Source organism: Melanerpes formicivorus, unplaced genomic scaffold (assembly GCF_026170545.1).
Source record: "Melanerpes formicivorus ecotype bairdi unplaced genomic scaffold, bMelFor1.0.p_v2 SCAF_155, whole genome shotgun sequence".
Lineage (NCBI taxonomy): Eukaryota > Metazoa > Chordata > Aves > Piciformes > Picidae > Melanerpes > Melanerpes formicivorus.
The window spans coordinates 123,070-244,965 of record NW_027142507.1 but is presented as its reverse complement, the minus strand read 5'-3'; the positions used below and the strand labels follow the sequence as shown (position 1 = coordinate 244,965).

The 121,896-nt window shown below is 52.2% G+C and overlaps 1 protein-coding gene and 5 long non-coding RNA genes across 10 annotated transcripts; all 6 read left to right on the top strand.

Annotated features, from left to right (window-relative positions):
- The first annotated feature begins 2,299 nt into the window (after positions 1–2,299).
- Positions 2,300–23,902, top strand: LOC137456997 (uncharacterized). The gene is made up of 3 exons (XR_010991187.1): positions 2,300–2,789; positions 9,470–9,597; positions 15,389–23,902. It is a non-coding gene; the product is annotated as an uncharacterized lncRNA (long non-coding RNA).
- A 4,953-nt stretch (positions 23,903–28,855) lies between these two features.
- Positions 28,856–74,057, top strand: OGFRL1 (opioid growth factor receptor like 1). Of its 2 annotated transcripts, XM_068168731.1 has the most exons (11): positions 28,856–29,322; positions 31,312–31,398; positions 32,765–32,846; positions 38,559–38,637; positions 38,729–38,795; positions 38,942–39,087; positions 40,598–42,332; positions 69,907–70,411; positions 70,957–71,130; positions 71,375–71,534; positions 72,994–74,057. In XM_068168731.1, exons 1-7 carry the CDS (start codon positions 29,059–29,061, stop codon positions 41,358–41,360), a joined length of 1,488 nt encoding a protein of 495 aa, XP_068024832.1. In that variant the 5' UTR covers positions 28,856–29,058; the 3' UTR covers positions 41,361–42,332; positions 69,907–70,411; positions 70,957–71,130; positions 71,375–71,534; positions 72,994–74,057. The 2 variants fall into 2 exon arrangements, with proteins under 2 accessions (XP_068024832.1, XP_068024833.1); XM_068168732.1 differs by lacking the exons at positions 69,907–70,411; positions 70,957–71,130; positions 71,375–71,534; positions 72,994–74,057 and adding an exon at positions 59,128–59,638 and having other exon boundaries at positions 40,598–43,479.
- LOC137456995 (uncharacterized) lies at positions 59,754–63,290 on the top strand. Its single transcript, XR_010991186.1, has 3 exons — positions 59,754–60,361; positions 60,606–60,766; positions 62,227–63,290. It is a non-coding gene; the product is annotated as an uncharacterized lncRNA (long non-coding RNA).
- Positions 74,058–75,370: 1,313 nt separating the features above from the next.
- LOC137457001 (uncharacterized) lies at positions 75,371–81,497 on the top strand. Its single transcript, XR_010991192.1, has 5 exons — positions 75,371–75,438; positions 77,841–78,041; positions 79,661–79,822; positions 79,916–79,994; positions 80,995–81,497. It is a non-coding gene; the product is annotated as an uncharacterized lncRNA (long non-coding RNA).
- A 548-nt stretch (positions 81,498–82,045) lies between these two features.
- Positions 82,046–84,702, top strand: LOC137457000 (uncharacterized). Its single transcript, XR_010991191.1, has 3 exons — positions 82,046–82,216; positions 82,461–82,620; positions 84,081–84,702. It is a non-coding gene; the product is annotated as an uncharacterized lncRNA (long non-coding RNA).
- Positions 84,703–87,987: 3,285 nt separating this feature from the next.
- Positions 87,988–92,241, top strand: LOC137457003 (uncharacterized). Of its 4 annotated transcripts, XR_010991194.1 has the most exons (4): positions 87,988–88,128; positions 89,078–89,235; positions 89,976–90,953; positions 91,963–92,241. It is a non-coding gene; the product is annotated as an uncharacterized lncRNA (long non-coding RNA). The 4 variants fall into 4 exon arrangements; XR_010991195.1 differs by having other exon boundaries at positions 87,990–89,235; positions 90,025–90,953; positions 91,963–92,238; XR_010991193.1 differs by having other exon boundaries at positions 87,990–89,235; positions 91,963–92,238.
- The last annotated feature ends 29,655 nt before the right edge of the window (positions 92,242–121,896 follow it).

Here is a 121,896-nt window from a genome sequence, read left to right as displayed (position 1 = left end):
GAGACCTTCAAGATCATCGTGTCCAGCCTATCATCCAACACCACCTAAACAACTAAACCATGGCACCAAGTACCCCATCAAGTCTCCTCCTGAACTCCACCACCTCCCTGGGCAGCCCATTCCAATGGACAATCACTCTCTCTGTGTAGAACTTGTTTAGGGGCCAGTGACCACGAGATAATTGAATTTTCAGTATTTGGTCAAGCTAAGAGGGGCAGCAAGAAGACCTCCACTCTGGACTTACGGAGGGCAGACTTCAGGCTACTCAAGGAACTAATTCAGAGGGTGCAGCCTAACCAGTGCGAGAAATAGATGATGGCAAACAGCAGCATCACAGATGGGGGGATGAAGAAATTGGAGTCTAAAATTAATACTCTGCCATGGTATTTAAAAGCTGTCAGAACTCTTGTTTCCTATCCTATTTGTTTTTCAGTTGTGTATTCTTGACCTGACAGAGTTAGAACATTCAGGCTGTAGCAAGATGCTGGTGTGGCCAATTATGATGCCCAAGATGGATGTTGGCAGCAATTTAGATACCAAAAGTTAGACAGCAACTCCCTCTGGAGGTCTTTAAAGGCATCTCTGTACAGGGAACTTTGTACTTGCCTTAGGAACAGTGCATCATGAAGTTCCTGAACTTGGAATTGTTCTGGATACTCTGTTAGCTGCTACCCAGCCCTGCATGGTCAGTAAAAAGGCAGTGTTGTACAGAACCAGACTGCTCCCTGGCTGACTCGGGGAACAAAGCTGTTGTGTGTGCCTACTAAAGAGAAGTTGATTAAGGCAGTTCTAGGATTCATAGTGTGGCTTGGGTTGGAAAGGGCCTCAGAGATTATCCAGTTCTAACCCCCTGCTGTGGGCAGGGACACCTCCACCAGCCCAGGCTGCTCAAGGCCTCATCCAGCCTGGCCTTGAACACCTCCAGGGAGGGGACATCCACAGCCTCCCTGGGCAACCTGCTCCAGTGTTTCACCATCCTCCCTGGAAAGAATTTCTTCTTAATCTCCAGTCTAAATCTGTTCTCCTCAAGTCTCAATCCATTCCCTCTCCTCCTATCACTCCCAGCCTCTTCAGGTACTAGCAGGCTGCTATTAGGTCTCCCTGGAGCCTTCTCTTCTCCAGGCTGAACAGCCCCAACTCTCTCAGCCTGTCCCCATAGCTGAGGTTCTCCAGCCCTCTGATCATCTCCATGGCCTCCTCTGAACCTTCTCCAGCAGCTCCATATCCCTCTTATGCTGGGGGCCCCAGAACTGGAGGCAGTGGGGTTCAGAGCAGAGCAGAGGGGCAGAATCCCCTCCTTGTGCTGCTGCTCTCCCTGTTCTGGATGCAGCTCAGCACACAGATGGCTCTGGGCTGCCAGTGACCATTGCTGGCTCCTGGGGAGTTTATCACCAATTGATACCCACAAGGCCTTCTCCTAAGACTGCTCTCCAGCCCCTCCTCACACAGCAAGCAGGCAGTATAGAAGACTTTGCTAAAAAGGGTCTAGACTAATGTTCTGGCAGGTGAGTCTAGGGAAGGAATTACATTTCGCTGCTCTAAGGTCTCCCTGGAGCCTTCTCTTCTTCAGGCTGAACACCCCCAGTTGCCTCAGGCACTGTGGCTCCTGTCCAGAAGAGCACAAAGAACCGGGACTTGGCCGTGCACCTTGTGGTGAGGTGGTGACAATTTTCAAAGGGAATCTGCACTTCATTCCCAGACTGAGTTGCTCAAGGTCTGCTATGGCTTTGATTCTTTCTGTGTTTTTTCCCCATGTAGATTGTCCCTCCTGTTTATCATCCAGGCCACATGGATATTTAGATCTGTGCAGAACACATTGCAGCTTTGTAAAGTGGCTAATACTGTGTTTGTCCTCTACCATCTGACAGCATAAAGACGGGAAGCTAAAGGGTTTCAATTTCAAGATGGATCAAATAGAGCATATTGGAAACCTGTAAGGAAGAAGTCTGATCTCCTTTTTCCGCTTAAGTCTGCACCATAGCAACTATCTACACAGAAGGATTCCGTGTCTCATGTGAGGGAATCTTGAGAGAGTCTTGTTGTTCTTTTGTTCATTTCTACCCCAAAGCTGTGTTGGATGAACCTGTCTGAGTGCTGCCTTGGAGAGTTGGGTGTTTCATTCCTGGGAGCAGCTAACTGCAGAGGGCAGCTGTTTGAAAGCTCTTATTTTTGTTACACTTCCTTCCAGTCCAATCTGATAGGAAAAGAGCTGTGAACTCATACAGAAAAATCATGGTCAGGTTGTCTGACCTGAGCATTGCTCCTCCTCAAGAGGAAGGTCCGCAGCTCTGAAGATCCGAGGAGGAGAACCCGAGTGTTTCAGTTCAGAGTCTGAATAATTAACATTTGGAACTGAACACCTCTTTGCCTCAGGCTTTTTGCAGTTGCTGCTTATGAGGACAGAGTCAGATCAGAGTGAGTTGAATCTTTTGTCAGTATTGCTGCTTCAAGACTCATTTAAACCTTATTAGAATAAACCTTTTTTAGAATAAACCAAACCAGGTTGGAAGAGACCTTCAAGATCATCGTGTCCAACCCATCAACCAATCCAACCCACCCAAACAGCTAACCCATGGCACCAAGCACCCCGTCAAGTCTCCTTCTGAACACCTCCAATGACGGCGACTCCACCACCTCCCCGGGCAACCCATTCCATAGCGCAATCACTCTTTCTGTATAGAACTTCTTCCTAAAGATTTACCCTGCCAAGTGGATGTGTATTGAGGGGGAAGAAAGGGCAACTGTTTCTCACTAGGACGCAGACAAAAAGCTGCAAGCATAAAACAAAGGTATGGAAAGCATCTTCTTTGCAGTAGTGTCAGCTGGACCCAGTTCTAAGTTTGTCTGCTATTTGTGTGTGGTTATACATCTTTGGGTTGGTTTTCTCTCCCAGTTCCAACTGACTGATGTTTGTGAAGATGCTTGCACAGGAGCTTATTTTTCATCAGTCCTGGCTCACTGGAGAGGTCTCAGAGGACTGGAAGCTGCCCAACGTGGTGCCCATCCACAAGAAGGGCCGGTTGGATGAGCCAGGGAATTATAGGCCTGCCAGCCTGACCTCAGTGCCAGGCAAGATCATGGAACAGGTCATCTTGAGAGTTGATCTGCTGGAGGGTAGAGAGCTCTGCAGAGGCACCTGGCCAGGCTGGACAGATGGGCAGAGTCCAAGGGCAGGAGATTGAACACATCCAAGTGCCAAGTTCTGCACATCAGCCACAACAACCCCAGGCAGTGCTACAGGCTGGGGTCAGAGTGGCTGAGAGCAGCCAGGCAGAGAGGGACCTGGGGGTACTGGTCGATGGTAGGCTGAACATGAGCCTGCAGTGTGCCCAGGCAGCCAAGAGGGCCAATGGCATCCTGGCCTGCATCAGGAGCAGTGTGGCCAGCAGGAGCAGGGAGGTCATTCTGCCCCTGTACACTGCACTGGTTAGGCCACACCTCAAGTCCTGTGTCCAGTTCTGGGCCCCTCAGTTTAGGAAGGAGGTTGACTTGCTGGAGTGTGTCCAGAGAAGGGCAACGAAGTTGGTGAGGGGCTTGGAACACAAGCCCTGTGAGGAGAGGCTGAGGGAGCTGGGGCTGCTTAGCCTGGAGAAGAGGAGGCTCAGGGGTGACCTTATTGCTGTCTACAACTAAACAGGCAGAGGTTGGTCTCTTCTCCCAGGCAGCCAGCACCAGAACAAGAGGACACAGTCTCAAGCTGTGTCAGGGGAGGTTCAGGCTGGAGGTCAGGAGGAAGTTTTACACAGAGAGAGTGATTGCCCATTGGAATGGGCTGCCTGGGGAGGTGGTGGAATCGCCATCGCTGGAGGTGTTCAGGAGGAGACTTGACAGGGTGCTTGGTGCCATGGGTTAGTTGATTAGGTGGTGTTGGGTGATAGGTTGGATGCGATGATCTTGAAGGTCTCTTCCAACTTGGTTTATTATTATTATTATTAAGTTCCTGCTTGGGTACTCACCTTGAGGTGCACCCAGTCTGCCTCTCTTCAGAAGTGTGCAGTGTCTCAGCTTCTCTTGCCTTCCAAGTTGTTGGAGCTAAAAGAGCTTTTAAATGTTCTTGGTGGTTCAGACGTTTCTCAATGCTTTAAGTCTCTCAGACTTGTGGCACTTGCTGTTCATAGGTTCAGATTTTAGTTTTTAAAGCAATAAAGCCACCCATTCTGAAATGAAAAATGTGGAAGTGAAGACTGAGTGATGTTCAGTTTTCCATCATGTGTCTCTAGATTCTTTAGATATGGCTCCAGGGATGGGGACTCCACCACCTCCCTGGGCAGCCTGTGCCAGTCCCTGACCACTCCTGCACGAAAATTTTTGTTCCTCATTTCCGACCTAACCCTCCCCCGGCACAATTTCAGGACATTTCCTCTTGTTCTGACACCTGAGACTAGGGAGAAGAGCCCAAACCCCACGTCACTGCAGCCTCCTCTCAGGGAGCTGTAGAGAGCAATGAGGTCTCCCTCAGCCTCCTCTTCTCCAGGCTGAACACCCCCAGCTCCCTCAGCTGCTCCTCCCCAGCCCTGTTCTCCAGACCCTTCCCCAGCTGTGTTGCCCTTCTCTGGACACACTCCAGCCCCTCAATGTCCTTCTTGTAGTGAGTGGCCCAAAACAAATGTGTCATTTTTTGGCCTTTTTAAAGTCAGGTGATGTGAGTCTTCACTTTTCCGTTCTGAAATCAGAATGTGAGATTTTACTGCTTTAAAATTAAAATCTGAACCTAGCTTAACTTTTCAACTTCCTGTTTGGTTCCTGTTTTAGAGTCTCCCAGCATTACTGCTGTGTTGGCAGGAGGTGTTGCATTGCTGGGCTCTGGAGAATGGTTTCCTGGTACTGGCATGAACAGCTCCAGGAGAGCTTTTCACTCTGATGAGGGGTGTAGATGTTGCCATGCTGCTAAAGTTCAGTTTTTCTACTTCTACTGAAGTGGCCAACAGTGATGAAGAGTAATTTTTGAGGACTGGAAGAGCTTCTTCATGAGGAAAGGCTGAGAGAGCTGGGGGTCTTCAGCCAGAAGAAAGAGAAGCCTTAGGGCAGACCTCAGCACCTTGGAGCACTGCATAGAGGGTGGCTGCCAGGAGCATGGAGACTCCCTTTTTGCCAGGAATCCCATGGGAAAGACAAGGGGCAGTGGGCACAAGTTACTGCTAGGGAGATTCCCATTGGACTCCAGAAGGAAATGTTTCCCCATGGGAACAGTCAGAGACTGGAATCACCTCCCAAGGGCAGCAGTGAATTCCCCTGCACTGCTCAGGTTTGAGACGCAGCTTGCCAGGGTGCTGAGCCAGCTCAGTCCAACTCCACTCTTGCCTGGAAAGGTTGGACCAGATGATCTTTGGTAACGTAGGATGATAGAATGGTCTGGGCTGCAAGAGGCCTCCAAAGTCACCCAGTCCAACCCCTCTGCACTCAGCAGGGACAGCCCCAACTCCAGCAGCTTGCCCACAGCCCTCTCCAGCCTCCCCTTCAACAGCTCCAGGCAGGGAGCCTCAACCACCTCCCTGGACAACCTGTGCCAGGGTTCCACCACCCTCCTGCTGCACAACTTCTTCCTCACCTCCAAGCTCAAGCTGCTCTGCTCTGCTCTGAAGCCATTGTCCCTGCTGCTGTCCCTGCAGGCCTTTGCCAACAGTCTCTCTGCAGCCTTCTTGCAGCCCCTTCAGCTCCTGGCAGGCTGCTCTTAGGTCTGCCTGGAGCCTTCTCTTCTCCAGGCTGAACACCCCCAGCTCCCTCAGCCTGTGCTCACAGCAGAGCTGCTCCAAATCCTGAGCATTTTCATGGCCCTCCTCTGGACCTGCTCCATCAGCTCCATGTCTTTCTTGTGTTGAGAGTACCAGAGTTGGATGCAGTACTCCAGGTGAGGTCTCACCAGAGTCCTTTCCAAACTGAAATTCTCTGATTTTTCTTAGCCTCAGTGAAGCCTGTGCTGGCAGGTCTGTGAGCAGGCAAATGCCAGTCCTTGGGCTTTGGAGCAAGGGATTTCCAGCTCAGAACAGAAGACAGGAGGTAGCTGTCATGGCTTTTTTGTCCCATCACAAGGGACTCTGATTATTTTGATTAGCCTCCTAATATGCAGCCAGTGTGGCTCTTGGCAGCAGCCTTGTTTTTGGGTCTGTCTGTCACAAAAGGTAAAATTGGGCTGAGCTGAACCCTCCCTAGTCTGTCAGTTCTTCAGGCCTGTAAAATTGCAGTGCTGGTCAAAAGTATCTCCAGAAAGGAAGTACCCAAGCTGCTCACATCTCTGTCTTCTCCCTTTAATACTTGGTAGGCTTCTGCTTAGCTTGGTTGGGAAGTTCACATGGCAGTTGGAGAGGTCACTTGGGTCAAACAGTCTGAAATGCTAGCTGCCTGCTGTCATCTTCAACCAGGAGAGGCACAGACAGAACTGTGGGCAGCTGCTTGATTGTTTATTTTTTATTTAATTAGTATTTTTCCTATGCAGCTTCTCAGATTTCCTGGTTTTGTAAGGCTTGGGCAGGAAAATGAAGCTTCTGTTCACTGTTTGCTGGTTGGCTCTAGAAGGAGTTGGTGAGAGAAGTACCCGCTAATTTTTGTAGCTGAGAGAAGCTCTGGGGACAAGTGGCACCTTTCCAGGTTAGTACAGTGATTCACAGCCCTGATCAGGGCAGCAGGATGTGATTCAGCTGCCTCCATGGGGGAGCAGGCATGGAAATGTTACTCCTTCCATAGCCAGGCCATGTAGTTCAGAAAATTCTTCTGATGGAGCCTGTCTCTGCCCTTCCCTTTCTGCTTCTGACTCTCCAGTTTCTTCATTTCTGCTTCTGGGATGGAGCCTGAATGTCCACAGTGCCTCTGAGTGACGCCACTCTGCCTCCTGCTTCCCAGCAGCCATCTGCCAGAGTCAGCAGGCAGGCTGTAGGGTCAGAAGTGAAGCAGGAAGAAGGCAAAACCTCGGTGTCTGTGTCTCTTACACCTGCAAGCCTTGTCTTGTATGCTGACCATTCGATGGCAGGTTTGGTTTGTAGGCAGAATGCCTGCTGAGTGCAGCTTTCTCAGCCCTGGGTTAGCAATGACAAACTGAAAACCCTTTGACTGCCAGAGGGCTCTTCCAAATGTTATCATTCTCATGAACCTGGTGAAGCTTAGAGTTTATATTTACATATCCTACTCTTGGATTACAGCTGTCTGTATTTATGTGTTTAAGGATGAGGTACAGAGTGTACTGTTTGATGTAGTGTTTTGATCACTGTATTGTTCCACTTCCTTAAAATAAATACATTAAAAATAGACTCATCCTTAGCAGCACGTTAGGTGGTGACAGGTCGATGCTAATTAAACAGGATTGCCAGCATCAGGAGGGACTTCTGCCCTGTGAGGCTCCCAGAGCCCTGGAGCAGGCTGCCCAGAGAGGTTGTAGAGTCTCCTTCCCTGGAGCCTTTCCAGCCCTGTCTGGATGTGTTCCTGTGTGACCTGTGCTGGATTCTGTGCTCGTGCTCTGGGAGGTGGTTGGACTTGATGATCTCCAGAGGTCCCTTCTAACCCCGATCATCCTGTGAGGCTCTGAAGCGCATGGATGAAGAATTAGAGATGGTACAGTACTTTTGTAAATGCTGCAGCTAATCCTGCCTTGCAACTGCCTAAACTCTGAGAAAATAGTTTTCCAGTGCATTTTAAAAATAAAAATTAAAAGAAAAAAACTACCACAGAAAACACTCCAAAACAAAGCAAAAAAGCAACAACAAAACCCCAAACCAACCAAACAGAAAAACCCCCAAATCAAAACAAAACAAAACAAAACAATCACCACAGCAAAGAAAGGGACTTGCTGGAGCAGGTCCAGAGAAAGGCAACACAGCTGGGGAAGGGTCTGGAGAACAAGGCTGGGGAGAAGCAGCTAAGGGAGCTGGGAGAGTTGAGACTGGAGGAGTCCAAGGGAGACCTCATTGCTCTCTAAAGCTCCCTGAAAGGAGGCTGCATTGAGGTGGGGTCGGTCTCTTCTCTTCTCCCTAGTGTCAGGTGATAGAGGAAATGTCCTGAAATTGTGGCAGGAGAGGGTTAGGTTGGAGATTAGGAAACATTTCTTTGCTGCAGGAGTGGTCAGGGACTGGCAGAGGCTGCCCAGGGTGGTGGTGGAGTCCCCATCCCTGGAGGTGTTCCAGAAACCTGTGGCCATGACACATGGGGACAGGGTTTAGTGGCTGTGGTGGTGCTGGGTTGATGTGGGACTGGATGATCTTGGACATCTTTTCCAACCCAAACAATTCTATGATTCAAAGTGTTTATTTCTATATTGGCCACTCACTTGCACATGAATAAGTGAGACAACAAGATGAGAGATGAGGCTGGAAATGCAGAACTGCTGCTAAATTTGTACCTTTCTGTTCCTTTGTTCAGTGTAAGTTTTACATTATCCACAGTAACAAAGGTCTGGTTTGTAAAGAAACCTCTGTATGAAATACCTAAAAAAAGTTAACTGATGTTTAGTTCACTACTTTTTCATGAAAAATTCCCCAAAACAAAAATAACCAAAACAAGACCAAAAAAAGCCCCAAACCAGAAAAATGCCCAAAACAATACACACACCCCTAAAAACCCCTAAACAGAACCCCAAAAAGCCAATCCAAATTCCCAAAAGAGCCCCAAACCAGAAGCAGAAAGCCCTAAACCAAAACCAACCCCCCCCACAAAACAACCCCCAAAAGGACCCCAAAGAAAACCCCCAAAAACCAAGCCACAAAACCAAACAAGCCCCAGAACAAAACCAGAAAACAAACTAAAACCCAACAACCCCCCAAAACAAAGCAAAAGCCCCAAACAAACCCCAAAACCTCAATATGCCACAAATTATTTTTTTCTCCACACTCTTTTTGCCCCACAGTCCCTGGAAGTGCCCTGTTGGTGGCTCTGTCAACCCTGTCCTCACCCAAAGTAAGTCCCTGGAGGTGCCCTGTTGGTGGCTCTGTCAACCCTGTCCTCACCCAAAGTAAGTCCCTGGAGGTGCCCTGTTGGTGGCTCTGTCAACCCTGTCCTCAGGCTGGCTCCTGGCCCCTGTTTGCTCAGAGCAGGAGTTGGAGCCTCCCTTCTACGGCAGGATATGTGCCACTGCCTTCAGCTTTGGCTGGAGGTCGTTCCCATCCACAGAAGCTGTATCCTCTGCAGGAAGGCAGAGCATGGCTCTGTGCCACAGCCTGTCCCTGATGTTAAGGAGTGGGAGAAGCCATGTGTTGGTTGCCTGCTTCAGCAGTCCTCTGCTAATTCAGGGAGGGAGTGAGAAAACAAGGAGGAGTTTGATGAAATGTAAATGTGACACCTCATCCTGTGAGCAGGGAGGGAAAAAGTTTTGTGCTGTTTGCTGGGGAGGCAGAGGAGCTATTGAATTCACCTGAAATCTATGCATCAGGAAGAAGCAGATCAAGTGGATCTGGATCTCTGCCTTGTTTCAGAAGCCTCCTTTGCCAAACAGAAACCTCAGCTGAGTTTCTGCAAAACTGAAGCCTTGCTTGTTTTCATCCCACAGCAACTGTTTAATACAGAGGAGCAACCTGATCAGCTTGGGCTGCTCATATACCACAGTGATGAGCCTCACCAAAAGACTAATAAAGAAGTTGTCAGTTTGCTGCCTATTTAGGACAGAAGTATGTTCAGGTGAGTTCTGTCACTATCTTTATGTCCAGTGCGGAGTTTAAATATTTTTTCCCCTCTCTTTCCCCAGCAGGATTGTTGCTTCAAGTAATACCTGTCCCTGCTCTCAGATTTTATTCTTTGGTGTTGCAAATATGGCAGCTTGACTCCAAAATGGGTTAAATGTTGTCAGTCAGGTGTTCCATGTGACTGCAGTACATGGTGGGTACTGGTGGGTGAGAAGCTGGACATGAGTCAGCAATGTGCACTTGCAGTCCACAAGGCCAATGGCAGCCTGGCTGCACCAAAAGCAGTGTGGCCAGCAGGTCAGGAGAGGGGATTTGGCCACTCTACTCTGATGAGGAGAAACCTCACCAGCAGTGCTGTGTCCAGCTATGGGACCCCCAACACAAGAGAGACATGGACCCAATAGAGATGGTCCAGAGGAGGGCCACAATGACGATCAGGGGGCTGGAACACCTCCCCTCTGAAGCCAGACCGACAGAGTTGGGGCTGTTCATCCTGCAGAAGATAAGGCTCCAGAGAGACCTAATAGCAGCCTTCTACCACCTGAGGGGGACCTGCAGGAAAGCTGGGAAGGGACTGTTTAGAAGGGCTTTTGGTGACAGGACGAGAGGCAGTGGTTTGGTACTGGAGCAGGGCAAGTTTAGGCTGGACATCAGGAGGAAGCTCTTTACAACGAGGGTGGTGAAATACTGGAACAGGCTGCCCAGGGCTGTGGTTGAGGCCCCCTCCCTGCAGACATTCAAGCTCAGACTGGATGTGTCCCTGCGCAACCTGATCTAGTTGGAAGTGTCCCTGCTGACTGCAGGGGGCTTGGACAGGATGACCTTTGAGTTCTCTTAGGGTTGACAAGGATGCTTTTCTTGAAGTGACAGAGGAAGATGAAGAAAGATTCCATGTGTACCTTTGGGCACCAGTCTGGAGTAGGAGCAGTTTTCAGGACCATGGTCACAAAGGTGTCTTTTTTTTTTGAGATTGAAAGGTACATCACCCAGAGTGTCCAGAAGAGCTTTTCAGTATCACCTGGAGGACATTCTGACAGAGAAAGGTTGGGAAAGCCCAATCAAGTAGATGAATAAGAAAGCTACACCTGGAATGCCACAAGAAAGATGACTGACAATTCAGAATGCATGGGGATGGAACAGTGCAAATATCTCTGTACTTTGGCAAGCATGTGAGCTGAGTTAGCCTGAAGAGGCAACTGCCATGCTTGGAGATGAAGTGGAAATCTGGATGGGAAATGAAAAGGTGAGAATCATAGAATCAGAGAATGGTCTGGGTTGGAAGGGACCTCCAAAGCTCATCCAGTCCAAGCCCTCTGCACTCGGCAGGGACATCCCTAGCTAGATGAGGTTGCCCAGAGCACTGTCCAGCCTCATTCTGAATAATGAGGAGAATGAAGGGGTGAATAGCTAAAGGGTGGAAATTCCCTAATAATGCATACTTTACTGTAAGATATATTTGTAAAGCCCTTTAAAAAAAAGTACCATTAAAACCAAACGAACCCACAAAGTTATTTGAACATGGTTATAGCAACCTTAAACATTAGCAATAGGGAATTCTTCCTGCATTGCTTAGGTCTTGCTCTGTGAGTTTAGTAGTTCTCTTAAACTAACAGCAGCAAGGAAAAAACCAGACTGTACAGGTCTTTGAAGCATTGTGCCCAACCTCATTCCTACTTCTTGTGACCAAGAGGACCAACAGCATCCTGGGGTGCAGCAAGAAAAGTGTGGCCAGCAGGGCTGGGGAGGTTCTGCTCCCCCTCTGCTCTGAGCTGCTGAGACCACAGCTGCAATCCTGTGTCCAGTTTGGGGCTCCCCAGTTGAAGAGAGACAGAGAGCTGCTGGAGAGACTCCAAGGCAGAGGCAGGAGGATGCTTAGGGGACTTGAGCTGCTGGAGAGACTCCAAGGCAGAGGCAGGAGGGATCCTCCGTAAGTCCCATCAGCCACCTGCACCTACGTGGCCAAGCCAAGTGCTGTTAACCCCAAACCTCCACCATCTGCATCCATCACCTGCATCCTGGGTTTTTATCATGGGTGGGTGAGGGGTTCAGGATGGGGGGGGTGTGAAATAAGAGAGAAAATGGTTGATAATCAAGGGAATGAAGGGTGCAAAAGAAATATCCCTGAAAGCAGAGATGAAATGCTCAGAGTGAACTGACAGTAAATTTTTTCAAGGGGAGATTGGACGTGGCACTTGGTGCCATGGTCTAGTCATGGGGTCTGTGTTGATAGGTTGGACTCGATGATCCCCGAGGTCCTTTCCAACCTAAGTGATACTGTGAGACTGTGATCTCCCCTGGGAAGAGAGACTGAGAGCCCTGGGGCTGGTTAGCCTGGAGAGGAGAAGGCTGAGAGGGATCTGATCAATGTCTATCAACACCTGAGGGGTGGGTGTCAGCATGAAAGTGCCAGGCTGTTTTCAGGGGTACCCAGTGACAGGACAAGGAACACTGGGTTTGATTTGGAACACAGAAGGCTCCACCTCAACACAAGGAGGCACTGCTTTACTGTGAGGATGCTGGAGCCCTGGAGCAGGCTGCCCAGAGAGGTTGTGGAGTCTCCTTCTCTAGACACTTTCCGAACCCCCCTGGATGCGTTCCTGTGGTGACCTGTCCTGGGTGATCCTCCTCTGGCAGGAGGATTGGATTCCATGATCTCTGGAAGTCCCTTCCAATGCATACCATTCTGTGATTCTCCATGTAAAAATGACAGCATTCCCGATTGGCAATTTCCCTTTCTTGAACAGGCCCAGCTGGCAGGGATTTAGGAAGGGCAGGTCCTGCCTGACCAACCTGATCTCCTTCCATGCCTGATGGATGTGGGGCAGGCTGTGGATGTAGTCTGCCTGGACTTCAGCAAGGCCTTTGCCACCATCCCCCACAGCAAACTCCTGGCCAAGCTGTCAGCCCCTGGCTTGGACAGCAGCACTCTGAGCTGGGTTAGGAACTGGCTGGAGGCTGAGCCCAGAGAGTGGTGGTGAATGGTGCCACAGCCAGCTGGCAGCCAAGCACCCTCAGTTTAGGAAGGATGTTGACTTGCTGTAAGGTGTCCAGAGAAGGGCAACCAAGCTGGGGAGGGGTCTGGAGCACAACCCTTGTTCTTGTAGAAGCTAAAATTCTTGTTTGCCTTCTCAAACCTTCAATTTTAAAGAGAGCAGGGTTGCTGTGACAAGGGAGCCAGCTGCTCTGTTCTGACACAGCACAAACTGCTGCTGACTCGTCCCCCTGGTGATGGGGATGTTCTGGAGATTCCTGGAGAGAGTAACTGCAGGACTGCTTGTCACCTGGGCACAGTGAACTCGCTCTGAGCAAGCGGCACCTGGCAATCTAAGCACTGGGGGCTGCCTTTTGGCATATGTTCAATGTACAGAAAGCCTCGGGGGAGATGAGTGGCAGAAGAGCCACTTGTAGGAACAAGTGTTCACCTGTAGAGAATTGGAGGGAGAGAAGTTAGCAGAGAGGAACTCTCAGCCTCAAGGGTCCTTGTTACAATGAGAGGCAAGGCTCAGGAATTACAAACTCCAGTTTGGAGACTGCACGTCAGTTACCTCTTGCTTTAACCTGACAAAGGCTTGCAGCTGTATGGAACAAAACAGGAGGTGTGCAAAGGTTTCCTGATGGAACTCCAAAGCAAGGTGAAACATGCTTGTAGCTTTTGCATTTAATTAACTGCTTAGTCAGGTTTGCCACAAAATTGCCTTTCCCACTCCTCCAAGAGAAACTTCTGAGACTGTGCAGCTCACCTCAAATGGAGGAGGAGGTTCCAAGACTTCGTTTAGGTATGAGATTGGAGGTGCTCTTCCTTTGGATGTCACGTTCATACCATGTGAAGTGGTTTGGGGGTTTACTGTGAAGTGATTTACTTCAGATTATTTTTTTTTAATGATTGCTGCTGCTCAACTTCTAAGTAGTTTGTGCTCCATCTCCCCTTTTGTGCTCTATCTCCCCTTCAGAGCTACATAAGGTAAAGCTTCTAGAATGCTGTCTGCTTCTCTGCTTTTTATTTCTCATTTCCATAGTAGTATCCAAGTTGTCCAGCATGTTTATTAAGAAAGCATAAATGCTCCAAAAAAGCCTCTGTGTATCTGCATTTTTGCTGCTCTTACAATTTCACTCAGCTGGAGTTGGAAAGAAGATCTTCAGTGGCCCTTCCAACCCAAACCATTCTCTGAATCTATGAGATACAAAACGGTGCAAAGGAAATCTGTAGAGTTGAAATTTAAGTTGAAACCTCAGAGCTGGAGTAAAACCACCTTATAAGGCATGACAGAGGCATTTCAGGACATTCTCTTCCTAGCCATCAGCCTAAAAAGTTCCTTTTGTGCTCATGCATTTTAGCTGAACATAGTTCCTCCTTTAATTGTATTTTTTTAGAAGCTCTTAACATTGGACTGGGAGAAGATAAATGCAGAGTTGACCACATTTGGTGATAAATGAGAAGAGGTTTTTGTTAAGCCGTGTCATACACCAGTATTAAAGTAATAGACCAGTTTTCTTACATTACTTTTGTACCTCAGAAATTCATTAAACCCAAAGTTCTCCTACTGCAACATCCCATAGTTCAAGTTATTTATGTATTTACATTTAAAATTGTTATTTTTGCTTACCTGCATCTTTCTCACAAAATAGCAACTGCTTCTAAAGGGCTTGTGGTGATAGGATGAGGGGCAATGGACTGAAGCCTGAGGAGGGCAGATTTAGGCTGGAGATTAGAAAGAAATCCTTTCCAGTGAGGGTGGGCAGACACTGGCACAGGTTGCTCAGGGAGGCTGTGGATGTCTCCTCCCTGGAGGTGTTCAAGGCCAGGCTGGATGAGGCCTTGCGCAGCCTGGACTGGGGGGGGGTGTCCTTGCCCATGGGCAATATTCTTTTTAGCTAGTTTTAAAAGACTAAAGACTTGAATTTCAGATTTTTATATTTTTATTGTGTGTATGTCCTAGAGCAGTTTAAAAGGAAACATTTTATTGTTTTATGGTTTTCCTCCTCATTTCAAAAAGCTTCAAAGGAAATTAATGGGATGGCTTCAGAGAAAACTAAAGGCACTACAGGAGAGCCCTGAGAGCCACAAACATTTTTAGCTCTTCCCATCAGACAGAGACCCTCCTTAAATAGCCAGATACAAAACCATCACAGACGGGATCATCAAGACAGGAAATAACGTAGGATTTCTTATAACCATGACAAGTTATTCTGGAGGCAGTTTGTAATGAATCATTGTTACCAGGACCAGAAGTTGTTCACTGAACCTGTAAGCAGGTGAGAAGAGTTTGGCACTTCTGAGGGCAGATTGAGACTGGAGATTAGGAAGGAATTCTTTCCAGTGAAAGGTAGTGAGATGCTGGAACAGTTTGCCCAGGGAAGTCATGGATGCTTCCTCTCTGGAGGTGTTCAGGGCCAAGTTGGATGAGGCCTTGAGCAACCTGGCCTATGGCAGGGGGGTTGGAACTGGGTGACTGTCAATGTCCCTTCCAACCCAAGCAGTTCTGTGAACTTTGTGAATGTACCAAGCTGTGTCTTTAAAAGTAGCCATTTCCTTACAGTATTCAGAGGTGTCCTAGAACCATCATTCCTCTGATAATTAAAACTAAGCCAGATATTGTAGGCATTTCTTTAAGACAGCACTCTAGGAAATTGCTTTTAAATTGTGCTAAAAGCTTCCAGGCCATTGGAAAAAAATTACACATCTGGTTTTGCATGTGGGCTGCAAATGCAATTCTCCTGCTTGCTTGCTTGTTTGTTAGCATGTTTATGTGCACTCATCAAAAGGGTTCATGCTCTCTTTTCTCCAGGCACAACTTCAAGACATTCAGGACTTCTTTAGAACGAGCTGGCAAGAATCCTTGCAGTACCACAGTGACTTTCTTCTGGAGATGCTGAAGCTCAAATTCATTTTGAACTTCTTTCTTACACCTCCCAACTTGTGCACAAAGGACTTAACACTGCTTGGATTCATGTGGTATAAAATAGTCAAGGGTATGGGTTTGGTTTGGTTTTCTTTCCTTCCTTTACTTGGCATCTGCATGTTTCTGGCAATCACTGGTAAGCCTACACTGAGTCTGCTGACATTTGGTCTGTTTTTGAGAGCTCTGAGTGACAGGTACTGTAAACATCCTACACTCTCAGCTGTGGACACTAGGAAAGCTGGGAGAAGGCTGTTTACTCTCCCTGCCTTGGAAGTCATCTGAAGGACAAGGATGGGATGTTGTGAGTTCTGTGTTGATTGTCTTTCTGACAACCTGTATTTCATACTTGATGTTATGGCCTTGGTGAAAAAAAAATCATAGCATCATATCGTGTCATCAGTGCCTTCTGTCCTTGTTTCCTACCCAAAAGAGCTAGAAACAGAGGTCAGTTCTAGGGGACTTCAAATTTCAGTTCCATTAAAAAAATCAATTAAAAATAATTCAGAGGTAGAATCATAGAATGGTAGGGGCTGGAAGTGACCTCTGGAGATCAAGTCCAACCCCCCTGCCAAAGCAGGGTCGGCCACAGCGGGTTGCCCAGGATCACAATGTTTGGATGGGTCTTGAAAGTCTCCAGAGAAGGAGACTCCACAGCCTCCCTGGGCAGCCTGCTCCAGGGCTCTGCACCCTCACAGTGAAGAAGTTTCTCCTCATGTTGAGGTAGAACCTCCTGGCTTCCAGTTTGTGTCTATTGCCCCTTGTCCTATCACAGGGCACCAGTGAATAGGGACTGGCACCACCTTCTTGACACCCACCCTCCAGATATTTGTAAACATTCATAAGAATTAATTAATAAGGAAAACATTGCTGATTAACTCCAGCTCTAAATTAACTGAGTTAGAGAGTATTTACCTTCTGTTTCCTACTTGCTGTTCCCTACTACCTGCTCCCCAGACTGTATCATCTTGTCTGCCTCCCTGTGTTCTATCGTTCTGTTTGCTGTTATCCAAGTAAACTTTCTCATTTTAAATGTAGAATGAGGTGGAGAAGAAAATGCTTTCCTTTTAAATCAAATCTTCTGCTTGCATGGTCTAAATCCTCATGAAGTGTAGTTTTGCAGCTCTTCTTAAGCAATGTCTTGGGTAGAAAGAATGCAGTTCCCCTCTTCTTGTCTCATTTGTGGGACGGGACACCTTCTGTGTTCCCTCTTAGGAACGTTTTCATGATACAATTGACTTCAAAGATCACTTTCTAGCTCCTTTTTTCAACAGCATTCTTATGTCTTCAGATCCTGCTGCTTCAGCTGTCTAGCAAAGGCCCTTCAGTAGGCAGTGTTTGAAACCAGGGCTGTTCTGAGCATGAATGGCAGGCTTTGAAGAGGGATGGGAGTGGGAAGGCAACAGAAAGGTAAAAGGTTGTTTAAAGATTGGAAGTGGTACAGGATGGGTAAAAAACCAATTAATGTGTTCTGGAAGTGTTCCTGTGTGACCTTCTTCAGGTGACACCGCTCTGGCAGGGGGATTGGACTCAATCTCCAGAGGGTCCTTCCAACCCCTACCATTCTGAGGTTCAGTGGTCCTGTGGCTTTGAGAATCCAAAGTGCTATTAGAAGCAGTCATTACTTTTCAGGCCCTGGCTGACCTTTCCTTTGGAAAAGGGACTGGAGAGGAAGCCAGAGATACAGGGCCTGTTAAAAGTGCAGTAGCGAAGGAGTAATTAATGAATGAGAAAGAGGTGGAGGTCTGGTTGGCTGAAAGCCACCAGTGCTTCACCTTTGGGGGGGTTAACTCCTGATTTGTGTTGTGATTTCTAATAAAAGCTGAGTTAGGCTCCTAAAATGACGATTTTCAGGACAGCAGAGGGTAGCATTCCCTAACACACATGGCTCCCTTGGCAGAGAGACTTCTGAGGCTGGTGGAGCACACAGTTACATCCTCCTCTGCATGGCATTACTGACTGTGGGCTTGAGAGCAACTTCCTCCAAGGAGATAACATTCTCAATTTGTGGATCATGGATATTTGTATGTGTATATGTAATGAGATTTGCTTGAGGTTTGCTATAATTATGTCAGTTGGAAAAACTTCTCCCTGTTTAGCATTAATTATTTGTGCATTTAATAGTGAAATTCCACCTTCATAAGACTGTGGTGAGACCTGGGCAGGCTGGAGAGTTGAGGGGGAAGAAACTGAATGACATCCAACCAGGGCAAGGGTAGAGGCTTTCACCTGGGAAAGAACAACGCCATGGAGCAGAGGAGGGTGGGGACTGATCTGTTGAAGAGCAGAGTAAGGGAAAGGGATCTGGGGATGCTGGTGAACAGAAGGATGACCCTGAGCCAGCAGTGTGCCCTTGTGGCCACAGAATCTTATCTCTGGGAACCTCCTGCCTGTAGGCATGGGCTCTTCTTCCTTATGTTTTTCAAGGGTAGTTCTGCTGAGACACAGAAGTGGCTTGTTCCAAATGACTCTTGGCACCACCTGGGGCAATACTATTCCTGCATGTTAAGCTCAATATGCTGCATTGTTTGTTTTCAGGGCTTTTGAGGAGGAACTAAGCCTATTTCCTTATTTCTAAGTTGAAGTTCAGGTATTGTAGTTTTCTCCCTTTAAATGCTTAACACAGAAATTAAGCAAACCCCTCCCCCCCCCTTTTTCTTTCCACCTTCTTTTCCCCTCCATTTCCCTCTTTTCCCCTCCCTCTTTTCCCCCCATTTCCCTCTTTTCCCCTCCATTTCCCTCTTTTCCTCCCCATTTCCCTCTTTTCCTCTCCATTTCCCTCTTTCCCCCCATTTCCCTCTTTTCCCCCTATTTCCTTTTCCCCCATTTCCTCTTTCCCCCATTTCCTCTTTCCCCCATTTCCTCTTTGTCCCATTTCCTCTCTTTGTCCCATTTCCTCTCTTTGTCCCATTTCCTCTCTTTGTCCCATTTCCCTCTTTTCCCCCCCATTTCCCTCTTTCCCCCATATTTCCTTTCCCCCCACTTCCTCTTTCCCCCATTTCCTCTCTTTCCTCCTCATTTCCTCTTCCCCCATTTCCTCTCTTTCCCCCATTTCCTCTCTTTCCCCCATTTCCCTCATTTCCCTCTTTCCCTCCCATTTCCCTCTTTCCCCCCCATTTCCCTCTTTTCCCCCCATTTCCTCTTTCCCCCATTTCCTCTTTCCCCCATTTCCTCTCTTTCCCCCATTTCCTTTTTCCCCCATTTCCTCTTTCCCCCATTTCCTCTCGTTCAATTTCCTCTTTCCTCCTCATTTCCTCTCTCCCCCATTTCCTCTCTCCCCCATTTCCTCTCTCCCCCATTTCCTCTCTCCCCCATTTCCTCTCTTCCCCCATTTCCTCTCTTTTCCCCTCATTTCCTCTCTTTTCCCCTCATTTCCTCTCTTTTCCCATTTCCTCTCTTTCCCCCATTTCCTCTCTTTCCCCCCCATTTCCTTTCTCTTGCCCCCATTTTCTGCCTCTCCCATGTGCTTCTCATTGAGCAGTTTGAACTGCAGCACTTTTGGTAGCTGTCCAGCTCTCCAAATACTGCTGAGCGTGGGATTATTAAATAATCTGAATGACAAATGAAGGATAAAGGTTGAAGGTTGTGCTGAGGTGGTGTTGGTCTCTTCTCCTAGTACCAGGTGACAGAGTGAGAGGAAATGGCCTGGAATTGTGCCAGGGGCACAGTTAGGTTGGAGGTTAGGAAAAATGTATTTTCTGCAAGAGTGGTTAGGGATTGGAACAGGCTGCCTGGGTTGGTGGTGGAGGTATTGAGGAAATGTGTAGCCATGGCACTCTGGGACATGGTTTAATGGCCATGGTGGTGTTGGGTGGATGGTTGGAATCCATGATCTTAGAGGTCTTTTCCAGCAGAACAGTTTCATGATTCTATGCTAGGTCAGGAGGGGAGCTGACTTGGTCTTTGAGAGGTTGGCATCAGTATCATAACCAGGCATTGGTGGATACTTCAACCTCATGAAAGCAGCCAGCACTGTGGTGACAGAAAAAGAAAGAAAATAACACCCCCCACTCCCCAGAGCAGAAGGCAATCACAGCTGTTCTCAAGGAGAGGGTTTGTGTCAGCAGATCTTACACAGCTAAGCTCAGAAAGTTTGTGTCAGCAGCCCAAAAGCTGGTCCATCAGCATTTCTGTTTGGTCCCATGCACAAACCACAGCTTACTGAACAATTATGCCAGAGGCAGGGAATATTTCCTGATCACACAACTTGGAAGCAGCATCTTCCTGTAGGAGCAATTTACATCATGTGCTGCAGAAATCTGCATGGGGTTAGCTGCAAGTCCTTCTTGCTGGGACTTACTGTGAGATTGTGTTGGGAGCCAAGCCACTTGGTGTCACATCCTGACCAGGAAGTCTGTGGAAATCATAGAATCAATCCTATGATTCCATGGAATGAGCCCTGATTTTTTTTTTTCTCCTGTGAATAGGCAACAACTTGTTGCATAATCCTCATCTCTGCTAACTGCATGTTGCTTGGAGGACCAAACAAAATCCCAAAGCAAATGTCATGCTTGAAGCAGCTAAGGAACAAGAGAAGAGGAGCATGAAATCCCCAGACACTGATTGTGGATTTCATAGAATCACAGAATGATGGAGGCTGGACAGGATCTCGAGAGATCATGGAGTTCAAATTCCCTGCCAAAGCAGGATCACCCAGGGCAGGGGGCACAGGGTGGCATTTATGTCACAAAGATGATTATCATCTGGAGAGGCTGAGAGCTGGGCAAACGGGGAACCTCATGAGGTTCAGTAACGGTAAGTGCAGAGTCCTGCATCTGAAGAGGAACAGCAGGCACCAGTACAGACTGGGGGTGGTCCTGCTGGAAAGCAGCTCCAGGGAGTAGACAGCAGGTTGCCATGGGACAGCGATGTGCCCTTGAAGCCAACAGGGCCAAGGGCATCCTGGGGTGCAGCAAGAGAACTGTGGCCAGCAGGGTTAGGGATGTTCTTCTCCACCTCTCCTCTGCCCTGCTGAGAGCACAGCTGCAATCCTGTGTCCAGTTTGGGGCTCCCCAGTTGAAGAGAACAGAGACCTACTGGAGAGAGTCCAACAGAGGCTATGAGAATGACTGGGGGACTTGAACATCTCTGCTGTGAGGAAAGACTGTCCACTTGATTTTTTCATTCTAAATTTTACACACAGTGTTGCTAAGTCATTACCTAGTGGCATGTATAGATCTTCTGTTCTGCTCAGATTTGTAGATACTCTGTAGATACTATGTCCTTCCCAACACTTTGACTGCCCCCGGTTCAAACTTCTGAGTGTGCTTCAAGTTGGAGTTCGTGAGACGATTGCTCCAAGGGAAGTGATTGTGCCTCTGTCCTCAGCACTGGGGAGGCCACACCTTGAATGCTGGGTTCGGTTTTGGGGTCCTCACTATAGAAAAGACATTGAGGGGCTGGAGCAGGTACAGAGAAGGGCAACACAGCTGGGGAAGGGTCTGGAGAAGAGGGCTGGGAAGGAGCAGCCAAGGGAGCTGAGGGTGTTCAGCCTGGAGAAGAGGAGGCTGAGGGGAGACCTCATTGCTCTCCAGAGCTCCCTGAACGTTTGTAGCAAAGTAGGGGGTTGGGCCCTTTTCTCTGCTCTCAGGTGACAGAAGGAGAGGAAATGGCCTAAAATTGTGCCAGGGGAGGGTTAGGTTGGAGAGGAGGAAAAATTTCTTTCCTGCAAGAGTGGTCAGGGACTGGCACAGGCTGCCCAGGGAGGTGGTGGAGTCCCCATCCCTGGAGGTGTTCAGGAAATGTGTGGCCATGGCACTTTGGGACACGGTTTAATGGCCATGGTGGTGTGTGGGTGACAGTTGGACTCAGTGATCTTAGGGGTCTTCTCCAACAGAAACAATTATGTGCTTCTATGATTCAGTTTTAACGACCTGCTCAGATTAAACTACAAAGGCTAAAAACATCTTAGTAGTCTTTTAAAAGAGTCTTCCTGAGAACCAAAGTGTCCATTTGTTTGTGGCAGTTTTAGGCTATGCCTTTAAAAGTTAGCTGCAGATTTTGAGCAGAAAAGTAGAAAAATATAAACCATTCACAATTTGGTGTAAAAAGGAAAGCAAAAGATTATTCTAAAGGAACTTCATTGGACAGAACATCTGCTACAGAAGCAAGTGTTCTATAAGCATCTCACACATTTTGCCTTCATCCTCCTCTAGCTGCTTGGCTGTTCTGCTGGGCTGGGGAGGATAATGCTTTTGACTTTGCAGATAAGGATGCTAACATTGCTTCTTTGAACTAACAGTTTCTCCTAACGGCTTCTTCTTTTCTGCTAATTAGAGGGGGAAAGGAGGTGGTTTTGGGGGGAGTGGAGCTACTTCCCTGGTCCTTTTGACCAGGGAGGGGTTTCGTGCTATTTTCTGACTGTAAATGCCTGAGTATTGCAAATCCTGTGTATTTTGTACCTATTCCTTGCATTCCATTGTAGAGTGTAGTTTGTGCTTGTAAATACAGCTTCCATTTGCTTCCAGTTGAGCTGGTCGTGCTTTAGTTCATGTGGTGGGAAAATTCCAAACCACCACAAAGGATAAAGAGTTTTGTAACTTCCCTGAGGGTATGCAAATACATTGCATGAGGAAGAACTTCAAGCTCATGAGGCAATGCAGGTGCTCATCACAGGAAGTGGTTCTTGTAATGGTCACTGAGAGTAGCACTCCAAGGTGCAGCGCTCTGCCTGGGACGGAGTTCACAACATTCATAGCAGCCCACCTGGTGCTGTCTTTTGGAAAGAATCTCTAGAGGTCATCCAGTCCAACCCCCCTGCAGTCAGCCGGGACATTCCTATCTAGACCAGGTTGTTCAGAACCCCATCAAGCCTGACCTTGAATGTCTCTAGGGATGTGGCCTCCACCATCACCCCAGGCAACCTGTTCCAGTGTTCCACCACCCTCATAGTGAAAAACTTCTTCTTAATGTCCAGTCTAGATGTGCCCTGCTCCAGTTTCAAGCCATTGCCCCTCTCCCTATCACTACAAGCCCTCCTAAAAGTCCTTCCCCAGCCTTCCTCTTCAGATATTGAAATGCAGCTCTAAAGTCTCCCCTCCACTAGATCAGGTTGCTCAGAGCCTTCTCCAGCCTCACCTTGAATATCTCCAGGAATGGGGCCTCAACCACCTCCCTGGGCAACCTGTTCCAGAGTTCCACCACCTTCATGGTGCAGAACTTGTTCCTCACATCTAATCTAAATCTACCCTGCTCTAGTTTCAAACCATTGCCCCTTGTCCTAGTGCTACCTGCCCTTGCAAACAGTAAATAAAAATACAAGTAAATAAATGTGTGGCTCAAGCAATGTTGGTAGCACCCCAGGGGCCGCTGATGAGCTTGCACAGCATCAGGCCTTTCTCTTTTTTCCCACTCTGTCCCCTAGCAAGTAAGCTGGGTGTGGACAAGTGGTTGGGAGGGCACACTGCCAACACAGCTGACACAAATTGGTCAAAGGGATTTTTTCCACTATGAAACATCCTGCTCAGCAACAAAAACTGGTGCAGAGGACGAAGGTGGCACAGTGAGTGGCTTCTAGGTGGCCAGTGTTCAGAGACTGGCTGGGCATCAACCTGCTTATGGCAGGTGGTGAGAGACCTTTCTTTTTCTTTTACCCTGCTGAGTTATCCTTATCTCAGCCCACGAGGTGTCTCCGTTTTGTTCTTCCTACTTTCTGCCTTTGTCCTGCTGGAGCAGAGGAGTCAAGCATGAACTTTTCTTGCTGCACGTTGAATTCCAGGGCTTCTCAAAGGCTCCTTTCTCCTTCTGCAGTTTTCTGTGGTGTTTATCACTTTGCCTTGCCTGGGAAACCTGTGATGAAAGCACTGGCCTTGAGCCCGGGCTGGTATCCAAGCTTTGGATCTCTGGAGAACCATTTGAAGGAGACGGCATCAGTAACACCTTCCTCATCCCCTCTGGGAGCTGCTCTGTGGAAAGAGCGAAACAAATAATCATAAAATGATAGAATGCTCTGGGTTGGAAAGGACATCTAGATTTAATCTAGTCCATGCACCCCTGCAGTCAGCAGGGACATCCCCAAACTGATCAGGCTGCTCAGAGTCCCATCAAGCCTGACTTTGAATATCTCCAGGGATAGGGCCTCTACCACATCCCTGGGCAACATGGTTTAGTGGTGAAGGTTGGACTGGGTGAGTTTGGAGGTCTCTTCCAACCAGATGTGTTCTGTGATTCTGTCTCTTCCAGCCTTGACAGTTCTATGATTGTAGATGATCTCTAGAGGTCCCTTGCAGCCCCTACCATCCTGTGCGTCTGTGAAATGGGTGTAAAAATACTGGGCCTGTGAAAAGTCAATGGAAGGCAGCAGTGTTGTGGTTTCTGCTTTCTGGTTGTGTTCATTTGCTTCATTTTGTATCGCAGCCTCTGTGTGTTTGCCTTAACCACAAGTCAAAAGCCTGTGGAACATCAGTGACCTAATTAAAGATGGCTTCCCTGATGAACTTCTTCCCCAGCATATACGTTCATAGAGGTTTCCTGCAGATGACATGCAAAGCATGCTGTGGAAAAGGATGGAAAGCAGGTGGTCACAGAGTCACTGCTGCAGTTGTCCCACTTCTGTTCTTTGGCATTGTGCCAGCCTCTAACTGGAACCAGCTGCTGAGGAGATCCTCAATTCTGTTAGACATTTGCAAATGATCCTTAATTCATACATTCATAGAATTGCTTAGGTTGGATGGGACCTTGAAGATCATCCAGTTCCAACTCCCTGCCACGGGCAGGGACACCTCCCACCAGTCCAGTTTGCGCAAGGCCTCATCCAACCTGGCATTGAACACCTCCAGGGAAGAGGTATCCACGACTTCCCTGGGCAACCTGTTCCAGTGTCTCCTCATCCTCACTGCAAAGAATTTTTTCCTAGTATCTTGTTTAAGAGAGGAGGAGACTCAGGGCTGACCTTATTGCTCTCTACAACTACCTTAAGGGAGGTTGTAGACAGGCAGAGGTTGGTCTCTTCTCCCAGGCAGCCAGCACCAGAACAAGAGGACACAGTCTCAGGCTGCACCAGGGGAGGTTTAGGCTGGAGGTTAGGAAGGAGTTCTACACAGAGAGAGTGATTGCCCATTGGAATGTACTACCCAGGGAGGTGGTAGAGTCACCATCATTGGAGCTGTTCAGGAGGAGACTTGATAGGGTGCTCGGTGCCATGGTTTAGTTGATTAGGCATTGTTGGATGACAGGTTGGACTTGATGATCTTGAAAGTCTCTTCCAACCTGGTCTATTCTATTCTAAATTAGCATTGTCCCCCAAAAGCAAACTGCAGAGCTGCACAAACACAGAGCATTTAACGGGCATTTTTCACTCCTGGGGATCCTGTGAGTCCCATAAATCACATTGGTCTTGAGGTGAATCAGAGCTTTGGAACATCTCTGCTGCACCACGCTGACTACATCAGTTTAGACAGTCACACACAAAACCTCTCTGTCTCTCACTGTGAGAGGTGCCCACCTCTTAGATGGTATGATCTGGTTATACAATAGAAACCTCAGACTAGGAACCTCATTTAGAAACCCTGCAGCAGCTGCTGCCAAGTCATGCCTGGGCTGGTGGAGCAGGCATTCTGAAATCCCAGATTTTGAGTGGCAGTAGCTCACATTGTTGCTCCCACAGTTACCTTAATGTAGCGCAAGGTTCATCTTCTGACTTTCTAATTACCCTGTTACCTACAAGTGTCTTAAGCTCATAGCTGTAGTCAGTGGAACTGGTTGGCTCCCCAGCATGATCATACTCAGGTGCAAGGTCTTCGACTGCAGCACCCACCAGAGAAGTTTGAGCCAACATTTGATTCGCATTAGTCTGGAGAAGGCTGAGGGGAGACCGTATTGCTGTCTAGAGCTACCTGAAAGAAGGCCGGAGTGAGGCTGATATTGGTCTCTTCTCCCAGGTTACTAATGATAGGATGAGAGAAAATGGCCTTAAGTTGCACCAGGGGAGGTTTAGTTTGGATATTAGGAAGAATTTCTTTACTGAAAGAGTGGTAAGGGATTGGAACAGGCTGCCCAGGGAGTTGTCATCCCTGGAGGTGTTCAAGATGTATGTAGATGTGGTGCTTTAGGATATAGGTTAGTGGTCATGGTAGTTGGGCTGTGGCTGGACTTGATGATCTTAAAGATCTTATTCAAACGTAATGATTCTATGATTACCCTCAGCACAAGCTTGGAGCTGCCAAAGGAGCAGCATCACAAGTTTCAAATAAAACCCAGAAGATCGGTACTTGTGCTGTAAGATGCAGGAAGCCCAGGGTTCTAAGCCTGAGCCAAGACTTCTTTCCCACTGGTTGCAACAAAAATTGTGTGTCTGCAGGCATCAGGCACACACTCAGAGCTGCCTTTCATTCTTTCCCCCATTTACAGAATCACAAAATGGTCAGAGCTGGAAAGCACCTTAGGAAATTATCTAGTTCAATCCCCCTGCCAGAGCAGGTTAACCTAGAGCAGGTTGCACACAACAGGCTTCATGTCATAAAGATGATTAGATCTTGAACAGCATCACCTCTGTCACAGAATCACAGAATGCCAGGACCTTGAAAGCTCATCCAGTCCAACTGCCGTGCCAGAGCAGGATCACCTGGAGCAGGTCACACAGGAACACATCCGGGGGGGATTGGAATATCTCCAGAGAGGGAGAGTCCACATCCACCCTGGGCAGCCTGTTCCAGTCTTCTGTCACCCTCAGGTGAAATAATTTTTCCTTCTGTTTCCATGGAACTTTCTATGCCTCAACTTCCACCACTGCCCCATGTGCTGGCATTGGGCATTGCCAAGAAGAGCCTGGCTCCATCCTGTCAGTGAAGTACCCTCTGTTGTAGACAGAAATCAACAAGCTCACCTTGCTCAGTTCCGCTGGATGCAGCGGGAAGGCCTGAGCAGATGAAGTTCTGCTGCACAGGCAGACAAGCCACTGTGCTGTGCTTTATTGTAAGGCAATGTAACAAGCCTTGTCTGTTCCTGATCTGTTCTTGTAAGAGCCATGGGAAGAGAAGCCATCCAGAGCTCCCCAGTGTACTGCCCAGTTACAGACAGAAATTTGGACAGAAAAATGTATCTTAAATTTCATCAAAACAAAAGTGGGAAATTAAACCCTGGAGCTCTGGGGGATAATTCGAGTTGTCTGCAACCTTTCTTTAGATAAAAGATTTCCCCTCCCTGCACCAAAGAAATGATTAGGAGTCTCCTCTTTAAAGGGCCATTTCATATGGTATTGTGTTAGCAAGTTCTTTGCTGTCTTTCCTCCAGAATATAGCAGGAGAGAGAACGCAGTGCTCATGAGGTGCCAAAAATAAATTGAAAAGAGCTAGCAAGATGTAAGATGGAATCCTAGCTGGCCTCTGCCAGTAAAGAATTAAAATTCACCATTCACCATATGTATTGACCATGGCCATTTGCTTTCAAAAATAAGCCATCAAGGTAACAAGTCCCACAGAAACACCAAGTCAGCTGCAGCCATTGCATGCCAAACACTGTCATACCTGTCTGACCTGGGACACTTCACCAAACAGAAGTTGTCCAAATATATTCAGACCCTTGTCTAAGCACATGAATAGTGGTGAGGCACTGGAACAGGCTCCCCAGGGAGGTGGTGAAATCACCATCCATGGAGGAGTTAAAAAAACAAGTAGATGTGGCGCTTTGGGACATGGTCTAGTGGTCATGGAGATGTCGGATAGAAGGTTGGGCTTGATGATCTTAGAGGTCTGGAGCAGGCTGCCCAGAGAAATTCTGGAGTCTCCTTCTCTAGATATCTTCAGAACCCACCTGCTTGTGTTCCTGGGTGACCTGGCCTGGGTGATTCTGCGTTGCAGGGGGATTGGTCTTGATGATCTCTGAATGTCCCTTCCAAACCCTTGCATTCTGTGATTCTGTCTTTCCAACCTTAGTGATTCTATGATTCTGAATCCCAGATATTTCTGGTTTCTGCTTGCCTAAAATCTGTCTTTGCATGTTTATGTACCCACTATGAAGTGTTTAGCATTATCTCAACTACATTTCCTTTGACTAATGTTATTTCTTTTGCCCTCTCCTGCCATTTATCAAAGTGCTTTTGTAGTCTGCTCATAACCTTTACGGATGCATAATTCCTCCCAGCATTCTATCACCTTAGCACAAGGTTGCTAAAACTCTCCACAGTTGTTAATTGACCTCTCTGCTATCCTATTCCAAACATCCTCCCAAGATAATGAGGTACAACAATTACCTCCTATTTAATTTTAAATACAATTGTCATTATCACCCTAACATACATGCAGCAGGAGCGTCCAGAAAGTGATGTGGTTTCCCATTTTAAGTCTTTATAAAACCACATCCTCATGAAACAAGCAAAGGAAAAAAAAAACCCAAAAGATTTTTTGATAAATCCATGCTGCATCAAATGTAGGGAAATATTTAGAACCAGAACTCAAATGCAGCCAAGACGAAGTGGCCTCAAGTAGCACCGGGGGAGGTTTAGAAAAGACACTAGCAAAAAATTGTCTACTGAAAGAGTGGTCAGGGATTGGAACAGGCTGCCCAGGGAGGTGGTGGAGTCACTGTCCTTGGAGGTGTTCAAAAAACATGTGGCCATGGCACTTCAGGAGATGGATTAGTGGTCACGGTGGTGTTGGCTTGACTGGCAGACTTGATGATCGTAGAGGTCATAGAATCATTAAGATTGGGAAAGCCCCCTAAGATCATCAAGTCCAACTACTTAAGGTCTTTTCCAACCTTAATGATTCTACGATTTTTATCCACCAAGTCTCAGGGCCTTTACAAGCAGCTGAAACTGGCTGGGTACTACACTACTGTCCTCTCCATTCCGGTCTCCTTTATATTCAGAGCCACAGAATGGTAGGGGTTGGAAAGGGCTTCTGAAGATCACGTAGTCCAACTCCCCTGCCAAAGCAGGATCACCTAGAGATGGTTGCATAGGAACATATCCAGGGGGGGGTTGTAAAGTTTCCAGAGAAGGAGACTCCACAGCTTCTCTGGGCAGCCTGTTCTTTGATGTCCATCTCACCACCTCCCCATGTCTAGTTGGTAACCAGTGCCGGTACCCGACTGCATCAGCCGCTCCTCTAGATGCTCGCTTTTCTGGTGACTGTAAGGGACACCGAGCTCTCCGCCAAGAGCCGAACCCGCCTAGGGCTGCACCCGCTCGGAGGGGACCTTTCCGCAATTTCGCGGAGCACAGCTTTCCCCAGGGCCTCCCCAGCGCTACGGCTAGGTTCGCCAGCGGCGCTGGGCCCCGCAGCCAGCTCAGCCGTGCCCGGGGCGGGGGCTCTCTGCCATCCCGCCCGGCTCCGCCGGCTCGGTGCCGCCGGCGCTCGCCTCCGGCGCGCAGCACACGTGGAGCGGGCGGGGGACCGGGCGTGGGACCGGGCGTGCGTGTGTGTATCGCCTCTGGAGGTCCCGGAACCTCCAGCTCCGCCCTGCGAGTCTCCGAGAGCCGGGGCCGGGCTGGGGGGAGCAGCCCCGGCCGCCGCCACCCCGCCATGCCGCAGCCGCAGGCTGCCCGCGGCCCCTGACAGCCTTCGGCCTCCGCGGCCTCCGGGCGGCGCGGCGGCGGGCGCGGCCCGGCCCTGCCCTGCCCGATGGGCAGCCTGCTGAGCGGGGTCAGCTTCAAGGAGCCCACCACGGTGGAGGACTGCGACTCCACCTGGGAGACCGACTCGGAGCCCGAGGAGGAGGCGGCGGCGGAGCCCGGCGGAGAGCCGCGGCGGCAGGAGGAGGCGTGCAGCGCCGCGGGAGGCGGGGAAGAGCCGGCCACGGACTGCCGGCCGCAGCAGCTCCCGCTGCCGCCGTCCCCGCCGCCGGAGGAAGTGGAGCGGCCTGAGGCGGACCCCGACCCCGAGCAGGTACCCCCGCAGCGCCGGGCGCTCCCCCGGTCTTGCTCTGCCCGCAGCCTCGGCGGCCGTGCTGCGCTGGGGCCGGCCGGCGCTCGGCGCTGGCCCCGGGCTAGGCGCTGGCCCGGGACGCCCTGGTGCGCGCCCTGATGCCGGGGAAGCAGGCGGAACGGAGCCGAATACTCCCGCCCCGGGGCCGGGACAGCCCCACGCCCTCCCCGCTCTGCAGCACTGGGAGGCCGGAGCATGGGCGCGGGAGCGTGCGGCCCCGCGGCGTGGAGCGGCTTGCGGTAAACCAGCTCTGCGTCTGGAGTAGCGATGAGCCGGGTTTTGTGTACCCTCCATCATCATTATGGCAACCTGCTCGTGGGAGAAGATCGAGGCCTGGAAGTCGTCAGTCCCGCTGCCGCAGTTTCTAGGCAAGGTTCTGCTTTGAATTAGATGTAGGCTTGAACTTGGCCTCTAAATTAAATGGGTTGCAAATCCGAATATTGGATCGTAAATGGCAATGGGTTGGTCCCTCCTCGGCTGGTGCGAGGTGAGGATCTCTCAGAGCAGCTTTTCTGTCATTTAGGAACTGTTGACAATGCCAAGCCTAAAGAAGCCCGAGGCTGCTTTGGCAATAATTTCATTGAGGTTAGACTTAAATGAAGAGTGGGCCAGTTTGGTCTGGGTTTTTTTATCCTGCTATATGTATTGCATTTATATTGGGTTCATAAATTGTGCAAAATTCAATGAGCATGAGCATTTCACCCTTTTCTGCCTGGTGCAGTGGGGTCCTGATGCCTGCTAACTGAGTGTCTCGGGGTTCAGGTGACCATGTTTAGCCTGGAGGTGTGGTCAAAGCTGCGCTTGCGGAGGCAAGAGTGGAAACAAACCTGTGTTTGTCATTAGTGTGCAGCTGATAAGCAACTGTAAAAGCAAATGTCCAGGTCAGCCACAGGAAGCTTCCCTTTCTAGGCTTGATGTTAATCTATTGCATATGCACAGTAAGGAGTGCAGTGAATCTTTTTATCCGTTTTGGGTTTTCCCCCTCATTTGGTCTTTAGTGTAGAGAATAACTTGTTGAGATAGAACAATACAAGCCTACCCGTTGCAGTATGGTCATAAAGAAATGACAAAGAAAATTAAGTTGTTGCTGGCAAGTTGAACGCTCTGCACACGTGCTTAATTTTCAGTTATTCTTCGGTGTGTGTGGCTTTTACAAGTGCTCTCTGAAGTCATGGGAGTATTTCCACTCAGCTTCATGGGCTCTGTTTTAGGTCACAGCTTCTCAACAGCAGGGGGCCAGGACAAGGTCTTGTAGATGTGTATGTTCTATGGCAGGTTTTTGTTCTAGGGTTTAGTGGTTCTTCTTACTGGGCTTTAAAATTCAGTTCTGAGAAACAGTGGGAAATGTTTCAGGAAGGTGTTAGGACTGCATTTTGGCTTGTCCGTGACTATTCGCTTTCTCCAACAGGATACGACGATAGCAATTAAATCTGTGCACACATGACAAATAGTCTCTGCAAATAATATGATTTCCTGTTCAGAATGAGTAATGTCTTTGCATTTCCATGTCCAGGTATTTATTTAATCTTGTGCTAGCACTTTGAAGCCTTGCATTTAGAAATTGCCGTCAACCTGTTGATTTAAATCCACTGGAAGGACATTTCACAGCCATGCTTTTGTGTTTTGCTTTATTTTTTAATGTAGATTTAAAGTATGCGGTGTTAAGTATTCACACAGAGGTTTTCAGTGTTTGACCGGGTTGGATGAGGCCTTGAGCAATCTGGTCTAGTGGAAGGCATCTCTGCTAATACCAGGGTGGGTTGGAACTAGGTGACCTCCAAGGTCCCTTCCAACCCAACCCATTCTACGATTCTACGAAACAGTAGGCACATATGTGCAGCTGTGTGTATTTACATTGCTGAAATCCATCATGATAAATAACTAACATGACACAAATTTGCTCTGTGGGGGGTTTGTGGATGGTTATTTTCTGCTTTCTCACTGTTTCAGAGCGGTGATGGAACTGAGCTGACAGCCAAGCCAAAGAGAAGCTTCTATGCAGCCAGAGATTTATACAAGTACCGACATCAGTATCCAGTAAGAGTATTCGATGGTTTAAAACAGCCTTTTTTAGTAGAAGGCAGCACAGAACTCACCGTTCCTAACCTTTTCTGATGCTTAATAAAGAAGAATAAAAAAGCTGACACAGCGGGAGAGGAGCGAAAGTAGCGCAGCATCTTTATATCCTAGGTGTACGTGCAGACACGTGAGATGGGAAAGCCTGAGCGCGACAGGAGGAAGCCAGAAAAAGGCTTGTGCCTTGAACATCGACAAGGATAGATTACAGAGCTTGGAGAAGGAAACAAATCTTCATTTTAAGGGTGGCAGAGCACTGGAACAGGGTGTCTAGAGAGGTTGTGGAGTCTCCATTTTTGGAGGCATTCAAACCCACCTGGATGTATTCCCATGGGATATACTCTGAGTGATTCTACTCTAGCAGGGGGTTGGACTAGATAATCTTCAGAGGTCCCTTCTGGCCCTGACCATTCTCTGACTTACTATCATTTGTCTTACAGGTTCCTTGAGACTGAAGTTAAGGTGCTGTTACAGAATCATAGAATGGTCCAGGCCGGAAGGGACCTCCAAAGGTCATCCAGCTCAACCTCCCTGTAGTCAGTAGGGACATCCTCAACTAGAGCAGGTTGCCCAGGGCCTCGTTGAGTCTTCCTTTGAATGTCTCCAGGGAAGGAGCCTCAACCACCACACAGTGGGGGCAACCTGTTCCAGTGTTCCACCACCCACATAGTGGAAAAACTTCCTCCTGATACCCAATCTAAATCTGCTTTTCTCTTGTTTGAAACCATTGCCCCTCATCCTGTCGGTGCAGGCCTTTGCAAACTGTCTCTCTGCAGCTTTCCAGTCGGCCTCCCTCCTGGCAGGCTGCTGTTAGGTCTCCCCGGAGCCTCTTCTTCTCCAGGCTGATCACACTCAGCTCCCTCAGCCTGTCTGTATAGCAGGGTTGCTTCAACCCCCTGGTCATTTTCATGGTCCTCTCTGGACCTGCTCCATCAGTTTCATGTCCTTCCTGTGCTGATGGCTCCAGGTGAGGTCTCATCAGAGCAAAGTGGTAGAATCACCTCTCTGGATCTGCTCACAATGCATCTTTTGATGCAGCCTGGGATACGATTGGCCTTTTTGGCAACAAGCTCGTGCTGCCTGATCACGTCCAGCTTCTCCTCTGTGTTTATTCCTCTAACCTCTGCCTTGGTAGCACAAGGAATCAGCCGTAAGGAAATTGCAGATCTTTAAACTGAGTCTTTAAGTGTATGAATAAAACCTTGTGGTTCCTAAAACTCCTGATATTTTTCTCTCCTCAAATTAACAAGGAGCACCATATTGCTTTCTGGATAGTCTCTAATAGTTTTGTTGTAAACTGATAATGTTCCTCTTTCCTTTCTTTCAGCAGAACTTTAAAGACCTTCGCTACCAAAATGATTTGTGCAACCTCCGCTTTTACAAAAACAAAATCCCATTTAAACCTGACGGTGAGTAGTGCTGTGGCTGTCACAGAGATCACAGAATGCTCACAGACAAGAGAAGCAAAAGGAAACTGGTGATAGTTACACTGCTGACAAATTAAAGATGTTAAGTTACAGATATTGATGCTGTGTCCAGTTCGGATGCCCTCAGCACGAGAAGGGCGTTGAACTGTTGGAGAGAGTCCAGAGGAGTCCATGAAGATCATCAGAGGGCTGGAGCACCTCCCCTGTGGGGACAGGCTGAGAGAGTTGGGGTTGTTCAGCCTGGAGAAGAGAAGGCTCCAGGGAGACATTAGAGCAACCTTACAGTACTTGAAGGGGCTACAGGAAAGCTGGGGAGGGACTTTTGACAAGGGCTGGGAGTGATAGGACAAAGGGCAATGGCTTTAAGCTGGAAGAGGGGAGATTTAGACTGGATTTTAAGAATAAATTCATTACAGTGAGGATGGTGAGACACTGCAACAGGTTGCTCAGGGAAGCTTTGGATGCCTCCTCCCTGGAGATGTTCAGGGTCACGTTGGATGAGGCCTTGAGCAGCCTGGGCTGGTGGGAGGTGTCCCTGCCCATGTCAAGGGGGGTTGGAACTGGATGATCTTCAGGGTCCCTTCCAACACAGACCATTCTGTGAATCTGAATTCTATGACTTGAACCTCCATGCTGGAGTAGCATGTTGGTAACACAGAAGCCGGTTGTGCTTAAATCATGGTTCTCTATTTGCTCCAGGAAGGTGATGCTTTCCCCTGCATTCTCAGCAGGATGCAGTACAGGGTGTTGTTCATACTACTGTTTTACACTGCCTTTTATAAAACCAAGGTAAACTTGTGCCACTGTGCTGAACAAACTCTGGCTGCTTGGAGTGGCAGGGATCAGGGTGTTATCCCTAGAGCTGTATAAGGAAAAAGGAATGTGTTGTAACTACGGTGTGTGAGGTTATTGCAGTATTAATTTCTCAGAGTCCCTATTGGTTCTGGTAGTGCAGCAGGTGGTGAATGGTGCCACATCCAGCTGGCAGCCAGTCACTAGTGGTGTGCCCCAAGGATCAGTGCTGGGCCCCATCCTCTTTAACATCTTTATTGATGATCTGGATGAGGGCATTGAGTCCATCATCAGTAAATTTGCTGACGACACCAAGCTGGGGGCAGGAGTTGATCTGCTGGAGGGTAGAGAGGCTCTGCAGAGAGACCTCGACAGGCTGGACAGATGGGCAGAGTCCAACAGCATGAGATTGAACACATCCAAGTGCCGGGTTCTGCACATTGGCCACAACAACCCCATGCAGTGCTACAGGCTGGGGTCAGAGTGGCTGGAGAGCAGCCAGGCAGAGAGGGACCTGGGGGTGCTGGTTGATGGTAGACTGAACATGAGCCTGCAGTGTGCCCAGGCAGCCAAGAGGGCCAATGGCATCCTGGCCTGCATCAGGAACAGTGTGGCCAGCAGGAGCAGGGAGGTCATTCTGCCCCTGTACACTGCACTGGTTAGGCCACACCTTGAGTCCTCTGTCCAGTTCTGGGCCCCTCAGTTTAGGAAGGAGGTTGACTTGCTGGAACGAGTCCAGAGAAGAGCAACAAAGTTGGTGAGGGGTTTGGAACACAGCCCTGTGAGGAGAGGCTGAGGGAGCTGGGGTTGCTCAGCCTGGAGAGGAGGAGACTCAGGGGTGACCTTATCGCTCTCTACAACTACCTGAAGGGAGGTTGTAGACAGGCGGATGATGGTCTCTTCTCCCAGGCACCCAGTACCAGAACAAGAGGACACAGTCTCAGGCTGTGCCAGGGGAGGTTCAGGTTGGATGTTAGGAAGAAGTTCTATACAGAAAGAGTGATTGCCCTTTGGAATGGGTTGCCCGGGGAGGTGGTGGAGTCGCCGTCATTGAAGGTGTTCAGAAGGAGACTTGCTGGGGTGCTTGGTGCCATGGGTTAGCTGTTTGGGTGGGTTGGATTGGTTGATGGGTTGGACACGATGATCTTGAAGGTCTCTTCCAACCTGGTTTGGTTTATTCTAATAAAGGTTTATTCTAACCTCATATGCAGTGTAGTGCACCAACGCAGGGTGAAAGATGGCAAATCCTGCTCTAGAGAGTTTGCAGACAAGGTGTGAGAGACAGAAGGCTAGCAGACAGATGAGGTAGCAGAAGGAGACAAATAAAATGGTCTTGGCTAGAATGATAGATAGGAGTCTTGCCACATGAGCCAGTGGGGGGGGGAAAAACTAAAAAAAACGTATTGCAGGCCAAAAGTAAGCTTTGGGGAGTTCAAAAGAACCGTGAGGAGGTTACTTGGAAGGAATTTGCTCAAAAGCAGCTTGGGAGGAAATACCAAAGTGCACTTTGGAGTACAGAAGTAGTGAAACATGGAGGCTGCCATTGAGGCAGGATCCTGTCAGAGACAGCATCTCACAGCAACAAATGGCTTCTGATAAAGTAGAGGTCACAAAGGGCTTTGGAAGTGAAGGTTTGTCGTTTTTGTTTGATGTTACAGAAAAGAGCTTCACAGGGGAAGAAGGCCAAGCAAAAAAGAAGCAATAGAAAAAGCTGTGGTCATGATCTTATCAGCATCATTCAGGGTAGGTGTAGGCAGGATAAGAGGGTGCTTTTCAGGGTCAGGAGAAGGGATATTGAGTTGCAAAATGTTACAGTTCTGATGGGAAGCTGGATGGGAAGGAGCATGAAGCAGAAGGATGGAAAGGGTATGAATGGGAAGGTTGAAGATGAGAGCTGCTCATAGGTGAGATAGCAATAGTGTCCTTAGCACATGAGAAAATAAGTCAGGGTATGTGGAGGAATGACAAGATCCTGGTTTTAAATATCTGGAGCTTCATCCAGATATCCACAGGCAGATACTGTTTGTAGCTTGACAGGAAGAAGAGTTAGGTCTGTGAATGACAAGTAAAAAGGCAGCAAATTCAGGAGACATTACACCGCAGAGAGAAAGAGGAGGGCTGTGAGGCATAGAATGGCTCAAGTTGGAAGAGACCTCAGAGGTCATCTACTCCAACCCCCCTGCCATGGGCAGGGACACCTCTCAACTTGACTTGGTTGCCCAAGGCCTCATCCAGCCTGGCCTTGAACACTGCCCAGGGAGATGACATCCACATCCTCCCTGGGCAGCCTGTTCCAGAGTCTCACCACCCTCCTACTGAAGAACTTCTTCCTCAGATCCAGTCTAACCCTGCTCCCCCTCAGCTCCAAACCAGTCCCTTTGTCCTCTCTCTGGACACCCTCAGGAAAAGTCCCTCTGCAGCCTTCCTGGAGGATCCCTTCAGGTATTGGAAAGCAGCTGTGAGGTCCCCTGGAGTCTTTTCCAGGCTGAACACCCCCAGCTTCCTCAGCCTGTCCTTGTAGCAGCAGCCCTTGGATTATTTTTGTGGCCTTCTCCAACAGCTTTGTGACCTTCTTATGGTGGGGACACCAGAACTGGACACAGTAGTCAAGGTGGGGTCTCACAAGAGCAGAGGAGTCCATGTGAACCTGGGGACCGGACCACATGAACCTGAAACTGAAAGCCAGAAAAGTTTGGGGAGGGGGCACGCTTTAAACTGCAGTATGGAGGAGCAATTCAAGAGGATTAGCTACAAGAAGAGATAGTCATGGAAGTTAGAGGAGGGTTTCTTGCAAAATTTGTAAAGAATAAAATTTCTCTTAATATTTTAGGAGAAAACCCCAGTTGGTAGTGTCAAAGGTAGCTGACAGGCCATGGAGACTGAAGTGCTGATGGCTGTGAGCTCTGGTTATGCAGAAGTTTTTGATGAGAATGGGAAGAGTAGCCACCACCTTGGCCTAGGTCTGTGGGTCTGTGAGAGCCTGTAGGAGTAGTCTAAGCTATGATGGTAGGGCCTGAATTACTGGGGAATGTTATTAAAAAACATTCCTAGTGCAATACTGGAGCTGAAGTTTAATTGCCATGACCTACAGGTTGAGCTTTTGGTTTTTGGATTCAGATCTGGTCTGTCTCTGTCCTGGAACTGAGCAGCAAGTTTTCCAATATTTGAAATACATAGTTGGATGCAATGTGAGGATGATGGCAGGAGGTCCTCTTTGCAAGGTCCTTTTCCAGCCTTGCCTACACTGAAAGCTGCATGTTATTAGCAGCAGCAGCTTTGGCTGTCTGCTTTCTCCATGTCTTGAAGAAAAGTGTCCAATGTATTCACTGAGACCCAAGTGGAAATTGTCACTGGGAGGTGAGGGAGGTTTCAGGTGCATAATAGGAGGCTATCTACCTGGGCCTTTGGGCTTTTTAGGCCACTCCTTTGCTATCTGACTCTGGGAGGGGCTGTGTGGCAAGGGTAAAACTCTTGTTGGTTTCAGAGTAGAAACAGACAGAGTTCATTCATGGAAAGAGGCCGCAGAGAGTTTAGAACAGGGAACATCCTTTTATGTACTCTGCGTGCAGTGTCTGGAAGGGCCTTGGCTCATGACTGAGTATCACGAGCATGGTCTTGGTGTGAACAATGATTTGTTGCTTTTTAGATGTGCTTTGTCCTCTGATTTTTTTTATGCCTGTCTCTCTGCAAGAGGAGCTCGCTGAACTCCACAACTGTTCGGAGACCACTAAAAACTGAAATTCTCATTTATTGAGCATAACCTGAAAAAAACAATGTCAAACTCATAGCAATGGCAGCAAGACTCTTGGGCAGAGCTCACTGAGAAAGATTTCCCAATTGTAGTGTTATTTGCAGCTGGAGAGACTCCTTCTTGGAATGGGAGATCTCTTAGAGTTGAGTCTTTTTTCTGCTGAGAGTATTTTTTTCATAGAATCATGTTTTGGGCTGGAAAAGACCTTGAAGATCATCTGGTTCCAACCCACACTTCAGGGTTCATAGATTCACAGAATGGGTTGGGATGCAAGGGACTTTAAAAATCGTCCAGTTCTAACCCCTCTGCCATGGCCACTAGACCAGGGTGCTCAAGGCCTCATCCAGCCTGGCTTTGAACACTTCCAGGGAGGGAGCATCCATGACCTCCCTGAGCAACCTGTTCCATTGTCTCACCAGGAATTTAGTACAATTAGGAGTTTATAGATGTAGTTATTTGTTTGTGTATATATACAGGCTTCTGTCAAAGCAATAACAGGCAATTCATGATACAATCTTTTATGTAAGTGGTTTGTTAATGAAAGGCAATGCAATAAAATGATCTAGGATGTGAGAACTTTTGGAGAATCTGTTTTACACATACCCTCTGCTGGTAAGTAACTCAAGTAGGGGACCTACAAGAAAGCTGGGGAGGGACCTTTTACAAGGGCTTGTCGTGATAGGACAAGGGGCAATGCTTTTAATCTTGAGGAGGGCAGATTAGGTTTGGATATTAGAAAGAAATTGTGTACAGTGAGGGTGGTGAGACACTGGAACGGGGAGCTGTGGATGCCTCCCACCCTGGAGGTGTTCAGGATCAGGCTGGATGAGGCCTTGAGCAACCTGGGCTAGTGGGAGGTGTCCCTGCCTGTGGCGGAGGGGTTGGAAATGGATGATTTTCAAGGTCCCTTCCAACCCAAACCATTCTATTATTCTATAATAAGTCACTTGCTTTTGTTATAATGAAATTTGATAAATCTCTTCTTCTTAACAAAGTTTTAGTAACTAGGTTTATTTTAAGTTAAAATGAATTTATTGATGGCTGTAATAGACCTTACTTCACTTAGTCTGTGAAAGAGTGAAAGCCTTCTATCACTGTGTACTGTGTGTAGCTGATGGTTACCTAACAGCCTCCAAATTATTTTTCTGCAGGGGTTTACATTGAAGAAGTCTTAAATAAATGGAAAGGAGACTATGAAAAACTGGAGCATAACCACACTTACATCCAGTGGTTGGTTACTTATTGCCTATTTCTGATTGCAAGCATTAATTTGGTTAAGTGTTCATGCACCACGAGCCATAACATGCTTTTCTTTTAACAGGCTTTTTCCACTGAGGGAACAAGGTCTGAACTTCTATGCTAAAGAATTAACTACCTATGAAATTGAGGTAATACAAACTGAGCTCAATGCAAACCAGCACGTTAATTTTAATACATAATTGCTTGTTTGTTATGTAGAGTTGTTCGATACAATGCATAAGTGTACTGGCTTTAGTGCCACTTTGAATTTCAGATGTATTCTTTGTTTTATTAGGAATTCAAGAAAACAAAGGAAGCAATTAGAAGATTTCTTTTGGCTTACAAAATGATGTTGGAGTTTTTTGGAATCAAACTAATTGACAAAAGTGGAAACGTAGCACGAGCTGCTAACTGGCAAGAAAGATTTCAACATTTGAATGAGTAAGTAATGACATGCACCCCACACTCCAGAACTGCCATAGACTCTCTTCAGCTTTTTTTTCCTAGAGAAGAGGAAAATAAATCTTCCAAACATTGTCAGGCAAAGGAGAAAAAGAAATAGTCGATGCCTTGTTTGTGCCTGTAAGTGTTATGTTCCTCCTTTCCCTTTCATCCGTTGTGCTTCTCACCCTTTACCAGTCTGCCATCGCTGAATTCCTTAAAAATGCAACTTCAGATGCTGAAGAAGATGACAGAGCCTAATTAATTTGTTTGTCACGCTGCTGAACACATTTTCACCTGATACCGAAGCACTGCTGCTCAGTTGGAGAGAACAAGTGGCTTTTGTATTTGTAGTCATATTTCTTTTTGAGAAAAATCCAGTTCTCCACGTCTGTATGGGAGTTAAATTAACAAGGTTTTCCCTCCCTCCTCAAAACATAAAATAGGTATTGAATATTTTTCAATTGCACTACTTAGATTCAGACATGCACTAAGTCAAACTTTGGCTCAGCTTTCAACCCATTAAATCTGTTGGGTTTCAATTATGGTTTGTCCCATGCAAATTAACTGTATCAAAATCTCTTTTCAGATATTGTGATCCCTTTCCTAATACCTCTGACCTTTGAGATGAAGATGGTTTTCTTGCAGTATGTTGTTCTCCAGTCCAATTGAAAGCTTGTGGCTAGAATTGCTGAGGCATAATTTTGAGTGAATAATTTGTTACTAATTTGACTTAAATATTATGTGAGCCACTACGAGTGTGGGCTCAGGCCACGGATAAAACAGGGGTTTTATTACTCAGGGTTTTTTCAGTCACTGCACATTTTTACACTCTTGATTCCTGTATTCTCACCAGTGAGCAGCTACATAGTTTTAAGTCAGGAATTGGACTCTTTACTTAATTTTAGGCATGAAGAATTGAGACATTTAAGGTTTACTGTTTACTGAGGTACACTTTATGAAGAAAAGCTCTTCACGAGCACTTCCAAGAGACAGTTAATTTGTCTTAGATACTTCTTGTGATGGTGGGACTTGCTTTCCAGAGGTGCCTCTTTTTCTCCCAACACTGCATCGGAAGTGGAGGTAGTTTAATCTAGACTGGAGATCCAGCTTTGTGTAGCTTAAGTGCAGTGAATCCTGTTCTGTAGTCATATTACCACTGCTGACCCATGCTTTATAAAATGATGGGTTTTTTTCTTCAGAGAAAAGAGACAGCAGAAGGAATCACAATCAGTACACGCTTTAAGTTTGGGTTTTTTTCAGCCTATTCCCTCATTTCATTTTACAGACACAAATTTTCACTTACAACATCCTAGCAGAGAAGTTGCTAGCAAGCTACAGCAGCTCTGAGAAATTAAAGGATGGGAAGCCTGACGTATACACCTCGAGTGATAAAAAGGAGTGAGAATTTGCAGTTCCAGTTCTGTATCTGTAAGGGTTGGTTTGGTTTTGTTGTTTGGTTGGGTTTTTTCCTGATTCAATGGAATTTTTTCATCCTTTCCTTCCAAAGGTCTCAACACAATTACTTGAGAATCACTCGAATTCTGAAAAGTCTTGGTGAGCTTGGATATGAGAGTTTTAAATCTCCCCTGGTAAAATTTATTCTTCACGAAGCTCTTGTGGAAGATACCATTCCCAACATCAAGCAAAGTGCGCTGGAATACTTTGTGTATACCATTAGAGACCGACGAGAAAGGAGGAAACTCCTGAGATTTGCCCAGCAACACTACACCCCTTCAGAGCATTTCATCTGGGGACCCCCAAGAAAACAGAAATCAGAGGGAAACAAAGCAAATAAAAAGCCAGCATCCCCAGTTTCTATTCACAACAGTTACGTTTCTAAACATAAGAAGCCAAAAGAGCCTAAGAATACTTCAGCAAGTGGAAACTCAGCTGGGAAACCAACTGAAGAAAGAAAGGTGGAACTCTCAAAAAAGGGGGAAGAAAATTACCAGGATGAACAAGAACTGAGCTGTGATGCTGTTAGGCAGAACAGCAGTGAAAAGAGCGGTGATGCTGATAGCGGTCAGCATTCCAAATCAGAGGAAACTTATGATTCAAATTCAAACAGAAAGGAGGACGCTTCTCACTCCAGAAAAGAGGATGAAAATCTGAACAATGACTGTGGAAACCACCCAGGCATCATAGAGAAAGATTTATGTGACACTGAGGATTCATCAAATAACACGGCAGCAGATCTACAAGACAACCTTGATAAAGATACACTTTCAGGGGGGACCACCACAAAATCCAAGGATGAGCTCAAGTCATGAGTCTGAGGTTAAAAAAAAAAATCATTGTTTCACATTGAATGAAGCAAATTATTCACTGTTCCTTCATTTGGGGTGAAATTTCCATCTGGGGTGATATGAAATATTCCCAAGACCGTGCTTGTTGCACATGTGCCAGATTAGGCTTCTCTTAGGTTAATGAATTTTGATGGTGGTTTGCTTTTTTTCAACCTGAGTTTATCAGCAGTTAACCAGGTGTGGCTCTTGAAAACATTTGTGGATAATCAAAGCTAAATTCATTATCTTTTCCAGCCATATAGCACAGAAAACCTTACCTGTTCTTTTTGCCATTACCTTCATCCATGGGAAAACCCCAACAACACAGCAAGCAAACACAATTTATTACAAAGCCTTGGAACATCAGAATTTTTAAGTTGCTTTCGATACGCTTTACATGACGATTTCCTTTTATGAAGTGACTAGAAATCATTTCAAGAGCAGTTTGGGTTTTTTCCTCTAGTGGATATTTGGGTTTTTTTAAGAACTATGTTGATGTTTAACAGCAGTATTTGCACAGTGTCTTTTACCTTAGGTGAGCATCCTGTCAGAGACACTAAGTAAGAGGTATCAAGATGTCCTATGCAGCTATATATTGAATAAAAGTTTATCTTACAGTGACGCTGTAGCCACAGCTTTTGGGTACAAGGGAAGTTGCACTTTAGATTTATTTCAGTCCCTGTTAAAGTCTTCTCTTCTCCTGACTTGTTTGTTACTACTGATCTGAGGGGAAGGGATCACTTTTGATGACTCAGATTTGGCCTCAGTGTGAAAGCTTTCTGTTGAACAGCAGTAGTGAAACAACTCCTTTAGCTGGGTTCAGCACCTGGGAAGCCTCTGGACAATTGAAAGGCAGTGTCTTCACCACAAGGCTCTGCTTAATCATCAAGAGAAGATGTCACCAGGCCAATCCAGCTGAATTTCACCTAAACTTGGAGGTTTCTTGTCCAGTTTTGGGTAAGTGTGGCCTTTGCCGAAATCTGAAGCTCCTGCTGCTGGTCTTGAAGAGCAAGGCAGTTGTTCTTCCTTCCAGCTGTCTCTTTCCTCTCTTTGCTCTCTGTTAGAGGTCTTCCACAGTTTAATGTTGTGTTGAGCATCGGCTGAAACTTGAGGTATGCCAATCTGCTGGGTAGACTGGAGCTCAGCAGGGAACAATTTCCCAGTTAAGGTCTTTCACAGTTTTCATCACTGAAGGACAGTCTGCTTTCCCCGAGTAGCCTCCTCTGGCTTGATGCCATTCAGTCAAGTGAGACAGTAGTCAGCAAGTTGTGTAGAATATGAATTAAAAATAATGCAGATAGGGCTCACACTTTCTAGAGTCCTAAAAGAGTCTAATATTCTGCATGTATTTTCTATTGAAAAGTGTTTATATTATCCACTGCCTTTAATGTATTTTTGACAAAGTGTTAATGAGGCAAGTGGCTGACTACAGTTTGAGGATCCCAGTGCTTCAGGACTTTATTCAAGTCTTACAACTCAAATTGACAAAGTCTTCAGGGGTTTTCTGAACACAGAGAACGTATCTTGTATTTTCCTGTTGTGCTATTTCCCATCGTGGCAGCGCATCATCTGTTGTTTTCCCTATGTAATGCCATTGCTTGGAATCAAATAGAGTGGCAGTTGGAGATCTTGGTGCCTGTGGACAAAGACAGATTCTATTCTATTCTTCTCCTGTGCTGCCTTGTAAGCAAAGGAGCCTGTGCACGTGTTGTGTTTAAAGAGTAACCCAGATCACTCCAGGAGGCATTAAGTCTCTCTGAGAAGAATGCCCCAGAGAATTCCTCATGCAGCCGTTGCCTCTTTAAAGCTGGGAAGGTGCTGAGAAACCTTTCACAATATCCTGGACTTGGACTAGAAACCCCTTGTTCAGTTTTCCTCTGACCTTCAGAGCAGAAGGGGACAGGAGATGCTGAGATAAAACTGGTCCGTGTAGTTGAAGGCTCTGACCGCACACCTGCACACGAGGAGGACACCTTCATGTTCCACCTGCGACTGTTTAAATCATGAGTGCCTAACCATGTCACCTTGATAGCATTGGGGTTTGCATCGTTCCTGAATGGCACAGGGCAAATTATACCCTGTGTTTGAGGACCGTGACTATAAGGTAGGTAGTTAGAGAGAGCCTTCAATTTATGGACTTTAGTACTGAGGTTAAAAAAATGTTTAATGTTCAAGTGAAATAAGGGATGCTGTGTGACTGTATTTATACTGAAATGTGATCAAACATCAGTGAGCTCAGGAGATCTTTTGTCTACTGAACAAAAAAATAACAAAACAGAAAGAATTGTTGCTCTGGTTGTAAACCAGCAAGCTCTTGGAATTTGCATCCAAAAGATTTCTCTGCAGTCCAGCGTTCTGTTGCTGTGACACAGCTGTCGCCTGTGCATGCTTGCTGGTTCTCTACTCATCGGTAAGTAGATTCATAGATTGATTTAGGTTGGAAGGGACACTGAAGATCATCTAGTTCAAAGCCCCCTGCCATTAATAAATGTACTTCATGTACTTTTAACCTGGCAGGCCTGTCTGCATGAAAGGCCAAGCGTATCTGAAAATACAGACAAGAATTTTCGGGCTCGGGTCCTTTTTAACTCTGCAATTATGTGTTTGGGTTTGATTTAACCCACAAATCGGCACATTTCTGTCAGTTTTCATAGAAGAGAGAATACCGATTGCCTCAAGGGAGCTGGTTTTGTGTCACGTGGGCTCCTGCACTCTGTAATCTTTGTCGCCTGGCTTTATCAACCTCATCACTCCCATGGGACACTTTTAACACAGGTTCTGCTCTATGTAAAATGTGATGTTCTAGCGTTCTTTCCACAGAGGAGTTGTTGCTCCTGATTTTGCAAGGATTCTTTGCAGGGCAGTGATGCAGTATAGCAACCCACTGAGATCTGTGAAGCTTGAGGGGGTACACTGTGCATTTTGTTAGAGGATCAAGGCCTTAGCAACCAGAGGCACCATGTGCTCGAAATTTCTCTGTACTGGCTTTCAGTTTTACAGTTCAGTGTAGGTTGGAGTGATTGCATTCTCATAAATGCCAGTGCTTGGCTGCTGAATCGTGTCTTTGCACATCTTCAATTTCTGAAGTAGGTCAGGATGTTTGCTCACTTAAACCTGGGTTTATCTCCCTGTATGCCCAAGTACTCGGGGATTTCTGTGTGCCTGGACCAGTGTTTTACTGGAGTCTGAGCTATTTTAAGGAATTAAACAGAACCTGTTTATCTGTGAATCTGGTGAAGTCCCCACAGACTGGAAAAGGGGAAACGTTGCCCCCATCTTCAAAAAGGGCAAGAAGGAGGAACCAGGGAACTACAGGCCAGTCAGTCTCACTTCTGTGCCTGGAAAGATCATGGAACAGATCCTCCTGGAGTCACTACTCGCTCAAAAGAATAGTGAAGAGGTGATTGGGAACAGTCAGCATGGCTTTGCCAAGGGCAAATCCTGCCTGACCAACCTGGTGGCCTTCTATGAGCAGGTGACAAAATTAATAGATGAGGGGCGAGCAACTGATGTCGTTTACCTGGACCTGAGCAAAGCCTTCGACACTGTCCCGCACCACATCCTGGTCTCCAAACTGGTGACACATGGGTTTGATTGGTGGACCACTAGATGGATAAGGAACTGGCTTGATGGCCGCACCCAAAGAGTGGCTGTCAATGGCTCCATGTCCCAGTGGAGGCCAGTGACAAGTGGAGTCCCTCAGGGATCAGTCCTGGGACCTATCTTATTCAACATCTTTGTGGGGGACATGGACAGTGGCATTGAGTGCACCCTCAGCAAGTTTGCTGATGACACCAAGCTGTGTGGTGCAGCAGACACGCTGGAGGGAAGGGAGGCCATCCAGAGGGACCTTGACAGGCTGGAGAGGTGGGCACAGGCCAACCTCATGAAGTTCAATAAGAGCAAGTGCAGGGTCCTGCATCTGGGTCGAGGCAATCCCAGGCACAAATACAGGCTAGGCAGTGACTGGCTGGAGGGTAGCCCTGAGGAGAGAGACTTGGGGGTGCTGGTGGACAAAAAGCTCAACATGAGCTCTCAGTGTGCACTTGCAGCCCGCAAAGCCAATCAGATCCTGGGCTGCATCAGGAGAAGTGTGGCTAGCAGGTCGAGGGAGGTGATCCTCCCCCTCTACTCAGCCCTGGTGAGACCCCACCTGGAGTACTGTGTCCAGTTCTGGAGCCCCTATTACAAGAGGGATGTGGAGGTGCTGGAACGTGTCCAGAGAAGGGCCACAAGGATGATCAGAGGGCTGGAGCACCTCTCCTATGAGGACAGACTGAAGGAGTTGGGGCTGTACAGTCTGCAGAAGAGAAGGCTCCGAGGTGACCTAATTGTCACCTTCCAGTATCTGAAGGGGGCCTACAGGAAGGCAGGGGAAGGACTTCTCAGGATATCAGGCAGTGATAGGACTAGGGGGAATGGAATGAAGCTGGAGGTGGGGAGATTCAGGCTGGATGTGAGGAGGAGGTTCTTCACCATGAGAGTGGTGAAACCCTGGAATGTGTTGTCCAGGGAGGTGGTCGAGGCCCCGTCCCTGGGGGTGTTTAAGAGCAGGCTGGATGAGGCTCTGTCCAGCCTGATCTAGTGTGGGGTGTCCCTGCCCATGGCAGGGGGGTTGGAACTAGATGATCCTTGTGGTCCCTTCCAACCCTGAATGAAACTATGAAACTATGAAACTATGAAACCTTGCATACAGGGGCTCTTTCCTAATCAGTACGTCTGGGTAGCCTCTGGTACCATTAATGGGAGTGGTGTGTATATATGCGCAGGCCTGTGGCTTCAGTTTGAAGTATGCTGTGATGGACCTGCAGTTTGACAAAATTGTAGAATAGAATCATAGAATGGCTTGGATTGGAAGGGACCTCCAAAGGTCTTCCAGTCCAAGCCCCCTACAGTGAGCTGGGACATCCTCCACTAGAGCAGGTTGCCCACAGCCCTGTCCAGCCTGACCTTGAATATCTCCAGGGATGGAGCCTCAACCACCTCCCTGGGCAACCTGTGCTTCCACCACCCTCCTGCTGCACAACTTCTTCCTCACAGCCAAGCTCAAGCTGCTCTGCTCTACTTTGAAGCCATTGTCCCTGCTGCTGTCCCTGCAGGCCTTTGCAAACAGTCTCTCTGCAGCCTTCTTGTCGCCCCCTTCAGGTCCTGGCAGGCTGCTCTTAGGTCTCCCTGGAGTCTTCTCCAGGCTGAACACCCCCAGCTCCCTCAGCCTGTCCTCACAGCAGAGCTGCTTCAACTCCTGATCATCTTTTGTGAAGTGTCCCTGCCCATGGCAGGGGAGTTGGAACTAGGTGATCCTTGAGGTCCCTTCCAACCCTGACTGATTCTGTGATTCTATCTTTCTATCTTCATGGCGCTCCTCTGGACCTGCTCCATCAAGTCTATGCCTTATCTGTGCTGAGGGCTGCAGAGCTGGATGCACAGATGCAAGGGAAGTGACTACAAATTACACAAAAATACAGCACTTCAAGACTAGTGACAGCTCTGTGCTCTGCTATCCTGGACATAACTGTGCCTCGGTGCCCAATACTGTGTTGGCATAGAGCTTGGTACACAAAATATGTACCATGGACCACTAGGTAAGAAGAGCGTTTTATGTGTGCACATATCCAAGAGCAGAACTTACCTTTTGGCATCCATACAGCTCACATCTAAAGGTGTGATCCTAAAGGATGCTGCAGGTATTTACAGTAAGCTTTTGAGAGCTGTTCCCTGGCTGATTAAGTCCCTGGCTTCCTGCTCTAAAGTTGCAGCAGGCTGATGTATTAGGTATTTTTATAATCATTGTTAATATTTCATGCAAACTAGAGAAAGCCTGGAATTACTCCAGGATAACTCTGATAATCTGCAGTTGCCTGCATCTGTACTAGAACCACAAAGTTTGCAGACCTTAGAACACCTCTGCTGTGAGGACAGGCAGAGGGAGCTGGGGTTGTTCAGTCTTGAGAAGACTCTGAGGAGACCTTAAGGCCACTTTCCAACACCCGAAGGGATCCTGCAGGAAGGCTGCAGAGGGACTTTTCCTGAGGGTGTCTGGAGCCAGGCTAGGGGGAATGGTTTGGAGCTGAGGCAGAGCAGGGTTAGAGTGGAGCTGAGGAAGAAGTTCTTCAGTAGGAGGGTGGTGAGACTCTGGCACAGGCTGCCCAGGGAGGCTGTGGCTGCCTCCTGCCTGGAGGTGTTCAAGACAACACTAGATGAGGCCTTGAGCAGCTGAGTCTAGTCTTGAGGTGTCCCTGGGCATGGTGGGAAGGTTGGAGTAGATGCTCTCTAGGTCCCTTCCAACCTGAGCCATCCTATGACTCTGCAAACTTGCTATACTCTAAATGCGTGATTCGGTAAGGTAACTCAAGGGAGCTTGAGTTGATTTAAAAAGAAAAGAGCTTTTGTGGTTTTTTTTAAATAAAATCTATGTATATCTGTTTTATGAGTTCAAACTTTTTTGCACCTTTCTTCTCCTGACAGTTGTGACGGTACTGATCACAAAGTTTACTAAAGATATGTTAAATTAAAATGCAGCTCCTATTCCACCATACTTTTACAAGTAAGATGTCGTATTGAATTTCCTTGACAAAAGCTGTATTTCTGAGCAGGATGCAAGTATGTGATGTCAGTTTTGCCATTAATAAAAGTGTGACAACATGATGCTAATCATCTGCATGTCCTAAGAACTGCCAGTGTGATGCAGAAAAAAAAGATATTTCTGGCCTTGTATTCTGTCTCCATCAGTGGCCACCCACAGATGGTGTGAAACGCAGAGCAGATAAAGTTGACTCCATTTTTCTGCTTTTGGAATTCATGGTTTCTTTCAGCCGCCACCAGCCCTTGTGGCTGTGAGTTCCATCTTTTAATTGTGTGTGGAACAAGTCATTTCTGGTTTGTCTCATGGGTTTATTCAAGAATCGTGAGTGCATTTGAACACGGTTGCTGACAGTCGTGTAAGGTGAACAGTAATCTTGCTTCACGGCAGTTTTTAAAAGCTGGGGGAGATTCCAGCAACAGAATCCCTGCTTAGGCAGAAAATGTCCTCCATGTCCGTCCTTAGGCAGAAGACCTGTCCTATGTTGGTGAAAATATTATTTTACTTGGCCCCTCTGAATAAGTCTTTACACAAATCCTTTTGAATGAAGCAGTAGAAGTCAGATTCCAACTCCAGAGCAGATTTATGTTATTTTTCTTTCTATCGGTATAAAAGCAGCATCGGTCAAAAGCAAAACCTTTTCTTATCCCACATCTTGATGTGGTCCTGGCAGCTTGATCTAGTTGGAGGTGTCCCCGCTGAGTGCAGGGGGGTTGGGCAAGATGACCTTTGAGGGTCCCTTCTAACCTGATGCAATCTGTGGATATGAGTGAGAGTTTGGAGACGTCAGCACCAGTGGGTTGTACCATTGTGATCATGTGGAGGATGGAAATGCTGTCTGTGGTTAGCTGAGAACCATACTCTTCATTATCCATTTTGGTAGCTTTTGATAATGGGCATAACTGCTCAAAAAATGGTTTTGATGGCCTGAAAATGAAGAATGGGCCAAAAATGCCTGATCATGGGCAACCTGCCCTCTGTTCCTGTCACCATCAACACCAGAGATTCACTGCTTACAGGTATTCAGATGCAGTTCTTCAAGGGGGATGTAAATTGTGTCTCTGTAGCAGCTCTGTATTACCTATGAGCTATTTCAGAAATATTTCCTGCGTTTCTTTCACAACCCACGTTTTTAAGTGAAGGTAGAATATCTTTCTTTGGTCTCCTCCCTGGGGTTGTTCAAGGCCAGGCTGGATGAGGCCTTGAGCACCTGAGTCTAGTTGAGAAGTGTCCCAGCCCGTGGCAGGGAGGTTGGAGTAGAGGATCTCTAAGGTCCCTTCCAACCTAAGCCATTCTATGATAAAGAGACCTTCAAGGTACTTAAGACCTTTACGGCAAGCAAGATTTTTGTGTAAGGAATACATTTACAGTATCACAGTATCACCAAGATTGGAAGAGACAGACCTCAAAGATCATCGAGTCCAACCTGTCACCACAGACCTCATGACTAGACCATGGCACCAAGTGCCACGTCCAGTCCCCTCTTGAACACCTCCAGGAACAGTGATTCCACCACCTCCCTGGGCAGACCATTCCAATGGCAAACAACTCTCTCAGTGAAGAACTTTCTCCTCACCTTGAGCCTAAACGTCCCCTGGCACAGCTTGAGACTGTGTCCTCTTGTTCTGGTGCTGGTTGCTAGAGAGAATAGACCAACCTGTTCCTGGCTACAACCACCTTTCAGGTAGTTGGAGAGAGCAACGAGGTCTCCCCTGAGCCTCCTCTTCTCCAGGCTAAACAATCCCAGCTCCCTCAGCCTCTCCTCACAGGGCTGTGCTCAAGGACTCTCACCAGCCTCGTTGCCCTTTTCTGGACACATTCAAGTGTCTCGATGTCCTTCCTAAACTGAGGGGCCCAGATCTGGACACGGTACTCAAGGTGTGGCCTAACCAATGCAGAGTACAGGGGCACAACGACTTCCCTGCTTCTGCTGGCCACACTATTCCTAATGCAGGCCAGGTGCCATTGGCCTTTATTTTCAAAAGCATTAAGCCAAATTAAGGACAGATGTGAAAATTGGCAAGTTTCTTCTCAAGCAATCTTTTAGTTCTTGGAAAGGTGGCACTTTTTGGTTCTACTACGCTTACAAGTCAAGTGGTGTGTTACATCAACTGAAGTTTCTTGTGAAATACACTGAATGTATTTACTGCTGTGGTTAACTGTGAAAATTACTGGTTTGCTGTTAAAAAAAAAAAAAAAATTATGGCACTTACATATTTTGGGAATATGCTGGCGTGTGTTTGCTAACCATTAGTTGCCCTTCCCACCCCATGTTTTAACTTACTCCATGCGGTTTGCCCTTTATGAGTTCAGCAACAGATGGTTAGGTGTAGTTTTGCACTGATAAAATTTGTAAGGATTGTTAAAATGTGCCCTGAAAAAGAAAAAAGACAGAAAAAGAAAAGAAAAAATGGATCCCAAACCCAGCCATTTTTTCATTTGCAAAATGCAAGAGCTACATGTCAGTTCGGAGGAAGGGCGCTGCTCTCTCCTCTGTGTTTAATTACAGAACGCCCTGCGTGTTTGGCAGTAGCAATACCATACATACCTGGTAGGAGTGGTAACCAGTTCCTGGGATTGTAATGCACTATCAAGTGTTATGCCAAAAAAAGAGACACAATAATCACTGCATAAACATGAAAAGCAATAGTTTATGTTGCTTACGGCTATATATTGTTTGTAAAGTGAAACACTGGGATTTCCTTTCAGGTAAATATATTTTTAAAGCAGCAGCCAAAAAAAAAATAAATCCTCTAATAAAGCTTCTTCATCTATCAGCATTGTTTTAGCAGCACCTACAAACATTGTCTAGCTCTGATGGTGTGTGCTTGCTGATGGGCACTTGTTTGTGTAGACTTCTGTAAATGTATTAATGCTTAAAGGCTCTGGTCCTCCTGTTTTGTTGGCAGTGGAAAACCCACCAGGGATTGCAAAGGAGCAAACACTATCTGGGCCTTACCTTTACTAAAAGTTCAGGGTTTTGTTTGGGTTTTTTGTTTGTTTTAAGAAAAAGCTGTTCTGGGCCCCTCAGTTTAGGAAGGAGGTTGACGTCCTGGAACAAGTCCAGAGAAGGGCAACGAAGTTGGTGAGGGGTTTGGAACACAAGCCCTATGAGGAAAGACTGAGGGAGCTGGGGTTGCTCAGCCTGGAGAAGAGGAGACTCAAGGGTGACCTTATCACTCTCTACAACTACCTGAAGGGAGGCTGTAGACAGGCGGATAATGGTCTCTTCCTCCAGGCACCCAGTACCAGAACAAGAGGACACAGTCTCAGGCTGCGCCAGGGGAGGTTTAGGTTGGATGTTAGGAAGAAGTTCTATACAGAGAGAGTGATTGCCCATTGGGATGTGCTGCCCGGGGAGGTGGTGGAGTCGCCATCATTGGAGGTTTTCAGGAGGAGACTTGATGGGGTGCTTGGTGCCATGGGTTAGTTGTTTAGGTGGGTCGGATTGGTTGATGGGTTGGACAGGATCTTGAAGGTCCCTTCCAACTGTGTCCAGTTCTGGGCCCCTCAGTTTAGGAAGGATGTTGACTTGCTGGAGCGAGTCCAGAGAAGGGCAACGAAGTTAGTGAGGGGCTTGGAACACAAGCCCTATGAGGAGAGACTGAGGGAGCTGGGGCTGCTTAGCCTGGAGAGGAGGAGACTCAGGGGTGACCTTATTGCTCTCTACAACTACCTGAAGGGAGGTTGTAAACAGGCAGAGGTTGGTCTCTTCTCCCAGGCAGCCAGCACCAGAACAAGAGGACACAGTCTCAGGCTGCGCCAGGGGAAGTTCAGGCTGGAGGTCAGGAGGAAGTTTTACACGGAGAGAGTGATTGCCCATTGGAATGGGCTGCCTGGGGAGGTGGTGGAGTCGCCGTCACTGGAGGTGTTCAGGAGGAGACTTGACAGGGTGCTTGGTTACATGGGTTAGTTGATTGGGTGGTGTTGGGTGATAGGTTGGACGCGATGATCTTGAAGGTCTCTTCCAACCTGGTTTATTCTATTCTATTCTATTCAACCTGGTTTATTCTAAATTCTAGCTATACTATGAAAACGCTGTGGACATTGAAGGGTAAAATAACCTTTATGATCATACAGGCAGACCCTCAGAAGAAGTGTTAGCATCTGACCTACTATCTAAAGCTCCCCAATTTCACGCCACTATGTCCCATTCTATCATCTGCACACTAGAGCTGAAATAAATCTGAGCTACCTCTGTTGTTCAGGGGAGTTAAAATGCAAGGTTTTGTTTTGTTGTTTGGCTGAAACATTTTCTTTTCTAACAGAGCTGTGCCATAAAATTGGGATCAGGATATTTCTACTCTGATAGGATGTTCTTCATTGAGGCTTAAAATGTTTATAACAATCACATTAATTGCAAAAATGTGATTTAGCTAACAAAAAATCCCCAACAAAACACCTGGGAATACTCCTCTTAAAATTACATTTTAATAGCTTTTTTTTTTTTTCCCCATTTGTCTGGACTGGGTAATAAACTGGAAGACAAATATCTTCTCTCCCTGGGGTCAAGCAGGCCAAGTAGTATGGGGATGAAGCGATCCACAGAATCATTCAGATTGAAAGAGATCCCTGGGATCATCGGGTCAAACCACTGACCCTACCCAACAAGGTTCACCCCTAAACCATAGCCCCAAGCACCACATCCAAATCACCTTTAAATACATCCAGGCTCGGGGACTCAAACACCTCCCTGGGCAGCACATTCTAATCCCTGACCACTCTTGTTCCTAAGGTCCATTCTAAACCTACCCAGTGGCAGCTTGAGGCTGTTCCCCCTTGTTCTTTTGCTAACTACCTGTGAGAGAAACCATCACTAACCTCTCCACAATGTTCTTTGAGGTAGTTGCAGAAAGCAATGAGTTCTCTCCTTAGCCTCCTCTTCTTCAAACTAAACAGACCTAGCTCCCAAGCACAAAGATGGGCTGGGCAGAGGATGGATTTGAGAGCAGCCCTGAGGAGAAGTTGGTGAGAGGCCTTGAACACAAGCCCTATGAGGAGAGGCTGAGGGAGCTGGGATTGTTTAGCCTGGAGAAGAGGAGGCTCAGGGGTGACCTCATTGCCCTCTACAACTACCTGAAGAGTGGTTGTAGCCAGGAGGGGGTTGGCCTCTTCTCCCAGGCAACCAGCACCAGAACAAGGGGACACAGTCTCAAGCTGTGCCAGATGAGGTTTAGACTCGAGGTGAGGAGGAAATTCTTCACCGAGCGAGTCATTCGTCATTGGAACGGGTTGCCCAGGGAGGTGGTTGAGTCATCGACCCTGGAGGCGTTCAAGGGGAGATTGGACGTGGCACTTGGTGCCATGGTCTAGTCATGGGGTCTGTGTTGATAGGTTGGACTCGATGATCCTCGAGGTCCTTTCCAACCTAAGTTATACTGTGATACTGTAACATAAACTGACACCCGCAGCTCAGAAAGCCAAAGGTGTCCTGGGCTGTATCAAAAGAGGTGTGCCTATCAGGCTGAATAGAGGTGATTCTTCCCCTCTGCTCTCTGCTGTGTGCAGCTCTGGGGCCCCCAGTGTCAGAAAGACACAGACCTTATTGGGACAAGTTCAGAGGAAGGCCATGAAGATGATCAGAGGGCTGGAACCACATGAGGCCAGGTTGAGAGAGTTGGAGTTGTTCAGCCTAGAAAAAAGAAGGCTCTAGGTCCAAATATTTGCCTGCTTTGATAAACTCTTGGACTGCTTTTAAAATATTTTAATGTAGTTTATGAAATGCATTGGGTGGGTTTTTTTGCAGGTAATATTCTATAGACCTCATCATTTGAAAGTTCAGTGTAGGAAGAACATTTAAAATTCAGCTAGCTCTTTCTATTTGTATTTAGGGTATAAATCAGACATAATTCATACACAGTTCCTTCCAGGTTTAGACATTTATGGAGCACTGTGTATGGCTATAAACATTTTGTGGCAACTGTTTCAAATTTCAGCATAAAAAAAGAAAAAAAAGAGAGAAAAAAATCACTTTCACTTCTCTAATTTCCTTTGAAAGCTGAAACAAGGAAGTTTCTCCTTTTTTTTTTTTCCCCTGCTTCCAAACTGGCAGCTGAAATTAAGGCCTTGAATTGCTTCTGCAAACTAGGGCTTGGAACCTTCAGGCCTTCATGGGACCGTCAGTAACTTGGAGGCAAATCTGCAGAGATCATTAACTAAAAATGCAGAGGTGTGGAAGTTTCCAAAACTACAAGGCTCCTAATGATACAAACAAGGCTGGTACAAGCTAGGAGCAGTGGCTGACACCCCACCAGGCTGTGCTGCCACTCAGTGAGACCTGGTCAGGCTGCAGAGCTGGGCAGAGTGGAACCTTGTGAAGTTCAGCAAGGGCAAGTGTGGGGTCCTGCACCTGGGGAGGAATAACCCCTTGCAGCAGGACAGGTGAGGGGTTGAGCTGCTGGAGAGCAGCTCCAAGGAGAAGGACCTGGGAGAGCTGGTGGACAAGTTCACCAGGAGTCAGCAATGTGTTCTCATGGCCAAGAAGGCCAATAGCATGGGATGCACAAAGAGTGTGGCCAGCAAGTCAAGGGCTAGTCTTCTTCCTCTCAACTCTGCTCCAGTGAGGCCACATCTGGAGTACTGTATCCAGTTCTGGGCTCCTCGGTTCAAGAGAAAGGGAACTACTGGAGACACTCCACAGAGAGCTACAAAGATGATGAAACTGGCGCATCTCTCTTGTGAGGAAAGACTCAGAGGCCTGGGACTGTTTAGACTGGAGAAGAGTAGTCTGAGAGAGAGTCTTATTGGTGCTGATCAGTATATAACAGATAAAGGTCAAGAGGATGGATCTGGGCTCTTCTCAGGGATAGAACAAGGGGTAATGGGCACAAACTAGAACACAGGGGGGTTTATCTGAACATAAGGGGCGGCACGAAATCTTTGAGGCTGACAGCACTGGAACAAACTGCCCAGATTGTGGAGTCTTCTTCTCTGGAGGTATTGGAGAACTGTCTGGATGTGATTCTTTACAACCTACTCTGGATGAACCTGCTTTAGCAAGGGAGTTGGAGTAGATGCCAGAGCAGAGGCAGCCTGTCCCAGTGCTCTGCCACCCTCCAAGTGAAGAATTTTTTGCCTTGTGTTGACATGGATTCATTTGGGAAATTACATAAATAGCATTATTTTGGTGGGAGCAATCTAAGAGCAAAGGTGAAGGTAGGACTTTGGGGACCAAATCCTTTGGTATGAAATAAAAATACAGAATTACAAAATAGCATCCCAAATATCATTTTGTCATCCAGATAACTCTAGAGTCTGCCTAACCCTAAATTGTCTGACCTATTAAGTCACGTTTTCTACATGCCTGATGTCCCATTCCTGGCCAGATTCAGAAGGTGGAATTCCAGTGTCAGGAGTCAAATGGGATTTAATGACGGTTAAAGATGGCACTACTAACTGTAGTTATGTCACAGCTTTTCCTCTTAACTCTGGTGGTCATTTGGACAGTGACTTCGCTGGGCTGGAGACTGTGACAGGCCCGAAAATACCATCCCATGCTCAAAGAGTTGAAACTCAAAGCAATAAATGGGTAATCATAGGAATGTTTAGGATTTGCACAATGCCATTCACATAGATCATGGCAGTAGCTCCGTTTCTGTGTTTATCTGGCATGGTTGCTTCCTGATTTTGCAAAGACAACCACCAGCAAGATTAAAGAACCTTTGTTTCTCTTGTAGCTGTACATCTCCTATGGTTGGGCATTTGAAACAATTTCATGCCCAAAAGCATTGCCAAGCCATGAAACAGGCTCCCCAGGGCAGTGATGGAGTCACCATCCCTGGAAGGATTTAAAGGATGGGGAGATGTGGTGCTGAGGGACATGGTTTAGTGCTGAGTTAATGGTTGGACTTGATGATCTTAAAGGTCTTTTCAGCCAAAATGATTCTAAAAGGAATTAGTAAATATTCAACTGAACCCCTGAAGTGGTCTCTCTTCACAGGTGAAACTGGGATGCTGTTGAGAGCTTAAGGTCACTTATTTGAAAAATAACCCTCAGTTGGTTTTGGTTTCTGATGTGAAAGATTCTTTGATTTTCTGCCTCAGATTTGCTTTGCCTGTATTTTTCGTATAGTGCTACAGTGAAAGTCAAACATATCTCAGGATGTTTGGGTGATGGATAGCTTGTAAAGCAATGCAATGAAACCATGGGAAGCTGATGAGATGCTTTCCGTGGAAGCCGGGCTGCAGGACAAGAGAGGCAATTCACAAGTGGTAGAGCAGCTGGCAGCTCCAACTCGGCCATCTGGACTTGCATGATTTTACATTCACTGTCACTAACTCTGACAGGATCTGAATAGAGCTGGCTACAAGTGGAGATGAGCTGCCTTTTGAATAGAATGCATTGTGTGCAGAGGCTTGGCAGGGACACATAGGAGGGTGTGTGTCTGATACCAGCCAGCCAGGAGGAACCTGTCTGCACCATGTGATGGATGCCCCAGGGTGAGCATTGCTTCCGAGGGGGCCAACCAAAATGATATGAGAGACATGGCACTGACCTCTGGGACATTCCCCACCGTGGGGCACCCACCAGCCTGTGGAACAGGGGCTAGGGGGCTGCAGCTATTTTGGGGGGCCACTCCCTCCTTTATTTCTCTAGCAGAGCTCCCCTTTTGGGGGAGGGAGGATGGATATCCATCTAACTATTAAAGTAGTGAGCTGATGGCTGGACAGGTTCCCTCGTTTTGTGCCTTTTTTTAGGGTGAACAGAAAAGGGGGGATCTTGGTAGAGTGATGATGTCATGTGCAGGGAGCGATGATGCAGCAGCAGAGCAGATCAGTGAGGGATGGGGTAGCCACCTAAAAAGGATGCTTATAGTTCTGGATGCTTTAAATGAGTGAAAATTGCTGGAGGGGGATTAAAAATATTTAAAGCTGGAAGTATTAGTGTGAGGTATCACAGTATAAAAAAAAAAATAAAATAACTGACAAAACATCACAGTATCACAGTATAACCAAGGTTGGAAGAGACCTCGAGGATCATCGAGTCCAACCTATCAACACAGACCTCCTGACTAGACCATGGCACCAAGTGCCACGTCCAATCTCCTCTTGAACACCTCCAGGGACGGTGACTCCACCACCTCCCTGGGCAGCACAATCCAATGACGAACAACTCGCTCGGTGAAGAACTTTCTCCTCACCTCGAGTCTAAACCTCATCTGGCACAGCTTGAGACTGTGTCCCCTTGTTCTGGTGCTGGTTGCCTGGGAGAAGAGACCAACCTCTTCCTGGCTACAACCTCCTTTCAGGTAGTTGTAGAGGGCAATGAGGTCACCCCTGAGCCTCCTCTTCTCCAGGCTAAACAATCCCAGCTCCCTCAGCCTCTCCTCATAGGGCTTGTGTTCAAGGCCTCTCACCAGCCTTGTTGCCCTTCTCTGGACACGTTCATGACAAAGAAAAAATAATTCTATCAGTGAATATCAAAAGAAAATTTGTATTGCAACTTTCATCTGATAACTAACCTCAAAGAACCAGATGGAAAGATGTTTATTTCCCATCACTTCCTTGAAAACACAGTGTTACTTTTCTCCCCCCCAGCTTTCCTTTACCTCTAAGCTGTGCAACTCCAACCACTGCATTGCTTTATGCTGTATTTGCAGAAAAATCTATTTTCCAGTCTAATGCCCTCCTAGTTCTCAAAGAACCTAAAGAAACTCATAGAGTCTCATCACAGTATCACAGTACAACTAAGGTTGGAAATGACCTCGAGGATCATCGAGTCCAACCTAACCTCATGCTTTGTAACTGCCCATACGGAAGTGATTTTGCCCTGCTGTCAGCCAAAGAGCACAGGAACATGAATATTTTGCACAGAATCACCCAAATGAAAATCTCTTACGCCTTGGTGGCTTCTAAAAACAAATAAATTTGGTGCTTGATATAGGGCTGTCGCAGTATGCTTTTCACACTAGGTCTTTCCTCAGGTTTCTTACTTAGGTGTTCCAATAGAGAAAAAGCTCTCTCCTTTTTTCAATGTTTTCCTGCTAGATATTGAAGCATTGTATTAATTTATATGTAAAAAAGCTTTTTAAATGACCCCTCTGTATCTCCTCTATTAGAATGTACAATATATTTATATATTTATATTTAGAATATAAAAGAAATCTTAAGTAGCTCCACATAGGGATTTGAAACATAACTTATGCTTGTATAAATGAAAAATAGAATTTTTGTGTGCACTTAAAAAAATAAACAGAAAAAACTCTGGACAGAGCCAACTGAGCTGCTCCACACAGAGCGCGGCGGGCTCAGTGTCACCAGCGCGTGCTGTCTTAGCAGTGCTGCCTCCTCTCTAAATGTCCTGAATACCTGAACGTCTTGGGGGGGGAGGGGGGGGGGGCGCGCTGGGGGAGGAGCAAGAGGGGAGAGACTATGAGCCCTATGAGGAGAGGCTGAGGGAGCTGGGGTTGCTTAGCCTGGAGAGGAGGAGACTCAGGGGTGACCTTCTTGCTCTCTACAACTCCCTGAAGGGAGGTTGTAGCCAGGAGGGGGTTGGTCTCTTCCCCCAGGCAACCAGCACTAGAACAAGAGGACACAGTCTCAAGCTGTGCCAGGGGATGTTTAGGCTTGAGGTTAGGAAGAAGGTCTTAGTATCATAGTATCATAGTATCATTCAGGGTTGGAAGGGACCACAAGGATCATCTAGTTCCAACCCCCCTGCCATGGGCAGGGTCTTCATAGAATAGAATAGAACAGACCAGGTTGAAAGAGAGATTGGCCCTTGGAATGTGCTGCCCAGGGAGGTGGTGGAGTCACCATCACTGGAAGTGTTTAGAAAGAGACTGGATGAGGCACTCAGCACCATGGTTTAGTTGATTAGATGGTGTTGGAATGGAGTAGAATAGAATAGAATAGACCAGGTTGGAAGAGACCTTCAAGATCATCGTGTCCAACCTATCATCCAACACCACCCAACCAACTAAACCATGCAACCAAGCACCCTATCCAATCTCCTCCTGAACACCTCCAAAGATGGTGACTCCACCACCTCCCTGGGCAGCCCATTCCAATGGGCCATCACTCTCTCTGTGCAGAACCTCTTCCTAACCTCTAGCCTAAACCTCCCCCGGTGCAGCCTGAGACTGTGTCCTCTTGTTGGGCCCGGTGATGATCAAAGTTCTTTTCCAAGCTGCTTACTCCTGTTTGGTTTTATTCTCCTGCATGAATTGTCAGTTCAAAGCACTCGAGAGAAATGTGATGGCTGTGCTGCAAAGCATCAGACTGGGGACCGAAAGACAACGTCCTGTGCATTGGACGTATTGGGATATTCCAGGAACCTCTGTGCTGCCACAGACCTGGACTTAAACTCGTTCCAGATGCCGCGGTGTGTTCCACATGACAATCGCACTCGGCACATGAAGAGTGGCGAAGACACTTCCCTTGTTTCCTTTGTGGAAGGCCTTTGTTTGTCCCCCGACCCCGGGAGATCGTGTCGGGGGCTGTGTTCCTCTCGGGCAGGCTGAGGACGAGGCTGCCCTCGGCAGCAGGCGTGCCGCAAGCGGAGCGGCGAAGCTGTGTTCCTGGCAGTTCTCTCTCCACCTGGATCAGGACAAAGGTGCCGGCCGACAAGGACTTGCACTGACACAGGGTCAGAGAGCTGAGAGCACCAAAGGGTTTAATTGGTGAGAGCAACAGACTTGGTTGCTGCCACCCGCTGCTAAGTGGCCCCCTAATGGGGTTTGGAGGCAGGTAAAGGTTTCTTTTGGCGTGTGAAGGGGTTTTGTGGGCATCTAGAAGGGGTGTGGAGCCCCCTGAAAGGGTCTGGGATAGTGTCAGGGGGTTCTAGGCTGGTCCACCAGCGGGTCTGGGGACATTGGAAGCATCTGGGGGTACCTAAAGTGGAGCTGGGTGTTTCAGATGGGGGGTTTGGGTGCATCCAAAGGGGTTTTGTGGGCATCTAAGTTGGAGAATCTGTGGGGGTCCTGAAGGAGTTGGGGGGTTCTCAGTGAGGTTTTGGAGTCTCTATGGAGTCCCTGTTGTATCTTGGGTCTGCTGTGGGATTGGTAGTGACTGGGTGCTCCGGTTTTGGTGGCTCCAGGGCAGCAGGTACCCACAGGGCTATGCCTTGCTTTATGTTCCCCAGCTGTGGGCCAAGCAGGAGCCCCAGGGGAAGGGAATTTCAGCATGTGGCGGGTGATAGTGGAGGCGCCTTCCTGACAAAATGGCTTTGGGGGTTTGGTTAGGTCTTGTTTTTATGGTTGACTCACTCTTGCTTTCTTTCCTTTTTTTTCAGGGAGCTTAACTGCTTTGCCTGAGGACCAGTTGCAGATTTGTATTCGGCCTCAGCCACAAGCCCTGACACGGAGCGGGGTGCTTTGGTGTCAGAATGTGGAGCTGTTGGAAACCCAATTGCTCACTGAAAAAAAGGAAAGGAATAATTTGTCATAAAAAAATCCCCACAGTTCCTGTAAGCTTTCGAGTTCCTACTTAATAATATAAAGCAGTTTGTGGTTTGGTTGGTTTGGTTTTTTTCTTGTTGTGCTGCAAAGATTTTGATAGGAATTTCTAGGTATTAACTACAGCCAGAGCAAGCCTCTACTTGCCCTGGGAACGCAGTGAAAACCTTTTGGGAATTGGTTCTGCTCTGTTACTCCTCAAGCTATGAGCAGACACACAGACAGTTGTTAACAGAGTTTCTTTGTGCATTCCAGGTCCGGTGTGTTCAGACCAGCAGGATCTTCCTGGGCCATCCAATTACGGTTTCCGTTGACACTTTTCAGCCCTTACATCCGGTTTGCCGACAGAGGATGTTGGGTTTGTGGGCCCTGGCAGCGACAGTTTTCCAAAGAGGAGCTCTAAGGCCAGCTGCAAGGTTAGGTTTGGATTCTCCTGGGGTGCCTGTGCTTGAAAGCCCCCCAGAGGCCGTGCAGAGTGGTGCTCGCAGTAGCTCTGTGCAAGTCTGCCGTGGGCTCAGGAGGCCAGTATCTAGAGAGAGGGAAGGACAGAGACACTTCTAAGACAGTTTTAAAGAAATAATTATGAGAAGAGGCAAATTAATTCTGGGGACTAATGTGATATATCTGTTTAAGAGGAAAAAAAATGAAGGAGGTTTCTGACCATAACCAGGCTGACAAAGCACAGTAATGTGGTTTCCTATGGGATTCAACTCCTCCTGCGTTGCACAGGACACTTCAACAGCTGTCCTGACAAGCTATAAGTAATGAACTTAATCCACCCTGTGCGAGCAATGGGGCAAAAGATTACAAAATCCATGTATGCAATTGAGATGTGTTACGTTGGGACGCCCAGGATACACCTCATCAAGCTCTCCTAGTGTTTAGACGCAAGATGGAAGAAGGAAGGGGGAAGACAGAGCAGAAGGTCTATTTAAATATGAAACTCCTAGGCTGAAAGAAAAGAAAAACATTTTAAAGAGCACTCAGTGAGACTCTGTCACCAGCATAGCTAATCACAGAATCACTGAGTGTTAGGGGTTGGAAGGGACCCCAAAATAGCATCCGGTCCAACCCCTGTGCCAGTGCAGGATCACCTGGGGCAGGTTTTGAATGTCTCCAGAGACTCCACTAACTCTCTGGGCAGCCTGCTCCAGGGCTCTGGCACACACAGTGAAAAGGTTTTCCCTTCTGTTCCTGCGGAACTGCCTCCTTTTATTCGTCGGACGCAGCGAAGCCGCTGGGTCGTGTTGCTGCGGCAAGGTGACCCACCCTGTAGTTCAGGGCCTGGGTCTGTGCCTTCATGGCAGCCTGTTCCCTTGGCACCCTGTCAGCTTAACAGCCCTGTACTCGGGGCCTGTGTGACGAGTTGTGGAGCCCTCCATCCCCCTTCTGTCCCCAGCAGCAGCCCAAGGTCCCTGGAAGCAGGGCTGGGGAGGCTGCTTTAGGCAGCTAACAGGAACCAACCTTGCCTGGCCCTTAGGGGGCTGAGGTCAGTCCCTGGGCTCCTGAAGAGGAGGTGTTGCGCTGCTGCCAGGAGGGCCAGCCCGTAGGTGGGGCACGGGCCAGAGCCTGTGGCTCTCTGTGGGGCTTTTTGGGAGTGCTGCTGAGGCCTCACTCTGTCCTGTTGGCATCCTTTGTCAGGGTAGCCAGATCCTAGGCCTGATGTCTATCGTTAGCTCAATCGCAGAATTTCCTCGTCTGCTGTTCCTGTCCGTAAATTTTTGCCAGTGCTTCTGTAATAAAAAGGTTTTCATTTCTCCTGTAACTTGCAAGCTGGTGACCTCCTTAGGAGCACCACTGTGTTGTTCACAAAGTTCTTTGCTGTTGCAAAGCTGGGAGAAGTGTGAGGTTCAGCTGATGAAGTTTCTCTCTTTAGGAGTGTCTGCTCAGCCGTCCTCTTCCTGGATCTCGGAGCTTTGTCTCTCCCTGTTTGCGGTGCCCCGACAAGGACTTGTGCCGACACATCCTCGGGAAGCTGAAACCACCAAAGGGTTTAATGGGTTTGAGACAAAATTCACCCAACTCCTTCTGCGGTGGTGTACGGGAAAGAGTCGGTAGGGGAAGCCGCAGGACAGCCTGCAGCAAAGCTCAGGACTTGTTCCCTCGCCTCTGCCTTCTGCACGTCTCCTCGTCGGCCGCCTGTAAGCGAGACGCTTCACCAGCTGGCTTGTTTGAATTCAGCAAAGTTATGGCATGGAAGTTATCTGGTAGGAGTCGTTGCTAAACAGATGCAGTTGAAGCTTTGTATCTTCCGTTCTCTCTACTAGTTATTCTAATCTTGCCCTGTTGGTTTAGCCCATCAGTTTTCATGTTCTCTTCATGTATTAGTAGCAGAAGAAAGGGCCCCTTGATTCCAGTATTTCTTGCTGTAGTTCAGAGGTAGAGTTGGCTTTCCCTCTGACCTTTTACACTTTTACTTTGTGTTAAGTGGAACCCAAAACTGAATAGGATACTTTGTGTAAAGCTTGAGCAGCCCTTAACTTTCGAATTATTATACTGCATGCACTACTGCTTTGCAACATTCACAGGACTGTGGTGGTGTCAGATAGTTCACTTGCATTTAGCTCCTCAGGGGCCAGGCCTTCCTTTGGGCTGATAGTCTTGGCCAAAGCTGCAATGTTCAGTCCTTGCTGTGAAAGGCAGGAGGTGCTGGCTGGGCAGTTTGCTTTATTTTGTGCCTTTTTGGGGGTGAATCAAAGGGAGTGGGGGGATTGTGGGTGGGCTGGTTCTGCCACGTGGGGCAGGGGGCTGCTGCAGCAGAGGAGCAGGTGAGCGAGGGCTGGGCCCCCCCCCCTAAAGTGCTGAAAATTCTCCGAGGGGACCACACTATCTGTAAAAGTGTAAGTACTGGGGTGAGGCGAGGCGGAGGCAAACCTCTGGTTTGCAGCTGGAGAGGGAGGGCTTGGAGTGACTGGTGCGTAAGAAAGCTTTGGAAACGACCCCTGTCTGCCCTCTCTGCTTCTAAAAGGCTTTTAGCGTTGGAAAATAAAAGCCACGTGGGGGCCCGGCTGCTGCCCACGCCCAGGGAGGTGCTCAGTGCTGCCACCCGGTGTGTAACGGCCGGCAGTGCAGCCGTGCCGCGGCGTGTGCCGCCCCGGGGGAGCTCAATGCTGCCACCCGGTGTGTAACGGCCGGCAGTGCAGCCGTGCCGCGGCGTGTGCCGCCCCGTGGGAGCTCAATGCTGCCACCCGGTGTGTAACGGCCGGCAGTGCTGGCGGAACGAACGTTTTTCTGACAGCTCTTGGAGGAACATTTCTGTACAGGTGTTCCCCAGGGCTCCTCAGCTGCTCAGAACTCAACGTGTTGTCTTGGAGGGGAATAAAAACCATGGAAAGCTGAGCGTGAGGTGAAAACGCAGGCACCGCCCCCGCCAGCGTGGCGCCGCCCCCGCCAGCGTGGCGCCGCCCCCGCCAGCGTGGCGCCGCCCCCGCCAGCGTGGCGCCGCCCCCGCCAGCGTGGCGCCGCCCCCGCCAGCGTGGCACCGCCCCCGCCAGCGTGGCGCCGCCCCCGCCAGCGTGGCGCCGCCCCCGCCAGCGTGGCGCCGCCCCCGCCAGCGTGGCGCCGCCCCCGCCAGCGTGGCGCCGCCCCCGCCAGCGTGGCGCCGCCCCCGCCAGCGTGGCACCGCCCCCGCCAGCGTGGCGCCGCCCCACCCGCGTGGCGCCGCCCCACCCGCGTGGCACCGCCCCCCTCCCGCGTGGCACCGCCCCCCCCAGCGTGTCACCGCCCCCTAGCCTGAACCCCACCCCCCAGCATGGCACCGCCCTCAACAACATGGCGCCAGATGCTTTAAAATGGCTCAGTGCAGGGTCGTGGCTGGTAGAGGTTGGAGCTCTTCTGCTGTGTCCCAGGTCAGTGCCAGTCTCTGCTGCTTTGTGGGGTTTCTCTATAGCAGCCGCTGGAGCTGCGCGGGGCTTGGGGGGGTGGCCACCGGCGGGGCAGCGCGGGGCTTTTGGGGGGGGGGGCGTGTCCGGGCTTGGCCGGTGGGGCTCTGCGGGGATGGCGGCTGCTGCCTCAACCGTGCCCAGAGGCCCCGTGGGAGCTCAATGCTGCCACCCGGTGTGTAATGGCCGGCAGTGCAGCCGTGCCGCGGCGTGTGCCGCCCCGGGGGAGCTCAGTGCTGCCACCCTGTGTGTAATGGCCGGCAGTGCAGCCGTGCCGCGGCGTGTGCCGCCCCGGGGGAGCTCAGTGCTCAACCCTGTGTGTAATGGCCGGCAGTGCAGCCGTGCCGCGGCGTGTGCCGCCCCGGGGGAGCTCAGTGCTCAACCCTGTGTGTAATGGCCGGCAGTGCAGCCGTGCCGCGGCGAGTGCCGCCCCGTGGGAGCTCAATGCTGCCACCCGGTGTGTAATGGCCGGCAGTGCAGCCGTGCCGCGGCGTGTGCCGCCCCGGGGGAGCTCAATGCTGCCACCCGGTGTGTAATGGCCGGCAGTGCAGCCGTGCCGCGGCGTGTGCCGCCCCGGGGGAGCTCAATGCTGCCACCCGGTGTGTAATGGCCGGCAGTGCAGCCGTGCCGCGGCGTGTGCCGCCCCGTGGGAGCTCAATGCTGCCACCCTGTGTGTAATGGCCGGCAGTGCTGCCGTGCCGCGGCGTGTGCCGCCCCGGGGGAGCTAATTTCTGCAGCCTAACTGCGCTGAATGCTCGAAAATTCTTAGGGGAAGAGCGGAGAGCTTGAGTCGAGCGTCGCTATGGGTCCGGCGCCTGCGCCCTAGCCCGACTCTGCTCGCGCCAGGGGGGCAGCGTCCCGGTGGTCGCTATGGATACGGCGCCTGCGCCCTAGCCCGGCTCTGCTCGTGCCAGTGGGGCAGCGTCCCGGTGGTCGCTATGGATACGGCGCCTGCGCCCTAGCCCGGCTCTTCTCGCGCTAGGGGGGCACCGTCCCGGTGGTCGCTATGGATACGGCGCCCGCGCCGCAGCGGGTCCGGTCCCGCGCACGCGCCCTCCTCGCGGGCTGCGCCCCGCTTTTCTGGCCGGGGGGGCGGGCGCCGCGCTGAGCAGCTTTGGAGCCGGAGCGGTGGCGGAGAGCCCTGTTTCGGCGCCTGACGCCGTTCTGTGCCCCAGGGTGCCTGCGAACCGCCGTCCTTTGGCGGGGCAAGGGGTCCTGGCGCATTCGGGGAGCTCGCAGTGCGGTTTGCGGTGTCGCTGCCAGCCCGGGACTCCCAGGTGTGTTCCTTCCGGCGTCTGAAGGTGGTCTGGGGCCATCGGCAGGGCTTTTGGGGGTGACGGAGGAGGTCTGGGGACACCTAAAAGGGTCTGGGGATATGTAAAGTTCTGGTGGGGCCATCTGAAAGGGTCAAGGGTCGTGGAGAGGCAGCTGGGCACCTCCGACGGACCCTTTGGGAGGTCTCTGCAGGCTCCCGTGGGAGCTGGGGGTGTCTCGGGGTGGGTTTGGGTTTGGGTTTGGGTTTGTGCTGCAAACAGCGTTGATAATGACTTAGAGAAAGACACACAAGAGACTCAGTAAGTCTCTTGTATCGTGCTTCTATTCTGGCGCCTGACACAGGTAGGATCATTTCAAAAGAGCTGTGTGTCTTCAGAGAGGTTTGGGCAAACTTTTATACAAAAAGTTATCTGTCTATAATGACAGAGGTCCAGATGCTGCCTATCTATACAAAGCTTATCTATCTAAAAGAGCAGAAGTACACATATCATGTAGGTGTCCTTTATCTTATACAAAAGAGCATCTTGTCCAAGACTAACAGAAGTGAATCACTGACAAATCCTGTTATTCCTTCTCTATCCAAAGGCTGTCTGCCAGCCCCTCTCCTCCTCCCTGCGTCCCAGCATTTCAGCTAACAAGCGGAAAATTCTTATCAACTCTGTGGTTCTGTTAATGAGACTTTTCTGTTCGTCAATTCCCCCCTTTCTCACAGCCAACAGTATATTCCTATACTATATTTTCTTAAGGCAAACTTTGGACCCAGGCTTTCTGAGCTATCTTTCCCATGCTGACAATTGTGGAAGGTACTCTCAGATGTAGTCACCCAGTCTGATGCCCCCCAAGTCCAATTCATTGAGGCTTCCCCAAATAAAGGGGTCCTCATTTGGCCTCGAGGAAGTTCAGTGCATATCCAACAGTTAGAGAGATTAGTTTGCAAAGCCAATTCTTGCCTAACGTGTAAGTACATATTGCCTTCCCATCCCTCAATTTCCTTGCTGTGCTGCAAAGATTTTGAGGGGAATTTCTAGGTATTAACTACAGCCAGGGCAATCCTTCAAGTGCCCTAGGAATGCAGTGAAAACCTTTTGGGAATTGTTCCTGCTCTGGTACTCCTCAAGCTATGAGGAGCTCTTCAGGGCAGCTCCAAGGTTAGGTTTGGATTCTCCTGGAGTCTCACACAGAACGAGTCTCACGATTCCAGTGGTCTAATTTCATAGCTGCATTTTCTTCTCTCTGCCTAGGTGACAGGACGACCTCACTAATGAAGAGAGATAGCCTGAGCTCTGCAGGAACCTTGAACCCAAGCAGCCAGTGCCTTCTGTGAGTACAAGCTGTCCTTGCTCAACGTGGAACTAGTTGAGAGCTGAAGCCAGACCACGCCTTAATTCCCTCAGCTTCCTCTTCTGCAGATTAAACAGTCCCAGTTCCTTCAGCCACTCCTCGTAGGACTTGTTATCCAGACCCCTCACCATCTTTGTGGCCCTTCTCTGGACTCACTCTCTCACAAGGGGTGTCCTGGGGAACACCACTCGTGCCCGGCCGTCCACCGGCTGGGTTTAACTCTGTTCCCCACTGCTCTTGGGGCCCAGCCATCCATCCTGTTCTGCTGTCCAGCAGTCCCTTTGAAAAACAATCCATCTGAAAAAAGAAGTAGCAGAGAAGGAAAGCTGAAGCTGCAAAGATTGCAGTCCCCTCAGTTCTGGTTGTAGCCAGGTGGGGGTTGGTCTCTTCTCCCAGGCAAGCAGCACCAGAGCAAGAGGACACAGTCTCAAGCTGTGCCAGGGGAGGTTTAGGCTGAATGTTAGGAAGAGGTTTACAGCTTGGCCAAAGACTCTTCTGATCCCTGTCTTCTGGTCGTGACCAGCAGCGTGCACGGGTGGCCAAGAAGGCCACTGGCGACCTGGCCAATATCGGGAACAGTGTGGCCAGCAGGAGCAGGGAGGTCATTCTGCCCCTGCACTTGGCACTGGTTAGGGCACACCTTGAGTCCCGTGTCCAGTTCTGGGCCCCTCCGTTTAAGCAAGACGTTGAGTTGCTGGAAGGAGTCCGGAGAAGGGCAACAAAGCTGGGGAGGGGTTTGGAGCACAGGCCTGTGAGGAGCGGCTGAGGGAGCTGGGGTTGCTTAGCCTGGAGAAGAGGAGGCTCAGGGGAGACCTTCTTGCTCTCTGCAACTCCCTGAAGGGAGGTTGTAGCCAGGTGGGGGTTGGTCTCTTCTTCCAGGCAAGCAGCACCAGAACAAGAGGACACAGTCTCAAGCTGTGGCAGGGGGGGTGTAGGCTAGAGGTTGGGAAGAGGTTCTGCACAGAGAGAGTGATTGCCCATTGGAGTGGGCTGCCCAGGGAGGTGGTGGAGTCACCATCTTTGGAGGTGTTCAGGAGGAGACTGGATAGGGTGCTTGGTTGCATGGTTTAGTTGATTAGGTGGTGTTGGATGATAGGTTGGACACGATGATCTTGAAGGTCTCTTCCAACCTGGTCCGGTCCATTCCATTCCATCACCATCTAATCAACTAAACCACGGCACTGAGTGCCTCATCCAGTCTCTTTCTAAACACTTCCAGTGATGGTGACTCCACCACCTCCCTGGGCAGCACATTCCAAAGGCCAATCTCGATTTCAACCTGCTCTATTCTATTCTATGAAGACCTTCTTCCTAACATCCAGGTTTAATTGGTGAGAGCCACAGACTTGGTTGCTGCCACCCGCTGCTAAGGGGTCTGAGTGGCCCCCAAATGGGGTTTGGAGGCAGGTAAAGGTTTCTTTTGGCGTGTGAAGGGGTTTTGTGGGCATCTAGAAGGGGTGTGGAGTCCCCTGAAAGGGTCTGGGATAGTGTCAGGGGGTTCTGGGCTGGTCTACCAGCGGGTCTGGGGACATTAGAAGCGTCTGGGGGTACCTAAAACGGAGCTGGGCGTATCAGATGGGGGGTTTGGGTGCCTCCAAAGGGGTTTTGTGGGCATCTAAGTTGGGGAATCTGGGGGGGTCCTGAAGGAGTTGGGGGGTTCTCCTCAAGCTATGAGCAGACACACAGACAGTTGTTAAGGGACTTTCTTTGATCATTCCAGGTCTGGTGTGCTGGGACTGGCAGGACCTTCCTGAGCTGTCCACGTACAGTTTCTGTCGACACTCTTCAGCTCGTACATCCGGTTTGCTGACAGAGGGTGTGGGGTTTGTGGGGCCCGGCAGCGAGACTTTTCCAAAGAGGAGCTCTTCAGGGCAGCTCCAAGGTTAGGTTTGGATTCTCCTGGAGTCGCACACAGAACGAGTCTCACGATTCCAGTGGTCTAATTTCATAGCTGCATTTCCTTCTCTCTGCCTAGGTGACAGGACGACCTCACTAATGAAGAGAGATAGCCTGAGCTCTGCAGGAACCTTGAACCCAAGCAGCCAGTGCCTTCTGTGAGTACAAGCTGTCCTTGCTCAACGTGGAACTAGTTGAGAGCTGAAGCCAGACCATACCTTAATTCCCTCAGCTTCCTCTTCTGCAGATTAAACAGTCCCAGTTCCTTCAGCCACTCCTCATAAGGCTTGTTATCCAGACCCCTCACCAGCTTTGTGGCCCTTCTCTGGACTCACTCTCTCACAAGGGGTGTCCTGGGGAACACCACTCGTGCCCGGCCGTCCACCGGCTGGGTTTAACTCTGTTCCCCACCGCTCTTGGGGCCCAGCCATCCATCCTGTTCTGCTGTCCAGCAGTCCCTTTGAAAAAAAATCCATCTGAAAAAAGAAGTAGCAGAGAAGGAAAGCTGAAGCTGCAAAGATTGCAGTCCCCTCAGTTCTGGTTGTAGCCAGGTGGGGGTTGGTCCCTTCTCCCAGGCAAGCAGCACCAGAGCAAGAGGGCACAGTCTCAAGCTGTGCCAGGGGAGGTTTAGGCTGGATGTTAGGAAGAAGGTCTTCATAGAATAGAATAGAGCAGGTTGAAAGAGAGATTGGCCTTTGGAATGTGCTGCTCAGGGAGGTGGTGCCCAGGGAGTCACCATCACTGGAAGTGTTTAGAAAGAGACTGGATGAGGCACTCAGTGCCATGGTTTAGTTGATTAGATGGTGTTGGAATGGAATGGAATAGAATAGAATAGAATAGACCAGACCGAGTAGGAAGAGACCTTCAAGATCATCGTGTCCAACCTATCATCCAACACCACCTAATCAACTAAACCATGCAACCAAGCACCCTATCCAGTCTCCTCCTGAACACCTCCAAAGATGGTGACTCCAGCACCTCCCTGGGCAGCCCATTCCAATGGGCCATCACTCTCTCTGTGCAGAACCTCTTCCTAACCTCTAGCCTAAACCTCCCCTGGTGCAGCCTGAGACTGTGTCCTCTTGTTGGGCCCGGTGATGATCAAAGTTCTTTTCCAAGCTGCTTACTCCTGTTTGGTTTTATTCTCCTGCATGAATTGTCAGTTCAAAGCACTCGAGAGAAATGGTGTGATGGCTGTGCTGCAAAGCATCAGACTGGGGACCGAAAGACAACCTCCTGTGGATCGATGTACCGGGATATTCCAGGAACCTCTGTGCTGCCATAGACCTGGACTTAAACTCATTCCAGATGCCGCGGTGTGTTCCACATGACAATCGCACTCGGCACGTGAAGAGTGGCCAAGAGACTTCCCTTGTTTCCTTTGTGGAAGGCTTTTGTGTGTCCCCCGGCCCCGGGGGCCGTGTTCCTCTCGGGCAGGCTGCGGACGAGGCTGCCCTCGGCAGCAGGCGTGCCACAAGCGGAGCGGCGAAGCTGTGTTCCTGGCAGTTCTCTCTCCGCCTGGATCAGGATGAAGGTGCCGGCCGACAAGGACTTGCACTGACACAGGGTCAGAGAGCTGAGAGCACCAAAGGGTTTAATTGGTGAGAGCAACAGACTTGGTTGCTGCCACCCGCTGCTAAGTGGCCCCCACATGGGGTTTGGAGGCAGGTAAAGGTTTCTTTTGGCGTGTGAAGGGGTTTTGTGGGCATCTAGTAGGGGTGTGGAGCCCCCTGAAAGGGTCTGGGATAGTGTCAGGGGGTTCTGGGCTGGTCCACCAGCGGGTCTGGGGACATTGGAAGCATCTGGGGGTACCTAAAGTGGAGCTGGGTGTTTCAGATGGGGGGTTTGGGTGCAACCAAAGGGGTTTTGTGGGCATCTAAGTTGGAGAATCTGTGGGGGTCCTGAAGGAGTTGGGGGGGTTCTCAGTGAGGTTTTGGAGTCTGTATGGAGTCCCTGTTGTATCTTGGGTCTGCTGTGGGATTGGTAGTGACTGGGTGCTCCGGTTTTGGTGGCTCCAGGGCAGCAGGTACCCAGAGGGCTGTGCCTTGCTTTATGTTCCCCAGCTGTGGGCCAAGCAGGAGCCCCAGGGGAAGGGAATTTCAGCATGTGGCGGGTGATAGTGGAGGCGACTTCCTGACAAAATGGCTTTGGGGGTTTGGTTAGGTCTTGTTTTTATGGTTGACTCACTCTTGCTTTCTTTCCTTTTTTTTCAGGGAGCTTAACTGCTTTGCCTGAGGACCAGTTGCAGATTTGTATTCGGCCTCAGCCACAAGCCCTGACACGGAGCGGGGTGCTTTGGTGTCAGAATGTGGAGCTGTTGGAAACCCAATTGCTCACTGAAAAAAAGAAAAGGAATAATTTGTCATAAAAAAATCCCCACAGTTCCTGTAAGCTTTCGAGTTCCTACTTAATAATATAAAGCAGTTTGTGGTTTGGTTGGTTTGGTTTTTTTCTTGTTGTGCTGCAAAGATTTTGATAGGAATTTCTAGGTATTAACTACAGCCAGAGCAAGCCTCTACTTGCCCTGGGAACGCAGTGAAAACCTTTTGGGAATTGGTTCTGCTCTGTTACTCCTCAAGCTATGAGCAGACGCACAGACAGTTGTTAACAGAGTTTCTTTGTGCATTCCAGGTCCGGTGTGTTCAGACCGGCAGGATCTTCCTGGGCCATCCGATTACGGTTTCCGTTGACACTTTTCAGCCCTTACATCCGGTTTGCCGACAGAGGACGTTGGTTTGTGGGCCCTGGCAGCGACAGTTTTCCAAAGAGGAGCTCTAAGGCCAGCTGCAAGGTTAGGTTTGGATTCTCCTGGGGTGCCTGTGCTTGAAAGCCCCCCAGAGGCCGTGCAGAGTGGTGCTCGCAGTAGCTCTGTGCAAGTCTGCCGTGGGCTCAGGAGGCCAGTATCTAGAGAGAGGGAAGGACAGAGACACTTCTAAGACAGTTTTAAAGAAATAATTATGAGAAGAGGCAAATTAATTCTGGGGACTCATGTGATATATCTGTTTAAAAGAAAAAAAAATGAAGGAGGTTTCTGACCATAACCAGGCTGACAAAGCACAGTAATGTGGTTTCCTATGGGATTCAACTCCTCCTGCGTTGCACAGGACACTTCAACAGCTGTCCTGACGAGCTATAAGTAATGAACTTAATCCACCCTGTGCGAGCAATGGGGCAAAAGATTACAAAATCCATGTATGCAGTTGAGATGTGTTACGTTGGGACGCCCAGGATACACCTGATCAAGCTCTCCTAGTGTTTAGACGCAAGATGGAAGAAGGAAGGGGGAAGACAGAGCAGAAGGTCTATTTAAATATGAAACTCCTAGGCTGAAAGAAAAGAAAAACATTTTAAAGAGCACTCAGTGAGACTCTGTCACCAGCATAGCTAATCACAGAATCACTGAGTGTTAGGGGTTGGAAGGGACCCCAAAATAGCATCCGGTCCAACCCCTGTGCCAGTGCAGGATCACCTGGGGCAGGTTTTGAATGTCTCCAGAGACTCCACTAACTCTCTGGGCAGCCTGCTCCAGGGCTCTGGCACACACAGTGAAAAGGTTTTCCCTTCTGTTCCTGCGGAACTGCCTCCTTTTATTCGTCGGACGCAGCGAAGCCGCTGGGTCGTGTTGCTGCGGCAAGGTGACCACCCTGTAGTTCAGGGCCTGGGTCTGTGCCTTCATGGCAGCCTGTTCCCTTGGCACCCTGTCAGCTTAACAGCCCTGTACTCGGGGCCTGTGTGACGAGTTGTGGAGCCCTCCATCCCCCTTCTGTCCCCAGCAGCAGCCCAAGGTCCCTGTAAGCAGGGCTGGGGAGGCTGCTTTAGGCAGCTGACAGGAACCAACCTTGCCTGGCCCTTAGGGGGCTGAGGTCAGTCCCTGGGCTCCTGAAGAGGTGGTGGTGCGCTGCTGCCAGGAGGGCCGGCCCGTAGGTGGGGCACGGGCCAGAGCCTGTGGCTCTCTGTGGGGCTTTTTGGGGGTGCTGCTGAGGCCTCACTCTGTCCTGTTGGCATCCTTTGTCAGGGTAGCCAGATCCTAGGCCCGATGTCTATCGTTAGCTCAATCGCAGAATTTCCTCGTCTGCTGTTCCTGTCCGTAAATTTTTGCCAGTGCTTCTGTAATAAAAAGGTTTTTATTTCTCCTGTAACTTGCAAGCTGGTGACCTCCTTAGGAGCACCACTGTGTTGTTCACAAAGTTCTTTGCTGTTGCAAAGCTGGGAGAAGTGTGAGGTTCAGCTGATGAAGTTTCTCTCTTTAGGAGTGTCTGCTCAGCCGTCCTCTTCCTGGATCTCGGAGCTTTGTCTCTCCCTGTTTGCGGTGCCCCGACAAGGACTTGTGCCGACACATCCTCGGGAAGCTGAAACCACCAAAGGGTTTAATGGGTTTGAGACAAAATTCACCCAACTCCTTCTGCGGTGGTGTACGGGAAAGAGTCAGTAGGGGGAGCCGCAGGACAGCCTGCAGCAAAGCTCAGGACTTGTTCGCTCGCCTCTGCCTTCTGCACATCTCCTCGTCGGCCGCCTGTAAGCGAGACGCTTCACCAGCTGGCTTGTTTGAATTCAGCAAAGTTATGGCATGGAAGTTATCTGGTAGGAGTCGTTGCTAAACAGATGCAGTTGAAGCTTTGTATCTTCCGTTCTCTCTACTAGTTATTCTAATCTTGCCCTGTTGGTTTAGCCCATCAGTTTTCATGTTCTCTTCATGTATTAGTAGCAGAAGAAAGGGCCCCTTGATTCCAGTATTTCTTGCTGTAGTTCAGAGGTAGAGTTGGCTTTCCCTCTGACCTTTTACACTTTTACTTTGTGTTAAGTGGAACCCAAAACTGAATAGGATACTTTGTGTAAAGCTTGAGCAGCCCTTAACTTTCGAATTATTATACTGCATGCACTACTGCTTTGCAACATTCACAGGACTGTGGTGGTGTCAGATAGTTCACTTGCATTTAGCTCCTCAGGGGCCAGGCCTTCCTTTGGGCTGATAGTCTTGGCCAAAGCTGCAATGTTCAGTCCTTGCTGTGAAAGGCAGGAGGTGCTGGCTGGGCAGTTTGCTTTATTTTGTGCCTTTTTGGGGGTGAATCAAAGGGAGTGGGGGGATTGTGGGTGGGCTGGTTCTGCCACGTGGGGCAGGGGGCTGCTGCAGCAGAGGAGCAGGTGAGCGAGGGCTGGGCCCCCCCCCCTAAAGTGCTGAAAATTCTCCGAGGGGACCACACTATCTGTAAAAGTGTAAGTACTGGGGTGAGGCGAGGCGGAGGCAAACCTCTGGTTTGCAGCTGGAGAGGGAGGGCTTGGAGTGACTGGTGCGTAAGAAAGCTTTGGAAACGACCCCTGTCTGCCCTCTCTGCTTCTAAAAGGCTTTTAGCGTTGGAAAATAAAACCCACGTGGGGGCCCGGCTGCTGCCCACGCCCAGGGAAGTGCTCAGTGCTGCCACCCGGTGTGTAACGGCCGGCAGTGCAGCCGTGCCGCGGCGTGTGCCGCCCCGGGGGAGCTCAATGCTGCCACCCGGTGTGTAACGGCCGGCAGTGCAGCCGTGCCGCGGCGTGTGCCGCCCCGTGGGAGCTCAATGCTGCCGCCCGGTGTGTAACGGCCGGCAGTGCTGGCGGAACGAACGTTTTTCTGACAGCTCTTGGAGGAACATTTCTGTACAGGTGTTCCCCAGGGCTCCTCAGCTGCTCAGAACTCAACGTGTTGTCTTGGAGGGGAATAAAAACCATGGAAGGCTGAGCGTGAGGTGACAACGCTGGCGCCGCCCCCGCCAGCGTGGCGCCGCCCCCGCCAGCGTGGCGCCGCCCCCGCCAGCGTGGCGCCGCCCCCGCCAGCGTGGCGCCGCCCCCGCCAGCGTGGCGCCGCCCCCGCCAGCGTGGCGCCGCCCCCGCCAGCGTGGCGCCGCCCCCGCCAGCGTGGCGCCGCCCCCGCCAGCGTGGCGCCGCCCCCGCCAGCGTGGCGCCGCCCCCGCCAGCGTGGCGCCGCCCCCGCCAGCGTGGCGCCGCCCCCGCCAGCGTGGCGCCGCCCCCGCCAGCGTGGCGCCGCCCCCGCCAGCGTGGCGCCGCCCCCGCCAGCGTGGCGCCGCCCCCGCCAGCGTGGCGCCGCCCCCGCCAGCGTGGCGCCGCCCCCGCCAGCGTGGCGCCGCCCCCGCCAGCGTGGCGCCGCCCCCGCCAGCGTGGCGCCGCCCCCGCCAGCGTGGCGCCGCCCCCGCCAGCGTGGCGCCGCCCCCGCCAGCGTGGCGCCGCCCCCGCCAGCGTGGCGCCGCCCCCGCCAGCGTGGCGCCGCCCCCGCCAGCGTGGCGCCGCCCCCGCCAGCGTGGCGCCGCCCCCGCCAGCGTGGCGCCGCCCCCGCCAGCGTGGCGCCGCCCCCGCCAGCGTGGCGCCGCCCCCGCCAGCGTGGCGCCGCCCCCGCCAGCGTGGCGCCGCCCCCGCCAGCGTGGCGCCGCCCCCGCCAGCGTGGCGCCGCCCCCGCCAGCGTGGCGCCGCCCCCGCCAGCGTGGCGCCGCCCCCGCCAGCGTGGCGCCGCCCCCGCCAGCGTGGCGCCGCCCCCGCCAGCGTGGCGCCGCCCCCGCCAGCGTGGCGCCGCCCCCGCCAGCGTGGCGCCGCCCCCGCCAGCGTGGCGCCGCCCCCGCCAGCGTGGCGCCGCCCCCGCCAGCTGCTTTAAAATGGCTCAGTGCAGGGTCGTGGCTGGTAGAGGTTGGAGCTCTTCTGCTGTGTCCCAGGTCAGTGCCAGTCTCTGCTGCTTTGTGGGGTTTCTCTATAGCAGCCGCTGGAGCTGCCCGGGGCTTTGGGGGGGTGGCCACCGGCGGGGCTGCGCGGGGCTTTTGGGGGGGGGGGCGTGTCCGGGCTTGGCCGGTGGGGCTCTGCGGGGATGGCGGCTGCTGCCTCAACCGTGCCCAGAGGCCCCGTGGGAGCTCAATGCTGCCACCCGGTTTGTAATGGCCGGCAGTGCAGCCGTGCCGCGGCGTGTGCCGCCCCGTGGGAGCTCAGTGCTCAACCCTGTGTGTAATGGCCGGCAGTGCAGCCGTGCCGCGGCGTGTGCCGCCCCGGGGGAGCTCAGTGCTCAACCCTGTGTGTAATGGCCGGCAGTGCAGCCGTGCCGCGGCGTGTGCCGCCCCGGGGGAGCTCAGTGCTCAACCCTGTGTAATGGCCGGCAGTGCGGCCGTGCCGCGGCGTGTGCCGCCCCGGGGGAGCTCAATGCTGCCACCCGGTGTGTAATGGCCGGCAGTGCAGCCGTGCCGCGGCGTGTGCCGCCCCGGGGGAGCTAATTTCTGCAGCCTAACTGCGCTGAATGCTCGAAAATTCTTAGGGGAAGAGCGGAGAGCTTGAGTCGAGCGTCGCTATGGGTCCGGCGCCTGCGCCCTAGCCCGGCTCTGCTCGCGCCAGGGGGGCAGCGTCCCGGTGGTCGCTATGGATACGGCGCCTGCGCCCTAGCCCGGCTCTGCTCGCGCCAGTGGGGCAGCGTCCCGGTGGTCGCTATGGATACGGCGCCTGCGCCCTAGCCCGGCTCTGCTCGCGCCAGGGGGGCAGCGTCCCGGTGGTCGCTATGGATACGGCGCCTGCGCCCTAGCCCGGCTCTGCTCGCGCCAGAGGGGCAGCGTCCCGGTGGTCGCTATGGATACGGCGCCCGCGCCGCAGCGGGTCCGGTCCCGCGCACGCGCCCTCCTCGCGGGCTGCGCCCCGCTTTTCTGGCCGGGGGGGCGGGCGCCGCGCTGAGCAGCTTTGGAGCCGGAGCGGTGGCGGAGAGCCCTGATTTGGCGCCTGACGCCGTTCTGTGCCCCAGGGTGCCTGCGAACCGCCGTCCTTTGGCGGGGCAAGGCGTCCTGGCGCATTCGGGGAGCTCGCAGTGCGGTTTCCGGTGTCGCTGCCAGCCCGGGACTCCCAGGTGTGTTCCTTCCGGCGTCTGAAGGTGGTCTGGGGCCATCGGCAGGGCTTTTGGGGGTGACGGAGGAGGTCTGGGGACACCTAAAAGGGTCTGGGGATATGTAAAGTTCTGGTGGGGCCATCTGAAAGGGTCAAGGGTCGTGGAGAGGCAGCTGGGCACCTCCGACGGACCCTTTGGGAGGTCTCTGCAGGCTCCCGTGGGAGCTGGGGGTGTCTCGGGGTGGGTTTGGGTTTGGGTTTGGGTTTGTGCTGCAAACAGCGTTGATAATGACTTAGAGAAAGACACACAAGAGACTCAGTAAGTCTCTTGTATCGTGCTTCTATTCTGGCGCCTGACACAGGTAGGATCATTTCAAAAGAGCTGTGTGTCTTCAGAGAGGTTTGGGCAAACTTTTATACAAAAAGTTATCTGTCTATAATGACAGAGGTCCAGATGCTGCCTATCTATACAAAGCTTATCTATCTAAAAGAGCAGAAGTACACATATCATGTAGGTGTCCTTTATCTTATACAAAAGAGCATCTTGTCCAAGACTAACAGAAGTGAATCACTGACAAATCCTGTTATTCCTTCTCTATCCAAAGGCTGTCTGCCAGCCCCTCTCCTCCTCCCTGCGTCCCAGCATTTCAGCTAACAAGCGGAAAATTCTTATCAACTCTGTGGTTCTGTTAATGAGACTTTTCTGTTCGTCAATTCCCCCCTTTCTCACAGCCAACAGTATATTCCTATACTATATTTTCTTAAGGCAAACTTTGGACCCAGGCTTTCTGAGCTATCTTTCCCATGCTGACAATTGTGGAAGGTACTCTCAGATGTAGTCACCCAGTCTGATGCCCCCCAAGTCCAATTCATTGAGGCTTCCCCAAATAAAGGGGTCCTCATTTGGCCTCGAGGAAGTTCAGTGCATATCCAACAGTTAGAGAGATTAGTTTGCAAAGCCAATTCTTGCCTAACGTGTAAGTACATATTGCCTTCCCATCCCTCAATTTCCTTGCTGTGCTGCAAAGATTTTGAGGGGAATTTCTAGGTATTAACTACAGCCAGGGCAATCCTTCAAGTGCCCTAGGAATGCAGTGAAAACCTTTTGGGAATTGTTCCTGCTCTGGTACTCCTCAAGCTATGAGGAGCTCTTCAGGGCAGCTCCAAGGTTAGGTTTGGATTCTCCTGGAGTCTCACACAGAACGAGTCTCACGATTCCAGTGGTCTAATTTCATAGCTGCATTTTCTTCTCTCTGCCTAGGTGACAGGACGACCTCACTAATGAAGAGAGATAGCCTGAGCTCTGCAGGAACCTTGAACCCAAGCAGCCAGTGCCTTCTGTGAGTACAAGCTGTCCTTGCTCAACGTGGAACTAGTTGAGAGCTGAAGCCAGACCACGCCTTAATTCCCTCAGCTTCCTCTTCTGCAGATTAAACAGTCCCAGTTCCTTCAGCCACTCCTCGTAAGGCTTGTTATCCAGACCCCTCACCATCTTTGTGGCCCTTCTCTGGACTCACTCTCTCACAAGGGGTGTCCTGGGGAACACCACTCGTGCCCGGCCGTCCACCGGCTGGGTTTAACTCTGTTCCCCACTGCTCTTGGGGCCCAGCCATCCATCCTGTTCTGCTGTCCAGCAGTCCCTTTGAAAAACAATCCATCTGAAAAAAGAAGTAGCAGAGAAGGAAAGCTGAAGCTGCAAAGATTGCAGTCCCCTCAGTTCTGGTTGTAGCCAGGTGGGGGTTGGTCTCTTCTCCCAGGCAAGCAGCACCAGAGCAAGAGGACACAGTCTCAAGCTGTGCCAGGGGAGGTTTAGGCTGAATGTTAGGAAGAGGTTTACAGCTTGGCCAAAGACTCTTCTGATCCCTGTCTTCTGGTCGTGACCAGCTGCGTGCACGGGTGGCCAAGAAGGCCACTGGCAACCTGGCCAATATCAGGAACAGTGTGGCCAGCAGGAGCAGGGAGGTCATTCTGCCCCTGCACTTGGCACTGGTTAGGGCACACCTTGAGTCCCGTGTCCAGTTCTGGGCCCCTCCGTTTAAGCAAGACGTTGAGTTGCTGGAAGGAGTCCGGAGAAGGGCAACAAAGCTGGGGAGGGGTTTGGAGCACAGGCCTGTGAGGAGAGGCTGAGGGAGCTGGGGTTGCTTAGCCTGGAGAAGAGGAGGCTCAGGGGAGACCTTCTTGCTCTCGGCAACTCCCTGAAGGGAGGTTGTAGCCAGGTGGGGGTTGGTCTCTTCTTCCAGGCAAGCAGCACCAGAACAAGAGGACACAGTCTCAAGCTGTGGCAGGGGAGGTTTAGGCTAGAGGTTAGGAAGAGGTTCTGCACAGAGAGAGTGATTGCCCATTGGAGTGGGCTGCCCAGGGAGGTGGTGGAGTCACCATCTTTGGAGGTGTTCAGGAGGAGACTGGATAGGGTGCTTGGTTGCATGGTTTAGTTGATTAGGTGGTGTTGGATGATAGGTTGGACACGATGATCTTGAAGGTCTCTTCCAACCTGGTCCGGTCCATTCCATTCCATCACCATCTAATCAACTAAACCACGGCACTGAGTGCCTCATCCAGTCTCTTTCTAAACACTTCCAGTGATGGTGACTCCACCACCTCCCTGGGCAGCACATTCCAAAGGCCAATCTCTCTTTCAACCTGCTCTATTCTATTCTATGAAGACCTTCTTCCTAACATCCAGGTTTAATTGGTGAGAGCCACAGACTTGGTTGCTGCCACCCGCTGCTAAGGGGTCTGAGTGGCCCCCAAATGGGGTTTGGAGGCAGGTAAAGGTTTCTTTTGGCGTGTGAAGGGGTTTTGTGGGCATCTAGAAGGGGTGTGGAGCCCCCTGAAAGGGTCTGGGATAGTGTCAGGGGGTTCTGGGCTGGTCTACCAGCGGGTCTGGGGACATTAGAAGCGTCTGGGGGTACCTAAAACGGAGCTGAGCGTATCAGATGGGGGGTTTGGGTGCCTCCAAAGGGGTTTTGTGGGCATCTAAGTTGGGGAATCTGGGGGGGTCCTGAAGGAGTTGGGGGGTTCTCCTCAAGCTATGAGCAGACACACAGACAGCTGTTAACGGACTTTCTTTGATCATTCCAGGTCTGGTGTGCTGGGACTGGCAGGACCTTCCTGAGCTGTCCACGTACAGTTTCTGTCGACACTCTTCAGCTCGTACATCCGGTTTGCTGACAGAGGGTGTGGGGTTTGTGGGGCCCGGCAGCGAGACTTTTCCAAAGAGGAGCTCTTCAGGGCAGCTCCAAGGTTAGGTTTGGATTCTCCTGGAGTCGCACACAGAACGAGTCTCACGATTCCAGTGGTCTAATTTCATAGCTGCACTTTCTTCTCTCTGCCTAGGTGACAGGACGACCTCACTAATGAAGAGAGATAGCCTGAGCTCTGCAGGAACCTTGAACCCAAGCAGCCAGTGCCTTCTGTGAGTACAAGCTGTCCTTGCTCAACGTGGAAGTAGTTGAGAGCTGAAGCCAGACCACACCATAATTCCCTCAGCTTCCTCTTCTGCAGATTAAACGGTCCCAGTTCCTTCAGCCACTCCTCATAAGGCTTGTTATCCAGACCCCTCACCAGCTTTGTGGCCCTTCTCTGGACTCACTCTCTCACAAGGGGTGTCCTGGGGAACACCACTCGTGCCCGGCCGTCCACCGGCTGGGTTTAACTCTGTTCCCCACCGCTCTTGGGGCCCAGCCATCCATCCTGTTCTGCTGTCCAGCAGTCCCTTTGAAAAAAAATCCATCTGAAAAAAGAAGTAGCAGAGAAGGAAAGCTGAAGCTGCAAAGATTGCAGTCCCCTCAGTTCTGGTTGTAGCCAGGTGGGGGTTGGTCCCTTCTCCCAGGCAAGCAGCACCAGAGCAAGAGGACACAGTCTCAAGCTGTGCCAGGGGAGGTTTAGGCTGGATGTTAGGAAGAAGGTCTTCATAGAATAGAATAGAGCAGGTTGAAAGAGAGATTGGCCTTTGGAATGTGCTGCTCAGGGAGGTGGTGCCCAGGGAGTCACCATCACTGGAAGTGTTTAGAAAGAGACTGGATGAGGCACTCAGTGCCATGGTTTAGTTGATTAGATGGTGTTGGAATGGAATGGAATAGAATAGAATAGACCAGACCGAGTAGGAAGAGACCTTCAAGATCATCGTGTCCAACCTATCATCCAACACCACCTAATTAACTAAACCATGCAACCAAGCACCCTATCCAGTCTCCTCCTGAACACCTCCAAAGATGGTGACTCCAGCACCTCCCTGGGCAGCCCATTCCAATGGGCCATCACTCTCTCTGTGCAGAACCTCTTCCTAACCTCTAGCCTAAACCTCCCCTGGTGCAGCCTGAGACTGTGTCCCCTTGTTGGGCCCGGTGATGATCAAAGTTCTTTTCCAAGCTGCTTACTCCTGTTTGGTTTTATTCTCCTGCATGAATTGTCAGTTCAAAGCACTCGAGAGAAATGGTGTGATGGCTGTGCTGCAAAGCATCAGACTGGGGACCAAAAGACAACCTCCTGTGGATCGATGTACCGGGATATTCCAGGAACCTCTGTGCTGCCATAGACCTGGACTTAAACTCGTTCCAGATGCCGCGGTGTGTTCCACATGACAATCGCACTCGGCACGTGAAGAGTGGCCAAGAGACTTCCCTTGTTTCCTTTGTGGAAGGCTTTTGTGTGTCCCCCGGCCCCGGGGGCCGTGTTCCTCTCGGGCAGGCTGCGGACGAGGCTGCCCTCGGCAGCAGGCGTGCCGCAAGCGGAGCGGGAAGCTGTGTTCCTGGCAGTTCTCTCTCCGCCTGGATCAGGACGAAGGTGCCGGCCGACAAGGACTTGCACTGACACAGGGTCAGAGAGCTGAGAGCACCAAAGGGTTTAATTGGTGAGAGCAACAGACTTGGTTGCTGCCACCCGCTGCTAAGTGGCCCCCTAATGGGGTTTGGAGGCAGGTAAAGGTTTCTTTTGGCGTGTGAAGGGGTTTTGTGGGCATCTAGAAGGGGTGTGGAGCCCCCTGAAAGGGTCTGGGATAGCGTCAGGGGGTTCTGGGCTGGTCCACCAGCGGGTCTGGGGACATTGGAAGCATCTGGGGGTACCTAAAGTGGAGCTGGGTGTTTCAGATGGGGGGTTTGGGTGCAACCAAAGGGGTTTTGTGGGCATCTAAGTTGGAGAATCTGTGGGGGTCCTGAAGGAGTTGAGGGGTTCTCAGTGAGGTTTTGGAGTCTCTATGGAGTCCCTGTTGTATCTTGGGTCTGCTGTGGGATTGGTAGTGACTGGGTGCTCCGGTTTTGGTGGCTCCAGGGCAGCAGGTACCCACAGGGCTATGCCTTGCTTTATGTTCCCCAGCTGTGGGCCAAGCAGGAGCCCCAGGGGAAGGGAATTTCAGCATGTGGCGGGTGATAGTGGAGGCGACTTCCTGACAAAATGGCTTTGGGGGTTTGGTTAGGTCTTGTTTTTATGGTTGACTCACTCTTGCTTTCTTTCCTTTTTTTTCAGGGAGCTTAACTGCTTTGCCTGAGGACCAGTTGCAGATTTGTATTCGGCCTCAGCCACAAGCCCTGACACGGAGCGGGGTGCTTTGGTGTCAGAATGTGGAGCTGTTGGAAACCCAATTGCTCACTGAAAAAAAGAAAAGGAATAATTTGTCATAAAAAAATCCCCACAGTTCCTGTAAGCTTTCGAGTTCCTACTTAATAATATAAAGCAGTTTGTGGTTTGGTTGGTTTGGTTTTTTTCTTGTTGTGCTGCAAAGATTTTGATAGGAATTTCTAGGTATTAACTACAGCCAGAGCAAGCCTCTACTTGCCCTGGGAACGCAGTGAAAACCTTTTGGGAATTGGTTCTGCTCTGTTACTCCTCAAGCTATGAGCAGACGCACAGACAGTTGTTAACAGAGTTTCTTTGTGCATTCCAGGTCCGGTGTGTTCAGACCGGCAGGATCTTCCTGGGCCATCCGATTACGGTTTCCGTTGACACTTTTCAGCCCTTACATCCGGTTTGCCGACAGAGGACGTTGGTTTGTGGGCCCTGGCAGCGACAGTTTTCCAAAGAGGAGCTCTAAGGCCAGCTGCAAGGTTAGGTTTGGATTCTCCTGGGGTGCCTGTGCTTGAAAGCCCCCCAGAGGCCGTGCAGAGTGGTGCTCGCAGTAGCTCTGTGCAAGTCTGCCGTGGGCTCAGGAGGCCAGTATCTAGAGAGAGGGAAGGACAGAGACACTTCTAAGACAGTTTTAAAGAAATAATTATGAGAAGAGGCAAATTAATTCTGGGGACTCATGTGATATATCTGTTTAAGAGAAAAAAAAATGAAGGAGGTTTCTGACCATAACCAGGCTGACAAAGCACAGTAATGTGGTTTCCTATGGGATTCAACTCCTCCTGCATTGCACAGGACACTTCAACAGCTGTCCTGACGAGCTATAAGTAATGAACTTAATCCACCCTGTGCGAGCAATGGGGCAAAAGATTACAAAATCCATGTATGCAGTTGAGATGTGTTACGTTGGGACGCCCAGGATACACCTGATCAAGCTCTCCTAGTGTTTAGACGCAAGATGGAAGAAGGAAGGGGGAAGACAGAGCAGAAGGTCTATTTAAATATGAAACTCCTAGGCTGAAAGAAAAGAAAAACATTTTAAAGAGCACTCAGTGAGACTCTGTCACCAGCATAGCTAATCACAGAATCACTGAGTGTTAGGGGTTGGAAGGGACCCCAAAATAGCATCCGGTCCAACCCCTGTGCCAGTGCAGGATCACCTGGGGCAGGTTTTGAATGTCTCCAGAGACTCCACTAACTCTCTGGGCAGCCTGCTCCAGGGCTCTGGCACACACAGTGAAAAGGTTTTCCCTTCTGTTCCTGCGGAACTTCCTCCTTTTATTCATCGGACGCAGCGAAGCCGCTGGGTCGTGTTGCTGCGGCAAGGTGACCCACCCTGTAGTTCAGGGCCTGGGTCTGTGCCTTCATGGCAGCCTGTTCCCTTGGCACCCTGTCAGCTTAACAGCCCTGTACTCGGGGCCTGTGTGACGAGTTGTGGAGCCCTCCATCCCCCTTCTGTCCCCAGCAGCAGCCCAAGGTCCCTGGAAGCAGGGCTGGGGAGGCTGCTTTAGGCAGCTGACAGGAACCAACCTTGCCTGGCCCTTAGGGGGCTGAGGTCAGTCCCTGGGCTCCTGAAGAGGTGGTGGTGCGCTGCTGCCAGGAGGGCCGGCCCGTAGGTGGGGCACGGGCCAGAGCCTGTGGCTCTCTGTGGGGCTTTTTGGGGGTGCTGCTGAGGCCTCACTCTGTCCTGTTGGCATCCTTTGTCAGGGTAGCCAGATCCTAGGCCCGATGTCTATCGTTAGCTCAATCGCAGAATTTCCTCGTCTGCTGTTCCTGTCCGTAAATTTTTGCCAGTGCTTCTGTAATAAAAAGGTTTTTATTTCTCCTGTAACTTGCAAGCTGGTGACCTCCTTAGGAGCACCACTGTGTTGTTCACAAAGTTCTTTGCTGTTGCAAAGCTGGGAGAAGTGTGAGGTTCAGCTGATGAAGTTTCTCTCTTTAGGAGTGTCTGCTCAGCCGTCCTCTTCCTGGATCTCGGAGCTTTGTCTCTCCCTGTTTGCGGTGCCCCGACAAGGACTTGTGCCGACACATCCTCGGGAAGCTGAAACCACCAAAGGGTTTAATGGGTGAGAGCAAAGCTCAGCTGTGTGCTGAAGCTGCAAACCTTGCCCAGAAGGCTGTCCCCGGCTCGGGGTGATAAAAAGAACAGGAGCGTAGCCGCTCGGCTGTCTTTCCTTCTGTGATGCCACAGGGGGGTGGGCGAGGATACAGCAGAGGAGCAGTGAGGGAGGGGTGAGGGCAGCCTCCCACAAAGGCTGCTTGCAGACCTGAAATGCCAAATGTTTGAAATGCCAGGACGTTCTTGGAGGGGAGGGAAAGCCCCGGGAAAGTGTAAGAGTGATTGTGAGGTGTTCCAGCAGAGGAACAGCGGTGCTGCTTATTGAGAGATTGCAGAAGGGCAGTGATTTGTGTGCAGAAAGGCCTTGACATGACCCCCCTCTGTTCTGTAGAAAGGCTTCTAGAGGAGAAAAGCACATCCTGAGCAGAGCCACGGGGGGGTGTGGGGTGTGGTTTGAAACAGAAATAGCAACTGTCTCTCAATTAAAACAGTGGATTGTCTTTCATGTGTGTGTGGTGTGCTGTTTTTTCATTGACTGGAAAAAGCTCTGCAGGGAGACCAGCTGATCTGCTCCCGAGGCACAGCAGCACCGGACCTGCTGAGCGTTGGGGGCCTGTTAAGGAGGGTCTGCTGTCATCTGAAGTGGGCTTGGGGGTATGAAAGGGGAATTTGGGGGCATGTGAAGGGTTCTGGGAGCATCTAGAGGTGTCTGGGGACCTCTGGAGGGGCTCCTGGGTCATGTCTGGAGGGTCAGGGAGGAGTGGGGGGGTCTGTGCCTCAGTGTGGTTTCGGGGTCTCTGTGTCAGGTCCCCACAGCGTGTGGGTTGCTGTGTGGCACTGCTGGAGTCTCGGTGTCCCTAGCGCCGCTGACTCTTCTGCTCACTGCTCCCACCTTGTGGGCACGGCCAGGTACTGCTTGCTGTTGCCTGCTGCCAAGGGTGTGAGTGGCCTCTGAAGGGAGGCGCAGAGAGGTATTCTGGGGCGTCTAGAGGGGCTTTGTGGGCATCGAGAGGTGTCTGGCGGCCTCTGGAGGGTCTCTGGGGGTGTCTCTGGAGGGTCCTGAAGCAGCTGAGGGGGCGGGGAGTGGTGGTGCTGTGTTAGAGGTCTCTGGGGGGTTCCAGGTTTTGGGGTCCCCCAGGATTGGGGTGGTCTCACTCCGGTATTGGGTGTCCTGCAGTCCCAGGACCCCCCAGCCACATCTCCCCCGACATCTCAAGGCGAGCTGCGAGCACCTCAAGGGCCTTAGAGGGTGACAAAGGAGGTCTGGGGGCATGTAGACGGAAGTGAGGGCACCAAGACGGCACCGCTCTCCCCGTGACAGCGCCTGCCCTTCCCAAGACGGCACCGCCCTCCCCGTGACAGCGCCTGCCCTTCCCAAGATGGCGTCGCCCTCCCCGTGACAGCGCCTGCCCTTCCCAAGATGGCGTCGCCCTCCCCGTGACAGCGCTTGCCCTTCCCAAGATGGCGTCGCCCTCCCCGTGACAGCGCCTGCCCTTCCCAAGATGGCGTCGCCCTCCCCGTGACAGCGCCTGCCCTTCCCAAGATGGCGTCGCCTTCGCCCCGTCGGCTCCGACCTAGCCAGCGTAACTATCGTCCCCTCTGCTTTCTCCGCTCCGCATCATCTCAGTGTAGACTCTGCTGCTCTCTGGAGTTGTTCTGTCCCTGCTGCAGGACTCTGCTATGGGTCTGAGGGTGGGCAGCAGCGAGGGGGGGGGGGGCGAGAAACATCAGCGGCGAGGGGGGGGGGTGGGTGTCGATTTGCCGCGGTCGGGAGCAGTCTGCTCACGAGCTGTTCTCCTGTCTCTCCCAGCTCTTGCAGGCTGACCCCAATGCCCCCAGACTCGCCCAGCGATCCCAGGGTGAACCCCGCAGCACCCAGACTCGCCCAGCGATCGTCACGTGATTAGGGGCCACGCAAAGGAGGGGCGGGGAGCAGAGAAAGCGGCGGCGGCGCTGTGAGGGGATAGGAAAGGGAAAGGGTGGGAAGGGAGCTAGAGGGGAGGGGGAGCGGGGAAGAGTGCGCAGGTTACGTCACTGGAGGCGGGGCTAGCGGGCGGCAATAGAATGGCTAAGGGAGGGGGCGGGAACGAGAGGACAGCTGCGTCACAAGGGGGCGGGGTTTGAGTGAAATAGGATGGTTATGGAGGGGGCGGGGAAAGGGCTGAGGGAGGTTGCAGGAGGTGGGACTGGAGGACTGGAGGCAGGGCTGGAGAGCGACAATTGGATGGCTATAGGAGGGGGCGGGGCTGGAGGAGGGCAGCAGGATGGCTATGGGGGGGGCGGGGAATAGCGCAGACTATGTCACGGGGGGCGTGGCCTGAGCAGCTGGGGCAGAGAGGCGATGGCTGCTGATTACGTCAGAGCAAGGGGGCGGAGCACCCAGGCGGGAGTTGGGAGGAGGGCACCAGGGCTGCCCCACGCGGTGACATCAGAGAGTGGAGTGGGGCCGCGGGGAGCGCGGAAAAGGGAGAATGGGAGGGGAGAGGAGGAGGAGGGGTGGGAGGGAGAGGCTGGGGGGGGTCATTAGTGGCCACCCAAGCTCGATACTGATCCAGACTCGTCCAGACCGGTCCAAACCGGTCCAAGCCGGTCCAAGCCGGTCCAGACTGGTCCAGACCGGTCCAAACCGGTCCAGACCGGTCCAAACCGGTCCAGACCGGTCCAGACCGGTCCAAACTGGTCCAGACCGGTCCAAACTGGTCCAGACCGGTCCAAACTGGTCCAGACCGGTCCAGACCGGTCCAGACTGGTCCAGACCGGTCCAGACCGGTCCAGACTGGTCCGAACTGGTCCAGACCGGTCCAAACTGGTCCAGACCGGTCCAAACTGGTCCAGACCGGTCCAGACCGGTCCGGACCGGTCCAGACCGGTCCAAACCGGTCCAGACCGGTCCAGACCGGTCCAAGCCGGTCCAGACCGGTCCGGACCGGTCCAGACCGGTCCAAACCGGTCAAAACCGGTCCAAACTGGTCCAGACCGGTCCAAACTGGTCCAGACCGGTCCAAACTGGTCCAGACCGGTCCAGACCGGCCCAGACCGGTCCAAACTGGTCCAGACTGGTCCAAACTGGTCCAGACCGGTCCAAACTGGTCCAGACCGGTCCAAACTGGTCCAGACCGGTCCAAACCGGTCCAGACTGGTCCAGACCGGTCCAAACCGGTCCAAACCGGTCCAGACTGGTCCAGACCGGTCCAAACCGGTCCAAAACACTCCAGACTGGTCCAAGCCGGTCCAAGCCGGTCCAGACCGGTCCAGACCGGTCCAGACCGGTCCAGACTGGTCCAGACCGGTCCAAGCCGGTCCAGACCGGTCCAGACCGGTCCAGACCGGTCCGGACCGGTCCAAACTGGTCCAGACCGGTCCAAACCGGTCCAGACCGGTCCAAACCAGTCAAAACCGGCCCAGACCGGCCCAGACCGGCCCAAACCGGTCCAGACCGGTCCAGACCGGTCGAAACCGGTCCAGACCGGTCCAGACCGGCCCAGACCGGTCCAAACCGGTCCAAACCGGTCCAAACCGGTCCAAACTGGTCCAAACCGGTCCAGACCGGTCCAAACCAGTCAAAACCGGCCCAGACCGGCCCAGACCGGTCCAAACCGGTCCAGACCGGTCCAGACCGGTCCAGACCGGTCGAAACCGGTCCAAACCGGTCCAGACCGGCCCAGACCGGCCCAGACCGGTCCAAACCGGTCCAAACCGGTCCAAACCGGTCCAAACTGGTCCAAACCGGTCCAAACCGGTCCAGACTGGTCCAGACCGGTCCAGACCGGTCCAAACCGGTCCAAAACACTCCAGACTGGTCCAAACCGGTCCAAACCGGTCCAAACCAGTCTACACTGGTCCAAACTGATCCATACTGTTCCAAACTGGTCCAAAATGGTCCAGACCGGTCCAGACTGGTCTAGACTGGTCTAGCCCTGCCTCCATACTGGTACATACTGGTCCCCCCTCTCTTCCTCTCTCCTCCCTTCCCCTTCCTTATTCCTTTCCCACCCTCCCCTCCCCTCCCCTTTTGCCGCCCACCCCTAACCCCTTTCCCGCCTTTGCTCTTTCCCCTCCCTCCTATTGGCTGCACCGTGCCAGAAGCTCCCTCCCCCTTTTAGCTTGGTGGGGGGAGGGGGCATGGCCAGCCACCCGCCTCCGCTTCACTTTCTCCCTCCCTTATTTGGGGGGGTGGCGTGGCCAGCCCCCCACCTCGCTTCTTCACTGCCCTCCCTTTGTGGGTGTGGCCAGCTGCCCTCCTCCGTTTCACTCTCCCTCCCTTATTTGGGAGGGGGCGTGGCCAGCCAGTCCCATCGCAGTGCACTCCCAGTCCTTCGCATTCTCTCCCAGTTCCCTCCCATTCCCATTCCACTACACCCAGTTCCTCCCTGTCCTTTCCCACTCCCTTTCCAAAACCCTTCCAGTGCCCTCCCAGTCCCTTCACTGTTCCCTACCAATTCCCTCCCAGTTTCCTCCCACTCCCTCCCAGTCCCCTCCAATTTCACTCAGGTCCTCCCAGTTCCCTCCAAGTCCCCTTCCAGTTTGACCCAGGCCCTTCCCAGTTCCTTCCCAGTCCCCTCCCATCCCTCCCATTCCCTACCACTGCCCTCCCTGTCAATCCCAGTCCACCCAAGCCCCTAACAGTCCATCCCAGTCCCTTTCATTCCCTTCCCAGTTCACTCAGTCCCATCCCAATCCCCTCCCTGTCCCTTCCCTGTCCCTTCCCAATCCCCTTACTGTCCCATCCCACTCCATCCCAGTCCCTGCCAGTCCCTCCCAGTCCATTCTCACTATGTCCCCTCCCTGTCCCTCCAAGTCCCCTACCATACTGTCCCACTCCCTTCCCAGTCCCTCCCTGTTTATTCCTGTCTCTTACAGTACCTCCCAATCCCTTCTAGTCCTATCCCAGTATGGGAGGAGACCAGTAGGGACCAGGAGGCACTGGGAGACATGCCTGGACCAGCTGGAGGCATTGCTGGAGCCCTGGGAGACAACTGGAAGCAGCAGGAACTCAACTGGGAGCACTGGGAACAACTGGGAGAGCACTGGGAGCACTGTGAGTATCTCCACATAACCCCCAGTGCCCCCCTCAGCCCCTCCAGACCTCCTCAAAGTCTTTCCAGAGTCTCTGAGTTCTTCCCAGTGCCATTCAGAGCCCTTCCCAGTACCTCCCAGTTAACCCTTATAGTTCTCCAGCGCCCCCTCACTCCCCCCAGTAACCCTCCCCCCCCAGATCTTTTCACAGCCTCCCAGTACCTCCCAGTGTCCCCCCAGAGCCCTTAACAGCCTCCCTGTCCTTCACAGTACTGTCCTGAGCCCTTTCCAATTCCCTCCCTGATCCATCCCACTCCATCCCAGTCCCTTCCAACTCTTTTCCCTTCCCATTCCCTTCTTAGTTCCCTCCCAATCCCCTCCCACTGGCTCCCCACTCCCCTCCCAGTCCCGTCGCAGTGCACTCCCAGTCCTTCCCAGTCTCTCCCAGTTCCCTCCCATTCCAGTACACCCAGTTCCTCCCTGTCCTTTCCCACTCCCATCCCAGTCTCTTCCCAGTGCCCCCCCAGTCCATCCCCGCCCCTCCCAGTTCCTCCCATTCCATCCCAGTCCCTTCACAGTCCCCAACCAGTCCCTTCCCCATCCCTTTCCAGTACCCTCCCAGTTCTACCTGCACTACCTGGCAAGAGCCCTGGTGGACAATTGGAAGCAGTAGCATCCCCACTGGGAGACAACTGGGAGCACTGGGAGCATGACCCAGGAATTCCCAGTACCCCCCCTCAGTCCCCCATTTCCCTCCCACAGCCCTTTACAGCCTCCCAGTCCATCCCATTTTCTCCTACACCTTTCCCAGTCTGGGAGGAGACTGGTAGGGACTGGAAGTTTCTGGGAGAGTCTGGGAGCCGTACCTGCAGCACCTGGAGTCAGACCTGGAGCCCTGGGAGACAACTGGAAGCAGCAGGAACCCAACTGGGACAAAACTGGGAGACAGCTGTGAAAGTCCCCTCCCAGTCCCTGCCAGTCCCTCCCAGTCCATTCCCACTATGTCCCCTCCCTGTCCCTCCATGTCCCCTCCCATACTGTCCCACTCCCTTCCCAGTCCCTCCCTGTTTATTCCTGTCCCTCCCAGTACCTCCCAATCCCTTCTAGTCCTATCCCAGTATGGGAGGAGACCAGTAGGGACCAGGAGGCACTGGGAGACATACCTGGACCAGCTGGAGGCATTGCTGGAGCCCTGGGACACAACTGGACCGCCCCAAAGTCTTTCCACAGTCTCTGAGTTCTTCCCAGTGCCATTCAGAGCCCTTCCCAGTACCTCCCAGTTAACCCTTAGACTTCCCCAGTGCCCCCTCACTCCCCCCACAGTAACCCTCCCCTCCCAGAGTCCTTTCACAGCCTCCCAGTACTCCCCACTACCTCCCAGTACCTTCCAGTAACCCCCAGTGCCCCCCTGAGCCCTCCCAGTTCCACTGAGGAAGTCCTTCCACAGCCTCCCAGTGACCCTCTGTACCCCACTGAGCATCCCCAATTCCTCCCCAGAGTCCTTCCACAGTCTCCCAGTACCTCCCCACTACTGTCCTGAGCCCCTCCCAGTGCCTCCCAGTCCTTTCCCAGTCTGGGAGGAGGCTGGCAGGGGCTGAGAGGCACTGGGAGGGACTGGGAGCCATACCTGCAGCACCTGGAGTCAGTTCTGGAGCCCTGGGATACAACTGGAAGCATCAGGAACTCAACTGGGAGCACTGGGAGGAACTGGGAGACAACTGGGAGAGCACTGGGAGCACTGTGAGTATCTCCCCATAACCCCCAGTGACCCCTTCACCCCCTGCAGACCGCCCCAAAGTCTTTCCACAGTCTCTGAGTTTTTCCCAGTGCCATTCAGAGCCCTTCCCAGTACCTCCCAGTTAACCCTTATAGTTCTCCAGTGCCCCTCACTCCCCCCCAGAGTCCTTCCACAGCCTCCCAGTACCTTCTAGTACTTCCCAGTAACCCCCAGTTCCTCCTAGTACCTCCCAGTCTCACATAATCAACCAGGTTCGAAGAGACCTCAGATCTCATCAATTCCCTCCTATGTCTGCATCCCTATCCCCTCCTCACAATTAAACCATGGCTCCAGCTGCCACATCCAGTTCTTTTTTGGAACACCTCCAGGGATGGGGACTCCACCACCTCCCTGGGCAGCACATTCCAATGGCCAGTTCCTCTTTCTGGGATGAACTTTGTCCTCACCTCTAGCTTAAACCTTCCCTGGCACAGCCTGAGACTGTGTCCTCTTGTTCTGGTACTGGGTGCCTGGGTGAACAGACCAAACCCCACCTGGCTACAATCTGCCCTCAGGTAGTTGTAGAGAGCAAGAAGGTCTCCCCTGAGCCTCCTCTTCTCCAGGCTAAGCAACCCCAGCTCCCTCAGCCTTGCCTCACAGGGCTGTGCTCCAGACCCCTCCCCAGCTTTGTTGCCCTTCTCTGGACATCTTCCAGCATCTCAACATCTTTCCTAAACTGAGGGGCCCAGGAACTGGACCCAGAACTCAAGGTGTGGCCTGACCAGTGCTGAGCACAGGGCAGAATGACCTCCCTGCTCCTGCTGGCCACACTGTTCCTGATGCAGGCCAGGATGTATTTGGCCTTCTTGGCCACCTGGGCACACTGCTGGCTCATGTTCAGCTGGTGTCAACCAGCACCCTCAGGTCCCTTTCCAGCCTGGTTCCTATCCAGCTAGTCTGACCCCAGCCTGTAGCAATGCCTGGGGTTGTTGTGGTAATGTGTAGAACCTGGCACTTGCATGTGTTCAATAGCATGCCCTTGGACTCTGCCTGGAGGAAAGCAGAAAGTATCTATGGAAGGTTTCACGACAGGAAAGAACAACAGGCTGCTGACGACGGAAGAACGGTCTGATGATAAAGAAGAGCTGACTGCAGTAAACAGCCTGAAGCGCGAGACAGAAGGACGCTCGCCTCCGTGCCGGAGAAGCTCAACCTGCTATGGGATGAAGATAATAATGGAGAGCTGCATATCAAAGGAGAAAACTCAATTAGCAGCAGTGGTGCAAGAATGCCAGGGAATTGCTTAGCCTGCTTGGTTTTTCCTACATACACTGCTTGTTCTGTACCACTAAACAATTCCTGCTTCACCAACCAGGGAGTCCGTGCATGCTTTCCAAACTCTGCCCATCTGTCCAGCCTGTCAGGGTCCCTCTGCTGAGCTCTCCTACCTTCCAGCAGATCAACTCCTGCCCCCAGCTTGGTGTCATCTGCAAAGTTATTGATGATGGACTTGCTCCCCTCATCCAGATCATCAATACAGATATTGAACAGGATGGGACCCAGCACTGATCCCTGGGGGACACCACTAGTGCCCGGCTGCCAGCTGCATGTGGCACCATTCACCACCACTCTCTGGGCCCAGGACTCCAGCCAGTTCCTAACCCAGCACAGAGTGCTCCTGTCCAGGATGTGGGCTGTTCTGCTTGGCCAGGAGTTTGTTGTGGCAGACAGTGTCAAAGGCCTTGCTGAAGTCCAGGCAGACTACATCCACAGCCTTCCCCACACCTACCAGGCAGTCACCTGGGCATAGAAGGAGATCAGGTTGGTGCCCTTGCCCGTCCTGCAGGTTTGCTGTGATTGCCCCCAGGACGATCTGCTCCATAGTCTTGCCAGGCACTGAGGTCAGGCTTACAGGCCTGGAGTTCCCAGGTTCTTCCCTCCAGCCCTTCTCGTGAATGGCATCACACTGGCAGCTTCCAGCCACCTGGGACCTCAGTGGTCATGCAGGACTGGTGGCAAATGTTGGACAGTGGCTTGGAGCTCATCTGCCGGAGCTCTCTGCCCTGGGATGGATCCCATCTGGTGCCATAGACTTGTGAGGGTCCCAGTGGTATCCCAGTCCCTCCCAGTTCTTTCCCAGTCCTTCTCAGTCAGATTTTTCTGACAGCTCTTGGAAGAACATTTCTGTACAGGTGTTCCCCAGGGCTCCTCAGCTGCTCATAACTCAACAATCTTGGAGGGGAATAAAACCCATGGAAAGCTGAGCGTGAAGTGACAAAGCAGGCACCGCCCCCCCCCCAGGGTGGCACCGCCCCCCCCCCAGGGTTGCACCGCCCCCCCCCCCAGGGTGGCACCGCCCCTTCCCAGGGTGGCACCGCCCCTTCCCAGGGTGGCACCGCCCCTTCCCAGGGTGGCACCGCCCCTTCCCAGGGTGGCACCGCCCTTCCCAGCGCGGCACCGCCCCCCAGCGCGGCACCGCCTCCACCCATGTGGCACCGCCCCCCAGCGTGGCACCGCCCCCTCAGCGTAGCATCGCCCCCCCAGCCTGAACCCCACCCCCCAGCGTGGCACCGCCCTCAACAACATGGCGCCGGATGCTTTAAAACGGCTCAGTGCAGGGTCGTGGCTGGTAGAGGTTGGAGCTCTTCTGCTGTGTCCCGGGTCAGTGCCAGTCTCTGCTGCTTTGTGGGGTTTCTCTATAGCAGCCGCTGGAGCTGCGCGGGGCTTGGGGGGGTGGCCGCCTGCGGTGCTGCGCGGGGCTTTGGGGGGGGTGGCCGCCCGCGGTGCTGCGCGAGGCTTTGGGGGGGTGGCCGCCGGCGGTGCTGCGCGGGGCTTTGGGGGGGGTGGCGGCTGCTGCCTCAACTGTACCCAGAGATACCTGTAACTCTGTGCTTCTAATGCATGCAATAATGACGGAAGTGTGGAGCTGTAAGTGATAACAGAATTGGCCCTTTATCTCTTTTTCTTTTCTAGTACACCCAGTGTTTCCCCACTCCTGTTAGGAGTCTTGTCTGCAGGACTCTTGCTGTTCTCCACATGTGGGGTGTGTGTGTATGTCTACATCAGGAGCAGTCTATACGTTGTGCTTTGGAGAACAAGACCACAAGTAAGTCTGCTTTGTGTTGCACTCATGAGGAATGAGCTGCCCTGGGAGGTGATGGAGTCACCATCACTGCAAGTGTTTAAAGTAAGACTGGATGAGGCACTGAGTACCATGGTTTAGTTGATTAGATGGTGGTGGGTGATAGGTTGGACTCAGTGTTCTGGAAGGTCTTTTCCAACCTGGTTAAGTCTGTATTCTATTCTGCTTTCCCGATTGCTCCCAGCATGGCCCCTGTGTTCTCCCTCTTCTTCCCAGTAACTCCAAAATCCTTTTCTAGTGCTCCCAGTGCCTTCCCAAGTCTCCCAGTGGGGCCCCAGATCTTCCCTCGGTGGGGAAGTGTTCTCCCAGCATGCCAAACTCTCTTCTTGGTGCTCCAAGTACCACCAGATGCTGACTGTGTGTTTTGGGACAGCATCAGTTCACAGCTCTGTGAGTTAAATGAACGCTGAAGGGAGAACAAATGATTTTGTGGTATTTTTATTGAATGCATGCTAACCTCCTCAGAGCTTTACAATGTGAGTAACTGAGATCTGTTCTTTGCTTTTTGCTTTATTCTTTACAGATTGACTCTTTGCTTTCCACTTCATTAACCGAGCAAGCAAGACGTGCAGCAGCGACACGGTCGGCACAAGGGCTACGGCTGCTGCGACGGTACAGCCTCGCCCTGCCAGCCTAGCAGGGGATCTCCTGCTTGGCTTGTGTGGGCTCCAGGTAGGGTTTGATCTGTCAGTCAGGAAGGAAAGGCTGAAAAAGAAACTGCTCAGTCCACGCTTTTACCGAGGAGCTGAAACTTCTTCCAGTGTAGACTCCAACCGAGCAGGTAGGTAAGCAAGCAGAAGTCCTCTGATGGGTATAATGGGAGTGGCAAAGAGACTTCCCTTGTTTCCAGTGTGGACAACCTCTTGTTTGTCCCCTGACCCCAGGAGCTTCTCACAGGGGCTGTGTTCCTCACTAACAGCAAGGCTGCGCTCGGCCCCTGGGGATGCTGCAACCGTAGCAGAGAAGTTGTGCTCCTGGCAGTTCTCTCTCCACCTGGATCAGGATGAAGGTGCAGGCCATTGCTCTGCAGCTAGGCACCGCTGGGAGCTGCAGCTGGTGCCCAGATCAAAGACAGCTTTGTCTCTAAGGCCAGTGCTTCTCTGCAGAGAAACCAAGATTTCTCTGTAGGTGTTGCCCAGGGTTCCTCATCTGCTCAGAATGCCCAGCTCCAGTGCCAGGCTGATGTCCCCTCACAGCCGTCACTCTGTCGGTGCTTGCCTAGAAGTGCCGGAAATCTTCCTGGAACTATTGGAGAAAAGGAAGCTTTGTCTGTCTCTGTTTGCAGTGCCCTGAGAAGGACTTGTACCGACACAGGCTCAGAAAGCTGAAACAAAACAATGAGAGCAACAGATGGAAGAGATGGGTTGATTGCCAGCAAGAAATGCACCAACTGCAAGGTGATTATGGGGTAGTAAATCCCTGAAGGTGTGACACGCTTGGAGATGCAGACCTGCGCAGCAGCTGTCACAGAGGAGGGAAGCGCAGCAAAAACTCAGCTGCGTGCTGAAGGTGCAAATCCTACTGAGAAGGGCATCCGTGGGTCGGGGTGATAAAAAGCAGGGCAGCCCCTCAGCTGTCTCTCTTTCCTTCCATGATACCACATGGGGGTGGGTGCTGATGCAGGAGAGGAGCAGGTGAGTGAGGGGCGGGGGATGCTGCCCAAAAAAGCTGCCTGAATGCTCTCAGAGGGGATGAAAACCCATGAAAAAAATTTAAGTGTTAGTGTGAGGTATTCCAGCAGAGAAAAAGCTGTGCTCTTAATCGAGAGATTGCAGAACAGTAGTAATGTGGATGCAAAAAGGCTTTGAAATGACTCTTATTTGCAAACTAAAAAACCCCACAAGACACACAAAAGAAACATCACTGGTTTTATTTTTAGTTTCTTAATTTGAATGGGAAGTCAAGGGGAATATAGAGGCATGTGGGGACTAATGGAAGGTCTCCTGTGTGTATTTTAGTCGGATGGTTAGGGTTAGTTGTGGTGGTGGGGGGAAAGCTTTGCAGTAGTGGCCTTTGTGGCGGGGGTCCAAATAACCCTAAATATCCAACTAATCCTTTGGGAGACTCTCCAGAGGCCCTCCTCATCCCTCTATGTGCCCCCAAATTCCCCTTTGATACCCCCAGGTGCACCTTAGGTGCCAACCGATCCCCTTAAGAGGGGTGGCAACACTGAGCAGTTAGGGGCTTCTCTTGCCCCTGTGTGTGGGGAGCAGCTGAGTGCGGCCCTCTTTGAAGGTTTTTCCATTTGTATTGAAAACTAAGAAACAAAAAGAAAAAAACCCCAAAGGAACAAAGAAGGGCAACCCCCCCCTCCCATGACAGACAAAAAGGAAGGTCTACTGTTTTTATGTGATACACATGTTATATTTATGCTTTGAAACCCTGTTTTGCTCTCCCTAGAATTTGCTTTTACATTCCAGAAGCTCTCCTGTTTAAGTGGATGTAGAAGAATAGTATGATGTGGGAAGGTGTTTTGGGATAGCTTTGGAAGACTACGGGGAAGATTTGCCTTTGCTCGAGTCAGAGAAAGCTATGTTTTGCCTTTGACTCTGAGAGTAATGTAAACACTTTGGAACCGAAGGAGAAAAACTGGGCAGAGTTTGGTTGGACGTGTTAAAATAGTTTTGTTGTCACGACCTACTGTATGCCTTAATTACACGTATGCCAGTAGAAAATGCCCAACTGAGATGTGCCACGTGTGCCTTCTGATTAGACTATATAACTTTGCTGTATAATGTAATAAATGTCTTCAGCTGCTTACATCTGGCCCAGAAAGCACTGCTCGAAGTATTTAAAACATCAATACTACAACAAATGGTCACCCCGGACAGAGGTAAGTGACTGGGGAAACTGAGCGTCGGTGCCTCCTGTTGAGGAGCACGTATGGGTAATGAAAGAACAAAAGAAGATAACTTGATACTCAGAGTCATTTACTTACATCTTGGAGGGAAAAAAAAGGGCAACAATGTAGAATGAAAAGACATGGGAGCGGGGAGGGATGGCGGCAACAAAAGTAAACACAATTGTTACATCTTCCCTTACAACACAGGGACTAATTAAAGATTCTTTAGATCAATTAGCAGAGCATTATAAAGCTGTTACAATAGTAATGCCATTTCACCAGAACAAAGCTCTTCTTTGACATCTACGCCCCCCAGCCCTTCTCCCCCACCATGGCCACTAAGCTCACCTGCACCCCTGGAGCTGCAGTCACTGGCACCTGGCCAATAGCAACAGCAGCCCACTCCCCACCTGCTGCTGGACACCCTCCCACTAACTCTTAAAAGTTTTTCCATGTGTTTTAATTGTGGACAGAAGGGACACTTTAGGCAAAAAGCATGACTTGGGAGAAGATGACTGTCCTAGAAGCCTGTAAGAAACACTGATTGCCAGATACTTTTGTGTACTTTAGGAACTGCTGCTGTAAGTTGTATGCACTGACATCCAGCAATATGGAGTGGAGAAGAGACAGTGGCATCTGCTACAAGCACCTTGAGTTTTAGGCTCAAAAACATCAATGTAGCTCAAAATTGCTGCTATCGCCTCCTATGGAAGTCTCCATGCCTTCAGGGAATCCTACATTTGACCTCGAGGCTGCCTGGAAGGGCAGCTGGTGTGAATTCGGTGGCTTTCTCCCCACCCCCCTTTCCCCCCCCCTCTCTTTGTCCCTATGGTGCCTTTGCTAGCCGGCCGCCTCCCCCCCCCCCCATTTCTCCCCCCCTTTCTGATAACCTCTCTAGTCTATGAAAGTTGTGTTCTGATTTAAAGCAACAATGATTATTTCATTATTTCTGATTGTGATGTGTTTTAGAGATTTTTTTTTTGGTTTTTAATAGTTGTTTTACCTGTAAGCATAATGAATAGTAAGTATTTAGTGTTTATAAGTATTAAGTAATTAGTGATTGTACTAAGGTACTAAGGTGTTAGGATAAGAGTTTGATATAGGGATATTATAGAATGAGATTTTTGTTTCTTTGTATTCAAAATCGTTTTAAGAGAAGGATTATATATATTAAAAAAAAAAAGGATGCATATTTTATAACAGGTTGGATGTGTTAAAATAGTTTTATTGCAACCTATTGTATGCCTTAATTACACGTATGCCAGCAGAAAATGCCCAACTGAGATGTGCCACGTGTGCCTTCTGATTAGACTATATGACTTTGCTGTATAATGTAATAAATGTCTTCAGCTGCTTACATCTGGCCCAGAAAGCACTGCTCGAAGTAAAACCTCTATACTACAGTGTTAATTCGTAAGAAGGGAGGCTTTGAAATGGGGTACGTGGGGTTCTCAAATATATAAATGTGCAGTGTGTATCTATCATATGCAAAGAGTGGCTTTTTAAAAGTATCGATTTTGTTGTCGATTGGTTATTTTTTATGTGAATGGAAAACCCTCTGAACAGAGGCTGGCTGAGCCTGATTCTGTATAAAATAAGAATTAACATGGGAAAAGATTAACCTTTTATATAACCCTCGGCTGGGCTCGGCTCCCTTCGGCGGCTCGGCTGGGCTCGGCTCCCTTCGGCGGCTCGGCTGGGCTCGGCTCCCTTCGGCGGCTCGGCTGGGCTCGGCTCCCTTCGGCGCCTCGGCTGGGCTCGGCTCCCTTCGGCGCCTCGGCTGGGCTCGGCTCCCTTCGGCTCCTCGGCTCGGCTCGGCTCCCTTCGGCTCCTCGGCTCGGCTCGGCTCCCTTCGGCTCCTCGGCTCGGCTCGGCTCCCTTCGGCTCCTCGGCTCGGCTCGGCTCCCTTCGGCTCCTCGGCTCGGCTCCCTTCGGCTCCTCGGCTCGGCTCCCTTCGGCTCCTCGGCTCGGCTCCCTTCGGCTCCTCGGCTCGGCTCCCTTCGGCTCCTCGGCTCGGCTCGGCTCCCTTCGGCTCCTCGGCTCGGCTCCCTTCGGCTCCTCGGCTCGGCTCGGCTCCCTTCGGCTCCTCGGCTCGGCTCGGCTCCCTTCGGCTCCTCGGCTCGGCTCGGCTCCCTTCGGCTCCTCGGCTCGGCTCGGCTCCCTTCGGCTCCTCGGCTCGGCTCGGCTCCCTTCGGCTCCTCGGCTCGGCTCGGCTCCCTTCGGCTCCTCGGCTCGGCTCGGCTCCCTTCGGCTCCTCGGCTCGGCTCGGCTCCCTTCGGCTCCTCGGCTCGGCTCGGCTCCCTTCGGCTCCTCGGCTCGGCTCGGCTCCCTTCGGCTCCTCGGCTCGGCTCGGCTCCCTTCGGCTCCTCGGCTCGGCTCGGCTCCCTTCGGCGCCGCCCTCCCCGTGACAGCGCCTGCCCTTCCCAAGATGGCGCCGTCCTCGCCCCCTCGGCTCTGACCTAGCCAGCGTAACCCTCGTCCCCTCTGCTTTCTCTGCTCCGCATCAGCTCAGTGTCGACTCTGCTGCTCTCTGGAGTTGTTTTGTCCCTGCTGCAGGACTCTGCCACGGGTCTGGGGGTGGGCAGCAGCGAGGGGGCGGGGGTGGGTGTCGATTTGCCGCGGTCAGGAGCAGTCTGCTCCCAGTTCACGAGCTGTTCTCCTGTCTCTCCCAGCTCTTGCAGGCTGACCCCAATGCCCCCAGACTCGCCCAGCGATCCCAGGGTGAACCCAGCGCCTCCCAGTCTCTGCCAGTGCTCCCGGGAACTGCAAAATCCCTCTCCAGTGCTCCCAGGAACGCAGTGAGTGACCTCCTGTCCCACGCGGTGCTGCCAGTAAAACCTCTCCGATCCTATTCTCGGTGACCTCGCAGCAACAACAGTGCTCCCAGGAACTCCAAGATCTCCCTCAAGGGCTCCCAGTACTGCAATGTGTTCTCCCAGTCCCTTCCCTGTTTGTCCCTGTCCCTCCCAGCTTGTCCCAGTCTGTAACAATCGCTTTGCTATCCCTACCAAGTCCCTTCCCACACTGTCCCAGTCCCTTCCCAGTCCCTTCCCAGTTTCATTCCCAGTCCTTTCCCACTGCATCCCAGTCCCTTCGCAGTACTCTCCCATTCCCAGCCAAGTCCCTTCCCAGTTTCCTTCCAGTCCCTCCCAATTTCTCCCACTACCTCCCAGTTCTTCTTAGTCCCTTGCCAGTTCCCTCCAGGTCCTTTCCAGTCCATCCCATTCCCACCCAGTCCCTTCCCCGTCCTATCCCAGTCCATCCCACTCCATCCCGGGCCCTCCCAGTCCCTTCCCATTCCCTTCCCAGTTCCCTCCCATTCCGTCCCAGTCCTTCCCAGTCTCTCCCCCCCCATTCCTGTCCATCCCAGCCCCTCCCATTCCCTCCCCGTCCCCTCCCAGTCCGCCCAGTGCCCTCCCAGTCATTCCCAGTTCCTCCCATTCCCTCTCAGTCCCCTCCTGGTCCATTCCCAGTGCCCTCCCATTCCCTCCCCGTCCCCTCCCATTTCACTCTGGTCCTCCCAGTGCACTCCCAGTCCCCTCCCACTTTGTCCCAGTTCCCTCCCTGTCCCTTCCCAGCCCCTTCCCAGTCCCTCCCACTCCATCCCAGTCCCTCCCATTCCCTCCTGTTCCACCCAGTCCCTCCCACTCCCTCACTGTCCCTTCCCAGTTCCCTCCCAGTCCGTCCCAGTGCCCTCCCCATACCTTCCCAGTCTCTTCACAGTTCCCTCCCAGTTTCGCCCAGGCCCTTTCCAGTCCCTCCCAGCAAGCTCCCAGTCCTGCCCTGTCCCTCCCAATTCCCTCCCAGTCCACCCAGTCCCTCCCACTCCCCTCCCAGTTCCCTCCCAGTTTGTCCCAGGCCCTTACCAGTCCATTCTCACTTTCCTCCCTGTCCCCTCCCAGTCGCTTCCCAGTGCACTCCCAGTCCCTTCCCAGTGCACTCCCAGTCCCTTCCCAGTGCACACCCAGTCCCCTCCCATTCTCTTCCAGACCCCTCCCATTCTCTCCCAGTCCCTCCAAGCCCCTCCCTGTCCATCCCAGCCCATCCCTGTCCATCCCAGTCCCCTCCCACTTAGTTCCAGGCCCCTCCCTGTCCCTTCCCACTCCGCTCCCTGTCCCTTCCCACTCCCTTCCCTGTCCCTTCCCACTCCCCTCCCTGTCCCTTCCCTGTCACCTCCGTGTCGCTTCCCTGTCGCCTCTGTGTTGCTTCCTTGTCCCTTTCTTGTCGCCTCCTTGTCTCCTCCGTGTTGCTTCCTTGTCCCTTCCTTGTTCCATCCCAGTCCCCTCCCAGTCCCCTTCCAGTTTGTCCCAGTCTCTTCCCAGTTCCCTCCCACTCCCTTCCCAGGTCCCTTCCCGTTCCCTTCCCAGTCCCCTCCCAGTCCACCCATTTCCTCCCAGTCCCTTTCCAGTCCCTTCCCAGGCCCTCCAAGTTTCCTCCCACTCCCTCCCGGTCCCCTCCCAGTCCTTCCAAGTGCCCTCCCAGGTCCTCCAAGTCCCCTCCCACTTAGTTCTTGGCCCTTCCTTCCCAGTTTGTCCCTGTCCCTTCTCACTCCCCTCCTTGTCCTCTCCTTGTCCTCTCCTTGTTCCCTCCTTCTTCTCTCCTTGTCCTTTCCATGTCCCTTCCTTTTCCCTTCCCAGTTCCATCCCAGTCCCCTCCCACTTAGTTCCAGGCCCTTCCCTGTCCCTTCCCACTCCCCTCCCTGTCCCTTCTCATTCCCCTCCCAGTCCCTTTGCATTACCCTTCCAGTTCCCTCCCACTTCCCTCCCAGTCCCCTTCCAGTTTGTCCCAGTCTCTTCCCAGTTCCCTCCCACTCCCTTCCTGTTCCCTTCCCGTTCCCTTCCCAGTTCCCTTCCCAGTTCCCTTCCCGTTCCCATCCCAGTCCCCTCCCACTTAGTTCCAGGCCCCTCCCTGTCCCTTCCCACTCCGCTCCCTGTCCCTTCCCACTCCGCTCCCTGTCCCTTCCCACTCCCCTCCCTGTCCCTTCCCACTCCCCTCCCTGTCCCTTCCCTGTCACCTCCGTGTGGCTTCCCTGTCGCCTCTGTGTTGCTTCCTTGTCCCTTTCTTGTCGCCTCCTTGTCTCCTCCGTGTTGCTTCCTTGTCCCTTCCTTGTTCCATCCCAGTCCCCTCCCATTTTGTCCCAGGACCTTCCCAGTCCCCTTCCAGTCCCCTCCCAGTCCACCCAGTTTCTCCCAGTCCCTTTCCAGTCCCTTCCCAGGCCTTCCAAGTTTCCTCCCATTCCTTCCCGGTCCTTCCCAGTGCCCTCCCAGGTCCTCCCAGTTCCCTCCAAGTCCCCTCCCACTTAGTTCCAGGCCCTTCCCAGTCCCTTCTCAGGTCCCTCCCAGTCCCATCCCAATCCCCTCCCAGTCCCTTCCCACTGCCCTTCCTTGTGCATTCCCAGTTCCCTCCCAGTTTGTCCCAGGACCTACCCAGTCCCTTCTCAGTCCCTCCCAGGCCCTTTCCAGTTCCTTCCCAGGCCCTCCCATTGCCTCCCAGTTCCCTCCAAGTCCCCTCCCACTTAGTTCCAGGGCCTTCCTAGGCCGTTCCCAGTGTCCTCCCACTCCATCCCATTCCCCTCCAGTCCACCCACTTCCTCCAGTCCCTTCCCAGGCCCTCCCAGATTCCTTCCATTCCCTCCCAGTTCCCTCCAAGTCCCTTCCCACTTAGTTCCAGGCCCTTCCCAGTCCCTTCCCAGTTTGACCCAGTCCACCCATTCCCTCCCACTCCCCCCCACTCCCTTCCCAGTCCCTTTCCAATACCCTCTCACTCCCCTCCCGCTCCCTTTCCATTAGCCTTCCAGTGCCCTCCCAGTCGCCTCCCAGTTTGTCCCAGTCCCTTTCCTGGTCCTCCCAGTTTCCTACCAGTCCCTCCCATTCCCTCCCGGTCCCCTCCCAGTCCACCCAGTTCCTCCCAGGCCCCTCCCAGTCTCTTCCCATTCCCTTTCCAGTGGTCACCCAGTCTTTCCCACTGCCCTCCCAGTCCCTCCCAGTGCCCTCCCATTTCACTCGGGTCCTCCCACTTCCCTCCAAGTCTGCTCCCAGTGTGTCCCAGTCCCTTCCCAGTGTGTCCCAGTCCCTTCCCACTTTGTCCCAGTCCCTTCCCAATCCCCTCCCAGTCCCTTCCCACTCCCCTCCCTGTCCATTCCTTGTTACTTTCCAGTTCCCTTCCAGTCCCCTCCCAGTTTGTCCTAGTCCCCTCCCAGTCCACCCAGTTCCTCCCAGGCCCTTTCCCATCTCTTCCCAGTCCCTCCCGTTCCCTCCCATTCCCTCCCAGGTCTTCCCAGTTCCCTCCAAGTCCCCTCCCAGTTAGTTCTAGGCCCTTCCCAGTCCCTTCAAAGTTTATCCCAGTGCCTACTCAGTTCCATCCCAGTCCATCCCACTCCACCCAGTCTCTCCCACTCCCCTCCCAGTCCCTTTGCATTACCCTTCCAGTTCCCTCCCACTTCCCTCCCTGTCCCCTTCCAGTTTGTCCCAGTCTCTTCCCAGTTTGTCCCAGTCTCATCCTAATCCCCTCCCTGTCCCTTCCCAGTCCCTTCCCACTCCCCTCCGTCCCTCCCCAATTCCCTCCTTGTCTCCTCCTTGTCCCTTCCCAGTCCCCTCCCAGTCCACCCATTTCCTCCCAGTCCCTTCCCAGGCCCTCCCGGTCCCCTCCCAGTCCTTCCAAGTGCCCTCCCAGGTCCTCCCAGTCCCTTCCCACTCCCCTCCCAGTCCCTTCCCACTCCCCTCCCAGTCCCTTCCCACTCCCCTCCTTGTACTCTCTTTGTTCTCCTTGTCTCCTCCTTCTCCTCTCCTTGTCCTTTCCATGTCTCTTCCTTTTCCCTTCCCAGTTAAATCCCAGTCCCCTCTCAGTTTGTCCTAGGCCCTTTCCAGTCCCTTCCCAGGCCCTCCCAGTTTCCTCCCACTCCCTCCCGGTCCCCTCCCAGTTCTTCCAAGTGCCCTCCCAGGTCCTCCAAGTCCCCTCCCACTTAGTTCTAGGCCCTTCCCTGTCCCTTCTCAGTTCCCTTCCCACTCCCCTCCCTGTCCCTGCCCACTCCCCTCCCTGTCCCTTCCCACTCCCCTCCCTGTCCCTTCCCACTCCCCTCCGTGTCGCTTCCTTGTCCCTTTCTTGTTGCCTCCGTGTTGCTTCCTTGTCCCTTCCTTGTTCCATCCCAGTCCCCTTCCAGTCCCCTCCCAGTCCACCCAGTTTCTTCCAGTCCCTTCCCAGGCCCTCCAAGTTTCCTCCCACTCCATCCCACCCCCTCCCATTCCTTCCCGGTCCTTCCCAGTGCCCTCCCAGGTCCTCCCAGTTCCCTCCAAGTCCCCTCCCAGTTAGTTCCAGGCCCTTCCCAGGCCCTTCCCAGTTTGTCCCAGTCCCTTCTCAGGTCCCTCCCAGTCCCATCCCAATCCCCTCCCAGTCCCTTCCCACTGCCCTTCCTTGTGCATTCCCAGTTCCCTCCCAGTTTGTCCCAGGACCTACCCAGTCCCTTCTCAGTCCTTCCCAGGCCCTTTCCAGTTCCTTCCCAGGCCCTCCCATTCCCTCCCAGTTCCCTCCAAGTCCCCTCCCACTTAGTTCCAGGCCCTTCCCAGTTTGTCCCAGTCCCTTCTCACTCCCCTCCCAGTCCCTTCTCACTCCCCTCCCAGTCCCTTCTCACTCCCCTCCTTGTCCCCTCCTTGTCCCCTCCCTGTCCCTTCCTTTTCCCTTCCCAGTTCCATCCCAGTCCCCTCCCAGTTTGTCCCAGGCCCTTTCCAGTCCCTTCCCAGGCCCTCCAAGTTTCCTCCCACTCCCTCCCGGTCCCCTCCCATTCCTTCCAAGTGCCCTCCCAGGTCCTCCAAGTCCCCTCCCACTTCGTTCCAGGCCCTTCCTAGTTTGTCCCTGTCCCTTCTCAGTACCCTCCTTGTCCTCCCACTCCCCTCCCAGTCCCCTCCTTGTCCCCTCCTTCTACCCTTCTTGTCCCTTCCTTTTCCCTTCCCAGTTCCATCCCAGTCCCCTCCAATTTGTCCCAGGCCCTTTCCAGTCCCTTCCCAGGCACTCCCAGTTTCCTCCCACTCCCTCCCGGTGCCCTCCCAGTCCTTCCAAGTGCCCTCCCAGGTCCTCCAAGTCCCCTCCCAGTTAGTTCCAGGCCCGTCCCATTCCCTTCTCAGTTCCCTCCCACTCCCTCTCACTCCCCTCCCTGTCCCTTCCTTGTCCCGTCCCTGTCCCTTCCCACTCCCCTCCCTGTCCCTTCCTGGGTCCTCCCAGTTCCCTCCAAGTCCCCTCCCAGTTTGTCCCAGGCCCTTCCCAGTTCCCTCCCAGTCCCCTCCCAGTTTGTGCCAATCTCTTCCCACTCCCCTTCCTTGTCCCTTCCCAGGCCCTCCCAGTTCCCTCCCACTCCATCCCAGTTCCACCCATTCCCTCCCGGTCCCCTCCCAGTCCGCCCAGTCCTTCCCAGTGCCCTCCCATTCCCTCCCAGTCCACTCCCAGTTCCCTCCAAGTCCCCTCCCAGTTTCTCCCAGGCTTTTTCCAGACCCTTCCCAGTACCCTCCCAGTCCCTTCCATTCCCTCCTGGTCCACCCTGTCCCTCAAACTCCCCGCACTGTCCCTTCTCAGTCCCTTCCAACTCTTTTCCCTGTCCCTTTTACATTCCCATCCCAGTGCCTAAGCAGTCCCCTCCCAGTCCCCCCCCCAGTCCCTTCCCAGTTTGTCCCAGTGCCCTCCCTGTCCCTTCCCAGTCCCTTCCTGTCCCTTCACTGTCACTTCCCAGTCCCTTCACAGTTCATCCACTTCCCAACCAGTCCCCTCCCAGTTTGTCCCAGTCCATTCCCATTCCCCTCATAGTTCCCTCCCCATCCTTCCCAGTTCCTCCCATTCCCTCTCAGTCCCCTCCCATTTCACTCAGGTCCTCCCAGTGCCATTGCCAGTCCCCTCCCAGTTTGTCCCGGTGCCCTCCCTGTTCCTTCCCACTCCCTTCACACTCCCTACCCATTCCATTCCCAGTCCCTTCCAACTTTTTTCCCTTCCCATTCCCTTCTTAATTCCCTCCCATTTCCCTCCCACTGGCTCCCCACTCCCCTCCCAGTCACTTGCCACTCCCCTCCCAGTCCCGTCGCACTGCATTCCCAGTCCTTCCCAGTCTCTCCCGGTTCCCTCCCACTCCCATCCCAGTACACCCAGTTCCTCCCTGTCCTTTCCCACTCCCATCCCAGTCTCTTCTCAGTGCCCCCCCAGTCCATCCCAGCCCCTCCCAGTCCATCCCAGTTCCTCCCATTCCATCCCAGTCCCTTCCATGTCCCCTACTAGTCCCTTCCTAGTTTTCCCCAGTCCTTCCCAATCCCCTCCCATTCAACCCATTTCCTCCCAATCCTTTCTCAGTCCCTTCCCAGTCCTTGCCAGTCCCTGCCAGTTCCTCCCCAGTCCCTCCCAGTCCTGCCCAGTGGCCCTCCCACTCCCCTCCCAGTGCCCCTCCCAGTCCTCTTCAAGTCCCTTCACAGTCCCCAACCAGTCCCTTCCCCATCCCTTTCCAGTTCCCTCCCAGTCATACATGCACTACCTGGCAAGAGCCCTGGTGGACAATTGGAAACAGTAGCATCCCCACTGGGAACACTGGGAGACAACTGGGAAACAACTGGGAGCACTGGGAGCATGACCCAGGAATTTCCAGTACCCCCCCTCAGTCCCCCATTTCCCTCCACAGCCCTTTACAGCCTCCCAGTCCATTCCCACTATGTCCCCTCCCTGTCCCTCCACATCCCCTCCCACACTGTCCCACTCCCTTCCCAGTCCCCTCCCAGTCCCTCCCTGTTTATTCCTGTCTCTCCCAGTACCTCCCAATCCCTTCTAGTCCTATCCCAGTATGGGAGGAGACCAGTAGGGACCAGGAGGCACTGGGAGGCATACCTGGACCAGCTGGAGGCATTGCTGGAGCCCTGGGACACAACTGGAAGCAGCAGAAACCCAACTGGGAGCACTAGGGGTCCCTGGGAGGAACTGGGAGACAACTGGGAGAATCTCCCCATGACCCCCAGTGCCCCCCTGAGCCCCTCCAGACCGCCCCAAAGTCTTTCCACAGTCTCTGAGTTCTTTCCAGTGCCATGTAGAGCCCTTCCCAGTACCTCCCAGTTAACCCTTAGACTTCCCCAGTGCCCCCTCACTCCCCCCCAGTAACCCTCCCTACCCCAGATCCTTCCACAGCCTCCCACTGCCCCCCCCAATTCCCCTCCAGAGCTGTTAACAGCCTCCCAGTCCTTCCCACTATTGTCCTGAGCCCTTTCCAGTACCCTCCCAGTCGTTTTCCAATCCCCTCCCTGTCCCTTCCCAGTCCCTTCCAACTCTTTTCCTTTCCCATTCCCTTCTTAGTTCCCTCCCAATCCCCTCCCACTGGCTCCCCACTCCCCTCCCAGTCCCGTCGCAGTGCACTCCCAGTCCTTCCCAGTCTCTCCCAGTTCCCTCCCATTCCCATTCCAGTGCACCCAGTTGCTCCCTGTCCTTTCCCACTCCCATCCCAGTCTCTTCCCAGTGCCCCCCCAGTCCATCCCAGCCCCTCCCAGTCCATCCCAGTTCCTCCCATTCCATCCCAGTCCCTTCACAGTCCCCAACCAGTGCCTTCCCCATCCCTTTCCAGTCCCCTCCCAGTCATACCTGCACTACCTGGCAAGAGCCCTGGTGGACAATTGGAAGCAGTAGCATCCCCACTGGGAGACAACTGGGAGCACTGGGAGCATGACCCAGGAATTCCCAGTACCCTGTGTTCTCCCTCTTCTTCCCAGTAACTCCAAAATCCTTTTCTAGTGCTCCCAGTGCCTTCCCAAGTCTCCCAGTGGGGCCCCAGATCTTCCCTCAGTGGGGAAGTGTTCTCCCAGCATGCCAAACTCTCTTCTTGGTGCTCCAAGTACCACCAGATGCTGACTGTGTGTTTTGGGACAGCATCAGTTCACAGCTCTGTGAGTTAAATGAACGCTGAAGGGAGAACAAATGATTTTGTGGTATTTTTATTGAATGCATGCTAACCTCCTCAGAGCTTTACAATGTGAGTAACTGAGATCTGTTCTTTGCTTTTTGCTTTATTCTTTACAGATTGACTCTTTGCTTTCCACTTCATTAACCGAGCAAGCAAGACGTGCAGCAGCGACACGGTCGGCACAAGGGCTACGGCTGCTGCGACGGTACAGCCTCGCCCTGCCAGCCTAGCAGGGGATCTCCTGCTTGGCTTGTGTGGGCTCCAGGTAGGGTTTGATCTGTCAGTCAGGAAGGAAAGGCTGAAAAAGAAACTGCTCAGTCCACGCTTTTACCGAGGAGCTGAAACTTCTTCCAGTGTAGACTCCAACCGAGCAGGTAGGTAAGCAAGCAGAAGTCCTCTGATGGGTATAATGGGAGTGGCAAAGAGACTTCCCTTGTTTCCAGTGTGGACAACCTCTTGTTTGTCCCCTGACCCCAGGAGCTTCTCACAGGGGCTGTGTTCCTCACTAACAGCAAGGCTGCGCTCGGCCCCTGGGGATGCTGCAACCGTAGCAGAGAAGTTGTGCTCCTGGCAGTTCTCTCTCCACCTGGATCAGGATGAAGGTGCAGGCCATTGCTCTGCAGCTAGGCACCGCTGGGAGCTGCAGCTGGTGCCCAGATCAAAGACAGCTTTGTCTCTAAGGCCAGTGCTTCTCTGCAGAGAAACCAAGATTTCTCTGTAGGTGTTGCCCAGGGTTCCTCATCTGCTCAGAATGCCCAGCTCCAGTGCCAGGCTGATGTCCCCTCACAGCCGTCACTCTGTCGGTGCTTGCCTAGAAGTGCCGGAAATCTTCCTGGAACTATTGGAGAAAAGGAAGCTTTGTCTGTCTCTGTTTGCAGTGCCCTGAGAAGGACTTGTACCGACACAGGCTCAGAAAGCTGAAACAAAACAATGAGAGCAACAGATGGAAGAGATGGGTTGATTGCCAGCAAGAAATGCACCAACTGCAAGGTGATTATGGGGTAGTAAATCCCTGAAGGTGTGACACGCTTGGAGATGCAGACCTGCGCAGCAGCTGTCACAGAGGAGGGAAGCGCAGCAAAAACTCAGCTGCGTGCTGAAGGTGCAAATCCTACTGAGAAGGGCATCCGTGGGTCGGGGTGATAAAAAGCAGGGCAGCCCCTCAGCTGTCTCTCTTTCCTTCCATGATACCACATGGGGGTGGGTGCTGATGCAGGAGAGGAGCAGGTGAGTGAGGGGCGGGGGATGCTGCCCAAAAAAGCTGCCTGAATGCTCTCAGAGGGGATGAAAACCCATGAAAAAAATTTAAGTGTTAGTGTGAGGTATTCCAGCAGAGAAAAAGCTGTGCTCTTAATCGAGAGATTGCAGAACAGTAGTAATGTGGATGCAAAAAGGCTTTGAAATGACTCTTATTTGCAAACTAAAAAACCCCACAAGACACACAAAAGAAACATCACTGGTTTTATTTTTAGTTTCTTAATTTGAATGGGAAGTCAAGGGGAATATAGAGGCATGTGGGGACTAATGGAAGGTCTCCTGTGGGTATTTTAGTCGGATGGTTAGGGTTAGTTGTGGTGGTGGGGGGAAAGCTTTGCAGTAGTGGCCTTTGTGGCGGGGGTCCAAATAACCCTAAATATCCAACTAATCCTTTGGGAGACTCTCCAGAGGCCCTCCTCATCCCTCTATGTGCCCCCAAATTCCCCTTTGATACCCCCAGGTGCACCTTAGGTGCCAACCGATCCCCTTAAGAGGGGTGGCAACACTGAGCAGTTAGGGGCTTCTCTTGCCCCTGTGTGTGGGGAGCAGCTGAGTGCGGCCCTCTTTGAAGGTTTTTCCATTTGTATTGAAAACTAAGAAACAAAAAGAAAAAAACCCCAAAGGAACAAAGAAGGGCAACCCCCCCCTCCCATGACAGACAAAAAGGAAGGTCTACTGTTTTTATGTGATACACATGTTATATTTATGCTTTGAAACCCTGTTTTGCTCTCCCTAGAATTTGCTTTTACATTCCAGAAGCTCTCCTGTTTAAGTGGATGTAGAAGAATAGTATGATGTGGGAAGGTGTTTTGGGATAGCTTTGGAAGACTACGGGGAAGATTTGCCTTTGCTCGAGTCAGAGAAAGCTATGTTTTGCCTTTGACTCTGAGAGTAATGTAAACACTTTGGAACCGAAGGAGAGAAACTGGGCAGAGTTTGGTTGGACGTGTTAAAATAGTTTTGTTGTCACGACCTACTGTATGCCTTAATTACACGTATGCCAGTAGAAAATGCCCAACTGAGATGTGCCACGTGTGCCTTCTGATTAGACTATATAACTTTGCTGTATAATGTAATAAATGTCTTCAGCTGCTTACATCTGGCCCAGAAAGCACTGCTCGAAGTAATTAAAACATCAATACTACAACAAATGGTCACCCCGGACAGAGGTAAGTGACTGGGGAAACTGAGCGTCGGTGCCTCCTGTTGAGGAGCACGTATGGGTAATGAAAGAACAAAAGAAGATAACTTGATACTCAGAGTCATTTACTTACATCTTGGAGGGAAAAAAAAGGGCAACAATGTAGAATGAAAAGACATGGGAGCGGGGAGGGATGGCGGCAACAAAAGTAAACACAATTGTTACATCTTCCCTTACAACACAGGGACTAATTAAAGATTCTTTAGATCAATTAGCAGAGCATTATAAAGCTGTTACAATAGTAATGCCATTTCACCAGAACAAAGCTCTTCTTTGACATCTACGCCCCCCAGCCCTTCTCCCCCACCATGGCCACTAAGCTCACCTGCACCCCTGGAGCTGCAGTCACTGGCACCTGGCCAATAGCAACAGCAGCCCACTCCCCCCCTGCTGCTGGACACCCTCCCACTAACTCTTAAAAGTTTTTCCATGTGTTTTAATTGTGGACAGAAGGGACACTTTAGGCAAAAAGCATGACTTGGGAGAAGATGACTGTCCTAGAAGCCTGTAAGAAACACTGATTGCCAGATACTTTTGTGTACTTTAGGAACTGCTGCTGTAAGTTGTATGCACTGACATCCAGCAATATGGAGTGGAGAAGAGACAGTGGCATCTGCTACAAGCACCTTGAGTTTTAGGCTCAAAAACATCAATGTAGCTCAAAATTGCTGCTATCGCCTCCTATGGAAGTCTCCATGCCTTCAGGGAATCCTACATTTGACCTCGAGGCTGCCTGGAAGGGCAGCTGGTGTGAATTCGGTGGCTTTCTCCCCACCCCCCTTTCCCCCCCCTCTCTTTGTCCCTATGGTGCCTTTGCTAGCCGGCCGCCTCCCCCCCCCCCCATTTCTCCCCCCCTTTCTGATAACCTCTCTAGTCTATGAAAGTTGTGTTCTGATTTAAAGCAACAATGATTATTTCATTATTTCTGATTGTGATGTGTTTTAGAGATTTTTTTTTTTGTTTTTAATAGTTGTTTTACCTGTAAGCATAATGAATAGTAAGTATTTAGTGTTTATAAGTATTAAGTAATTAGTGATTGTACTAAGGTACTAAGGTGTTAGGATAAGAGTTTGATATAGGGATATTATAGAATGAGATTTTTGTTTCTTTGTATTCAAAATCGTTTTAAGAGAAGGATTATATATATTAAAAAAAAAAAGGATGCATATTTTATAACAGGTTGGATGTGTTAAAATAGTTTTATTGCAACCTATTGTATGCCTTAATTACACGTATGCCAGCAGAAAATGCCCAACTGAGATGTGCCACGTGTGCCTTCTGATTAGACTATATGACTTTGCTGTATAATGTAATAAATGTCTTCAGCTGCTTACATCTGGCCCAGAAAGCACTGCTCGAAGTAAAACCTCTATACTACAGTGTTAATTGGTAAGAAGGGAGGCTTTGAAATGGGGTACGTGGGGTTCTCAAATATATAAATGTGCAGTGTGTATCTATCATATGCAAAGAGTGGCTTTTTAAAAGTATCGATTTTGTTGTCGATTGGTTATTTTTTATGTGAATGGAAAACCCTCTGAACAGAGGCTGGCTGAGCCTGATTCTGTATAAAATAAGAATTAACATGGGAAAAGATTAACCTTTTATATAACCCTCGGCTGGGCTCGGCTCCCTTCGGCGGCTCGGCTGGGCTCGGCTCCCTTCGGCGGCTCGGCTGGGCTCGGCTCCCTTCGGCTCCTCGGCTGGGCTCGGCTCCCTTCGGCGCCTCGGCTGGGCTCGGCTCCCTTCGGCTCCTCGGCTCGGCTCGGCTCCCTTCGGCTCCTCGGCTCGGCTCCCTTCGGCTCCTCGGCTCGGCTCGGCTCCCTTCGGCTCCTCGGCTCGGCTCCCTTCGGCTCCTCGGCTCGGCTCCCTTCGGCTCCTCGGCTCGGCTCGGCTCCCTTCGGCTCCTCGGCTCGGCTCCCTTCGGCTCCTCGGCTCGGCTCCCTTCGGCTCCTCGGCTCGGCTCCCTTCGGCTCCTCGGCTCGGCTCGGCTCCCTTCGGCTCCTCGGCTCGGCTCGGCTCCCTTCGGCGCCGCCCTCCCCGTGACAGCGCCTGCCCTTCCCAAGATGGCGCCGTCCTCGCCCCCTCGGCTCTGACCTAGCCAGCGTAACCCTCGTCCCCTCTGCTTTCTCTGCTCCGCATCAGCTCAGTGTCGACTCTGCTGCTCTCTGGAGTTGTTTTGTCCCTGCTGCAGGACTCTGCCACGGGTCTGGGGGTGGGCAGCAGCGAGGGGGCGGGGGTGGGTGTCGATTTGCCGCGGTCAGGAGCAGTCTGCTCCCAGTTCACGAGCTGTTCTCCTGTCTCTCCCAGCTCTTGCAGGCTGACCCCAATGCCCCCAGACTCGCCCAGCGATCCCAGGGTGAACCCAGCGCCTCCCAGTCTCTGCCAGTGCTCCCGGGAACTGCAAAATCCCTCTCCAGTGCTCCCAGGAACGCAGTGAGTGACCTCCTGTCCCACGCGGTGCTGCCAGTAAAACCTCTCCGATCCTATTCTCGGTGACCTCGCAGCAACAACAGTGCTCCCAGGAACTCCAAGATCTCTCTCAAGGGCTCCCAGTACTGCAATGTGTTCTCCCAGTCCCTTCCCTGTTTGTCCCTGTCCCTCCCAGCTTGTCCCAGTCTGTAACAATCGCTTTGCTATCCCTACCAAGTCCCTTCCCACACTGTCCCAGTCCCTTCCCAGTTTCATTCCCAGTCCTTTCCCACTGCATCCCAGTCCCTTCGCAGTACTCTCCCATTCCCAGCCAAGTCCCTTCCCAGTTTCCTTCCAGTCCCTCCCAATTTCTCCCACTACCTCCCAGTTCTTCTTAGTCCCTTGCCAGTTCCCTCCAGGTCCTTTCCAGTCCATCCCATTCCCACCCAGTCCCTTCCCCGTCCTATCCCAGTCCATCCCACTCCATCCCGGGCCCTCCCAGTCCCTTCCCAGTTCCCTCCCATTCCGTCCCAGTCCTTCCCAGTCTCTCCCCCCCCCATTCCTGTCCATCCCAGCCCCTCCCATTCCCTCCCCGTCCCCTCCCAGTCTGCCCAGTGCCCTCCCAGTCATTCCCAGTTCCTCCCATTCCCTCTCAGTCCCCTCCTGGTCCATTCCCAGTGCCCTCCCATTCCCTCCCCGTCCCCTCCCATTTCACTCTGGTCCTCCCAGTGCACTCCCAGTCCCCTCCCACTTTGTCCCAGTTCCCTCCCTGTCCCTTCCCAGCCCCTTCCCAGTCCCTCCCACTCCATCCCAGTCCCTCCCATTCCCTCCTGTTTCACCCAGTCCCTCCCACTCCCTCACTGTCCCTTCCCAGTTCCCTCCCAGTCCGTCCCAGTGCCCTCCCCATACCTTCCCAGTCTCTTCACAGTTCCCTCCCAGTTTTGCCCAGGCCCTTTCCAGTCCCTCCCAGCAAGCTCCCAGTCCTGCCCTGTCCCTCCCAATTCCCTCCCAGTCCACCCAGTCCCTCCCACTCCCCTCCCAGTTCCCTCCCAGTTTGTCCCAGGCCCTTACCAGTCCATTCTCACTTTCCTCCCTGTCCCCTCCCAGTCCCTTCCCAGTGCACTCCCAGTCCCTTCCCAGTGCACTCCCAGTCCCTTCCCAGTGCACTCCCAGTCCCCTACCATTCTCTTCCAGACCCCTCCCATTCTCTCCCAGTCCCTCCAAGCCCCTCCCTGTCCATCCCAGCCCATCCCTGTCCATCCCAGTCCCCTCCCACTTAGTTCCAGGCCCCTCCCTGTCCCTTCCCACTCCGCTCCCTGTCCCTTCCCACTCCCCTCCCTGTCCCTTCCCACTCCCCTCCCTGTCCCTTCCCACTCCCCTCCCTGTCCCTTCCCTGTCGCCTCCGTGTCGCTTCCCTGTCGCCTCTGTGTTGCTTCCTTGTCCCTTTCTTGTCGCCTCCTTGTCTCCTCCGTGTTGCTTCCTTGTCCCTTCCTTGTTCCATCCCAGTCCCCTCCCAGTCCCCTTCCAGTTTGTCCCAGTCTTTTCCCAGTTCCCTCCCACTCCCTTCCCAGGTCCCTTCCCGTTCCCTTCCCAGTTCCCTTCCCAGTCCCCTCCCAGTCCACCCATTTCCTCCCAGTTCCTTTCCAGTCCCTTCCCAGGCCCTCCAAGTTTCCTCCCACTCCCTCCCGGTCCCCTCCCAGTCCTTCCAAGTGCCCTCCCAGGTCCTCCAAGTCCCCTCCCACTTAGTTCTTGGCCCTTCCTTCCCAGTTTGTCCCTGTCCCTTCTCACTCCCCTCCTTGTCCTCTCCTTGTCCTCTCCTTGTTCCCTCCTTCTTCTCTCCTTGTCCTTTCCATGTCCCTTCCTTTTCCCTTCCCAGTTCCATCCCAGTACCCTCCCACTTAGTTCCAGGCCCTTCCCTGTCCCTTCCCACTCCCCTCCCTGTCCCTTCTCATTCCCCTCCCAGTCCCTTTGCATTACCCTTCCAGTTCCCTCCCACTTCCCTCCCAGTCCCCTTCCAGTTTGTCCCAGTCTCTTCCCAGTTCCCTCCCACTCCCTTCCCGGTCCCTTCCCAGTTCCCTTCCCGTTCCCATCCCAGTCCCCTCCCACTTAGTTCCAGGCCCCTCCCTGTCCCTTCCCACTCCCCTCCCTGTCCCTTCCCACTCCCCTCCCTGTCCCTTCCCACTCCCCTCCCTGTCCCTTCCCTGTCACCTCCGTGTGGCTTCCCTGTCGCCTCTGTGTTGCTTCCTTGTCCCTTTCTTGTCGCCTCCTTGTCTCCTCCGTGTTGCTTCCTTGTCCCTTCCTTGTTCCATCCCAGTCCCCTCCCATTTTGTCCCAGGACCTTCCCAGTCCCCTTCCAGTCCCCTCCCAGTCCACCCAGTTTCTCCCAGTCCCTTTCCAGTCCCTTCCCAGGCCTTCCAAGTTTCCTCCCATTCCTTCCCGGTCCTTCCCAGTGCCCTCCTAGGTCCTCCCAGTTCCCTCCAAGTCCCCTCCCACTTAGTTCCAGGCCCTTCCCAGTCCCTTCTCAGGTCCCTCCCAGTCCCATCCCAATCCCCTCCCAGTCCCTTCCCACTGCCCTTCCTTGTGCATTCCCAGTTCCCTCCCAGTTTGTCCCAGGACCTACCCAGTCCCTTCTCAGTCCCTCCCAGGCCCTTTCCAGTTCCTTCCCAGGCCCTCCCATTGCCTCCCAGTTCCCTCCAAGTCCCCTCCCACTTAGTTCCAGGGCCTTCCTAGGCCGTTCCCAGTGTCCTCCCACTCCATCCCATTCCCCTCCAGTCCACCCACTTCCTCCAGTCCCTTCCCAGGCCCTCCCATTCCCTCCCAGTTCCCTCCAAGTCCCTTCCCACTTAGTTCCAGGCCCTTCCCAGTCCCTTCCCAGTTTGACCCAGTCCACCCATTCCCTCCCACTCCCCCCCACTCCCTTCCCAGTCCCTTTCCAATACCCTCTCACTCCCCTCCCGCTCCCTTTCCATTAGCCTTCCAGTGCCCTCCCAGTCGCCTCCCAGTTTGTCCCAGTCCCTTTCCTGGTCCTCCCAGTTTCCTACCAGTCCCTCCCATTCCCTCCCGGTCCCCTCCCAGTCCACCCAGTTCCTCCCAGGCCCCTCCCAGTCTCTTCCCATTCCCTTTCCAGTGGTCACCCAGTCTTTCCCACTGCCCTCCCAGTCCCTCCCAGTGCCCTCCCATTTCACTCGGGTCCTCCCACTTCCCTCCAAGTCTGCTCCCAGTGTGTCCCAGTCCCTTCCCAGTGTGTCCCAGTCCCTTCCCACTTTGTCCCAGTCCCTTCCCAATCCCCTCCCAGTCCCTTCCCACTCCCCTCCCTGTCCATTCCTTGTTACTTTCCAGTTCCCTTCCAGTCCCCTCCCAGTTTGTCCTAGTCCCCTCCCAGTCCACCCAGTTCCTCCCAGGCCCTTTCCCGTCTCTTCCCAGTCCCTCCCGTTCCCTCCCATTCCCTCCCAGGTCTTCCCAGTTCCCTCCAAGTCCCCTCCCAGTTAGTTCCAGGCCCTTCCCAGTCCCTTCAAAGTTTATCCCAGTGCCTACTCAGTTCCATCCCAGTCCATCCCACTCCACCCAGTCTCTCCCACTCCCCTCCCAGTCCCTTTGCATTACCCTTCCAGTTCCCTCCCACTTCCCTCCCTGTCCCCTTCCAGTTTGTCCCAGTCTCTTCCCAGTTTGTCCCAGTCTCATCCTAATCCCCTCCCTGTCCCTTCCCAGTCCCTTCCCACTCCCCTCCGTCCCTCCCCAATTCCCTCCTTGTCTCCTCCTTGTCCCTTCCCAGTCCCCTCCCAGTCCACCCATTTCCTCCCAGTCCCTTCCCAGGCCCTCCCGGTCCCCTCCCAGTCCTTCCAAGTGCCCTCCCAGGTCCTCCCAGTCCCTTCCCACTCCCCTCCCAGTCCCTTCCCACTCCCCTCCTTGTACTCTCTTTGTTCTCCTTGTCTCCTCCTTCTCCTCTCCTTATCCTTTCCATGTCTCTTCCTTTTCCCTTCCCAGTTAAATCCCAGTCCCCTCTCAGTTTGTCCTAGGCCCTTTCCGGTCCCTTCCCAGGCCCTCCCAGTTTCCTCCCACTCCCTCCCGGTCCCCTCCCAGTTCTTCCAAGTGCCCTCCCAGGTCCTCCAAGTCCCCTCCCACTTAGTTCTAGGCCCTTCCCTGTCCCTTCTCAGTTCCCTTCCCACTCCCCTCCCTGTCCCTTCCCACTCCCCTCCCTGTCCCTTCCCACTCCCCTCCCTGTCCCTTCCCACTCCCCTCCCTGTCCCTTCCCACTCCCCTCCCTGTCCCTTCCCACTCCCCTCCGTGTCGCTTCCTTGTCCCTTTCTTGTTGCCTCCGTGTTGCTTCCTTGTCCCTTCCTTGTTCCATCCCAGTCCCCTTCCAGTCCCCTCCCAGTCCACCCAGTTTCTTCCAGTCCCTTCCCAGGCCCTCCAAGTTTCCTCCCACTCCATCCCACCCCCTCCCATTCCTTCCCGGTCCTTCCCAGTGCCCTCCCAGGTCCTCCCAGTTCCCTCCAAGTCCCCTCCCAGTTAGTTCCAGGCCCTTCCCAGGCCCTTCCCAGTTTGTCCCAGTCCCTTCTCAGGTCCCTCCCAGTCCCATCCCAATCCCCTCCCAGTCCCTTCCCACTGCCCTTCCTTGTGCATTCCCAGTTCCCTCCCAGTTTGTCCCAGGACCTACCCAGTCCCTTCTCAGTCCCTCCCAGGCCCTTTCCAGTTCCTTCCCAGGCCCTCCCATTCCCTCCCAGTTCCCTCCAAGTCCCCTCCCACTTAGTTCCAGGCCCTTCCCAGTTTGTCCCAGTCCCTTCTCACTCCCCTCCCAGTCCCTTCTCACTCCCCTCCCAGTCCCTTCTCACTCCCCTCCTTGTCCCCTCCTTGTCCCCTCCCTGTCCCTTCCTTTTCCCTTCCCAGTTCCATCCCAGTCCCCTCCCAGTTTGTCCCAGGCCCTTTCCAGTCCCTTCCCAGGCCCTCCAAGTTTCCTCCCACTCCCTCCCGGTCCCCTCCCATTCCTTCCAAGTGCCCTCCCAGGTCCTCCAAGTCCCCTCCCACTTCGTTCCAGGCCCTTCCTAGTTTGTCCCTGTCCCTTCTCAGTACCCTCCTTGTCCTCCCACTCCCCTCCCAGTCCCCTCCTTGTCCCCTCCTTCTACCCTTCTTGTCCCTTCCTTTTCCCTTCCCAGTTCCATCCCAGTCCCCTCCAATTTGTCCCAGGCCCTTTCCAGTCCCTTCCCAGGCACTCCCAGTTTCCTCCCACTCCCTCCTGGTGCCCTCCCAGTCCTTCCAAGTGCCCTCCCAGGTCCTCCAAGTCCCCTCCCAGTTAGTTCCAGGCCCGTCCCATTCCCTTCTCAGTTCCCTCCCACTCCCTCTCACTCCCCTCCCTGTCCCTTCCTTGTCTCGTCCCTGTCCCTTCCCACTCCCCTCCCTGTCCCTTCCTGGGTCCTCCCAGTTCCCTCCTAGTCCCCTCCCAATTTGTCCCAGGCCCTTCCCAGTCCCGTCCCAGTCCCTTCCTGTCCCTTCCCAGTCCCTTTGCACTGCCCTCCTTTTCCCTTCCCAGTTCCCTCCCAGTCCTCTCCCAGTTTGTGCCAATCTCTTCCCACTCCCCTTCCTTGTCCCTTCCCAGGCCCTCCCAGTTCCCTCCCACTCCATCCCAGTTCCACCCATTCCCTCCCGGTCCCCTCCCAGTCTGCCCAGTCCTTCCCAGTGCCCTCCCATTCCCTCCCAGTCCACTCCCAGTTCCCTCCAAGTCCCCTCCCAGTTTCTCCCAGGCTTTTTCCAGACCCTTCCCAGTACCCTCCCAGTCCCTTCCATTCCCTCCTGGTCCACCCTGTCCCTCAAACTCCCCGCACTGTCCCTTCTCAGTCCCTTCCAACTCTTTTCCCTGTCCCTTTTACATTCCCATCCCAGTGCCTAAGCAGTCCCCTCCCAGTCCCCCCCCCAGTCCCTTCCCAGTTTGTCCCAGTGCCCTCCCTGTCCCTTCCCAGTCCCTTCCTGTCCCTTCACTGTCACTTCCCAGTCCCTTCACAGTTCATCCACTTCCCAACCAGTCCCCTCCCAGTTTGTCCCAGTCCATTCCCATTCCCCTCATAGTTCCCTCCCCATCCTTCCCAGTTCCTCCCATTCCCTCTCAGTCCCCTCCCATTTCACTCAGGTCCTCCCAGTGCCATTGCCAGTCCCCTCCCAGTTTGTCCCGGTGCCCTCCCTGTTCCTTCCCACTCCCTTCACACTCCCTACCCATTCCATTCCCAGTCCCTTCCAACTTTTTTCCCTTCCCATTCCCTTCTTAATTCCCTCCCATTTCCCTCCCACTGGCTCCCCACTCCCCTCCCAGTCACTTGCCACTCCCCTCCCAGTCCCGTCGCACTGCATTCCCAGTCCTTCCCAGTCTCTCCCGGTTCCCTCCCACTCCCATCCCAGTACACCCAGTTCCTCCCTGTCCTTTCCCACTCCCATCCCAGTCTCTTCTCAGTGCCCCCCCAGTCCATCCCAGCCCCTCCCAGTCCATCCCAGTTCCTCCCATTCCATCCCAGTCCCTTCCATGTCCCCTACTAGTCCCTTCCTAGTTTTCCCCAGTCCTTCCCAATCCCCTCCCATTCAACCCATTTCCTCCCAATCCTTTCTCAGTCCCTTCCCAGTCCTTGCCAGTCCCTGCCAGTTCCTCCCCAGTCCCTCCCAGTCCTGCCCAGTGGCCCTCCCACTCCCCTCCCAGTGCCCCTCCCAGTCCTCTTCAAGTCCCTTCACAGTCCCCAACCAGTCCCTTCCCCATCCCTTTCCAGTTCCCTCCCAGTCATACATGCACTACCTGGCAAGAGCCCTGGTGGACAATTGGAAACAGTAGCATCCCCACTGGGAACACTGGGAGACAACTGGGAAACAACTGGGAGCACTGGGAGCATGACCCAGGAATTTCCAGTACCCCCCTCAGTCCCCCATTTCCCTCCACAGCCCTTTACAGCCTCCCAGTCCATTCCCACTATGTCCCCTCCCTGTCCCTCCACGTCCCCTCCCACACTGTCCCACTCCCTTCCCAGTCCCCTCCCAGTCCCTCCCTGTTTATTCCTGTCTCTCCCAGTACCTCCCAATCCCTTCTAGTCCTATCCCAGTATGGGAGGAGACCAGTAGGGACCAGGAGGCACTGGGAGGCATACCTGGACCAGCTGGAGGCATTGCTGGAGCCCTGGGACACAACTGGAAGCAGCAGAAACCCAACTGGGAGCACTAGGGGTCCCTGGGAGGAACTGGGAGACAACTGGGAGAGCACTGGGAGTATCTCCCCATGACCCCCAGTGCCCCCCTGAGCCCCTCCAGACCGCCCCAAAGTCTTTCCACAGTCTCCGAGTTCTTCCCAGTGCCATGTAGAGCCCTTCCCAGTACCTCCCAGTTAACCCTTAGACTTCCCCAGTGCCCCCTCACTCCCCCCCAGTAACCCTCCCTACCCCAGATCCTTCCACAGCCTCCCACTGCCCCCCCCCAATTCCCCTCCAGAGCTGTTAACAGCCTCCCAGTCCTTCCCACTATTGTCCTGAGCCCTTTCCAGTACCCTCCCAGTCGTTTTCCAATCCCCTCCCTGTCCCTTCCCAGTCCCTTCCAACTCTTTTCCTTTCCCATTCCCTTCTTAGTTCCCTCCCAATCCCCTCCCACTGGCTCCCCACTCCCCTCCCAGTCCCGTCGCAGTGCACTCCCAGTCCTTCCCAGTCTCTCCCAGTTCCCTCCCATTCCCATTCCAGTGCACCCAGTTGCTCCCTGTCCTTTCCCACTCCCATCCCAGTCTCTTCCCAGTGCCCCCCCAGTCCATCCCAGCCCCTCCCAGTCCATCCCAGTTCCTCCCATTCCATCCCAGTCCCTTCACAGTCCCCAACCAGTGCCTTCCCCATCCCTTTCCAGTCCCCTCCCAGTCATACCTGCACTACCTGGCAAGAGCCCTGGTGGACAATTGGAAGCAGTAGCATCCCCACTGGGAGACAACTGGGAGCACTGGGAGCATGACCCAGGAATTCCCAGTACCCCCCCTCAGTCCCCCATTTCCCTCCCACAGCCCTTTACAGCCTCCCAGTCCATTCCCACTATGTCCCCTCCCTGTCCCTCCAAGTCCCCTCCCACACTGTCCCACTCCCTTCCCAGTCCCCCCCTGTTTATTCCTGTCCCTCCCAGTACCTCCCAATCCCTTCTAGTCCTATCCCAGTATGGGAGGAGACCAGTAGGGACCAGGAGGCACTGGGAGACATGCCTGGACCAGCTGGAGGCATTGCTGGAGCCCTGGGACACAACTGGAAGCAGCAGAAACCCAACTGGGAGCACTAGGGGTCCCTGGGAGGAACTGGGAGACAACTGGGAGAGCACTGGGAGTATCTCCCCATGACCCCCAGTGCCCCCCTGAGCCCCTCCAGACCGCCCCAAAGTCTTTCCACAGTCTCCGAGTTCTTCCCAGTGCCATGTAGAGCCCTTCCCAGTACCTCCCAGTTAACCCTTAGAATTTTCCCAGTGTCCCCTTACTCTCCCCCCCGTAACCTTACCCCCACCACAGGTCTTCCACAGCCTCCCAGTACCTTCCAGTACTGTCCTGAACCCCTCCCAGTGCCTCCCAGTCCTTTCCCAGTCTGGGAGGAAGCTGGTAGGGGCTGAGAGGCACTGGGAGGGACTGGGAGCCATACCTGCAGCAGCTGAAGTCAGTTCTGGAGCCATGGGAGACAACTGGAAGCAGCAGGAACCCAACTGGGAGACAACTGGGAGAGCACTGGGAGCACTGTGAGTATCTCCTCATAACCCCAAGTGCCCCCCTCAGCCCCTCCACACTGCCCCAGAGTCTTTCCACAGTCTCTGAGTTCTTCCCAGTGCCATTCAGAGCCCTTCCCAGTACCTCCCAGTTAACCCTTAGAATTTTCCCAGTGCCTCCTCACTCCCCCCCCAGTAACCCTCCCCCCCAGAGTCCTTCCACAGCCTCCCAGTACCTCCCAGTACTGTCCTGAGCCCCTCCCAGCCCTTTGCCACTCCCTTACCGCTCCCTTTCCAGCCTGGTTCCTCTCCAGCTAGTCTGACCCCAGCCTGTAGCAATGCCTGGGGTTGTTGTGGTAATGTGTAGAACCTGGCACTTGCATGTGTTCAATAGCATGCCCTTGGACTCTGCCTGGAGGAAAGCAGAAAGTATCTATGGAAGGTTTCAGGACAGGAAAGAACAACAGGCTGCGGACGACGGAAGAACGGTCTGATGATAAAGAAGAGCTGACTGCAGTAAACAG

Excerpts from the sequence above, each read along its gene's own strand:
- OGFRL1 (XM_068168731.1), top strand. The coding sequence starts at position 29,059 with ATGGGCAGCCTGCTGAGCGGGGTCAGCTTCAAGGAGCCCACCACGGTG. Across the intron at positions 38,638-38,728 it reads AACCACACTTACATCCAGTG|GCTTTTTCCACTGAGGGAAC; the intron begins GTTGGTTACTTA and ends TTCTTTTAACAG. Across the intron at positions 39,088-40,597 it reads AGATTTCAACATTTGAATGA|GTCTCAACACAATTACTTGA; the intron begins GTAAGTAATGAC and ends TTCCTTCCAAAG.